Source organism: Lissotriton vulgaris, chromosome 7, assembly GCF_964263255.1.
Source record: "Lissotriton vulgaris chromosome 7, aLisVul1.2, whole genome shotgun sequence".
NCBI lineage: Eukaryota > Metazoa > Chordata > Amphibia > Caudata > Salamandridae > Lissotriton > Lissotriton vulgaris.
Window position 1 is genome coordinate 474,781,558 of NC_141695.1, and position 144,179 is coordinate 474,925,736.

The 144,179-nt window shown below is 45.4% G+C and overlaps 1 protein-coding gene across 2 annotated transcripts; it reads left to right on the plus strand.

Moving 5' to 3' along the window:
* The first annotated feature begins 4,302 nt into the window (after positions 1 to 4,302).
* On the plus strand, positions 4,303 to 91,424 carry LOC147701902 (zinc finger protein 484-like). 2 transcript variants are annotated; one of them, XM_086930529.1, is made up of 7 exons: positions 4,303 to 4,635; positions 15,906 to 16,032; positions 32,578 to 32,691; positions 67,443 to 67,568; positions 72,479 to 72,598; positions 76,232 to 76,312; positions 87,980 to 91,424. In XM_086930529.1, the coding sequence occupies exons 1-7, from the start codon at positions 4,597 to 4,599 to the stop codon at positions 89,104 to 89,106; spliced, it is 1,734 nt and encodes a 577-aa protein (XP_086786655.1). In that variant the 5' UTR covers positions 4,303 to 4,596; the 3' UTR covers positions 89,107 to 91,424. The 2 variants fall into 2 exon arrangements, with proteins under 2 accessions (XP_086786655.1, XP_086786656.1); XM_086930530.1 differs by lacking the exon at positions 72,479 to 72,598 and having other exon boundaries at positions 4,313 to 4,635; positions 87,980 to 90,740.
* Positions 91,425 to 144,179: the final 52,755 nt, after the last annotated feature.

Consider the following 144,179-nt stretch of genomic DNA (forward strand, 5'->3'; position numbering starts at 1 on the left):
ACACTAAGAAAAGGTAAGCCGACGCAAGCCCAGGAAAGCAGAAGTGAAGTACGTCACACAGGAATCAGACAGGGATGAAGAGGGCGCTGAAGAGGAAGGTGAAGATGAAGTCTTCTGCTTAGATGATCAGGTACTAGGAATCGACTGTACAAGGTTCAGGAAGCCTGCACTACAGATGTCGATTGGAAATGTGCAGGTGACCATGGTAGCTGATACCGGCTCCCCGTACACAATAATCCAACGTAGCGTATGGGAGAGAGATTTTGAACCCAAAGTAAGCGCCCACCTGGATACCACAGACATACATCCAGTCACGTTCACAGGTGACCCTATACCGATGGTAGGTTATCGCCCACTGTTGTTCGAGTTCAAAGGGCGAATAGCGAAAGGAAAATTGTACGTCACAGAGAAAGGACCTTCAGTACTAGGGTGGATGGACCAGGGAGCCCTTGGAACCCAACTGAATCCGGGAGGCACGACCCAAGTGCTCATAACAGACACAGTCCAAGATTATGAGATGAAGGCATGGAAGGCGGAATTCCCAGAAGTCCTCAAAGGCACGATAGGTTGTCTGACAAAATTCACCCACAAGATCTGCCTCAAGGCTGGAGCAAAGCCAGTAAACCACAAAGTTCGCAATATAGCTTTCAGGAGCAGAGAAGTGGTACAAGAAGAACTACATCGCCTGGAAAAAAATTGAGTTATCGAAGCAATTGAAAGTGCGGAGTGGCTAGCACCATTAGTAGTCGCGCAGAAACCAAATGGCAAGGTGCGCCTCTGCGTGGACTTGAGGGAACTCAACAAGAATATAGTAGTGGACAAATTCCCGCTACCCCGGATAAACAAAATGTTAACAAGGACAAAGGGGGTGAAATGGTTTTCAACAGTGGATCTTACTTCTGCATACCACCAAATTGCTCTGCACCCCTCTTGCAATCATCTCACATCATTTATCACTCTGTTTGGGTGTTACAAGTTTCTGAGAATGCCCTCTGGCTTAGCGTCAGCGGCCGCAGTATTTCAGAAACTCATGCACCGGTTGTTCCAGAAGATAGAAGGAGTGCAATACTTCCAGGATGACGTCCTCATCATGGGGAAATCCAAACCTGATCACGACGCAAAACTAAAGGCAGTCCTGACCGTGTTAGCACAAAATGGACTCACGGCAGAGTGGGAGAAATGTAGATTTAGAGTGAGATCAGTGATGTACTTGGGCCATGAGGTTAGCGAAAGGGGCATAGAGCCCAAACGAGCTAATGTAGCAGCCATTAAGAAAGCGCCCACGCCCAAGCAGAAAGAAGACGTCCACTCATTCCTAGGGATGGCGGAATTTTACAGTAAATTTGTACTACATTTTGCGTCCAAGACACACCACCTGCGACAACTCCTGAAGGAGAAGAATGCCTTCAAGTGGTCGGAAGAAGAGCAAACGGAGTTTGACCTCTTAAAGCTAGGCATCTGCGCTGCAGTCCCCCTCATTTGATTTGATCAAGCAGCGCTATCTATTCTGACCACCGATGCCAGCGACAAGGGGCTAGGCGCGGTGCTAATGCAGAAATCCCAGGAGGGCGAAGTCACCACAATCAGTTTCGCATCAAGGTCACTAGCACCCAACGTGGATAAATTCAGCGTGATCGAAAAAGAAATGTTGGCAGCAGTATGAGCCATGGAGCGGTTTAGACAGTTCATATGGGGCTCAAAATTCTTGCTCCGCACGGATCACAAACCGCTGCTGAGAGTCCTGACCTTCTGCGGCCATGCGCATGCGACACCCCGCATAGCAAAGATGACCCTGAGACTACTCGATTATGTGTACCAAGTGAAATACCTTCCTGGTGCCAGAAACAAGATTGCTGATTTCCTAAGCCGAGCAGCCGCCATGAAACTGGCGGTGAACCAAAAGCCTACAGAGTGGGAAGAGTACATGGTCGCGATCACAGAAGCCCATGAGGCAGTGATAAGCTCGCAAGAATGGGAAAAGGACTATGCAAGTGATGAAACACTTAGAGCAGTAATGAAATATGTGACACAAGGGTGGCCCGACAAGAAGCACCTGGACAGCTGCTTGAGGAAGTTTTGGGAAGTCAGAGAAGAATTGTCCATAGGGGACAACCCAATTTTCCTACTAAGAGGAGATAAAGTTGTTTCCCCGCAACCCTTGATAGATCACCTTCTCACCATCTTACATGAAGGACACCTTGGAATAGTAAAAACCAAAGCAAGAACGAAGCAGGCATATTGGTGGCCTGCCATAGACAGTCAAGTGGGAAAGACATGTCAGGGTGTGCGAACAGTGCAACAACGCAGACAAAGCACAGGTCATGCTGCGACCACCTCTAGGGAGATTTGCGTGTCCTTCCAATCCATGGGCAGAGCTGTCAGTAGACATCCTGGGCCCCATATTAGATATCAATGGGACACCCAAATATTCGATTGTTCTAGTGGACAGATACTCCAAATGGCCGGAAGTGGGGGTGTGTGAAGTAGCCGATAAGGAAGCGGTGCTGTCCATTCTCACCTACATATTCTTATGAGAAGGAATCCCTAAAATCGTGACCTGTGATAATGGACCACAATTCATATCGGCAAGATGGAAGGCTTTCATTGAACGCAATGGGATAGAAGTTAAGTACACCCCAGTGTACCACCCAGCAGGAAATGGACTAGCAGAGAGGTTCAGTCGAATCATCATGGGATCGGTACAGGCCGCAATAAGTGCAGAAAAGGACTGGGAGAAGGAACTCAAACGAATGATCTGGGCCTATCGCATTACTCCGACGAACACCGGGTACAGTCCGTTCAAGATCTTACGAGGGCGTGATCCCTTCACGAGAGACAATCTAGCATGGAAACAACTCACTGTCCAAAGCAAGTGGTCTCCGGCTGTGGTGCGTGGCAATCTTGACAAAGCGCAGGCCTTATGCACTGAATATTATAACAAACGACACAATGTCAAGGAAGTCACCCTAGAAAAGGGCAAGTGGGTAAGGGTGAAACAGGCTATTCTAAAGAAGAAGGGAGACTGTAAGTTTAGTCCACTGTTACAAGTAGTGGAAGCATACGCCAGGTCAGCCCTACTAAGTGTTGGCAAAATATGGTCATAGGACAGGATGGCAAGATGCAACCGGATCATGAAGTGGGAAAACCCAGCAGGAATTGTATCATCTACGCTGGAAGGAAACAGCCCACCAGAAACGGCACAGGCTCCTGAAGGAGCTGCGCAAAGTCCAGCAGTGCCTAGACAAGGAGATGAAGACCGGGACACCCAGGACGGGAGGTATGGTGTGAGTGAATAGAGTCAGTCTATAACGCAGAGCCCAGGTACCTGTGAAGGTGAAAGGTCCCGGTGGATCGAAGCGACAGTGGACAGAAGTCCTCCAGTGAGTTGCCAGCAAGCGGACATGTCCCCACACCCTCTCGCACACGCTTGGGTAGACTGGGCAAGCTGCCGAAGAGATTCGAAGACTTCAATATGAAGGCCAAGTAAAACTATTGTATCCTTATTCTGTGACTTCCCCCCGCCCCCCATCCATTTGTTCTCTTCCCTCCCTTTGCAAAGGGGGGGATATGTGGTGTTGTGCTCTTGTGTTTGAGCGAAGTCACCGGGGAATGCCGGGAATGCGGCGTCGGCCATTTTAGAGTGCCGAACGCCAGAGCTCGGGTTAAGTTGTACTCCCGGCGCTCGGGAAGTAAGGCACTCCAATTTAAACATACCCGCGGTTCTGTGAAGTCATTTCAGAGCGCACGACCTCTTACAACAACTTCAAAAAAATTGTTCCTCAGCTACAGTTCAGAGCATTTATTTAATATGTTGCAAAGCAGGTTTGTGATATTTATACAATTGTAATTATATTTACTTAGGCATGAGTGTCATAAATGGAAGCCATTTATTCATTATTTCTTACTGCTGTAGCTGAAATGGGTGGAATTTCTGATATTTACGTTTCCCCATTCTTCATAGCATGATTTTGCGCACAAGATTGTGTCACTCATAGTCGTTAAAATGTCATTATGAACCTCACACATAGCAATCTGAAACCTTGGCAGCTATGTAGGCACACTACCATCCTCCGGACAGCTAATGGGCTGATTACTTTCCGCTCATCATTTTGTTTCCGTTACACCACATCGGTAGTCACACCAGACAACCATCATGGAATGGTCGTGGTCCATAGCATAGTTATTATTTAATAAAAAAAATTTATAGGAAAGAGCGTTCCTAGTCGTCTGCTTCGCGTGCATAGTCCTCTTTCTATACCCATGGGTTAGCTCTTTTGTAGTGAAGCACCCTTTGACCAGCTCAGAAATCAATGATGGAAGTGTTTGTGCTTCTGAGCATGCGCAGATTAGCTGTCTACGGACGGCCGGGGTTGTGTGGATGGGGAAGAATCTTTGTTTCAGCCCTAGTGATACTCGCCCCTTAGACCCCGGGAACTCTCCCCGAGGACTCTACGGAGACGTGGCTCTGTGTCTACGTGCCCTTCCTCCCACCCCCAAGGTCTAGGGGCTTTTCTACACCAGCGGTGGTCACTGCAACGCTGTCTCGGCGCTCGGCCCACGGAGAGCCGGGCTCTGAGAATTCATCCAAAAGGGAGAATGAAGGGCCAAAAGGTGTGCGGAGTGGAGGCGGAAACAGTAAGTGCTGTACCGAGTGCGGCATCGGGCTCGTGATAGAATGTTTAAAAGTTGCCTCTGTCTACGGTGAGATTAGCATCAAGCAGTATACCCCGGCCAAAGATGGGAAAGTCAGGCGTGGCCATAGTTTGGCTGGGCGTAATGTCCGGTTCGGTCGTCGGTCCTATGGTACTAGCGAGGATGTCGTATGTAACCCAAGGCTGGTTCACTGTGGTACCAACTTCCCAGCAGGTTACATGTAGCCCAGATGTCTATCATTTTTCCCACATGTTTAATTAATTGACCAGTTTCTTCCTACTATACCTGTGGGCGATTTAGACCATAATAAGTTGACATGTCTGTGTGCGGGGCATGTACATGTGAAAAACAAGTGTCTCAAGGGGAGAGTTTTGTAATGATATCTCATTCCTACATAGCAAGAAGCATTGCCAAAGCTTCCAGTTCTGACTTTGCTGTAGTGCTTGCGTAGACTGTGAGCATCACAGGAGTGACATCTACACCCATTAGCAGAAGGTCGCTGCCGTCTTTCTAACAGCATTGTCTGAATGGGAGGCAGTGGCTGTAATGGCTTGCCCGTGAGTAGAGCCAGAAAAGTACAACTGAAAAGTTCTCTAAAATACGAAAACGTTCTATTTCAGGAGTGACCCATCATTAGTAGGTTTTCCTGTAAGTCTCAGGTTTGAATGCAGATGAAGTGCTACCTCATGTTTACAGGACTAATAAATGGTAAATCTACAGGAGCAGTCACTACATAAAACAGCCACTGTCAATGCCAACTGGCTCGCTTTATTTGTGCCTTTTTACCAAAGTTGTTCAGAAACCGAAAACTCACCATTCCACAAAGTGTCATGTTCTGAAGTCAACCCAAAATACTTAAATAAAGGAGAATTAAGCTGTGCTAACTTTTTTTAAACACACAATTACAAACACATGCAATTGATTTAGAGTTTTAAGCGTGACAGCTTCTATAAATTACATGTTAATAGGACCATAGAATTTCAGAGTAATCACAGCAGGAAGTGAGAAAAAGTACGAAGTAAGCCACTAAAGAAATGCTTTATCTTGCTGCAAGGTCCTGGGAGATCAACTAATCCCAATATAACAAAAAGCTACAAAAAGCAAAAGCCAGGCTGAAATAAAAGAAAGGACACCTAGGACCAGGAAGGCCAGAGCTCATGGCTTTACTGAACCTCTAGGAGCAAACAGAGGCATTTTGCACTCCAAGAGAATACAACAACTACAGGCAATGCTGAACGTAGAAAGGTAACAAAAAGTTAAAAGGCCAGTTGCATCCTTATTGACAAGTGAGAAAGATTGAAATCCCCTACGAAACAAACACTGCTGTGCAAGGGAACAAAAAGTCAAATAAAACTTCAGTTGTACTATTGAAGCTGTGAAGAGAGTAGACAAGATAACTCAGGAACACACATGCACTCCCATGAACTGCGTGAATAAAGTGGGTTCCTTGTTGGCACGCCAACTACGGGCCAAACAGGAACGCAAATACATCAGACAAATAGTTGATGAGAAAGGAGTTTCTCGCAAGTCGGAGGAGGGAAGGCAAGGGCCTTTGAGGACTGTTATAGAACCCTTTACACCTCGGAGCTTCCGGGGACGCTTGACACTCCATGTATCTTAGGGAAGCACACTATAACATCATGTATGATTAGTACTTGTACCCTCAGAAACTAAACACGATCTTCCCTGGTTCATCGGATAGGTGCTGGAGGGGCTGCGGGTTGTTAGGCGATTTCAGACATATTTGGTGGGACTGCCTTCTCATTAAACCTTTTTGGAAGGAGATTCTGTCCCAAATCAAACTTATCTTAGGCTATCCTATTCCCGCTCCATGGAACAGGTTCTTTTGGGGGTCCGCGATCCAAATTTGAGAAAACAGGCACAGGGTGATAAATCAGTCATGTGTCTCTGCTTGGGGCCGCCAAAATGGCAGTTGCAGCGGACTGGAAGAAGCAAGAGGCCCCATCCTTAACCCAATGGCATGCGAGATTGTGGAGGGCTTTGGCTTTGGATCGCATGACTGATATAATAGAAGACACCAGGAAAGGTTTTGATTACATCTGGTTTCCACTGGTCAGCTATTTATCAGACGGGCTTCCTTTGACTGCTTGCAATCCAAGGGCCCTCAATTTGTTCCTTATCTAATCACTTCACATCGAATGGATCTCTGATAAGTCCGCTGAGCACCTGGGCAGAGGCTACGATTTCCCAATCCTCGCGCTCACTTTTTTCTTCTAATTTGCACCATGACATTTCAGTTCTGTTTATTTTCCTTTTACTTGGGTATAATTAAGTTTCCTTTCCCTGTTACTTTCTCGGGTAGGTAGATTGTTACTTGAAAACATTGACAGGAATGCAACATGTTATGATGAAGCTGTGTTTATATATTAAAGTTCATTTGCCTCGGACCTGAAGGAAAACTGTAACTTTCATGAACAAACTGTATATCTGGGTAGATGATATTTTCAATTAATGTTGCATATGTAATGCTTTTGTTGCACTCTCTGAGAACTTCAATGGAACACAGTTTGAAATAAATAGTGAAGAAGCACAGTCATGCTAGTGAGGCTAGACCGTGACTGTTGTGCGTGGTTAAGATGGCTGTCGAGTTTGCCCATGCACACGCGCCATCTTGAGGGTATACCCATAGTGTAAAATATGTGCCACGAGTAGTTTGAGATGAAAAACTTGTTAGTAGTGTCAATACATTCACAGATAACGTGAAGAACAGTGTTGCCCCCGTTAGTTTGGAAGAAACACATAAGTGTTTATTCCCGATTCAGCACGACTGCCACTTTATCACGGCGAGTAGGGGCCATATTGGAAAGAATGCTCCATGTGTTTGTACACCTCGTCTGGTAAAAGGGTCATGACGGAGTCAGTTATGCTACTGAGGACGTACCAGAGAGATAATTTAAATATGTGGCAGAAAATTTAACAAATAAAATAACTAAAACGTAATCATGATAGTGGTCGTGGTCGTTCTGGAACCCATGAGGCAAGCGGAACCTCAGAACGGTGCCTTAAGATGTGGAGCACTGATACTCCATGAGAGGCGCCCATATGCATCTCAGTATCTGAGGAAGATAAAGTAACAGGACAGTTCCAAAAACAAAACATAATATAAATAAGGGCTTACACTGGGGAGAGTTAGCACATAGGGGTCCTCATGAATGGGATTCAATAAAGGGGAACCTACCCTTTGGCCGGTCCCCTCAATGTAGTGGGAACAAAGGTCCATCTGTGTTGGTAAAAGTTAAGAAACAGGAGAGAGAAAGATAGGAAAAACTATCTAGGATGTTAGTGATGTTTTTTTGGGACTTTTCAGAATGGTGTTGGGATTTTGTTCTTAGGTTTTTGTGTTGCATACATGTTTTGAGATTTATCTTATGAACTGTCCCCATGGTATATTGTCATTAAGGCCTGCTGTGTCCGTGTGTAATTTATACACCCATCTTTGTTCTTTTTCTAGTAACTTCTGCTCTAAATTGTCAGTGTTTTATATGTTCCAACACTACCCAACTCATGTCATTTGGGGGGTGTTTCATTTTAATGAAATGTGCTGTCATTCGTGTACTGGCTCTGGCATCCAATGTTGCTACGATACTCACATATCCTCATGCTGACCTTCCTGGTGGTCATACCCACATAGTGTAGGTCACAAAGAGCACATGATCAAGTAGACAACCCCTGTGGTGCTGCAGGTAGTGAATTTTCGTAATACCCATGTGGCTCCTGTGTTGAAGTTCACCTTTTTAGGTCTCGCCTGTCGATGCGCATGCGCATCGAGCAAGGCGAGAGTATTGGGACTTATCCGCTCTTTATCCACACTGCAAGGAATCGTGGCGATTCCTTGCAGTGCCCGTGACTTTTAAGCTCAATGCGCATGCGCATTGAGCTTAAAAGCGCGTGCACGTCCGTCTTTGTTTACCCGCTCCGCCCCCTCCCCTTCCCGCCGTATCGCATTTCTCCTCCCCCCTCCCCTCTCTTCCCTCCGGCTTGTTTCTTTATTTGACCCGCTCCGCCCCCTCCCCTTCCCGCCGTGTCGCATTTCTCCTCCCCCCTCCCCTCTCTTCCCTCCGGCTTCTTTTTTGTTTATTTTACCCGCCGTGTCTCCGATCCTTTCGCTTGTTGTCCCATTGCGGTTCAGCACATGCTACACGGAGAAAACGTACACACCACACACACTCCTCGCTAAAATGTGTGCACTTACCTACACAAGGTTACTATCAGACAACCTCGTCATGCACACACAGTCCACTAATGTATATGTACACATACACGTTTGCAGGGGTTCCTCCTCCTTCATTGCTTCTCTCCCGTTATCTTCTACCCCTCCATCTCTGCTGCTTGCCCCTGTCCTGTCTCTCCTCCTCTCCCTCTCTATACCCTCCCCCTCCCCCCCACCACTCCCATCAAGTCCCTCTGGCCCTTCCCTCCTCCCGGACCCCTCCTCCCCTGCCCCCTCCACCCTTTCTTGGTGCTCTGCAACCCGTGGGGCCGACAGAGGTACCTCTTCTTTCGGTTTCCGCTCAACAACAAGGACCCGTTCCCTTCAGTCCCGGGCGCCGCTGCGTCTCTCCGTGTGATCTTGCTCCCGTGCCCCTTGCAGCTGGCAGTGCCAGGGTTTCTCCGTGCCTCTCTCGCGCCTGCTCTGCTCGCACCACAACAAAGGAGGCAGAGTTGTATGGATGTCTGGAGCGGCGGGCAGGGCAGGATGTGACCTCAGCTGCAGGCAGAGAGGAGACCCCCGTGCAGGGAAGCAGGAATCCTACACACGCTGGAGCCCAGCCAAGCCCCTCCCGCCTCACGCCCCCAGGCCGGGGGGCTCAATGTGCATTCCATCATAACACTCTATTTAAGAGTAACAGCATAACTCTTTGCCTGATGTCTGTTTTGCAAAGGGGCTCTACCGTCAGGTAGCACCGTTTACAGGTTTTATCTTCCTTGATGTGGGTGGGGAAGGCTCTCTCCTAAGTTGTTACAGCTAAATGTGGAACGAGCTATTTAAATAAAATCTTCCCAGACAATGAAGCAGGGTTTTCCGCCAAGGCTATTCAACTAACCCTTGTATGGTCCTGACTACACTTATAGAAACATATACATTGGTCTGGCCCAGTCCTACCAAACTGTGACTTTGGACATATATTAGGGTGTTATCAGGGTCAATAGTACTTACTATCGACAGTGGTTGTAATTTAAACAGTCTATAAGCAGTCCTCTGAAGTCATTAGATGTAGCTCACTCACCCTCACCCACACTCACCCTCACTCACCCTCACTCACCCACACTCACCCTCACTCACCCTCACTCACCCTCACTCACCCTCACTCACCCTCACTCACCCTCACTCACCCTCACTCACCCTCACTCACCCTCACTCACCCTCACTCACCCTCAACCCCTCACCCTCACTCACCCTCACCCTCACTCACCCTCACTCACCCTCAACCCCTCACCCTCACTCACCCTCACCCACACTCACCCTCACCCACACTCACCCTCACCCTCACTCACCCTCAACCCCTCACCCTCACTCACCCTCACCCACCCTCACTCACCCTCAACCCCTCACCTACCCTCACCCTCACTCACCCTCAACCCCTCACCCTCACCCTCACTCACCCTCAACACCTCACCCTCACTCACCCTCAACACCTCACCCACCCTCAACCCCTCACCCTCACTCACCCTCAACCCCTCACCCTCAACCCCTCACTCACCCTCACTCTCACTCATCCTCACTCACCCTCAACCCCTCACCCTCACTCACCCTCAACCCCTCACCCTCACTCACCCTCACCCTCACCTTCACTCACCCTCAACCCCTCACCCTCACTCACCCTCAACGCCTCACCCTCAATCACCCTCAACCCCTCACCCTCACCCACCTTCACTCACCCTCACCCTCACTCACCCTCACTCACACTCACCCTCACTCACCCTCACCCACCCTCAACCCCATATCCTCACTCACCATCAACCCCTCACCCTCACTCACCCTCAACCCCTCACCCTCACTCACCCCCACTCACCCTCACCCTCAACCCCTCACCCTCACTCACCCTCACCCTCACTCACCCTCAACCCCTCACCCACCCTCAACCCCTCACCCTCAATCCCTCACCCTCACTCACCCACACTCACCCACACTCACCCACACTCACACTCACCCACCCTCACCCACCCTCACTCACCCTCACCCTCACTCACCCTCAACCCCTCACCCTCACTCACCCCAACTCACCCTCAACCCCTCACCCTCAACCCCTCACCCTCCCTCACCCTCACTCACCCTCAACCCCTCACTCACCCTCAACCCCTCACCCTCAATCCCTCACCCACACTCACCCCCACTCACCCTCACTCACACTCACTCACACTCACCCACCCTCACTCACCCTCACCCTCACTCACCCTCACTCACCCTCACTCACCCTCACTCACCCTCACTCACCCTCACCCTCACTCACCCTCACCCTCAACCCCTCACCCTCACCCACCCTCAACCCCTCACCCACCCTCAACCCCTCACCCTCAACCCCTCACTCACCCTCACTCACCCTCACCCTCAACCCCTCAGCCTCACCCTCACTCACCCTCAACCCCTCACCCTCACTCACCCTCAACCTCATGCTAAAGATTTACAAAAAAACCCATAAACAATTCTAAAAGCACTAACTCTAATGCTGCGAGACCTATTGCATTTCTAATGCTTGTTGGTGATGGTGGTTAGGTGACACACACTACAGTTGCCTCAAGGATGAGGACCCATTGGTAGTGTGCTAATCACCTGTTGGTTACTGTCATTTTTGTGGTGTGGTTTTGGGCTGGCGTGCACTAAGATGTTGTCGTGGGGCTGAGCCTTGCATTCACACAGTGTTAAGTTGACATGAGCTTATTAGAGGTTTAAACGCCATTTTTCCTTTCTGCTGCCTTTTGCCCACTGCACACACTTTATTAATTGTTTAGAGTTTAGCAGAGTGTTTTGCTTCACACAAGAATGTTTTTCTACATTAGTAGCCTTGCTTGGTAAGCTTAGTCTGAACAGTGAGTGCCGAGGCCTTCAAGGTTATTTCAACACAGTGGTTGTTGTTTGGACTGATCAGCGCGCGTTCTAGACATAACACATATGCAGCTGTGCCACCTCTGAGATTGGCGCGTTTAATAATGCACTGCGTAGGCATGATCACACACACTTGGAGAACATTCGTATGCTGAGAGCTTGTGCAGAATTTGGTGTGTTTCACTTCTGCTAAATACCAGAGGTATGGGGCCGCCTATGTAATCCCAAAATACCTTCTGTAGATATAAAATAACCTACTAGCAAGGGAGGGTGAAATATAGGTATATTTTAAACCTGTCTCCATTCAGCATTATAACATGCTTTCTCCCTTGGTATTTTATGGAATAGTAACTATGCTGACAATCTTGTTTCTAATAATATATCTGCTTGTATTAGCTAAGATGCTGCGCATGAGAACACGGCGTTAGAAATAAATATTTCAAACTTGCACGTGTCTTCTTGCACTCCCACCCATTAATTATTCATACATACAATCACTAATGCAACCATCCCATGTCTCCCCTAACCATCCAAGCGTTTGCACATTTTCAGTTTCACCCATTCTTCAAACTGAAACACGCAAACTTGCCAATCAAAGATAAAACTATTTCAGTTAGCTAATTGCCAGTCATTGGCCTTGCCATTGTTTGTTAAAAAATCATTTTTAACATGTAGCCTCGACTAGACTTGGTCTATGACTGGATTACTGCTGCAGTTTGAACATAGCCACAGCAGACCATGTTATCTCTATTGTGCAATCATGCTAATAAAATGATGTTCAGTGTTGAAGGAGAGTTTTTACCTTTAGGCTTTGAAGCCAGAAGTGTTACACTGTAGGTTATTCTGATTTACTTTCTCTAACACTTTCCTTACTATCTTTGCCAATCCATATTACTCGCAGTATCTTTGTTCCCTTACAAATCATCAAGTATGATAGATATCCAAAAAGTGTAATGAAGCACATTACAGAACAAGCATTTGCAATGCAATAGGTCTCGCATTAGGAAAGTTTGAGCTATTGGTCTTGTAAATGACAATTTTTTTTATTTATGTGTTGTTTTTGAAAATAGCTAAATTAACAGCTTTGTCATTTACAATGCCAATAGTTATAACTTTCGCAAATGTGACACCTATAGCATTTGTAATGCAACATGTTTTGTATTTACGTGACTTAGATGTATTGATATTACAAATAATAATGGCTTTGAATTTTTTAAAATAATTAGTACTTAAATAAAAGTGATGGTAATTTATAATGGCAATAGCTTAAACTTTTGTGAAGATTATGTTCAGTGTATTTTATTGTGACGAAAATCCAAGAACAGAATGAAATTTTAACATCTTTTTTGTGACATTTGTAATAAAGCTTGAAACATTGAGAGAACATATTTGAACCAGTGATGCAGTGGTGGTGCTGAGTGATGCTGTGGTTGCGCTGAGTGGTGCTGTGGTTGCGCTGAGTGGTGCTGTGGTTGCGCTACTGAGTGGTGCTGTGGTTGCGCTACTGAGTGGTGCTGTGGTTGCGCTACTGAGTGGTGCTGTGGTTGCGCTACTGAGTGGTGCTGTGGTTGCGCTACTGAGTGGTGCTGTGGTTGCGCTACTGAGTGGTGCTGTGGTGGTGCGGAGTGCTAATGTAGTGGTGCTGAGTGATAATGTGGTGGTGCTGAGTGGTGCTGAGGGATAATGTGGTGGTGCTGAGGGATAATGTGGTGATGCAGAGGGAAGAAAGGCACAAAAAACGAGTCTAACAGAAGGCAGAAAGGCACAAAAACCTAGTCTAACAGAGGGCACAAAGGCGCAATAACCTAGTCTAACAGAGGGCATAAGGGCAGAAAGAAAGGGAAAAACTAGTCTAACAGAGGGCAGAAAAGCACCAAAAACGAGTCTTAAAATATATCGACCCAGGGAAGACACATCCATAAAATAAGCTACTTGACCTCCCAACAGCAACCTGACCCTCCATCACTGAACTGCTGTATCTTGAACTACTTTTTTCTATAAAAAACAGTATAGGCCGGGGATGACTAAAAACAGCACAAACCCCTCACTCGTCTATCCCTCCACTATCCTTTTCAACCCAAATAGCACAGCTCAAATTAATATCATATTTCCCTATTTTAACTCTCTACTAATCCTTTTTGGGTCCCCGAGTAGCATGATACTTGCCGAAAAGCACTTAGACGCCTTATCAGGGGTAGTAAGCACTACATAAATGAAATGCCAAGAAAGTCTGGGGCCTATGACGGGCACACTTCCAGGGGGTCGTCTCAAACTGTATGACAATATATATTTCGGGTGAAACGCAATTCAGCAGTCAATTTTACCTACTGAAATGATGTAATCTTGCCGTGCTAGGCACTGTATGTATGCTGTTAAAACAATTAAAAAAAGAGCTGACAAAAAAAAGCCCTTACCAACTATGTGGCCGGTTAATTCTGACATGCTGTGAGGGTATCACTCGTCCTTTCTATAAATTGATGTGTGTAACTCTGGATGCAGAGAGCTGCGTTCCCACCACTGCATGCCTGAAACCATGAACCCCGATTCGCAGAGGCTACTACTTGGGGACAGGCTGACCCCCTCGCTCCACGTCATTGGGGACACAGCTGCCACTCGTTTGTTGCTAGAGGAGACCCTAATACAGCGTAGTATTGGTGTTTTTACTGAACTGATAGGACTAATTAATGCACCTGATACGAGTGAATTTAGGGGGATGTTCAGGACCCTTAACAGTGTCCGTGAACCGTGATGACATGGAGGGAAGTGCCCAGGCTCAGACATCGCTCCTCATATTGCTGCAAGTTTTACAGCGCATCCACCCTCCGGGGAGGGAGTGTATGGGGGGGGACCACAGATGCAACTTTTAGACATTTAAATTCAGTTATACTCTTTAAATGAACATTCATTTAATCACCAAACCAAAAGCAAAATCCATGTGCAAAGGACCGATTCATGTTTAATTACACAGTTCATCCCTTCTATGAACACCACAAGTCAAATGTTCATCAAAACGCCTTTTCACATATTGTAGTACATTGACGAAAAGAAACTGGTGTGTAATGGTAAAAATATTACAGTTAGGAGCAAAATCGTTTATGCAGCTGAACGTAACTGTAAACAATGCTGAAGTTTCGAGAAGAAAGCAGTGAACGTTTTTCTGGCGCGCCACGGCAGCTCCAGCTTATCTCTACAACTAGCGGCTAAAAAAAAGTCGAGATAAAATAAGGAACACCTTACCAAAACAACAAGGAAGATACTACCGCAACACTGCGTAATGGATAACCAGGCGCTTTCCAAGAGTCACCGAAGCATTGAGGCGAGACACAAGGTAGTTAGCATTACCCCTTCCTCCAGCGCTTCCGCCTCGTTCTATATAACCAGCGTTGAGGGGCGCTCAGCCAATGGCACGCTAGCAGGGCGGAGTCCCGGAGGCGGCCGAAGGGCAGGGGCTACGAATCCTGCGCAGCCGCCGTCTTGCCCAGCTGGTGCACCGCAGGGACCGCCGAGCAGCAGAAAGTTAGCAGGCTGGAAGTTGTCAGCCTGTCCCTGCTCTGGAGCCCCTGGCCGCGTCACCCCCGCCCGCCCATCCATTGGGAGCCGGGCACAAAGAACCCACAAGAAAACAGGGATTCCAGCAAGAAAAGAGCCCGGTGAGGTAAGGGGGGGGTGAGCGTGTGTGTATGCAGTGTGTGTGTGTGCCTGCCTGCGTGCCTGTGTGTGTGTGTGCATGAGTGTGGCTGTGTGTATGTGTGTGCACGCGGGACCGAGAGAGGCATGGCTGACTTCCTGGGAATCTGAGATAGGATATGTGCACGGCGCCGGCCTGGGCGTGCGCGCCCACGAGGTGCAATCCACGCGCGTGGCCGACCCCTGTCTCAGATTCCTAGGAGACTGACAACAATAGTTGTCGAGCTAGATGCATGCTTCGCATGCACACTCTAGCTCGACCTAAAAAAGATCAGTACAAGGCTGAAGAAAGGCACATACAAGACCAATTGAACAGAATGCAAGGAAAGGATAATAGGAAACAATGTGAGGAGTGGTTGGGAAGATTGGCTTAATGTGTGCATAGCAAAGAAAAGATTGTATGTGGAATAGAAATCTGCCCTTAGTTAAGTAACATGATAGCAGTTCAATCACTAATGCTCTTGACTGTATTATGTGAAAATATGCTTGACTTTTCCAGGCAACGGTCACGTTCCGAGATGTCGCTGCATATTTTTCAGAAGACGAGTGGAAACTTCTACGTGGATGGCAAAAGGAACTCTATAGGAACGTAATGAAGGAAATCCACCAAGCTTTGACATCCCTAGGTATTGGTTTCATTTGAGGGTCTTGAGCTCAGTTTTCATGTCTCAATCTAAATATTGAATGTTCTTTAAGGATCCAATGTTGATTTAGATTTGATTGTAAAAAGATAAGTAATTAACTGAACTAACTTTTATTTGTGTTATAATGTGTTGTATCTGATTACTCATCAGTTCTAAAAACCCATTGGCAAAACAAAATATAAATTCCCGGAAGCCACGTCCTCCTTTCCATTTCCCTGCTGAACTGTAGCAAACAGTCCTCTTATGTGTTACCCTTCCTCCTTCCTATTGCTAATTAGCGTCTTCTGCAGTCTGTTTTCATATTTGTAAGTAGATATGCTTTAACACTACTTACATTACCTGTTTAGTGGCAGTACAGAGGAAGAACTTGGAGAAGCACTGAGTGCATGTTTTATTGTTCTAGCCCGGCTTTTAAAAAGCACATTCTAAAACATCACTTATGAGTGCAGACATACACTGATTATAAGGTTTTCGAGCATATTTCTAAGGAGCAAACCAAGCCCAAAGGCTCTCGAAACACTTTGATTGGAATAATGTTAGGTGCTTACATTTATATTTGGTATATGTCACACCAGCATGCATTTGTTGCTGGTCTAGTTTCAGGGAGCTGGCGCAGCACCTGTATCCAGAACCCACTATGCATGGCCAGAGTCAGCAGACGTTTTGTATGACTGAAGTTAAAGGCAGGAATTGGTCTTGCGACAAAGCTGCACTGTGCACATTGCTCTCCTGCACGTTGGCCTTCCAGGCATCATCTATCCAAAGTGCACTTTGGAACTCGAGGAATTTTAGTCTCTTGTAGGTTTCCGAGGTTGATGAGGGCAATAGTTTCTCTTGAATTGAAAGTCTGACTGTAACGTTTTAGATACACACTTTGGTTTCTAAACACATTAAGACAGCAGGAGTTGTCATGCCTGAGTTTATAGTGTACGGTAGTTTCCAGAACTACAGCTATTTTCCAGGGGATTAACTGTCCAAGGAAGTGATGAGTGCTTCTCTCTACCTGCATAATCTGGATTTTTAGTGCTCCAGCTAATTGGCTCTAGCCTTTTGGCTTTGGAACTATGAGCAGTTGCTTTAGGACTTATGGTGTGGCGATGTTGGCTGGGGTTTTCTTTTGAGTTCAGGACCAGAGGTTCCATTTTGGAGTGTAAAGTTTGAAGAACTGCTTGGCCTTTTATGCTTTACCAAAAGTTTTGCAGCATGAATCCTTTTCTGGATTCACATTCTGTGGATTATTCCGCCATCAGTGGTTGGGTCTGGACTTGTTGTCGACCACCATTTGGTGGTATGCCCATCACCTGTGTGATGTCCGACGGCTCCCGATATGTTCTGTGGGTAGTCGCCATCGTAATTTTTTTTTCATCGTTGGTTCTGGAAGCAACGGAGGAGCTCCGAAAGTTTTTGAACAAAACTCGAACGTTTTTAAAGAAAAATTATGGAATCACAGAAGTCACTTCCCTCTCCGCAAGAAGGGGAGACCCTGCAGTACCAACCATGTGGTCGGAGAATGAGGCAATTCTACCCAAACTTCCACCACAAATTTGCGCAGAGAACTCACTTCCCCCTCCCCAACGAGGTCTTCAACTTCTGTCTCCCGAAGTACCATGATGAGGACGGCGCTGCTTTCATACCAATGACCTTGAAGGTAGACGAAAGACAGAGGCTGGACCATTACCCCTCTGTAGCCAGCACTCACAAGCCACAACTGCTTAAAGACCTGGCACTGTCTAGTGATGACGGCAACAACGTTAAGGCAGAGACAGCACAGAGAGTCGGTCTTCGAACTCTTCAAAAATGATGCTAATAAGAAGCAGACAGAAAAGAAATGGGTGAGGGACTCCGAAAAGAAGATCCATGAGATAACAAAACCGCCAAAAGGCCTAGAGCTTAAATGCTCGGGCAAGAAGTCCCACAAGGCTGCCTCGGCGTTGAAGAAAACATCGATTTAAGCAGAGAGCAAGGGAAGCCCATGGATCCCAACCAAGGGATAGTGATGCTGGTAAAATGCTAAAAAGCTCAACGATCCTATCATGTCCCAAGGGCACGAGGGAAAAAGTCAAACCTTTGGAGCCAACTGATCCGTTGACCAATGCTAGACGCCGAAAAGGAGCAGGAGGTCAAAAGGAAGAAGTGAACACTTGAGGCAAAAATTGCAGCGCTTCTCCAACGAAAAAAGGAGATTGACTCTTTAGGGGAAATTCAAATCCCGACTAAACCTTTGATTGCTCTCGACGTCAAAGAGGGGAAATCTGCCTTGGAAGCTCTAGCAACACCCAAGCCCCATGAAGAGGAAGAGTTCTATGAACCCGAGGAGGTTGAAAGAACAGTAGCGTTCGACGAGGACTCATAACCACCTCAACAGACTCCCCTGAAGAAATGATGGACAACTACCCCTCCATCCCCCACCAGACTACCTCTCACAGCCTGCAGAAACTTATGGAGTACAGTCAAAGAATGTGAAGGAAGATTCCTTTTTCTCCTCAAAACATTAATGCATGCAAACAAAGGCAATTTATACTTCCCAATGCTGTCCAGCATTTTAAATCTAGGCAAAGAAGTCTATTGGGACCTTGCTATGGCGAAAGCAGTGACTCTCGGAGTCAAACAGAAGAACACGCCTTTGACACAGGATCCAAAATACATTCAAGATAATACCCCTGTTTACTCCATCATCGTCGCAACCTCAAGAAAGCAGAAAAATGTTCACACCACTACAGGGCCACCACTATAAAAGAAGGGCAAGAGCTCAACATGGTGGGAAGGAAGATGCAGAGGGAGGCCGCTACACCGTGGCAGATTGCCATCTCAAATGCATACTGAACATATAGGGCCACCAGCAATGGGACAAAATGGAGTCCCTCATTCAACATCTACCGGAGGAATACAAAAAGAGGGCAAAGGCAGTCCTGCAAGAAGGTTAAAACGTTGCTAAAACATGCTTCAATCCGGATGCAGAAAACTCTTCAAGCTGCAAAACTACTCTTATTGGTAAACAACCATTTTGTTTTCAGGCCTTGTTCTTGCTTGTGCATGTTAGTACCCAATCAATATAGATAGATTTGAGAACAGTTCAGGTCGTGATATCTCATCCATATTTGAGTGGTTGAGGAGTGTATTGTTGCCCAAGAAAGCAACGGCAGTGTGGGCTTAGAACGCTGGTGTAAAACCCAGGAGATTCTGTGGTTTCACCTTCAAGCTCAACTTTGTGTTCCCACTGCCCCTGAGGCACATCAATACAAAGTTAAATCTTTAGAAAAAATGGTGCCTGTATATATATCCAGCCATAATTTATCTGTCAAAAATCCTAAGAATCGAGATGTTGATCAATGGCTTATTTAGATCTGATCAAAAATAGTGTCTTGGGAGTCTTAGGTTTCTTTTTTTAATTACAATATTTATTCAGTCCATAATATTTCATCAGAAGCATTCAACTCAATCCAGCCAACGCATTTCGTCCCATATGGGCATCATCAAGGCTCAAGATCACAATAGGCGCACAGACTCTATTCTTCAGTCTGTTGTGTTCATCTTGGTGCATCAACCCAAATACAGCCTCCTAATATAATTTTCTTCTTGTCCATAATCACCTTGCTCCTCTGTTACTCCTGCTCATCTAATATTCATCTGGTCGACGCTAGTGTATGGTTGCCGTCTAGGTTGAGAAATGGGCACAGGTATATGTTGAAAAGATAAGGAGAATGGGAATAATTTGGACACTGTTTTCCATTTGGCCACACAAAAAAGCATTCAAAGGAAGTGGAGAATATGCTATCTTGTTACATTACAGTAATGCAGTCAAAATGTCATATTTGCAAGTGCTCAAATCATTTGAAACTAATATTTTGGAATCCCTTGTAATTAGTTGGAACCAACGCTGATTTATCTGTAATGGCACAGACTAACTGAAAGAAAATGGAATGGAAATGCTCTCTGGGTCCGACTGAGCCTGCTCAAGCATTTCATTTATTTTTTGCTGTCTTTGCTTAAAGCCGCAGGGACATGACCAGGTGTGGAAATATGCAGATGACATTTTGTGGATAACAGTCAATGCATATCAGGTTGCAAAGTTCGTGTAAGTGTTTCTCTTCATCCTGTAAGAAGCCAGGTGTGGGAAAGTGTAGACCAGAGCCTCTGGTTTCTCTTTTCTTCTTGTTTTTTATTTTTATGGGTGTTTTTTCCCTTCAAAGGTATTTGTGGGTTTTTTTTCCTATCAACTTACCAAGAATACACTAACAGGGACAGTCCCATTAATTACATAACCAGTTCGGTTTACCCCTCAGCTTGTATTGCTAACGCACACACCCACCCCATTTTTGGAATAACCACCACCAAAAATGTCCGATAACTGGTGAGTCGCTGGAGCTGTGACTGCGAGATTACCAATGCTCGCCTGGAACCCAGGACGGCAGTGCTCACCTGACAGCAGTTCTGAACAATGTGGTCTCTATTGCGCTGGGTGCTCCTGAGCGACAACACTCCAACCTGCCGAGCGGAAACAGGCGCCCGGGATGCTGGTGTGGAACCTAGATCATCGTGGCCACTGAGACCACTCTAAGAAATGACCAGCGATGTGCAGGTAACTGTGCTCTTCAGGCCTTGTTGACTACTCTTAGGAGCCAGCCCCTCACCAACATCAGGGATGCCTGAGCTACAAAGGCCATCTCCAGGCTCCAGCACAAAGACGCCAATAGCGGTTGCCAGGGCCCTCCTGTGGCGCCGGGACCACACCCCAGCAACGTTCAATGGAGAGCGAACAGCGAAGGCTGTATTCTTGAATTTGGCTGGCTGTATTTTGTAACTGGCCCTATGCCAGCATTGGCAGGGCCCGGTAGGAATCACCCATCCCTAACCTAAGGAAATTAAAGGCTGGGCAGAGCAGCGGAGAGCAAGGGCTGCACCGACCGAACATGGCCAGCCGGGCTTGCTGGCTGGCCCAGCATCTGTTTCAGGAGGGCGCGACAAGGGGCATCTTCTCCCAGTTCAAGATTAACAACATTCCAGGGCATACCAACAACCGGCTTGTACGCTGCAGACCACTGTGCCAGTAGAGCGGCGTGGGCCAGAGCTACCAGGCTGTGGTGGAGACAGCAGACCCCAAGTGGTGACAACCCTGCTGGGCCCATAAATACCCCTGGTAACACAGCCAGATATTACTACATAGCTTAAGCGGGGATGTTATGCTTGGGTCCTTAAATAGACTGTGTGCTGGGGGTTTTGGTGCCACCTCCCACTACACTGCAAGACATACTGTGTGACCAGATAACCATGGCTTCAACCAAACGCAGAGGTGACACCTCCTCCAGATGGCCCATGTAAAGAAAGGGGATGGGTGACCCAAACAAAATAAGCAGGGAGACTACAGCGCCGACCCTCCACTGGCCCCAACCTCTGCCAAGGACAAACCCATCAATAAAGGCTTCATTCTTTAATTCTTTGTGGACCTCTGGACCGAATGGGGTTAGTCAGAGCAGATCTTAAACAAATCCTGTCTGAGCTTAGATACCATCTCGAGGCCATTGCCTGAGGGTCCACTCAGTGGAAACTACTCAAGATGAATGCTACCTGAACTTGGAGGAGTATTGATCCCGGTTGGTGTCTCTTACCGAACAACTAGTGATAAACCAAGAAAAGCAGGAAGACCTAGCAAATCGATCTCCGAGGTTGTCAGTACCGCTATCAGAGGGCCATGTGACTAGCTGGGTTTACTTGGCCCAAACGTGGTGGTTGAGGCCTTTTACTATTGATGTCTCAGGGCCTGGCCTACTCATGTACCTGATCAACTGGGCCAAAAATCCCTTTTGCACTTGACTCTGTTATAGCTCTGACTGAGCAGTCCAGTCTTTTTCGGGAGGGGGTTGTAGATACAGGTTATTTAACATAACAGGGGAACAAACTGTACTTACTTGCTAACTTGCATCTGGATATATTTATGCTATGATATATCTTGTTTGTTTCACTGAAAAATAGATTTTCCGTTCTTATAAATTTATTGATTTTAATACTATTGTTTGCACTTTACTATAGGTTTTTATTTGGAATTGTATACATTTGTAATGGTTTTAAGTAATCATACTATAAATTCATTACTTTAGTGAATACGACTCAGTACAAACAGTTTGAACAATAAATCAATGTCCAGCCAAATACTTAGTTTTATAAGAGAGTAGCATTTTATTTCTAACTCTACACAGGCAAAGAAATGGAAAATTCAAATGCAACAGCCCAATCTCCCTTGAGGTCAAGGCTCAAATAGTTGACAGGCAGATCCTTGTCCCACCCTCCTTCGTTTAATGTGTTTGGAGTTATTCCCCATTCACTGGTGGCTGCATCTAAGGAATGGGCACTGCCGCCAAGAGCTCCCTTTTTACTCTTCAAGATTTTAGTCAAAAGCATCTATGATGCCACAGCACCTCCAGCAGCGAATCCGCTGGCGCCCTCAGGCCTTAGTTTGCCTTACCTGAGGCATTCTGCTTTACATCGGGTGCCCACAGTGCAGGCACTCGTGAGATCAGATCCTGCGTGGAGAAGTCGGCCCGCTTGTGATACTTCAACAAATGATGGACTGAATGCTGAATGATTCAAACATTCTCCCCCAATCAAGAGATCCGGGTTGAATCCATCGTTTTTCTGCCCACTACCCCACCTCAGTTTGGACCCAGCCATATGCAAATCAGTCTTGACTCTGTGCCTCATGGGAACAGCCTGCTTGCGATATACATGATAGCATCAGGTTGGCGCAGACTCACTCTCCAGAGTGGCGCGGTCACGCTCCCCAAGGTTCGGAGCAGCCTTCAGCTCACTGCGACTTGGTAAATCAAGTTCTCCCCAGCGGAGGGAATTCATTCCTTCGCATCCCGACTGGAGTCCTTCCAGGGCATGCTGTCCTCCTTGGCGTACTCCTGGTCCTCGGGAGTCAGTCAGGTCGATCTTTCAGTGCATCTAGGCCTTATGGTCGCGGCCTTATGGTCGCAGCCTTACTCCCATTCTGGCTTGTAACCCGAAGCCTATTGATTTGGTCCAGGCAACCCCTCCTGGCACAAGAGTTTGCTGCAATAACTTCTGGATGCAATGTAGACTCCTCTGGTGCAAACGCGCACTCCACTGCAGCCCCTCGTGGCTTACAGGGTCGCCGCTTAGGCGTTCACGTGTGCTGGCACACTGGTCAAACAACCTCTTCACCTGTGGTCCCCCTGCTATACGTGGTCACCGCAATGTAGGCCTGGTGCCCTCGCACAGTGCTTGATACTTGCCACAGTCTACAGCAGCCCTTTCCTGGTGTCGAAAACAGTCCTGCACACAGGCTATGACCTGATAGGTGCACAGCCGAATCGTCACACCTTGTACAGCGAGTCCTCACGGTGGGGCTCTCTTCTGGACCTCTCTCCATTCAATGCTCTCCTCTTCCTTACGGGGCACACTGGTGAAGCAAGCAAATAAGCACTAGTGCTCCAGGGAAGGTGGTCTTTGTTTCACTGGGTAAACCAGCAGGGAGACTAGCAGGCTTTGGCCCCCAGTCCTGGTTACAGAAAGAAGTCTTGCAGAGCTTCCTCTTCTCACACAGCCCGATTTTGGGGGGCTCAACCTCCCCTTTTTAAAGTCCTTTTCTATACACCTAGTGTGATTTAGGGTTTGAGTCTTTGAAGTTTTATGTTGGGGGTCTGCTTCTTTAAAAGTGACACTTCACTCTTTCTTCTTGCCTCATGAAAGATGTCTGTCACAGCAGGCACAACTTTTAAGCTGATTGACTTACAACACAATTCATGGGAGGGACCAGAGTTCACACCTGGATCTCAACCACAGTGATATGTGCATCAAAAGTTTAATCCTGTGCTTCCAGTCCCTCTCTTTATGATTCCCTTATCAGCCCCATCTCCCTTCCTGAGATTTGTCCCTTCCTTGTGATCTATCACTGAATCAAAAAGCAACCTCTTGAAATGTAAAGGAGTCTTTTCCTTCCCTCCAGTGTGTTTCCCTCCCAGCTCACAGGAATGCAGCAATCCGCAAATCTGTCTGAGGCGATTCCTCTCCTCATGTCTTCACCAGGCAGGCCTCCGCTTCCCAAAATGGAACTTAGGGTCCTTCATAATAGTAATAAATCAGGAAAACTCCTAGCCAACCTCCTCCTAGCACGCCAGACAAAAAAACATAGTAGCTGAGGTAAAATTCCCCAGGTCGGCGAGTACACAACCATGACACATAAAAGGCCAAATGCTTCCATGTGTATTACACCTATACAAAAGGAAACCAATTGATCCGCAGACATGGGCCACATACTTACTGGGAACTACTCTACCCTGATCCTCCAAGCTACATCTAAAATACTTTCTAGGGCACCTTTTACTGCTGTTTCACAAACCTCCCTCTATTTCACAAAGTATTCCAGGAAATGATAAATGAGGGCCAGGTGACTCCTTCCATGACTGAGGCAATTATTTCCTTAATCCCCACACCAGGCAAAGACACCATGGAGTGCAGCTCTTATCGACCAATATCTCTCATCAATGTAGATGCGAAAATCTTCACCAAAATTGCAGCACTGCGACTGCAGCCACTGATGGGAGATCTGGTCCATCCTGACCAATCAAGTTTCATACCTGACCGACAAACTGGGGACAACACTACACTTTCTAGACATTTGGGCCACAGGTATCAAGCCAACACCCCTAGTCACCCTGGAAGCAGAAAAGGCGTTTGACAGCGTGAACTGGGATTTTATGGCAGACACGTTGAAACTAATAGGACTGGGAAAGACCTTTACAAGAGGGTTACTGGCAGGATACTGGGCGCCAGAGGACGAGATTGCCTCAATGGGCTCCATTCCCACTGGGTCATGATCACTTGCAGCACAAGACAGGGATGTCCCCTCTCTCCCGGTCTTTTCGCACTCTTGCTGGGTCTATTGGCCCAATGTATTAGTTAAAACCCCAACATTGAAGGCATTACATTGGACACCCAGGATATCAAACATATACTGTTTGCAGATGATATATTTCTTTCAGTTACATAACTACAGAGCTCCCTACCAGCTGTCCTGGAGGAACTAATTGCATATCAGATCTTCTCCGGGTTCAAAATTAACATCTCCAAATTCTAGATGTTTAACATTTCAAACCCCTGACAGAGAGCCGAGCAGCTTCAAAAATTGACTCTGCTCCAGTGGCGACTGACCATGACCACATTAACTACATGGGACTTGCTTTTGTCCCCACTCTTTCCAAGGCAAAAGACACAAGCCCCCAACGGCTGAAAAGAGGGAAAAGGGATGAAGGTAATGCCTGGAAATACAAGATTTTCTCCTTGCTCCGCCAAATAGCAACATACAAATGACAATCCTACCCAAGGTTCTTTACTAATTCCAGAACCTGTCACTTCCCATACCTAGGGACTACATTAAAGACCTACAGTAGATGTTCAGTACATTTGTCTGGGTGGCGAAGAGAGAGCCCCTGACCAGATAACAAGGCTTTCTACATCCACGTCAGGGGGTTTGTGAATTCCAGATCTAGCACATTGTGTGGCTGCACATCTACAGTAGTTGATATGTTGATTATGGTGGGAGACAAGTAAAAGGTGGTGGATAATCAACCACACAGTGGCAGCGGGCCCCTCTGGGAGGTGTGCTGACAACCAAATCAAACCGCACTAAAAAAACTCTACTGCTCCCTGATTACAAGTGCCACATTGAGGTCTGGGTTAGCGTAGCCGTAAAAAAGGGCAACACTTCTTTGTCATCTCCCCGTCCCTCTTAAGGAGCAATCCAGAGTTTGCAGCGAGAGGGAACAGATCCCACTGCTAGAGGTGGTTGGAGGGATGATGCAAGACCCACAGTGATAGGTTTGACTGAGGCACTATTAAAACATTTGACCAGCTACAAGACTAATTTGCACTCCTGGAATTGAAACACGTTGCTGTATACAACTACGACATTGGCTACTTACCCATCAAACTAAACCAGGCGCCACCAGAACCATTGTTACCTTTGAAAAATAATTATTGCATTGCACAGGGGATAGCCATGCCATATCCACGTATAAAAGATATTAAACACTGGAAGGGGAGATAAAGTCTGTTTCCAGTGCCCCTGCGAAAAGGAACTTGGCCTAGCATTATATCAGGAAAAATGGGCACTAATAATGGAGTGAGCAAATAATTTTTCCTCCCATACAGGGAGCAGGTAATCCCTCCTGAACATTCTCCATCGATGGCAGTATACCCCGTTGCACTTAACGAAGATGGAAGGCAAGAGGTCCCCGTAGTGTTGTAAGGGCTGTGGGGCAGAGAGATAATTCACCCATGTGCTATGGTCTTGCGGTGCACTGACGAATGTCTGGATGGTGGTCCTGGCGCACATCAAGGATATCACTGGCTTGACCATCACCAAATGCCATGAAGCCATATTTTTTGGATGCCCTGCCCCAGAAATCTACCCACTATGGATCTAGAGGCTGCCTGATCTCCCAACTGGTGCTAGCTTCCAACAAGTCAATCCTGGGACTTTGGGGGCAGCGTCATCCACCCTTGGAATGGAAATGGTTGGAGAGACTGTGGTTAACCCTGGGCATAGAAAAAATAGCTTCCACAGCACAGGGGAGAGAAAATGAGCTCTCCAAACAAAGGAGCCCTGCTCACATTCTTTAGCACAAACTACAAATAGCTCTGTTGCCCTAAAGTCTACCCCGTTAAATATTTTAGATGACTACAATTTTAATAATCAATATTCGGAGAGAGGACCGACACCTGCGGCGTAGTTAAAAAGCCTGAAGTGTTCATAATTGATAAGGGAAAGCGCATTATCTTAATTGATCTCTGGGATTGCCAATGAGACTTGAACAATGGGATGTAGAGGGGGAGAGGAGGATCTTGTAGGGAAGAAGTTGTTGGGGGATGGGGGGAGCAAATGCTTTTTCTCTGTTCTTTATACAAAGTGTATCAGCATAGTCCAGTTGTATGTACTCCTATGCTTGTTGCACCAATATAACAAATTCTCCATTTAGCTAGCTGTCCTTGAGAATTGCAGCTTCTTCCACTTTGATCTCTATCTCAAATCCTGAACCTCCAGAGTTGCTGCTGGTTTGCCTTCCTCTGTACTCCCAAGAATCTCCTGATCCTAAATTGTATAATCATCTGGGTTTTGGAATTCATTTGGAACCACAGAGAAAACAGGAATGCACGACGAACCCGAGGAAGACCTGATTGAGTCAGAGACAGGATCGATTTGTCCTTGTTGATGACAAACCCCAAGCTCTCCAAAAGGGATACAGTCTGCTGCAACTGGGATATCAACTTCTGTGGACACTGCGCCATGAGAAGGATGTCGTCTAGGTACACAATCATCCTTACTCCTTGACCCCTCAGAAATTCTAACACCGGGTGTAGCACCTTTGTAAAACACCATGGTGCTGAAGAAAGTCCGAATGGAAGGGCGGTGTACTCGTATACCTCCCCCCCACCCCCCCCCCCCCCCCACCCCCAGAGAAACTGGAGAAAACGTCTATGAGGAGGATGGACGGGAACTCCCAGGTACGCATCCTTGAGATCCAACCTGACCATTCAATCCTGTGGTAAGAGAACATCCCGTAAAAGATGGATTCCTTCCATCTTGAAACCACCCATTGAACTCCTTGAGGTTGACCACCGGCCGCTGCCCCCGTCCGTCTTTTCCACCAGAAAGTCGTTGCTGAGGAAACCGTTGGGGTGCAGAGCTGATCGGCAGATGGCCCCTTTCTTGAGCAGAACGGACTTCTCCTCGTCGATCAACTGGGCGTCGGGGACAGAGAAAGAAATGGGATTTGGACACTCGGCCTGCCGTGGCTAGTCGTAAAACTCTATATGAAACCTCTTCACGGTCTGTAGGACCCAGGCATCTGCGGTGAGAAGCGACCAAGCGTCCTGAAAATCCGCTAAGCGACCCCCAATACGCACTTGCTCCACAGGGATGACACTTACCTCCTGACTGACCACCGCCGGTGTTATTCTTGGAGCCACCGCGGCCTTGAAAGTGTTGCCCCCTGGTGGGGTAAAAGTTGTTGAAGTTGACTGAGGTGTTGTACTGCCCTCGCCCGGAACCTTGTTCCCTATTACTGGTCTGTTGACCACCACGGCTGGTCGCACGGCCCCTACTGCGACAGGCCCCTCGGGGAAAAACGAGTCTGGAAAACTCTTTTAATATTCGACTGGGCCTTATCTAATGAGGTAAAGGTGGCAACGAATTTCCCCAATTCTTTCACAAAGGGGTCCCCAAACAGGCCCCCTTGGGCCATAGCTCCTGCCTCGGAGAATGCTAAGTCGCCCAATTTTGGGTCGAGCTTAATGAGCAAAGAGCGTCGGCGTTCTGTTGACAGGGCACAGTTGGCATTCCCCATAAAGGTTATTGCCCTCTGTGCCCAGTTGGACAGCACGTCGGGCAGATGACAGTACCTGTCACCTTTGCCTCTTCCGCCATGTCCAAGATCTTCGCCATTGGGCCAATGGCGTCCAAGAGCTTATCCTGGCAGGAGCGCCAGGATCGGTCTATTCCCTTGTGACGGTCTTTTATATACTTCGCAAGGAAAGTAGCCATTTTTTAGTCCAGTTGGGGGGGTAAGGGCCACCTTCCCCTCTAACGTGGGACGCGGACATTCCGCCTTGTGGCATCCCCGAGCTTCCTTCTCCAGAGGCTTGCGAAGGCGTCCCGCCACGAACTTGGCCACCTTGTCCCCAGGTGCCCAGGCTGCAGAGAGTGAATGGATAATTTCATCCGGATCCAGCATACCGGAGGCATCCTGAAGCAAAGTGCCTGCGGAACTAGCCAGACGCCAAGAACGCGAAGACCCCTCATCGTTATCGGTGTCCATAGGGGAAACCCCATCTTGAGAAGGGGAAGGAGGTGCCATAGACACTGCAGGCTCCGGTGGCGTGGGAGGCGCAGAAATGGGCGTCACAGACTTGGCTAAGAAGGCACTCTTCAGGCATCCTTGGCCACCCCTTGCGCCCCCTCCGTGCCACCTTCCCCACATACCTTCTTGGGTGGCGGGGCAGCCTCCTCTGATAGGGGGGGCTTGTGCAGGGGAAGTTGCACCCACGTGGGCCTGAGCCAACTTAGAGCACTCTGCTGCAATGCGGCTAGTCAGGCGCTCCTCATTAGGGGCCACCACCTCATTAACACACCTGAGGATGGAGCTATCAACAGCCTCAGAATCATCATCCAGGGGGAGGTACTGTGAGCCTCCTCCTCCTCCTCCTCATAGTAACTCCCCTGCTCCATTTCACCAGGGTACTTGGCAGGCAAGGGTTAACACTCCTAATACAACAGGCAGCAAGGGATGACAGCACAACACACTAATGGTGGAACCCTTCAACGGTTATGTGGATCAGCATAGCCTGGATCCATTTGAGGGCAGATCAAAGTGCTCCAGGCTTTTTGGTGTGGCCAAAACCGCTATGGTTGGTACACACACCTTGAGCGCGCAGGCCGTCCGACAGACCGACACAGCCAAGCCGCCTCCCAGCGTGCTCCAAGCGAACAAGTGCACAATTTCGCCGTAGTCGATTTATGAGGGAAAACTCCCTTAATACGGACCCCAGCGGACATGGAATTTAGTGTAAAAGGGGCAATACAGACCCGAAGGGCGTTCAGGTTTGGGGACAGGCGCCGGTGAACACGTCTCCCTCTCAGCGCGGCTCCGCTTTGAAGTAACCACTCTGAGGAAGCAACGAGACGCACGTGCACCCCCCTGGCGGGCTACAGCGCTCGCTGCAAGTGGGCCATCCGCGTAAGGAGTTCAACCACACCCGCGGTCAGAAAAGGAGAGGGGAATCTGAAAAATAAACGCTCAAACACCAAGCGCAAACACAGCGATCCCCTCCATAGCGGCCCAAAGCACTTAACAATTCACAATTAATAACAAAACACCAGATGATCAACGACCAGAAAAAAAGGCACTTAGCTGGCTGCACAGCAGCGAAGAAAGAGGAGGGTTTCACAAGATGGTGGAGCTTTCTAGAGTCATGGACAGTGTGGAAGGACTCTGTTACTGTGTTATCCCTGAGACGTATGGGAGTTGATGTTTATGGACTGGATTTACTTGTTTTTTTGTGAGAACAAACGATGTTTTTCTCTCTTTTTAAGAAAAAGTAATTTTTATTGCTTTTCTGCCTACTGTGATTTTTACATAAGAATAAAAGCGAAGGAAGATCAGCATAATCAGAACCTCCCGTCCTGACATAGAATCTGGTAAAAAAGAAAAAAATCCTTCTCTTCAATTTGCTTCATAAAAGAAGAGCATAATCCAGATCCAAACAATCAACCTGTATTGTATGCTTGTATTGAGATGGACTAGATGGGTGGCTTTTTTAATTTGTGCGTACGTTTAAGAGGCTGCTGCAGTTTGTGGGAATTCAATTGAAGTCTTAGGTGGAGGGGGTTCTTTTTCTAGAAAATATTCTTTAGATCAGATTATGGCTATTTTCAACTTTTTTTTAAAGAATCCTTGTGGCAAGTTAGCAGCCTTTTTCTTCATCCCTGGTAGTTTGCCAGATAACTTGTTTGACAGACTTGTAATTCTTAAGGAAAACATTACCCTGTGTGCATGGCTTTTTTGCCCCCTCTGCGGTGACCGGTTGGACAGTTTGACTGTGGGTGCAAGCTGGTCCATCTCAAAAGGCAACACACCGTTGGTCTCTCAGGATAAGGAGATGGTGTGAGTTATGTTATCCCTGCTCATCCACATCTGCTCTTCAACCAGACTGCCGTCCTAGTCCATCTTGAACTTGTGGGCTAATGTGTGGCAGCACTCTGTAGTTTGTCTCTGATGATGAACATTCCTCTTTTGTGTACATGGGCCTTCACTGTGACGCAGACGTGTGGGAGAAGCAGCACAAACCACCACCACTGTCTCTTTGCAACAAATTGCATGCTACTTCCTCGCTCGTCTCATTCTGTCTTGTATATGCCTTTCGGCGTGGATGTGTTTTCATGTTTATGCAGTTTCTAGCATGCACTTTCAACCACAGGTCCCGATGCAAAACCGAACAGTCCAGCATTGTGTGTTTTGATTAGAAGTTTAGAAAGGTAAGTGTTTTAAATTTCAACTTCATACTTGCGTCCTGCAGGAGACTGTTCTGCATAGGCGGGCCTGTACAGCATATTACCCAGGGTATTGTGTACTTAATTGAGTACCCACTGTCCAAAGAGAACAAGCTGGTTCATAGATCAACCTAAACTTTGTGTATTTTTTCACTGGTTGCCAGTGGAATGTAAAATGTGAGTTGTTCAAGGAGTACCCAAGACTAACCTGGTGAAGGTATTCTGAAGACCATGAACACAGAGAACAGAAGATATACACAAATAGTAGAATCGAGCTTCAGCAGAACAAAAAGCAGTGGTTATCGTAAGATGACAGGTTGCAGTACTAGAAAAGTTTCATCTTGAAGTGAAAAATCCTGTTTGAACATTTTGAGATTCTTTGATAGCTGATGTGAAGCATTGTGGTGGACATTGTTTGCAGCACTTCCATGTGGTGCGGCCCAAAAAACCTATTTGGCTAGACTATTCCTTTATGCCTCACCATAATCTTTGTGAACCTTCCAGTCTTTGGACAATAAAGTGCTATGTAAGAATAAATAAGTTAATGACTATGGTTCTCTTCACTCCACCTCAACGGTTCCCTTCACAACATCACCTCTGCTAAGCAATTGAGTAGCCTGCGTGAAAGAACAGGAAGAGAAGGCATATTGTGGTAGAGGGCTCTGGATGTGGTTGTGAGTAGTGGTGCACACAAACGCAAGACCCTTGTTGTGCTGTGGGACATGTTTATGGACTATATTTAAGAGAAAGAAAACATCCTCCAAGTATGGTGGTGAAGATATTACATTGAGTTTTTTAATCACATTTATTTTCAGAACTGCCAGATTCAGCAGGATCTCAATTGTATAATTAGCCACTTATGGTGCTTAGAGCTTTCATTGGTCAACCACTTGCAGTGTGTCCAAAAATGCTTGTCTTTCCACCTTTCATTGTGTTACTTATTTTAATAAGATATCTCTGTTATCTTTATATGCAGCAAGGTCTCGTTGTGTTTGAACTAGCATGGACCGCTCATGGACTTCTATAGTAGGTCTGACAATGTGTGCCCCGGAAGAAAACGTTCAGTGTTTCAGGATATGTATGTTTCCCAAATAATCCGATGTTGCAACAATGGAGAACTCAGAAAGGAAGTAAACAGAGAAAGGCTTTGGCATATCTATTGCTGGATATTAAGAAAACATTGTTGCTATGAGGAAACTGTTCTGAGATCTGTGTAAAATGACAATGGCTCTGTCTAGTGCCTAGCGTGAATGGTTCTTGTAAATGTTTATATGCGGAAACTGTACATTTCACTATGCTTCACAAAGCTAAAACCTAAGCACATATGACCTTATTAGATTTAGTGGAATTGTCTTTAAAATTTTCGCTCAACTATTTTTTTTCCTTCATAGGCACAACTTAAACCTGTCCTTTTCCCTGGACTGAGATTTCAATAGCTATGTTTCCTATCCATATAACAGGCTATCAGATTGCCAATCCAGACATTTTACTCCGGATTAATCGAGGAGATGAATCCACCATCTGGGACCAGCAGGAAGAAGCAAAGGGAGCCGACAGTGATGACCCATCCTCATGTAAGTAGAACAGTGTCAAATGATCTCTTTCCCTGAGAGGATACGGCATACTGATTGCTTTTCCCTGTGATTCCACAATTTATTTTGAATAATCAAATAAGAAACCCTTATAGATGTGTCTTACACAGACAGTTTTGCAGTGTTCCTATGTGGTTTCCATTGTAGGGGTATCAGTCCAAAAAAGAAACAAATCTGTGTGTTTATATGAGGATCCTTGTTATTTAACCATACAAACTATATTTGGAATTAGCTCTTGAGCCCATCAGGACCATTCTTCAGATGTTGTTCAAAAGTTGGTTTAGGAAAATTGAAGCTTTTTGGCCTCAAATCTAATGTGCTGCAACTGCTTTGAGCTAACGTTATCGATCCGTAAAAACGCTCAGGTTTCTGACTTCTACAGGGACCGATATTTTTCTCACACACCTAATGCCATTTTTCACAATTCGTTGTTGCATGTTCCACAGTTAATTTTTACATTCTTTATTTTAAACTGGGGGGGGTCTCCCTTTTTTAATTTTTTTCCAGTTTTCCTTTCATTATGGCCAACCCCACTATTAAAACACCCCACTCACTAAGCAGGTAATACAGGCATGACTTTCTAGAATTGTGTAATGTGAGAGATGTATTAATCGTGTGCTGTACTACAGAACAAAGATAGTACATCCTGCTATGGAGCTTTCTTGTAATACGACGTGAACCCTGTCAGTGCCTACGAAACCATCGCCAGGGGCCATTCAGATGCAGAAGCATTTATTGTTTCTTGGAAAGCCTCAGAGTTACTAACTGATCTTTATCTCTTCCTTTTTTATTAGCTGATGGGACAAGATCTCCAAGTGCGACCAAGCATTCCACCCAGCCACCCATTTAGTATGTCAGCACCCATTAAACAGCCTCCTCACTTGGTACATTTCTAGGTGTTTTTTCGAGATGGGACTTTAGTCCTAAATATCCTCACCACCATTAAGCAAACGACAAAGTTCTCACACTGATCTCCTGACTTCAGCCTTTCTGTTAAATCTGTTAAATATGCATTAACCTATAGGTAACGTTCCAGAACAGTCATCTAGCTCACCATAAAAAAATCCACAGCATTTCCCGTGCTATCCAGCGAAAGACCAAGCTTCTTGTTCTGAAAGTTTGCATAGAAATCAGAAACCATAGGCAATAGCACAATTGGAAATTATAGCTGTCATTTGCAATTTTAGACAAAGCAGAAATCTTCAGCTAAACCTAATGCGCTTTCTTCCGTGGGAAAGGGAAGCCTTACACATTGATACTCGGCAACCTATCAGCAGCCATAGACACTATTGTCCACGTTACTTGCTAGTATGCTTGTAAAAATGCAAGGGGATGGTGCCTTAAACCTAACTGGTAGTCCCTTGGAAACTGCATGCATGAATTTAAATTGTCTTTTACTATCTGAGATCACAAATTTTACCTACAAATATCTCCACAGAGCATCACTCTCACCATGTACATCATACTGCTATCCCACGTCTTGGCCTACTAAAACTTTGGTGATAACCATATATGTGTCAGCAGTTGCTAAATCCATAATAGAATTATAGGAACCTCAGCAACAAACGGCTGATTTTATTTTTTTTACCACATGTCCAGAGCTGAATATATAATAATAGACTTTTGCTCAATTTTTTTAAAATTAGTTTAGGCATAAATTTTCCCCCCAGGTACACCTTGCTTTTGGCTGGCCTCCACATGGCTGTCTCCACTTTCTACAACAATGGTGAAGTGTTCTAGTCTTCTTTGTTTCTTGTTTGCCCTGCTTATCCAGCTGTGTTTTACCACCATAAACTAGGTCACTACAACTACTGACAACACCATCCGAATCACGACCTGCTCCGACGATAACCTAGCGACCGCCGAACACCTTCATTTCCAGATCCACACCGACCCCAGGTCCACACTTAGAGGCACCCTCATCTACAGACCACCAGGAACCCGCACACAATTCAACGAAGACATCACCGACTTCATCAGCCCACATGCCCTCACCTCCGAGAACTACATTCTACTGGGAGACCTCAACTTCCACCTGGAAAAGAAAAACGACAGCAACACCACCACCCATCTGGACAACCTGGCCAATCTCGGACTCAAACAACTTGTTGACACCCCCACCCACCTTGCCGGACACACGCTCGACCCTATATTCACCTCCAGCAAACACATCTCCTTCGATCACACCACAGCCCTCCATTGGACATACCACAACTGCGTTCACTTCAGCTACAAAAAGACCACGACCCACAACCCCCCACAGCCTATTCCTCGAAGAAACTGGAACAAAAGCACCACCGACCAACTCTTCACATCGCTAAACCAAAACCCTCCTGCCATATCATCGGACCCAAACTAAGCTGCCACCAAACTCACACAATGGATCACCCACAGCGCTGACGTATTAGCACCCTTGAAAAACCATCAGATCAAACAAGGTAGCAAAAAGGCCCCCTGGTTCAACGATGACCTTAAGAAATCCAAGAAGTTATGTCGTACCCTCGAGAAAACCTGGAGAAAAAACCCAACCTCTGACAACCTGACCACCTTCAAGGACGCCACCCGCAAACACCACCAATTGATCCGATCCACCAAGAAATCAGCATTCAAGGATCGACTCGACAACAACCCCCACAACAGCAAGGAACGATTCAACATCGTCAAAGAATTTACCAATCCCACCGCCGGCACCAACGACATCACTCCCTCCCAAGACCTCTGCGACTCTTTATCCTCTTTCTTCCACAACAAAATCGCCGACATACATAACCGCTTTGAAAACCAGTCCGATGAACAACCCACTCCACCCACCTCCGAACCAAAACAGCACTCTCACAACCTTTTCGCCTGGAACCCAATCACCACTGAAGACACCATCCGCCTGATGAACTCCACTCACTCAGGATCGCCAACCGACCCATGTCCCCACCACATCTTCAACAAAGCAGACTCCATCATCGCACCCCATCTCCGCGATGTCATCAACTGTTCCTTCAACTCCGCTACCTTCCCGGAAAGCTGGAAACATGCCGAACTCGGCGCCCTTCTGAAGAAACCCACAGCAGACCCCTCTGAATTTAAGAACTACCGCCCCATCTCACTCCTCCCATTCCCTGCCAAAGTCATTGAGAAAGCCGTCAATAGTCAGCTCGCCGCCTTCCTTGAATCCAACAATTCCCTCGACCCTTCACAGTCCGGCTTCTGAGCCAAACACAGCACCGAAACCGCCCTCATCGCAGCTACAGACGACATCCGAACGCTACTGGACAACGGAGAAACAGTTGCTCTCATCCTACTCGACCTCTCCACCGCCTTCAACACAGTAGGTCATAGCACACTCATACAACACCTCAACAACGTCGGAATACAAGGAAAAGCTTTGGATTGGATCATCTCGTTCCTCGCCGGAAGAACCCAGAGAGTCCACCTCCCCCATTCAAATCAGAGGCCACTGAAGTCATCTGTGGTGTACCACAAGGATCTTCACTCAGCCCCACCTTCTTCAACGTATACATGAGTCCCCTCGCATCCATCGCGCGCCAACACAACCTCAACATCATCTCCTACGCAGACGACACCCAGCTGATCCTCTCCCTCACCAAAGACCCAAACACCACCAAAACCAATCTACACGAAGGAATGAAAGAAGTAGCCAAATGGATGAAGAACAGCCGTTTAAAACTTAACTCAGACAAAATGGAAGTCCTCATCTTAGGATCATCTCTCTCTGCCTGGTACGACTCATGGTGGCCACCGGCCCTGGGTACAGCACCCATACCTACAGATCACACACGTAACCTGGGCTTCATCCTAGACTCCTCCCTCTCGATGACCAGACAAGTCAACGCCATCTCATCTTCATGCTTCAACATCCTACGCATGCTCAAAAAAATCTTCCTCTGGATCCCCACCAAAACAAGAAAGACAGTCACCCACACACTGGTCACCAGCCGATTGGATTATGGAAATACCCTTTACGCCGGGACCACAGAACTACAGAAAAAACTCCAACTCATCCAAAACGCCTCAGCCAGACTCATACTGGACATTCCCCGTCATGCTCACATTTCCGGTCACCTGAAGGATCTCCACTGGCTCCCCGTCAACAAGAGAATAACGTTCCGTCTCCTCACCCACGCACACAAGGCCCTCTACGACCTAGGACCCGAATGCCTCAACACACGACTGTCCTTCTACACACCCACCTGCCAACTACGATCCTCCAATCAAGCCCTCGCCGCAATTCCGCGCATCCACAGATCCACCATGGGAGGAAGATCCTTCTCCTACTTAGCGGCCAAAACCTGGAATACTCTCCCCACTCACCTCCGACTTACACAGAACCACCTCTCCTTCAGAAAGCAACTAAAAACCTGGCTATTCGATAAGTAATGCACCCACCCTCCCTCAAGCGCCTTGAGACCCTCTGGGTGAGTAGTGCGCTATACAAATTCCTGAACTTGAACTAGTCCTGGCATGGAGCGCCAGAGACCTACCCCACTTCTGCTCACCTGGAACGGGAATGATAGGGCCATTTTACTGCAGGGTTTCTCCTGTTCTCTTGCTGATATAGTTCTGTTTCATACAGTCTTTTAGAAGCAGTGCACGCTCAATCCTCTGCTTCTGACCTAAGAGGCTTTACAGGTTTATTCAACAGGTTAAAATCCATACTATCACCTATTCGGTCATCACTTCACTGTGCTTGTCAGTATTATATGTTTTACGCCCTTATTGCATTATGTTTTGAAGTCTTTACACTTGTGGTCACTTGCCTGGCCTGCTGTATGTATCAGCACTTATCACTCAACAGTGATTTATTTAGCACCTCTGAAGCATGTTGTCTGCCGTGAGGACACTTGAGTAACCTTATGAAACACTAAGAAGCATCAACCTACATGTATTTGGAACATATATTGATATTGTCTTTCTGTCCTTTCTTTCTATTTAGATTGGACAACTCTGTATTGAGGTATTCACCTATTAGGGGAGTACCCGTCACCACACATCCCTCTAGGTGTAGGGTAGGGGGTCTTTCTGGTCCTGAAGAAATACCAGGTATCAGGCTTGACCAGTAGGTGTGAAACATGTCGATCTCACAAATACATTAAGGCTACCTTGGTTCATTGAGCCCACATGATAGCCTCCATTTCATTATATTTATTTCTGCCTCGGGAACCAACATATTAAAACATTAGGTATCCCTTAGACAGTTTTATTTCATTTGTTGCTTTATTTGCACTCACTTCACCGTATCCTCACACACACACCTTCATGATTACAGCGGAATACTGTAAAGTTCTCCGACAAAGAGCCCTCTCACGGGGCTCGTAGGACATTGCAGCGCTGGGCAAACGAGAAGCAGGCCCTTTAAGGAAGCATGCCATTCATTTGGATGTGTTAGGGCACTAAATAATCATACGGATTTCCTTAAATTATTCACTTCCAACTTAGTTTTCCTCCCTTTTCTTCTTTAAGAACAGTACCTTCTGGATTTATTCAATATGTATTGAGGAGTGGGGATACTGGACCTTTATTAGCTCCCTGTCCCCCTCTTGTATATATATATATTTAAAGCCCATTGCTAAGTCTTAACCCTTCTTTTATTATTCATAAGTCACCCCTAATGTAAGCCCTAGATAGCCAATAGGGCAGTGTGCTATGTAAGTAACAGGTAGGAGATGTACTTTCAAGTTTTGCAATGTCCTAGAAGTGAAAAACACCCACATTGATTTTTCACTATAGCGAGGCCTACTAATCTTATGGGTTAAAATTGAAAATTCGGTAATACACTTTTAAGCTGTAATTCCTAATTTGAAAGGAGTAGCTCGGTCATGTTTTATATCTTTGGAATGGGTGACACGTTTTTTTACCAGTAAAGTTGGATTTGACATTACTTTTCAGAAATGTCCCGTTAAGAAAGTAGTACTGGACGAGTGAAGCTTCACTCAGTATTTGGATGCACTGTGTAAATACAACTTATTCACATAATCCAATAAACAATACAGTGAATACGCATTACTTAAAAAATTCTTTATGTTCACACAATTTTGTACTTGTGTTGTGATTTAATTTTCAAGCAACTGTTATGAAAAAACTTTTTTTTACGTGTTAACATCACAGTACTTTAATACAATGCAAACATCACATTATCCATGTGACATGAGTAAGAAGCACCCATTCTAGCAGAAATGAACTTCGCCAAATGCATTTCGGGATTGTCTTGAGGTAATATGAATTTTTATGGTCAATTGTGTCCCCTAACGTAGACCCCAACGGCTCCATGTACGTGCTTCAAGTACATGTATGTTCCCTCCACAACCAGCTATGAAGACGCAAATACATTTGCGTCCAACGTTAACATGTCCTCTTTCAGATCCACCATGAATGGATCGAATATTCAGTTTCTAAGTATGCCTTGCCATCGTCTTTACATGGTGCACTTTCACGTTTTCCTGGCTCTGGCGAGCTAGGCCCTGATTCCTGCCATCAAGCCCTTTCTGCCTTCTGCCTCTGAAAGCTGCAGCCTGCCGCTTCCATGACCCTTGCCTTACTCCCTGTGCGGCGAGCGGTGCCTGGCTCGGCCTGCTTGCCTGCCAAGACTGTATTTTGCCTTCAAGTTATCTGCTCCGCTCCTCAAATACATTCCTGTCTAGTGATTTAGGAAAACATCTTCCCAGCTGCAGAGCAAAGGGCCCGGCCTTTCTGTCTCCGTGCAAGTAATTCATTGCTCCTGTTACCATGGTAGGCCCATGGCCCCCTCGCATTACACGTAGACATGTAGTCTCATATGCACGCATTAGCAGTCAGTATAGAATAGCCTCTGCCCGAGAGACCTTTCCTTTTAGATAATACAGTTCCTCAAACACAAGATACCAGATATGATTTGGGTTTAGGTTGTTCTGACACGCCAGACTTCTGTCTCCCCGTATAGTGCAAATGTCAAGTCCCCTTCACCCTCCAGTTCCACGTCAATCACACGTCATGCTGCTGCGCGCGCATCTCTGCCATATATTTCTGCTGACACTGCAGGATTCTTCTATGGATCCACCTACCTGTGAAACTTTCATGTGACTTTGTCTAGTGTACGCCCTCGTGCACGCCTTCTGCTACGTACATGTGTTCTTATCTCTTTTCTCTCAGCTGTTACGCCTTCTGTATCCATCACCATTATGTGCATTGACTATATATATACCGTGTCACACTCAAGCCAGGGGTAGTATTACCACGAATCCGACAATACAAGTTACCCCCGGATGCTGTAGTGGCTTTACTGAAAATCATTGACGAGCTCATTGCACAAGGAGTGGTTGTAGAAACCGACTCGAATCTATGTAATTCCCCTATCATTCCAATTCTTAAACGTACTGACCCAAATGCTCCCCCAGTTTATCGATTAGCGAGAACTGAATAAATGCATTGTACCACAGTACCCTGTGGTTCCGGACATCTCTGCATTATTGACAGCTATTGATTCAGAGGCAACGTTCTTTACTGTAATTGATCTGAAGAACGCCTTCTTTAGTGTCCCCATTGATCCGGAAAGCCAATATCTCTTCGGATTCTGTTTAAATGGCCGAAGCTTCAAATTTGCACGCGCACCTCAAGGATTCACAGAAAGCCCCAGCATCTATAGCCAAGCACTGAAAAGACAACTTGACAGTATTCACATGCCTGACAACACCGCCCTACTCCAGTATGTCGATGATCTATTGGTCACCGCCCGAAGTGAACCAGAATGTGAACAAGCATCACTGACGGTTTTACGTTTCCTGGCTGACAAGGGACACAAGGTGTCCCCTTCGAAGCTACAATTCTGTGTTCAGCAAGTGGTTTACCTTGGGCACTTGCTGTCCAAAGGGGGGAGACAGCTAACGCCTGACCGTATCCAGTTAATTGTAAACATGTCACAGCCCAAGACACAAGGAGGTACGAGCCTTTATAGGCCTCACTTCTTACTGTAGACAATGGATTCCTCAGTATGCATTTCTAGCCAAGCCACTCATACAGTTGACAACACAGGAGGCAGCAACATCGACTGTCCTCCCTTGGACTCAGGAACATACACAAGCTTTTGACGACTTAAAGAAAGCCTTATGTCAAGCACCTGTTTTAGCGACACCATGTTACAACAAGCCTTTTACACTTTTTGTCACAGAACGTGAAGGTACCGCATTGTCAGTACTTACCCAGGATCAAGCAGGTTCACACAAACTGTGTGCTTATTTTTCTAGTACATTAGATCCAGTAGCCCAGGCTTGAAATCAGTTGCAGCAACATCTCTAGCGATCAGACAAAGTGATTCCATAGTGTTAGGACACCAATTGACAGTACAAGTTCCACATTCCGTGGAAGTCCTTTTAAACCGAACACAGACTCAGCACTTGACTATAGCACTACTGACAGGTTATGAATTGACATTGTTTCAGCCACACATAGATATCAGACGTTGCAATACATTGAACCCTGCTACACTGCTGCCATTAAATGAGACAGACCCTTTGGCACATGATTGTATTGAAGTCATTACCATTACGACGAAACCCAGACAAGACTTGACAGATACTGCATTACCAGATCCAGACCTGACACTTTATGTGGATGGTATCCATCACCATTATGTGCATTGACTATATATATTGTATTCTGTTAATAAAGCATTGTCTATCCCTTCCTGAACCTTCGTGGTGATGGAACACGATACCTGGTTCGAACCAATTCCATTTTATGGAATAAAACCCTTATAAACTCAGATGCCACGGACTCTGCCTCTCATTTTCAATTGAGTTATTTTATTGAACTTTACCGCATAGAAATTCTGTATAGGTAATTTTTATTTACCACAGTCTCATCCCTTATTCAGTTGTCTCTGAAACAATAATAATTAATGCTGGTTACCTAGAGCAAATAATCCAACATACAGAGGTGTCAACTGAAGCACCCAAGAAACACATAGACAGGGCAATTGTACTCCCTCTGAGTATCAAAGTGTGCACATCAGAAAAGAGCAACCAAACCTGAAAGCACCCTTGTTCCAGAATAAGTCAAAAACCTGCACCCTCAAAGGCACTATGCAAACAGTAGAATGAAGTGCTGAATCATGTAAGCAAGTGAAAATAAAATGTCATTCAATTGTGTACCAAGAACAGATCGACCCATCACCAACATTCTCAAAATCAAAGCCACATACAGAATGAATCGTAAACACTGTCTACCAATCTGTGACAAGGGAAGGGTTTCCTCCAGTAGAATCAGTCAGTGATTCAAACATAATGAAAATATATTAAAACAATTGTGTTAAAGTTCATAGGGCCGCGCTAGCCATGACCAGTGTGAGTAAGATTAACTCTTACCCATAGACAACACTGTAAGATGCGTAGTATCTCCCGGGACTAAGCTATTCAAAGTACATCGTAGAGTATCACTATGGTGAATCCTCACACTGTATTACAACAAACTTTGAAAGAACTGGTAAGACCTTATGTCATGACGTACTGCTTTGTGAATGCTCAATGAGATAATGAAGTTACATCTTAAAACGGGATGCCAGCGTTACTGAAAATATGTTACTGACCACTCTATTTCTACGTTAATGCGGAGAAACGCACGGAAACTCAGAAAAAAGACCGCTGTAAAAAGTAGCACAAAGCCCAATGTTGGCACATATTTTCGAATGAACTTTTAACCCCTATTCTCCCAATTGATTAGAACAAACCTCTTACCTGAAAACTCGAGGGTATCCTATGTCTAATCATCACAAGAAACAGCGCAGAACACACCAGAACTGGTGTACCGGGAAGTTTAAAAAAGACCTTTTTTTGTAAGCCTAATTGTACGCCATGTTAGGACAGTACTCGTGTATATGTATCCTGAATTAAGCAAGGGTAGTGCGCTAGGTGTGCGGACATTGGAAATCGGACACTGCGAAAAGAAACCAATGATCTGGATATGACATGGTCAGAAATGCCTTTGGTGATAAAAACAAATAAGAACAACGCTGCTCTCAATGTCATGTAAAACGAGACTCTCCTTAAATGACCTGAGTATCAAATGTAGCATAAACAAGAATTGCTCGGTGGTAGACGAATAGGACGCTACGGCTCTAATTTTAAGGAACCCGCTAGAATGAACATGCCTTTATTCAGTTCAATGTACAGATGTCACTGGATGGAAATCAAAAGTGCGGAAAAGTTGCTAGCAAAGGCACATGAACTTGGTGAAAAATTGAACTGGAACTACCAATATGTTTTCCTGAGATATACTAGGACATATAAAAAGGAAAAACAAAAACAAACAAGACAAGTGAATGTGGTATCGCCAGGCGTTACAATTGCCATGAATTTGTGCTGATACAGTAAGAACTCTCATGATCAATCAAGACCAACCTAATGGTGTATGATACAGAAACAACTGAATACAAAGCTGTGGCTTGCTGAAACCTGAATATAGTATATTGCAGTATACAATGAGTGGCATCATACAACTCATTTTAAGAAACATATCATATCCATTTTATCATTGAGCCCAAACGGAGTCATGGTGTTAAACATTTTTATCCACCAAATTTCGCGTTGTCATAACATGTTTGCATTATCACGACCTGCTATCGTTTGAACAAATTCCAGGGTGGTGCATCTGAGTTGTGCTATTGTATGGTGGTGTTGTGACCAATGTAACACAAGATTGGATTTGATAGACTTCTTTCTAATAGTACTTTTTGGCTTGGTGATTTTGACTTTTAATTTACGCTCAGTTTTTCATACGTATAATAACCCGAAAGGGCATTTTATACAATAAATGGCAAATGCAGAGTTGCAATCACCGGTGTATCTCAGCTTGATTGGCTTTCCCGTACGCGGGTGATTAATAGTATTACCCGGTATGATGTTGTTGCAGTTAACACAGTTGTAACATCTACGCATGCCTAATCGTATTGTAGAAACAGGTACTTTCGATTGAGGGACTATTTCCTTTAAATTGCGACTCGTAGTGTATGCAAACAGGGGTTGTTGTGAATAACCCATTAAAGTCTGGTTAACACCTCAAAAGCTCCCAACTAGATTTAATGATATTTTTTATGGCCACAGATTTGGTGGAGCATTTTGACACGAAGACCATCCGGTCTTGCGACTTCTTGATGTGCGATGTAAGTAAATCTTTTCTGTGGAGCCTCGAAATCCTTGATTCAGCGTGTCAAAATCAACGGTGTATACCCTCTGTTTCTGAACTCCATGATCTGGTTCTCGATCGCCTTTGAAAAGGCTTCATTTGTGGGTGCGATGCATTTCATTCTCAGCAGTTGTGAGAATGGTAGATTAATAAGTAGATTCAGAGGATGGAAACCCGAAAATAACAGTAAATTGTTCCTGTCTATTTTTTTTTTAAACTCTGGTCTCCAAATTATTGGATCCTTTTTTGACCTAAACATCTAAAAATTATAGACATGCCTTGTTTATGCTGTGGATGAATTGAATGTAGGGATTCTTTTGATTCAGTTCCTCAGTCTTGTGCTCTAATTGGTGTTGGGATTTATTCCATATTAAACAGATATCATCAATAAACCTGCCATAGGACACTAGGTTGATTGCCGTTCATCAACGGAAAAGATATGATCATTTTCGAATTTTGACATAAAAATGTTAGCACACACTGGTGCCCTCAAAGCCCATAGCGTGCCGCTAACTTGCAAGTAAAATCAGTCCTTCCACTCCAGATAACTGTGTTGTGACCAAAACTGTAACAACTCAAGAACAAAAACTTTGTTGGCTCCTATCTCTGGTAGTTGAAGTAAGGCCTACTCGTATGCCTCAAGACCTTAAGCCAATGGAATTGAAGTATACAAAGCCGTAACATCAATGGAACAAAGTAACCATTGATCATACTCTTGGATTTCGATGTTGCTTATCAATTTCAAAAAGTGCATAGTATCTTTGATATAACTCTACCATTTTTTGGGGGGGGCGGAGCTAGCCGGCAAGCGCGATGGCTGCCTGAACTCGCTGCTCCGCCATGCACTGATTAAATATCCTTCTTAATACCTGAAAAGCAACGTTTACGGACAGATTTCTGCTTTCCTACACTGGCCAGAACGAGGAGGTCGGGCGGGCGCCCCAGCGGCGGCGAGGGTGCGGAGACGAGACTGTGAGGAGCTTCGGCGGCGTCCCCGTGGTGGTAGGCCGGGAAGCCGCGGGCTTGAGTGCGCCCTGTGCCTGGGCGACGTAACGCGGCGTGCGGCCGCGGACAATGCACTGAGCCGGCCCTCCAACTCCATCTTGCCCCGGAGTGCGTGGCTTGCCGAAAGGGCTACAGCGGGCCGCGGCGCTCCACACACCACTACCTCTCGGCGCAGGACCCCTGCAACTGCTCCTACTCCCACCTCAACTCGCCGACAGGCGGAGGGAAGCCCTTGCCCCTGCGAGGACGCCGGACAGGTGAAAGTATGATCACCGCTGCCCCGGGGACTGCTTGAGGAACTGAACACAACGGGTGCCAGCCTATATGGCATCTATCCTGGACATGCTCAAGTAAGGAGGCAAATCCCCGCTCAGAAGAGTTTCGCGCCATTTTCCACTCGCACTTGGCGGACCTGTGGGGCATCGCGCTCTCGAGGTGGAGAGCGGAATCGCGCCCGGCGCGCGGTGTGCCCCCTGGACAGAGCAACGCTGAGACGTTTGGGGAAAGGGCCGCGCTCTGGTCCCCCCCCCCCCTCAGCTGGAACTTCATTTGCGGACGGGCTACGGCTTGAGGAAGCTCCTGTGTGGCAGCTTACACTACTCCTGATCTGTGGCCCACGCCATAGTTGCCCTGGGCCAGCGACGCGCTTAGATCCTGGGACGGTGCGACAGCTGCATGTGGGGGCGGCAGGTTGGGCATAGCCCCCCTCCGACACTTTTGCGATACAGCTTGAGGCACAGCAACGAACGCAGAAGTGCAAGGACCTGTAGCTGCATGCTCTGCGGCCTGTCTTACGTCACAAATGTTTCCTTGCAAGTTGAGTGCAGAACCAGCGGCGAGATGGGCAAAGGCGATAGAACTCAAAGCCATCTGCCCTTTTCACAGAAACGTTTGCTACAGCAGAGTCCGCTAACGGACGAAGGTCCTACGCCGCGCTCTGAGGCGGCCCGGGGCACTGACTCAGACATTAAGGCCATGCTGCTCTCCATGGAGCAAAGTCTACAGACCAGCATCTCCGCCCTGGGCACTAAAATGGACGCTATGTCATATAGAATGGACCGGATGGCGGAACGGCTAGATAAACATGCCGAGCGACACGATATGGCCGGAAGGAGGATGACAGAAGTAGAAGAGCCTCAAACAGACCTAGACACAGCCCAAAAAAAAATGGAGAGACTGATGCAGGCCCTACAGGACAAGACTGAGGACTTGGAGGCGAGCTCACGACATTGCAACCTACGCATCACGGGCCTTCCGGAAAGCACATCAACGGGCCCTATGGAGCGTTTTGTGGAACAACTGCTCACAAAGCTTCTGGGAGATGGAGTGTTCTCTGCCATGTTCACGGTGAAGAGAGCACACAGGTCGCTGGCCCCACCCCCGAAGCCCGGGGCGCCTCCTCGCCCCATAATAGTGAAGCTACTTAACTATAGAGAAAGGGACACAGCGCTCAGATTGGCACGGACAAAACAACAATTGCAATATGAAGGGTCCGCCATATCGCTATATCCAGATTTCACCGCGAAGGTGCAGGAAGAGTGTAAACAATTCATTCCACACAAAAAGCGCCTCAGGGAGATGGGCCTGGACAACGCCTTGCTGTACCCGGCCAAGCTGCGAGTCAACAAAGGAGGTCACTCACATATCTTCACGGATCCCAAGGCACTACAGCAAGCGATGAAGCGTTGGTCGAGGGAGCAGAAAGCGAACAATGAAGAGAATCCTGAGGATGAGGGGAGTGATAGTCGACTGGACGACCAGGACTGATTTCTTTCGCCGCATGGTTGATCGCCTTGCGTCTGTACTGTGATGCTCTGGGAAGACTTTTGAAAGCTCCCCCCGGAGAAGTGATAGGGACAGTTGTCACAGCTTAAGAAGACTACAGACTATTCAGATAAGTGGTTTGGGAGGCGTGAGATACATGGCGAAGTTAGATGATCTGGTTGCACAACTGTACACAGCTGATCCCCGTACTTACTATACTCTATCACACGAGTTTTCTTTTTGAGCTTATGCGGTGATTCACCCGGACCTGGGGACATTAATCGGGCAGTGATTTGTGCGCGTATCGCAGAGGCGGGGCGCACAACAGACAATCTTATGGCTGAGAAAATGTTGCTCTATTTACAGATACTGTGCATGGCAGGAGCGGGTGGAGGGCTACACAAGAGTTCTGAGACTTAGGTAGAGACTATGACTCCAGGCTACCTAGACCCCCGCGCGTTAAGCACACTTTTGTGGTTGTTGTTTAAAGTTGGGGTGGGATTGCTGGGGAGTGGGGTGGGTGGACTACTGTCGGACTGGGTTGGGGTGGGTCTGCTGTGGGCGGGGGGGTGGAGAACTGGAGAATGGGAGTTAATGTTGATTGACTGGTCGACGGATCCTCATGTGGACAAAAAGCACAATAATTATACCGTGACAACTCGCTACTGCAGCCTAATCCAACGGCTCAGATGTCTAGTACTGCTGGAGCTCACACTGTAGACTTTGTGGTAACCCTTAGGGCCATAACCTGGAATGTCCGTGGGCTGAATGATCATAGGAAATTGCGGAAGGTGTTACAATATTTGCAGAAACACCACATTGACTTAGCCCTCATACAGGAAACACATCTCCCTGTTACTAGTGCAATGCTTCAAACTAAGAGCTTGGCAGGCAATATCACGGCATCGGGGTTCACTACACATTCAAGGGGAGTCCTGACATGGGTAAACCCGAAGGCAAAGTTGGACCTGAGATTAGTGTTAGCGGACCCAGAGGGCAGTTATCTCATTTCTCGATGCACTGGGAGAGGACACGATTTAATAGTGGTTAACGTTTATGGCCCAAACTACGACTCTCCTGAGTTCTATGAAAAGCTGGCGCGATGCTGCCGAGAGTATTCTAATGCGCAAATGCTTTGGGGAGGCGACTTCAACCTAGTGATGGACCCAGAATTAGATAGATCTGCGGGTCCACAGCGTAGACCGTCTGCGGCAGCTGTGGCGCTTCAGGCTGAACTACTGTCGTTGGATTTAGTAGATGTGTGGAGAGGGAGAAATGCCACTAGGGGTAGGTACACACATTATTCGGCGTACCACGACATTCACACTAGGATTGACTATTGGCTGGCCTCCTATTCTGTCTCAGATCGCATATTGTCCTGCACGTTTTTAGCGCGTACCCTCTCTGATCACTCGCCGATACTGCTGGTCTTGGAGACGCCAATACGTAGGATCCCTCCCTTCACTTGGCGCTTCCCCCGTACTCATTACTTGATGACACCTTTAGAGGGGAATTGGCAGAGGAAATTGATATTTTCTTTGAGAAAAAGATTGGTTCAGTCGATAGCTTCCAAACAGTGTGGGAAGCGTTTAAGGTATTCATACGTGGGGTGGCTATGGCCAAACATTCCAGCGTCCTAAAGGCATACGCCAACGCTTGAGATACCTGGAGACACAACTGTCAGATCTGGAGAAACGGCAGCTGTCTGACCCGGACCCCTCTATAGAGACCCAGATCAGATCCCTAGTCTCAGACTTCAACGAGGAGGAGGTTTGCCATATGGGCAAATATGCGACAGCGAGAACCTATGGGGAGGGCGAGCGTCCAAGTTCACTCTTGGCTAGACTGCTGCGCAACAGTAAACATTCTCCGAAAATAACAGAACTTGTTTCAGCTGCGGGGGCTGTTCTCACGTCGGACGATGAGATCATAGGTGAGTTTAGAGACTTCTACTCGAATCTGTACACTACTAGAACCGGAATCCTGGAGTCTGACATGGATGATTACCTGGAACATATACAAATGCCTTTCTTGTCACAATCGGATCGGGAGTTCTTAATGTCCCCCATACAGGCAGACGAAATATCGGAAGCATTGGCTAGCATGCGAGAACACAGTGCCCCCGGAGCGGACGGCCTAACAGTGGGGTTCTATAAGGCGTTCAAAGATAAGCTAATACCGCATCTCTCCTCCCTCTTTGATGAGGTGTGCGAGGAAGGATACAGGCCACAGTCTGAGAGAGGCCTTAATAGTCACCATTCTTAAACCCGGAAGGCCCCCTAGTGCTTGCAGCTCGTATAGGCCGTTATCGCTACTGAATGTAGACGCGAAGCTGTACGCTAAGGTTCTAGCTACACGACTTGCTCTAATAGCTCCGGAAATAGTGGCCCCGGAGCAGTCCGGCTTTTTGCCTGGTAGGAACCTCGCCTACAACATCCGCACGGTACTGGGGACCGTCCAACACGTCTGACAGGACACGAAAGCTGTTGCCATCTTTTTAGACATGGAGAAGGCTTTTGACTCAGTGGAGTGGCCTTTTATGCTGAGAGTGCTGCGAAGGTTGGGCCTTGGGGAACCGTTCTTGCAAATGATCGGTGCTTTATACTGGAGACCGATGGCCAGACTTCGCCTGGGTGACCGCGTATCTGACCCATTTGAAATTAGCAGGGGAACAAGACAGGGCTGCCCCCTCTCTCCGTTGTTATATGCACTGGTCGCAGAGCCACTGGCTTGTGCACTTCGGGAGTATCACTGGCATCGGGGAGTTAGCTTTCCGACATATAAAATCGTAATCTCAACCTACGCCGACGATACTCTTCTCTATGTCCGCAATCCGGAGGCAAACCTGGCTTCCGTGCTGCGGGAGGTGGTCCGTTTTCTGAGCGCTTTCCGGACTTAAGATCAACTGGAACAAGTCGGTGGTGTTTCCGCTGACTCCGATGACAAACCAGTTTGAGATGAAGTACCCGCTACATTGGTCTACGGATCCGGTACGCTACCTATGAATAATGATCCATTCTGACTCGGAGGTGCTGTTCCGTGAGAACTATGGTGTTGCCTTCAACAAATGCGAGGAAGACGTTGAGAAGTGGTGTAGGCTCCCATTATCACTGATGGGACGTATTGCCATCATGAAGATGGTGGTGCTACCCCGGTTCCTTTTTCTATTTAATACCTTACCCATCATACTGTCAAAGGCCTTCTTCAAAAACCTGACTAGACTCATGGTGCGTCTGGCCTGGGGCGGGAAGCAACTGAGAGTGCAATGGAACACACTTACGCTCCCGTGTGAGTTGGGTGGCCTTGGTGCCCCGGACATGGAGCATTATTATAGGGTGGCGCAGGCTGCCCATTTGCACACGTGGTTGCACGGTGAGGAAACCATTCCACATGTGAGGATGGAACGGCTGTTTGCTGACCCCCTACCACTCCCGGCCACAATCTGTACCCCTGAGGAACGCCGTATAGGAGTGCTGGATTCTATTACAGCCACCAAACACGCGTGGTACTCCTTGCTGAGGGCTAGGGGAGGAGATTTGATATATTTCCCCCCCCCTAATGGCAGTGGAATGGTTGCTGTGGCCACCGCCGATGGCGGAGAAGAGTGTCCTGAAAAAGACGCAAGAGAAAGGACGGGAGTCGGGTGCCGTTACCAGGAAACACGCGCTGCAAGGAGACCTTCCTCCCAACGCAAGACTACAGTGCATCGCTTCGTAGTTAGGACCGAATGCGAGGCCAAAACCTCGTGCAGCAGACCTAGCGCGACACTCTGGTCTCCCGACCCCGAAAATTTTTGTTGCCTGACGTTTAGTATAAATGTGTGCAAAGATGAAATACGGAATCCTGGGATAAGATATGTCCTAGAAGGCGAGTAGATTTAAAGATACAACGCCCCAGTGGAGCCAATAGTGAGAACGCTAGAAGCTACCATTTTTTGTTGGAACTGAACCGATATCAGCGTACAAATCGAAAGATTCCAAGAAACCGCCTGGCAAAAAGATGCAAAACTATAAAAAGGAATCAATATATGATGTGCAGAAAATCTAAAATGGAATAAGGATTCGTTGGTAAAGGCAACCATCCAGTGCCCTTACAGGAGAGACAACCATATTCAGTAGTCTTGATAAAGATGGTACATGAATAAACAAAACCATCGAAACGCGTCGACGCCTAGCATCGCACAATCCAACCTCCCAACCTACTCCAAGAATATAAGGAAAAAAATCAAGTCTTGTAGCGGGTGCTAGAAAAAGAGGGTTTTGATGTGCACTTGATGAAAGACAAATTGTTTATGTCCCAGTGTTTGTATGTCTCTCTTTTTTAAAAAAATCTGCTCTTTAGATACACAGGAAGGTGATTTAATTCTACTTTTTTCACGATAGGTATTTTTAATATGTATAAATTGTGTACTTGTTGACAAAAAAAATTTTTTATTCAATGTGAAGGAATAGTTTCTTTTTATCTATGACAATGAGTTTTAACATGATTTTATTGTATGTTTGAATAAATTTTGATACTTATATATAATTGTTTTATTTGTTAAATTCTTTTGCTTAGTGAAGCCTTGTGTCCAAGACTAAACTTTTGGGCATCCCTGCTTAGTTTCTTACCTAAGGGAAATCTTTTCATTTCACTGTTTATAAGTACCCCTTTCCCCTGGGTTACAAGGGGTCTCTCTCCCTCACTTTTACGGAGAAGAGTGTTGTACAGTCGCTGCATAAGCTGGGAATAAAGACCGCCGGTGAGTTGTTTATAGATGGGACGGTAAAAACTTAGGAACAGGTGACGCAGGCAGCGGAGGCCACTTCGCAACTACAGAGATTTCAGTTTCATAGAGTCCGTTGCGCTCTGAGGGACGCTCTAGGCTCGCATATGGAGGAGCCACCGGAACTTCCGGAACTTACCCATGTTATTCAAACTGAGCAACCTCGTAAAATGACAACATATTTATACAAGGCTATCGCTCCCCACAGGGCTCTAGAACCCTCGAAGGCCACGCTCTCATGGCAGCGGGATCTACAGCTCACCGTAGATGACTCCATGTGGAAATACTGCTGTACGAATACCAGAAGGGTGTCCTTAAATGGGAGACACCGCCTGATCCACTTTAAATTTCTCCAGAGAGTGTATTACACTCCGGAACGATTACACCGATATGGCCTCAGACAATCTCCGGAGTGCGAGAGGTGCCACGCGCCCATCGCGGACTTTTTCCACCTGGCATGGGGTTGCTCCATGATACACGAGTTCTGGGAGGCGGTAATAGCAGAATTGGGGGACATCCTCGACTATGAGCTACCCGTGGACCCGGCCCTTGCGCTGCTGGGACACTCCAGGGTCTTACCAGTGGCGATGCGACGCTTGGCTGACATGGGCTTGTTGTTGGCCAACGATGCTGGATGAGGTGCCCCTCCCTGACGAAGAAACGGTGGGCTAGCGACATGCTGTACTGTTGCACCCAGGCGGAACATTACAGTGAACTACTCCCCCCCCCCCCCCCCCCCCCTCGAGCCGTCCCAAGAACTTCTGGGGCTATACAATACCTTTATTTATTTTATTTATTTTTCGAGTTTTCTATAGCGCGAACTTGAACCGATTAGGTTATCAGAGCGCTTTACATAGCACCAGTTCCGTTACAAGTTATCACAGCAGTTTCCAAAGAATCAGTTACGTTACACATTTCAGGAACTTGAACCGATTAGGTTATCAAGGCGCTTTACATAGCACCAGTTCCGTTACATGTTATCCAAGCACTTTACATAGAATCAGTTACGTTACACGTTTCAGGAGCACATTTCTTTTGTTCTGGTGAATAGGGTTATCTCTTCACACGGGGGAAGGGATACACCTGGCTATATTCCAACAGTCACACAGGCGACTAGTCGTTACAGCTATAACTCTAAACACAGGGAGGGGATACACATGGATACAATCTAAGAATACAGAGGATACTAGTCGTTAGAGTTATCTTCTATCTACACGGGAGGGATATGACTGGAAACACTCTAAGGGTCACATAGGGGTGGTATAGAGTACAAAGGTCCACTGCAAACACTAGTGATAAGAGTCAACTACATACACATAGGAAGGGATATGACTGGTTAAGCTCTAGGAGACGCATAGGGGTGGTATATGGTGTAAGGACTTCAGGGAGTACCAAAGCTTAGCATTATTGCAATCGGTCAAAGATGCAGTCACAGCATAGAGGAAGGGTGTGTGGGATGCAAGGTATGGAGGGAAGGGCTAGAGTCCAACGAAAACTGTCCGAAAACCGCAGCATTCACAGCATAGAGGAAGGGTGGGTGGGATACAAGGTATGGAGGGAAGGGCTAGTCCAACGAAAAACTGTCCGAAAAACAGCAGCAAAGTGTCATTCAGGATAGTAAGCAAGTCGAGAAGTCCAGGAGAGAAGGTGGGAGCCCGGGATTGAGATGGAGGCCAGCTGCAGGCGCATCGCCATCTTGGAGAGCTTGCGTCCATCAGAGTTCACCAGAGGCACTATCCTCACAGCGTACCGGACACAGCCACAGGCAGCAGAAGGTGGAGGATTGGTTTGGGAGACCTGTGCCCAACAGAAGTAGTCGATGGCGCTGCGGGGCGCGAGGGCCAGGGTCCCCTCGAGCAAGGCCCCACCCCTCGGAGGTTGCTTTGCCGAACGCTGTTCGGGGCTGGAGGCAGGTATTGCTGGACCCAGTCGGCAAAGTTGATGGAGCAAGGACCCACCCTGGGGGACAGCCTGGAATCAGGTCGGGGCTAGACCAGAGGCAGGGGCGAGCCAGAGGACGCGGTGAGCCAGAAGAAGCGGCGATCGGCATTCTAAAGTCGCCGCCGGCCGCCATCTTGAAGTCAGGCAGGCGCTGGGATGATTCCCGGTGAGTGTCGCCGTCCCGGTAGGGCTAGATGGTGCCAACTCCCATCAGCAGCCGCCGCTATAGTCAGCGAGAGTCTGGCCAGGCCGGGGGAGCGCAGGTCTCAATCCTACCTCCCAGCGGCGGCCGGATTCGAAGGCGAGGTGCCGCCCGCCATCTTGAGCGCCACCGTCCTCTCCTCACCCTCATCCGGACAACGGACCCGTCCGCCTATCTCAGGGCAATCTCCGATGCTCCACAGAAGCCCCACTCGCTCCGCTTCACGTGGGGAAAAGGTGCGCACCAATGAAGGGCCGTAGCAGCCAAGAGCCGGGGTTGAGCAGCTCTTGACCCGGGAGCCGAGACGATCCACGTCCGCTCGGCTCCCGGCTCCTCCCCTTCCCTTGATGATGATGTCCATATGGGATGGAATGCGTTGGCTGGATCACGTTGACTGCTTCTGATGAAATATTATGGACTGAATAAAAATTGGAATTAAAAAAAGAAACCCAAGACTCCCAAGACACTATTTTTGATCAGATCTAAATAATCCATTGATCAACATCACGATTCTTAGAATCTTTGACAGATAAATTATGGATGGATATATGTAAATGTACATGTATTTATATAGCGCAAATCACCGACCCGGTATCTAAGCGCTTGCTTAGGGAACCCGTCCTGGTATTCCCCTGTGAGATAACCCCGGCAGGGTATCCACAAGGTGAAAGCCAGGCATCCCACCACGAGGGGCCGTTGTGGAGATTAAGCAAGCTATTGCCCAGAGTCGCAGAGTGTGAACCCATGAATCGAGTAGGCACCGGAGCGAGAATTGTCGAGTCCGTGGACATTTTAGGACTTAAGGCCGAGCCGGGAATCGAACCCTGGTCCCAGGCTGACCTCTGCTTCCAGGTCTGCCTCCTCTAACCAGTGAGCCACACTTCTCCACGATATATATACACGCACCTTTTCTTCTAAAGATTTAACTTTGTATTGACGTGGCTCAGGGGCAGTGGGACCACATAAAGTTGAGCGTGAAGGTGAAACCACGGAATCTCCTGGGTTATACACCAGTGCGCCCATGTTCTAAGCCCACACTGCCATTGCTTTCTTGGGCAACAATACACTCCTCAACCACTCAAAAAAGGATGAGATATCACGACCTGAACTGTTATCAAATCTATCTATATTGATTGTGTACTAACATGCACAAGCAAGAACAAGGCCTGAAAACAAAATGGTGGTTTACCAATAAGAGTAGTTTTGCAGCTTGAAGAGTTTTCTGCGTGCGGCTTGAAGAATGTTTTAGCGACGTTTTAACCTTCTTGCATTACTGCCTTTTCCCTCTTTTTGTATTCCTCAGGTAGATGTTGAATGAGGGACTCATTTTGTCCCATTGCTGGTGGCCATATATGTTCAGCATGCATTTGAGATGGCAATCTGCCACAGTGTAGCGGCCTCCCTCTCCATCTTTCTTCCCACCATGTTGAGCCTCTTGCCCTCCTTTTATAGTGGTGGCCCTGTAGTGGTGTGAACATTTTTCTGCTTTCTTGAGGTTGCGACGATGATGGAGTCAACAGGGGTATTACCTTGAATGTATTTTGGATCCTGTGTCAAAGGCGTGTTCTTCTGTTTGACTTCGAGAGTCACTGCTTTCGCCATAGCAAGGTCCCAATAGGCTTCTTTGCCTAGATTTAAAATGCTGGACAGCATTGGGAAGTATAAATTGCCTTTGTTTGCAGGCATTATTGTTTTGAGGAGAAAAAGGAATCTTCCTTCACATCCTTTGACTGTACTCCATACGTTTCTGCAGCTTTCTTGAACAGGCTGTGAGAGGTCGTCTGGTGGGGGGTGGCCTGGAGGGGTAGTTGTCCATCATTTCTTCAGGGGAGTCTGTTGAGGTTGTTATACGAGTCCTCGTCGAACCCTACTGTTCTTTCAACCTCCTCGGGTTCATAGAACTCTTCCTCTTCATGGGGCTTGGGTGTTGCTAGAGCTTCCAAGGCAGATTTACTCTCTTTGACGTCGAGAGCCATCAAAGGTTTAGTCGGGATTTGAATTCCCCCTAAAGAGTCAAACTCCTTTTTTCGTTGGAGAAGCACTGCAATTTTTGCCTCAAGTGTTCACTTGTTCCTTTTGACCTCCTGCTCCTTTTCTCGGCGTCTAGAATTGGTCAACGGATCAGTTGGCTCCAAAGGTTTGACATTTCCCTCGTGCCCTTTCGACATGATAGGATCATTGAGCTTTTTAGCATTTTACCATTTTACCAGCATCACTATCCCTTGGTTGGGATCCGTGGGCCTCCCTTGCTCTCTGCTTAAATAGATGTTTTCTTCAACGCAGAGGCTGCCTTGTGGGACTTCTTGCCCGAGCATTTAACCACATCACTGCTGTGGTTATTTTTCCCCTGTGCTGGAAATTCCAATTCTTCTTTATTCATGACGAGCTCAGCTCGTCATCAGCACAGCTCAACTGTGCCTCATGACGAGCTGAGCTCGTCATGAGCATGGAAGGGGTTAAGCTCTAGGCCTTTTGGCGGTTTTGTTATCTCATGGATCTTCTTTTCAGAGTCCCTCACCCATTTCTTTTTTGTCTGCTTCTTTTTAGCAGCATTTTTGAAGAGTTCGAAGACCGACTGTCTGTGCTGTCTCGGCCTCAACGTTGTTGCCATCATCACTAGACAGTGCCAGGTCTTTGAGCAGTTGTGCTTGTGAGTGCTGGCTATGGTGGGGTAATGGTCCTGCCTCTGTCTTTCGTGTACCTTCAAGGTCATTGGTATGAAAGCAGCGCCGTCCTCATCATGGTACTTCGGGAGACAAAAGTTGAAGACCTCGTTGGGGAGGGGGAAGGGAGTTTGCGGTACATAAATGATGATCCGTAGTCCAGGTGTAGTAGTAGATCCCCCTTTATTAGCAGGTAGATAGGTGGCAAGTTAGAAGGTAAGAAGATACAAAGGAGAAACCCCACCAGGAGCGAGCTACCAGCTCCTCAGCCTGAGATGACCAACTGACAATCTAGCCACAGTAAGGCACTCAAACATTCCATGATTTCACAGGACATTCTGATGAAGTGGTAGAGAGGGAAAAGATATAGAAATCATTTACCACAGAGTTCTCTGCACAAATTTGTGGTGGAGGTTTGGGTAGAATTGCCGCATTCTCCGACCACATGGTTGGTACTGCAAGGTCCCCCCTTCTAGGGGAGAGGGAAGTGTCTTCTGTGATTCCATAATTTTTCTTTAAAAATTTTCGAGTTTTGTTCAAAAACGTTCGGAGCTCCTCCGTTGCTTCCAGACTCAAAGATGAAAAAAGAATTACGATGGCGACTACCCACAGAACATACGGGGAGCCGTCGGACATCACACAGGTGATGGGCTTACCACCAGATGGTGGTCGACAACAAGTCCAGACCCAACCACTAGATGGCGGAATAATCCACAGCATGTGAATCCAGAAAGGGATTCAAGCTGCAAAATTTATGGTAAAGCATAAAAGGCCAAGCAGTTCTTCAAACTTTACACTCCAAAATGGAACCTCTGTTCCTGAACTCAAAAGAAAACCCCAGACAACATCGCCACACCATCCGTCTTAAAGCAACTGCTCATAGTTCCAAAGCCAAAAGGCTAGAGCTAATTAGCTAGAGCACAAAAAATCCAGATTATGCAGGTAGAGGGAGGCACTCATCACTTCCTTTGACAGATAATCCCCTGGAAAATAGCTGTAGTTCTGGAAACTACCATACACTATAAACTCGGGCATGACAACTCCTGCTGTCTTAATGTGTCTAGAAACCAAAGTGTGTATCTAAAACGTTACAGTCAGACTTTCAATTCAAGAGAAACTATTGCCCTCATCAACCTCGGAAACCTACAAGAGACTAAAATTCCTCGAGTTCCAAAGTGCACTTTGGATAGATGATGCCTGGAAGGCCAACGTGCAGGAGAGCAATGTGCACAGTGCAGCTTTGTTACAAGACCAATTCTTGTCTTTAACTTCAGTCATACACAACGTCAGCTGCCTCTGGCCATGCATAGTGGGTTCTGGATACAGGTGCTGCGCCAGCTCCCTGAAACTAGACCAGCAACAAATGCATGCTGGTGTGACATATACCAAATATAAATGTAAGCACCTAACATTATTACAATTATAAAGTGTTTCGAGAGCCTTTGGGCTTGGTTTGCTCCTTAGAAATATGCTCGAAAACCTTATAATCAGTTTGTCTGCACTCATAAGTGATGTTTTAGAATGCGCTTTTTAAAAGCTGGGCTAGAACAATAAAACATGCACTCAGTGCTTCTCCAAGTTCTTCCTCTGTACTGCCACTAAACAGGTAATGTAAGTAGTGTTAAAGCATACCTACTTACAAATCCGAAAACAGACTGCAGAAGACGCTAATTAGCAATAAGAAGGAGGAAGGCTAACACTTAAGAGGACTGTTTGCTACAGTTCAGCAGGGAAATGGAAAGGAGGACATGGCTTCCGGGAATTTATATTTTGTTTTGCCAATGGGTTTTTAGAACTGATGAGTAAGCAGATACAACGCATTATAACACAAATAATAGTTCAGTGAATTACTTATCTTTTTACAATCAGAAATCTAAATCAACATTGGATCCTTAAAGAACATGCAATATTTAGATTGAGACATGAAAACTGAGCTCAAGACCCTCAAATGAAACCAATACCTAGGGATGTCAAAGCTTGGTGGATTTCCTTCATTACGTTCCTATAGAGTTCCTTTTGCCATCCACGTAGAAGTTTCCACTCATCTTCTGAAAAATATGCAGCGACATCTCGGAACGTGACCGTTGCCTGGAAAAGTCAAGCATATTTTCACATAATACAGTCAAGAGCATTAGTGATTGAACTGCTATCATGTTACTTAACTAAGGGCAGATTTCTATTCCACATACAATCTTTTCTTTGCTATGCACACATTAAGCCAATCTTCCCAACCACTCCTCACATTGTTTCCTATTATCCTTTCCTTGCATTCTGTTCAATTGGTCTTGTATGTGCCTTTCTTCAGCCTTGTACTGATCTTTTTTAGGTCGAGCTAGAGTGTGCATGCGAAGCATGTATCTAGCTCGACAACTATTGTTGTCAGTCTCCTGGGAATCTGAGACAGGGGTCGGCCATGCGCGTGGATTGCACCTCGTGGGCGCGCACACCCAGGCCGGCGCCGTGCACATATCCTATCTCAGATTCCCAGGAAGTCAGCCATGCCGCCATGCCTCTCTGTCGTGTGTGCGCGCGCGCGCACACACACACACACACACACACACACACACACACACACACACACACACACACGCAGGCAGGCAGGCACACACGCACACACACACTGCATACACACACGCTCACCCCCCCCCCCCCCCCCCCTTACCTCACCGGGCTCTTTTCTTGCTGAAATCCCTGTTTTCTTGTGGGCTCTTTGTGCCCGGCTCCCAATGGATGGGCGGGTGGGCGAGGGTGACGCGGCCAGGGGCTCCAGAGCAGGGACAGGCTGACAACTTCCAGCCTGCTAACTTTCTGCTGCTCCGGCGGTCCCTGCGGTGCACCAGCTGGGCAAGACGGCGGCTGCGCAGGATTCGTAGCCCCTGCCCTTCGGCCGCCTCCGGGACTCCGCCCTGCTAGCGTGCCATTGGCTGAGGGCCCCTCAACGCTGGTTATAGAGAAGGAGGCGGAAGCGCTGGAGGAAGGGGTAATGCTAACTACCTTGTGTCTCGCCTCAATGCTTCGGTGACTCTTGGAAAGCGCCTAGTTATCCACTACGCAGTGTTGCAGTAGTATCTTCCTTGTTGTTTTGGTAAGGTGTTCCTTATTTTATCTCGACTTTTTTTAGCCGCTAGTTGTAGAGATAAGCTGGAGCTGCCATGGCGCGCCGGAAAAACTTTCACTGCTTTCTTCTCGAAACTTCAGCATTGTTTACAGTTACGTTCTGCTGCATAAACGATTTTGCTCCTAATGGTAATATTTTTACCATTACACACCAGTTTCTTTTCGTCAATGTACTACAATATGCGAAAAGGCGTTTTGTTGAACATTTGACTTGTGGTGTTCATAGAAGGGATGAACTGTGTAATTAAACATGAATCGGTCCTTTGCACATGGATTTTGCTTTTGGTTTGGTGATTAAATGAATGTTTATTTAAAGAGTATAACTGAAATTAAATGTCTAAAAGTTGCATCTGTGGTCCCCCCCCCACCCCCCAATACACTCCCTCCCCAGAGGTTGGATGCGCTGTAAAACTTGCAGCAATATGAGGAGCGATGTCTGAGCCTGGGCACTTCCCTCCATGTCATCACGGTTCACGAACACTGTTAAGGGTCCTGAACATCCCCCTAAATTCACTCGTATCAGGTGCATTAATTAGTCCTATCAGTTCAGTAAAAACACCGATACTACGCTGTATTAGGGTCTCCTCTAGCAACAAACGAGTGGCAGCTGTGTCCCCAATGACGTGGAGCGAGGGGGTCAGCCTGTCCCCAAGTAGTAGCCTCTGCGAATCGGGGTTCATGGTTTCAGGCATGCGGTGGTGGGAACGCAGCTCTCTGCATCCCGAGTTACACACATCGATTTATAGAAAGGAAGCGTGATACCCTCACAGCATGTCAGAATTAACCGGCCACATAGTTGGTAAGGGCTTTTTTTTTGTCAGCTCTGTTTTTTATTGTTTTAACAGCATACATACAGTGCCTAGCACGGCAAGATTACATCATTTCAGTAGGTAAAATTGACTGCTGAATTGCGTTTCACCCGAAATATATATTGTCATACAGTTTGAGACGACCCCCAGGAAGTGCCTCCGTCATAGGCCCCAGACTTTCTTGGCATTTCATTTATGTAGTGCTTACTACCCCTGATAAGGAGTCTAAGTGCTTTTCGGCAAGTATCATGCTACTCGGGGACCCAAAAAGGATTAGTGGAGAGTTAAAATAGGGAAATATGATATTAATTTGAGCTGTGCTATTTGGGTTGAAAAGGATAGTGGAGGGATAGACGAGTGAGGGGTTTGTGCTGTTTTTAATCATCCCCAGCCTATACTGTCTTTTTTAGATAAAAGTAGTTCAAGATACAGCAGTTCAGTGATGGAGGGTCAGGTTGCTGTTGGGAGGTCAAGTAGCTTATTTTATGGATGTGTCTTCCCTGGGTCAATGTATTTTAAGACTCGTTTTTGGTGCTTTTCTGCCCTCTGTTAGACTAGTTTTTCCCTTTCTTTCTGCCCTTATGCCCTCTGTTAGACTAGGTTTTTGTGCCTTTGTGCCCTCTATTAGACTAGGTTTTTGTGCCTTTTTGCCTTCTGTTAGACTCGTTTTTTGTGCCTTTCTTCCCTCTGCATCACCACATTATCACTCAGCACCACCACATTATCACTCAGAACCACCACATTATCCCTCAGCACCACTCCGCACCACCACATTATCCCTCAGCACCACCACATTATCCCTCAGCACCACTCCGCACCACCACATTATCCCTCAGCACCACCACATTATCCCTCAGCACCACTCAGCACCACCACATTAGTCGTCAGCACCACTCAGCACCACCACATTATCCCTCAGCACCACCACATTATCCCTCAGCACCACTCAGCACCACCACATTAGCCCTCAGCACCACGCAGCACCACCACATTATCACTCAGCACCACCACCACAGCACCACTCAGCGCAACCACAGCACCACTCAGCGCAACCACAGCACCACTCAGCGCAACCACAGCACCACTCAGCGCAACCACAGCACCACTCAGCGCAACCACTGCATCACTGGTTCAAATATGTTCTCTCAATGTTTCAGGCTTTATTACAAATGTCACAAAAAAGATGTTAATATTTCATTCTGTTCTTGGATTTTCGTCCCACTAAAATAAACTGAACATAATCTTCACAAAAGTTTAAGCTATTGCCATTATAAATTACCATCACTTTTATTTAAGTACTAATTATTTTAAAAAATTCAAAGCCATTATTCTTTGTAATATCAATACATCTAAGTCACGTAAATACAAAACATGTTGCATTATAAATGCTATAGGTGTCACATTTGCGAAAATTAAAACTATTGGCATTGTAAATGACAAAGCTATTAATTTAGCTATTTTCAAAAACAACACATAAATAAAAAAATTGTCATTTACAAGACCAATAGCTCAAACTTTCCTAATGCGAGACCTATTGCATTGCAAATGCTTGTTCTGTAATGTGCTTCATTACACTTTTTGGATATCTATCATACTTGATGATTTGTAAGGGAACAAAGATACTGTGAGTAATATGGATTGGCAAAGATAGTAAGGAAAGTGTTAGAGAAAGTAAATCAGAATAACCTACAGTGTAACACTTCTGGCTTCAAAGCCTAAAGGTAAAAACTCTCCTTCAACACTGAACATCATTTTATTAGCATGATAGAACAATAGAGATAACATGGTCTGCTGTGGCCATGTTCAAACTGCAGCAGTAATCCAGTCATAGACCAAGTCTAGTCCAGGCTACATGTTAAAAATGAATTTTTAACAAACAATGGCAAGGCCAATGACTGGCAATTAGCTAACTGAAATAGTTTTATCTTTGATTGGCAAGTTTGCGTGTTTCAGTTTGAAGAATGGGTGAAACTGAAAATGTGCAAACGCTTGGATGGTTAGGGGAGACATGGATGGTTGCATTAGTGATTGTATGTATGAATAATTAATGGGTAGGAGTGCAAGAAGACACGTGCAAGTTTGAAATATTTATTTCTAACGCCGTGTTCTCATGCGCAGCATCTTAGCTAATACAAGCAGACATATTATTAGAAACAAGATTGTCAGCATAGTTACTATTCCACTATTACTATAACTACTATTACTATTCACCCTCCCTTGCTAGTAGGTTATTTTATATCTACAGAAGGTCTTTTGGGATTACATAGGTGGCCCCATACCTCTGGTATTTAGCAGAAGTGGATCACACCAAATTCTGCACAAGCTCTCAGCATACGAATGTTCTCCAAGTGTGTATGATCATGCCTACGCAGTGCATTATTAAACGCGCCAATCTCAGAGGTGGCACAGCTGCATATGTGTTATGTCTAGAACGCGCGCTGATCAGTCCAAACAACAACCACTGTGTTGAAATAACCTTGAAGGCCTCGGCACTCACTGTTCAGACTAAGCTTACCAAGCAAGGCTACTAATGTAGAAAAACATTATTCTTGTGTGAAGCTAAACACTCTGCTAAACTCTAAACAATTAATAAAGTGTGTGCAGTGTGCAAAAGGCAGCAGAAAGGAAAAATGGCGTTTAAACCTCTAATAAGCTCATGTCAACTTAACACTGTGTGAATGCAAGGCTCAGCCCCACGACAACATCTTAGTGCACACCAGCCCAAAACCACACCACAAAAATGACAGTAACAAACAGGTGATTAGCACCCAACCTTCTGGACAGGCGGAGGCAGAATAGTGCTATGCACACCAAGCATACACGCAAACACATAGTGGGGTGCGCCCGAATGCCCTGGCTGGTGGGCTGGCCAGGGACACTGTGTAGCGGTTCGATAGGGAACAGTACACTCTGGAGACTCTGGGGTGGGCACTCACATAGCGGTACTTCACACGGACAGATGCATCACGTAGCGAGCGAGTTAGGGAACATGTAGACCTGGGAACCAGTCACGATGTTGGGGGGGGGGGGGGGGGAGGTGAGGGGGGGAGTTCAGGGGGGTTAAGTACTTAGGGTGGGAGCGTTGCACTTAGGGGCCTTCACATTAGCGAGGGTTGCTCTAATCCAGAAAATACACCTTAGCTGCTTGCTTGCAGTATAAGACCCATTCCTTACTAGCATATGGTTACCTAGACACACTGTGACCGGATCCTGCGTGGCTACTTCGATGCCCAGAATTGTTAATTTCATGTATTTTTCACAGGGTAATGTACGCCGCCGGACCCCAGGGTTGTCGGCACTATGGCTGTGTTTCTACAAACTACGGACACCCTGTTCATTGAGGATGTTATGCTGCCGGCCCCCCTGGGGGTTGTAGGCTGCAAGCCGTGTATAAACCTAAGTACGCGAATAAAGGTGATATAAAAAAAAAACTACAATTTTTGAGCAAAGGGTTGTAAGAATAAGTCAACATATTGGTCAGCTGGTTCAAAAATAGACTCTCACCCAGACACAATGAGTATTTTCTAGAGAATATTACAAATATGGCGTGCGCTTACAGTTTAATTCAGTCTAAAACTTTTAGAAAGTAGGCATTCCTCTGCTCTTAAGACTGTGTGCCTGTAGCCTGTTTCCAATACACATCTGGGGTGGGTGACAGCTTGACCATGTACATTCTCTTCAAGACCGCCACACGCAAAAGAAGGTTAGGTGTGTCTGAGTGCCCATCTGCATCCTGATGGCTCATCCTGGGCTGGATGGGCGGGAGGAGCTGACACATCTGAGTAGGCAGTGTCCTGTCCCCATACAAAGGGTTGATTACCACTGCAACCCCCCTGTAGTGAGTCTGGAACCAGGGCTGGAAAGAAAGGACCTCTGTGCACTTCAAAGACCCTTCTTTGAAGTCTTCCCAACTTCAAACATGCAATTGTGTTGTTGATCCCATCAAATCAGTCATTTCTAGACCTGTAACCGACCTCTGTCAGAAGAACTGCTGTGCTTCACCAGAGGCTGGCACTCTGCCCTTCTGCCTGCTGCTCTCTGACCCTGCTAAGGAAGGGCTATACCCTACATTAAAACTGAAGTGATCTCCAAAGGCTTGTTTGCATGGCTCCTGTGGCTTGAGACTCAGGGCTGTCAAAGTCTCGACACATGCCCCTGTGCCTGGAGCACTGGACGTGGACCCGGATACTTGCACCAGAGAAAATGACGCATCTCGGGTCTGTGTGTAGCAGATCTGGCGCATTGACCCTGTTGCAGGCGATGAATCGGTGACTCATTCTCAAAACCAACGCATCACCTTGAGAGCCGCATCCCCCGTAACCGCGCATCCCACCATAGCTTTGTAGAGAGATCTACGCATCCCCTCAACTGCGTGGAGCATCCCGGCGCATTGCACTTTGGAACCAACATGGCTTGGCCCTTTGTGTGTGAAACCAACGCATCGCCACCACTGCGTATCCAACGCATCTCCACCACTGCGTGCAGAAAATTGACGCATCACCTTGACTGTGGGCTCGACATTGACGCATTGCTTGTCTGCACCCTGCATCTCACTGTTGCGACCAGGATCAAGGTACTCTGTTCACCGGGCCTGCATGGCTCCTGTCCCTAGCCTGCGCTCCTTAACGTTAGGCCTTATCTGTTGACTTTGCCCCGGTCAGCACGACAAGATGACCCCATTCAAAGCGCTACAAACGCTTTTATTCTTTAAAATGTACAATTCAACTTCGATTTTTGGGGATTTTTGTCATTTTAGTCTTGATTTAGTTCTAAAATCATTTGTCTATTTTTCTAAACCAGTGTGGAGTCTTTTAGTGGTGTTTTTATTGTGTTACTGTGTGTTGTGTTGCACAAATACTTCACTTTGCTCTTCAAATAAGCCTGACTACTCTGTGTCAAGCTACCAGAGAGTGAGCACAGGTTATCTTTTAGTGTGTATCTGACTTACCCTCACTGGGACTGTGATTCCTGCTTGGACAAGGTGAACAATTCTGCCAACTAAAAACCAAATTTCTAACAATCCACATCACAAAATCTGCACAACATTGAATTCTACCTCACAAAAAAAATCGTAAACTTCTCATCTCTGCGCTGGACTTAAAAACAGCAATGGAAGCACTCTGGCTCTTGGTGAATTCTATTGAACCCATTTAATCAAAATCGGTCATTTTTACAATCCATCCTGGCCAGTCTTCATGCTGCAGCTCATGTTGTGGGGAGCAGAATATGTTGTTTGCATGTGCAGCCTGTGTGGAAGGGAGTAGAGCCTTCCACCAGACCAGATTAATTCCTCACTAACCAAAGTCTACATGGAGGTTGTGTGGAAGCTGTAAGCGTCCTTGAAATGCATGCTGGGTGGCCATAACCAACTCTAGTACATCTACATTATGTATAGACCAGTCGGTGGACTGCTAAAATTATTCCATGACTAGAAGTATAGGGTCTATTCAGAAGACCCCTGTGAGTAGAACTATTTTACCACCCGATCTTGCTCATTAATGCGGAAATAAATGTTTTTGTTAAAACTCTTCCCAATCTCCTCCTGCCAATGATATCTTCACTCGTTAACCAGACCAGTGTGGCCTTTTTGTTGCACCAGCCATTGCATCTGCAGGTTGCCAATTACCTTGGCACGTCACCGACAATTCAGAGATCCAGCTGCGCTCATGCTCTTCGATTTTAAAAAGGCATTCAACTCTCTTGACTGGGGGTTCCTGTTCCAAGTCCTCTCACATATGGTATTTGGGCGCCGCTTTTTCTCCCCTGTTTAGTGCACTACCCCCGTCCCCAGGCACAGATTATGGTAAATGGTGTTGCCTCACCTCCCTTTTGGATTGACAGGGGCACGAGGCAGGGATGCCCCTTTTGCCTTTTGCAATTGGACCTCTGATGGTCTGGGTGTGCTGTGATGCTCAGATCAGAGGCCTTTACTGGGGGAATGGCACGAAGGATCTCATTGCACTGTACATTGACAATGTCTTGCTATTTCTCTGCCAACCACATCTCTCCAGGCCACACCTCCTCCAGCCAATTCAACTGTACAGTGAGGAACCGGGCTTACAATTATCTGGTTCAAGTTTCTCAATGTCCACTGCAGGAGTGTCGAGAGGTAATAGAGTGGCAGGCCTGCCTTCCCACCTCATCAGATTGAGCTTTCGATATTTGGGATATCCATATCACTGGAGCCTGGACTAACCAGGAGCCTCCATCTTACACTTACTCTTGCATCAAGTCCGCCAAGATATGACCAAATGGTTCACCCTGTCGATTAGTGCTCTAGGCTGCAGTGCACTTTTTCAAATGATTATTCAGCCGAAACTGCTGTATGTGCTGCCGAACTTCTTATTTCCTCGCCAAACCTGGTTCAACACTGTATCAAAAGCAGTGCGCCCCTTCCTGCGGGTGAGGAGTAAGCATTTGATAATTTGGGGTGGGAATGGGCTTTGACTGTCTATATTATTGGGCCTCCCAGATTCAGATAATTAATGGCTGGCCATTTGGAGGCACTGATGACCCCACGTTTAGCCTGCAATGATCACTGCTTGGTTGCGGTAATATTCTGTGTTTTCTATACGGCTGCCCTTTCCCACAATCAATCCCCAAAGCCACAAGAGACACTCTCCTGTGTTAGGTGTGAGACCTCTGTTGGCTCTGCTGGGAGTGTAAACCAACACAGGCGACACTCCCCCTCCCACCTCTGGCTAAATAATTAGTTCACCCAGGTCTCCAGCCTGGAGCGGCTTGAGTGCGGGGACCTCATTTGCATGTCCCAATTCAGAGACATCTAAACCAGTTCATAGAAGAGTTTCCAGGATATGCAACACCATAAAACCCAATTCTATAAGTACTTGCAGTTGTGCAACACTTTGACAGTGTTCCGACCGCAGCTGCTTAGAATATAACCTGCTTGAATCCTGGGTCCTTGTACCTCCACTGGGCCTGGGCAGCTTTTTGTGTCTATATAGATCACAGGTCATCAACATCCCAAACTCTTTTGCAACCCTTCAGAGTAAATGAGAAGGTTAGCTTGGCTCCCTAGACATTGATGACTGGTGGGACATCATGATGGGCCCCATTTGCTCGTTATCCCCTCCCGCTTCCACTTGGTTCAACTAAAGTACCTACATGCCTCCTATTTCATCCCACAATGGTCATGGAGAATGGGTGCAACCCAATGATCTTTTATTTAGAAAAGTAGATCTAGAATGTAATGGTTTTCTCTACAGCTATTGAATGCACTAATATTAAAATATATCTTGCATAATCATACTATGTCTAATTTTGTGTGTTTTTCTGTACAGCTTGTTTTCCTGTCATCAGTCCTGACATTTTATTGCGGATTAAGCAGGAGGAAGAGGAGGAGGAGGAAGATTTCAGAGGCTGGCATGACTCGGGGAACACTAAAACCAATACTGTTCCTAGCACAGGTGAGAATGCTGTTTTTAGAAATTAAATCAGTCCCCTCAGAAGTTCAAAGGTCTCCGTTTGGACTTTTAGGCTTCTCATAAAATCCAGTGTAGGGTTCAATTGAGAGCTTAAACTCCTAGCACATTTTGGAAAGACTTTCATCCATGATTGCTAGTTGTAGGAAAATGTTACTTTTATCTGTCAGCAGCCTGGGCCGCTGTACAAGCAAGTGGAGTTGTCGATCACACCCCACTATCACTCTTGACACTGATTAGCATATTTGTTGACAGTTGTGCAAAGGAGGCTACAAGGAAATGCTTGTGAGATCAAAATTAATTTTCATGGGTCCCCCTTCCAAAAGCGTTGTGTAACATTCTGGTGGGATAGCTTTGGGGAGTTAGCCTTTCTGTTACGATTTGTTCCTTGTGCTATTTCTTTTTCAAGTTTACTCAACTTTTATGAACCCTAAATTTACACCTTGAAATAAGATAATGTGTAATATATTACTGGAGTGTCCAGCATCCTCCAGTATTAAAAATAGGCAACTTCTAACGTTTTGAAAAATCAATTTACAAATTGCTTACTAGATGTTTTATTACTCTTACGAATTGGTAGAAAAATTGCTGAGAGGGTTTGGGGAAGGGGATTTCCTATAGGTCTATGATTCCTCGGTAGCTAGATTTTCAGTTTTTGGCCAAAGAAAGCTAGACTGCTGTCATAAATTCAGTCCGTTTTTCTAACTCCAGGCTTTTGTTGAGTCTGCCATTTATTTTGAGAAGTGTGTTTCACCTCGACGTATTGCTCCCTAGACACTGAAATACTAATATAAGTACTGAAAAGCAGGTTTTGGTTCAGTACGTTGGTTTTGTCTTTGTTTTTTCTTTAATTTAATTTTGATCACACATTTTTGTCTTTCCTTCTTAGCCCATTTTCCACACTTATTCAACTACTGGTTTCCAATTTGACACACTCAAACATTAGCCACATTACAGTTATCCTTGTTTAAATTAATATGAGGAGTCTATTTTGTCTTCACCTCTGGCGGCCTCCACCAGTTGGCTTTTCCTTCAGATGAATTTATTTCTTGATCCCCCCCTTTACATAAACCCATATTTTAATCCATTACATTGTTTTCATTAAATGAAAATCCTTGATACTGAATATTCAGGTATTTTACCGGGGATGAAATATAATGTCTGCAATGGTTGTAATAGGCAAGGCAAATTTATTTCAAAACTTTGCTGTGCGTCCGCTCAGAAGCCCTCGTTCGGTACCGCTGAAGGTGAGCGTGTGCTCTTCTGTTTGTTGTCCTTGCTGCAATATGCGAACGTGTGTCCCCGCTCCAGCCTTCGCCTCGATCGCCGCAAAATGCACGCACTCCCCGCGTTAGGCAAGGCAAATTTATTTCAAAACTTGCCTGTGCGTCCACTCAGAAGCCCTCGTTCGGTACCGCTGAAGGCGAGCGTATGCTCTTCTGTTTGTTGTCCTTGCCGCAATATGCAAACGTGTGTGTCCGCTCCAGCCGACGCCCCAATCGCCGTTAAATGCACACACTCCCCAAACATGGCGCGGTGCACTTAGACGCCTCACATCGCGTCACTGGCAAACGCCACAACTCTTGCTTCTGAATGCTTCCGGCGCCTCCGACGGCACACGCCCACAACATGCCGAAGGGCTCGCCCACTCATGTTAGAACGCTAGTCCCACACAGAACGCTTATCGCAACCGCAGGCTTTTGCCGAATGCCCATCCCTGTATGCACATGCCCATCACTTTACAGCAGAACGCACACGCCCACAAAGGACTACTTTTTCCCAAACGTTCTTATTCCCTTCTAATGTATATGTTGGGCTGGTGTATAGCCTATGTCCATCTGCTGATACTCTCCTTTCCAACGCTGTATTGGGTGTTCCGGTTGGCGCTGTGGTTCCGGAGCTTACCCGCCTCAAAGGTTTGGGCTCTCTTTATACTATTAAATATGTTTTACTCATTAATTTAACATACAAAATATCGCACTTCCTTGAGTTATTCATCTACTAGCAATCCCACCACTGGTGAATCTACCGAAATCATCTCATACCTGCTCATATATTGACTTAGATTTTCATTATGAATTTCCTACTACAATGTTATAAAATACACTTTTAATACATTTCTAATCGTGAAACACAAAACTACATGCTCTTATAGTCATTTTACATTTCCAAGTTTGTTCATTCAGGTCACATAACATTCTGAGTGTGCTCTAAATCTTGCCTGCACCGGTTAATGATGTTTAAGATTATGCTTTGATAATCGATCCTGTTCCTACTCTTCATTTTACTACCTAGAATAATTATTGTGCTAGTTCTGCTTGCATTCTTTACTGAGGACCTCACAACTTCAGTTATCCTACAAACCCACAGGTCTTTAAAAACCGTGTTTCCTGCATGTGTCTGAATATCATTTTTTATAATTAGCTTTTTATCATCTGTGTCGCTGGATAAATTAAACAAGCTTCATCTAATTTAGGAAAACACATTACATTTTTATTCTCGTTGATCCTTCTTTGCACTAATGTATTTAGTCTGCTGATCCACAATGCCAGTTGATTCCGTAATTGCACCTGGTTGCCTCCTCTTGCAATTCACCTATTCTGTGTACGAGTATTCAGTTCATGTTTACACCAGCATGTTTTTGTATGTCATGGAGTTTGTTCAACCCAGCATGATTCATACGAACATTTGATGTTTTCTTTTTTGTTTTCCTCTCTCGAGTGTTTAGTTTGAGGATGTTGTAATACTTTTCCCTTAATAATATTATTGCAGTGGCCACTTGTGAGATATTGAAAGGCTCCATACGTTTTTTTCGAAAAGCGTTATTGTGTTTCTTTGTTAGTTTTTCTTTCAGCCCTAATAAGAGCATTTGTTAAATTCCTTCCACGAATATGTACAACTAATAGTTGTTTTCTGAATAGTGTTTTCAAAGATTAATTCATTTCAATAATTTACTAGTGTGTTCTCAGTAGTGTCGTAATCGTGCTAGACCTCAGAGTACTTATTAATGTAAGTAATTTTTCTGTTTGATCTTTTACATTTTAATTAAACAGCCGGTCCCGTGCAAATAGTACTTTTTGACAGTGAATACATGGATCACCTGTATTGATCGTACATTTTATATGTAGCAATCTGATGATTACATTGTTAAAAAAATTGCCCAAAATATCCTTAATGTAATATCCGTGCCATAAGACCTTTGATGTTCCCTTTATCAAAGTCTCCTTCCCTACAAAATAATATGTATAGATGATCGCTTAGCTCATGCTACGTTTGTGCCCTTTGCTTTTCCACTCATTTGTACATAGAATTAGTATTAGAACTGGATACAGTGGTAATAGAGGGCAGCATTCAACAGTTGTAATAAAAAGTAGCAGAATAACTTGCTTTGTTCTTAGTTCAGTTAGTTGCAGCAGTATCCATTCTACTGCCCCTTTACCTTCCTCATAGGGATCAGACTTAAATAGATGTATTGCATCCATTTTAAATAGGATTATACTTTATCTTTCAAATGTAATTTTTTTTTGTTCCAAGAAGACTCTAGTGTCCACTAGATATGTTTCAACATCATCCACACATTTCGCCATTGGTTGTGATAATGACAAGATCTGTTATTGTTTCTCATCCAGGTGGTTTTACTAGAGATATAAGAGACTCGTAAAAACTGGAATAAGGTTTCATGTCCCAGTATGTTTTTTTTTTGCTACACAGAAGGGAGTGGCACTAGCTTTTGCTATTATCTCCCTTTCACTGCCTTTGCACTCCCATTATTATACCTTACATTCTTCGCCATTCCCTCAAAATCTGCGTCATCCCTGCTTGCCTACTACTCCTGTCTGCTGTTCCCTTAAAAGTATAAGTATGGCCCATTGGAATGAAGAAGGGATTATTATACTGAGATAGTAAATGAAAACATGAGGCCTTGTGTAATGTAGTGTTGCAGGCCAGGTTTTTCTTTTTGTTTTACAAAATTGTCATCATTTTAAAAAAACTTTTTATAACCAGGGCAGTATGTAATATATTTCGAATTACCATGTTTAGTACTACCTCTATGAGAAAGTGTGGTTCCCCTATTCCTTCTCCCACCTTCCTCCCATTCGTTCTATCTGCTTCCCCAACCCAGCAAATATCAGTATGTAAAAATTTGTACTCCTCATGTATGCAAATGTAACATTGCATGGCACTAATTTCTCAAGCTGTCACCTAATCTCAATATGAAGTGCTATTTGTGTACACAAAGTCCTTCCAGAAAATATTATTTGTCAGATCTGAAAAAGCTTGAGGTGCAGGCACTATTGTACCCTAAGCTTATGATCTCATGCTAAAGACTATGGGGACGTCCATGTAACTCCTACAGATTAACTACTGCTGGCACACAAGGGAACCAGCTTGCTGTAATGGATCTGCAAGCCGTAGGGCCAGTTTGTCACCCTATTATTGATTCATATTAATGGTCCACTCCAATAGAGACATGCCAATGTATACATAGTTGTTAACTGTAATTGACATTCCAATATTATTTTGCACAAATAAATGTCAACCCTTCTGTTAAATGCCGTGGTACACAAATAATCCGGATACCCCTGTAGTACAAAGAAATTTAAACTCCATTAATCCCACTATCTGATTTACCCATTCTTTCACTCAAAAGATGGAATTATGTTTGTTCCTAACTTACAGCCTGATTTGGAGGTTAGCGGACTGGTGACTTCGTCATAAGCATGACCGATATCCCGTCAACCTTATTACAAAAGCATTTTATCCTAAAGCGCTTGTACAAAGGTGTACCCGCCCACTAAACTCTAAATCAGGTTGTTAATCTTTATAGGCATTATCTAAAACTATGTGATGACTATTCAACTGCTTCACTTGAACAGGCTTGTTTTGTCCTGTAGGCCTTCGGTTTTTCAATAAAGACAATTATTTGAAGACGAGACAACCCTCTGAAGTGATTTTGCCAGACCAACCTGAATCAGAAGAAGAAGAAGAAGAAAAATGTGCTAGTCCAAACTCAGGTTAGTTATATTTGCATTTAGCTGATTCGTGATCTTGGACAGAGGCTGTCCAGTTCACGGGTTGAGTTGTTAACTTAATATGTAGACTGAGGGACCCTTTCCAAAATTACTCTTGGCAGTAAACAGAGAGGATCCCTTTACTAGCTGTGAAAATGTTTACTGGATTTTACTGAATACAAAACCAAGCAGGAAGTTTGCATAGACCCAAAGAAATTATACCACATCAATCCAGCTTTCTAAGCTCTTCACAGATTGTGATGCATCAAAGATTCACTCATAAAATATTGTGCGCTTTTTACAAAACCTCATTAATTCAGCCTTTGATCACAAACTGGCATAAATCTCAATGAGGCTTATTACCCAAAACGTGTCAACTGTAAGAAACTTGAGGAAAACTTATCTGGTTTATTCACCATTTCCTCTGAAATCCTTATCCTTGGTACTCACAGTTGGTTAATCAACCAAGTTTGCCATTCTTTTCAAGAAACCCTGTGCCCATATCAGAACTGGAATGGGATGACTACCCACCTCCTTTTTGGATAAGAAGAGATCAACCCCACTCCCACAGGGATTCCCATGTGTTGTCTGCAAGCTGCCACATGATCAGTACTTCAGGGCGCAAGGTGAGTTTTGGGCTGCTTCGTTCCCCGTTATGTATAGGGCGCACTTTCCCTGTTTGCACCCGGTGCAACTGAAAAAAAGGTCTGTGGTGCACAAACTAGGAAAATGCACCCTATTATATAGAATGCGCTGCCCCCGGGCAGACGCGAACTCACGCTGCCAAAGGGCAGTGCCTTTACGTTAAAAACAGAGTGGCTTTTACAGAATCATCCCTACCAGATTCCTCCCATATGATTCCGGCCGGTCAACTCGGCGCTTGGTGGGTTTTTATGGGGGTGTTGTGGTTAGGGTGGCCCTGCGCACATGCTTCCTCTCTACTTACACTGGGGGCCTGGCTACCTCTGATGTCCTCTCCTACTACCAGGCCGCACGCACACTTGCTGGTCCTCAATGAATGGTGGTACGGGGATAGGAGTGACCCAGCCTATGCGGTTGAGCGGCACGTCATGGGTAGCAACTCCCTACATTCAATATTGTATTCCGCGCCGCATCGAAAGGCTCTGCCCCCGGACACGCAGGTGGTGTTACATGTTTGGAGGCAGGCCCAGCGTAGGATGGGGTGTTGGAATGTCCTTACTAGAGAGACTCCTCTTTGGGGTAATGGGCGCTTACCTCAGATGGCAGCCCTACAGGGTTTTAGGGGGTGGGACTCCATAGTGATCTCAGTTCTGGGTGATGTGATGTCTGATGTGACGCTTAAATCATTTCAGGACCTGCGAGACGAGTACGCTATGCGACAATCACAGTTTTTTAGATACCTACAATTCCAACATGCGCTGGCGCCTAGTCTGGAGGGCCTGGAGTCACTCCCTGATTTCAGTCCCATCTAAGCTAAGGTCTTTATGGGCAGTTGTCAGACCGCAAGATTTCCCGCATATATCAGACACTGATCATTCATTGCTCCACAACCTTGCAGTGGCTTAGGACGGCTTGGGAAGAGGATGTAGGGAAAACAGGGTAGGAGGATTGGGCAAAGGCATTTGCAAGTCCGCGAGGGGCGGCAATAGCTACACGACTGCGCTTGATTCAATTTAAATATTTACATTGTGTGTATTTTCCCAGAGTGCGCTTGTGGAGGGCAGGAATGATTGTATCCCACTGGGCCTTCAGTATTACAGAAGGGGCCGCACAAGAGTCTGGGTCCCCTTCTGTAATAATAAAGTACCCGGGGATGTGCAAAGCAAGCGCAAAATACAGTTGCGCCCCTGAGAAACTCCGGTAATACGGCCCCTGATTGTAGGCTCACATTTGGTCCTATCTTTTAGCATGTGTTGTGATGTAGCAATATTTGGCATGTCAGCATTCTATTAAATAGTTAAATAATTAATACCTAAGGTTTCAGGAGAATTAGAAGAGAAAGCAGCCATCTAAATGAAGATGACTGGTGATAGATAAGAAATTAGATATTTTAACTGATGTATTGATAATGTTTCCTTTAGTCGCTTACAATTTGTAAAAAATATTTTTCTGACTTCTATGTTAATCTGTTCATTTCCTGAATTTCATCCTTTAGATTCCAGTTTGACACTATTTATACCCCTTAAGGTTTTGTGTATTTTTCTGAATTTCTATTCAGATTTTATCATGACGAAGCAAAATCTTCAGCCAAAAGTGTCCAATCGTACCGCATTTTTCAAATTCTTTTTTTGTAAATTGCAGAAGTTCTATATAGCATAGGTGGATCATTGATTATTCATTATATATTGGTCTTGTTATTTTCCAGCCTGCACCAGAGGGGGATTTCTGCATTCCTTTAAGATTAGTCAAGCTTACTACGAGGTTTCTATTGTCCCATCGACTTACCAGTGACTTATGAAAAGACATTTATAAGCTATGTGTTTGTTGATGGGTTTTCATTTGCATTAACCCCTTCCATGCTGATGACGAACCCCAGCCGTCATGCACTACGGTGCTCGTGTGCTGATGACGGCTGGGGTTTGTCACGGCCCGCCCCTGTTCGTGTTGTTTACAGCACACCAGGGGAATCGCGGCCGCATGGAAGGGGTTAAAGTCTGTCAAAAACAGGCCCATTGTCTTTTGCGATATTTACAAGGTTCACTCTCCAGATATAAGGGCATACTTGTGGCACTCTTCTTGGGTAATGTTTGCAACGAAGAGGTCTGTAAATTAGCCATGCCAAAAGCATTCACACCGTATGCAAATAATTCTGCATTGATTCTTTCTTGAGGCTGTGGATTTTCAGGTGAAGGTTTATTTTTTTATTTTTTTTATTCAAGTTTTCCAATACAAACAACAATCAAACTCATCAAGGCAGATATGCAAGTACAAAGCATTAGTGAGTGGGATTATTACAGTACATCTATCCTCCATCCTCATGTTTTAATTTTCAGGTGAAGGTTAATTTGAAAGTGCCCTAACTAAATGTTTTTTTTTTCTCAAAAAGAAAGGTAATTTTTGTTATAATAGAAAGTATTGTTAATCTTCTAGGGATTCATGTCTTGGGTATAACCCTTTTGTGACTGTAATGCTTCTTATTCTCAACCTGTCCAGCAAGTAATTTGATGTTGTAGGCAGCGAAAAGGATTGCTGTGTTTTTGTACATCGTAAGGCATACATGGAATGTTTTTGTTTTTACTAAAAGAGATCCAAGATCCTTATCCTTTTATATGGAAAACTTTCTAAATATGTGAATCTATAGCAAATACTCAAGTTTGATAATATTGATGAAATCAAAACCTTTGTTTTCCTATGATATTACTTTGCTTATCTGTTGACTAATTGTCTGGTCCTTATTCCACATCAACTTGTATGCCTTTACTAGTTCTTGCGTTTTAAATTTTATTTTCATATGCTTGTTTCTAGCTACAAGGACATTAAGTGGCATGCGGTGCTATGCTGTAGAAAATAAATACACATTTGCCTGATATCTTCTTATCTAATGCTCTTTGATCTGAACTATGTAAGAAAACCATTTAGTTTAATACTGTGTAATGTTATGAAGCTTTATTTACATTTCACCTTTTTTCACATGTCATGCCTCCTGTGCATCAGTTGTGCCATTTACAATTAAAGAAGAAGAAGAAGATGCATTTTTCGTGAATGAGAGAGGTGAAAGCAGTAATAGTCCTCTGGGTGAGTAAATAATTCATAACTGCTTTTCTGCACTGGATTAAGATAAATTGAACCTCTGCCTCTTCCAGAAGTGCTTCCCAGCCCTCATATGTTATGTGGTTCTGTTAGACCTGGCACCATTGTCGTGGGTCTCCCTTCCATTTTGTGCTTTTGCCTCCTGTGTTTTTGCTATGTTTTGCTGGTCTAGATGCTTTGGGCACGTTGCCACTGCTATTCAGTGCCCAAGTGCTCCAATTGTAAATTATTGTAATGGATTAGTGACTCCATGATTGACTATTTGATTTACTAGTTAGACCCTAGTACAGTGCACCATGTGTGCCCAGGGCCTGTAATAAAATGCTGCTGGTAGGTTTGCAGCTCTGGTTGTGCCACCCACAGAAGCAGCTGGTAGAATGTGACTTAGGCCTTCCATTGCAGGCCCTGTGTGCACCTGGGGCTGCCATCTCGACTTGGCAATTGCACCCACTTGCCAGTCCCTAACCTTCCCTTTTCTACATGTTAGTTACCTCTAAGGTAGGCCCAAGGTACCCCCATGGGCAGGGTGCATTGTATGTAAAAGGTAGGACATGCCATGATGTGTGTGGCATGTCCTGATAGTGAATTACAGCCAATTTCATTTTTCACTATTGCAAGGCTACCTGTTCCCATAGGCCAGAATGGGCAGTTTGATTATAACATCTATAATCCTAACTGACCCAGGGAACATGGTAGAAAAACGAATTTAGTATGCCTGAAGTTCAAACATGGTACAAAAGGGGGTGGTAATGGACGGAGCATCAAACACTCCCACCCAGTCAAAAGATCTGGGTTAAATCCATCACCGTTCTTTAGCCCACTCTGCCACCCCAGTTCAGACATGGCTATATGCAAATCAGTCTGACCCTGTGCCTCATGGGAACAGTCCAGCCCGAACTGCCAAGCTGAAGTTCAAACATGGCATTTATACTTTTCGGTGCCTCATGAAACACATTGAAACCACTTTGTCATTGTTATATAATGCTTACACATCCCCTTACACAACCCCTTTGTATAATGCTTACATGCTGAACTGTTGAATCCTGATAAAACCCCTACCCACGTCTTTGTAGATAGGCAAGGGAGGTTACAGGTGTTGGTGGGCATACAGATTAGACATCTGTGCACGTGGGACCTTCGACAGGGCAGGGCTGCTTACTCTGACACGCGAGCGTTATCAGTACAACCTGCTTTAAGTGAACACGTAACTTCTGACTTTATTAAAGTCCCCGCTAAAACATAAAAATGGGGGCTCACCATCATCAGCGTTTGTAGAGCGCCTGGTTACACCAGCCGTGTGTCCCCGCGCTGAGCAGACACTCAGAAATGACACAAGATAGGTAGAAGAGCCCTAGCAGTCATGTTTCTAGGTCGATTATGGTTTATAGGTGGGAGAAAAAATAAGTATTCAGCCTTTTCCTAAAGGCAGCTTCAAATGGCTCAAATCCATTGGTAATGAATAACCATGTTTTGCTGCCAGGTATTTTAAAGAGCAGCCTCCTATCCGGGCCTAACTAAATTTGGGTACTATTACCAATGACTTTCCTTGAGTATTTAGGCTTCTATTGGGGGTGTAGAGTGTAATCATGTCTTGTAGATAACTCCGGCCTTTATTTGCTAGGAAACGATGGCCGAAGCACATTGCCTTGAACAGGAACCTCTTGCCTACAGGCAACCAATGCAATTTGGCCAGGGCGTTTGTGTTAGACGATCTTCTAGGTAGATTCAGCAATAGCCGGTCAGCGTCGTTCTGGACTGATTGCAGCTTCATCAGCCTGTTTTTGGCTACACCTTGGTATAGAACATTACCGTAGTCAATCTGAGATGTGACCACAGCATGTATTATACTTTTTCTGGCTTGAACCTGTAGTAGAACATTTGCCTGGTAGACCAAATGAAAGAGGAGTAGAGGCTAACTTAACAGAATACATGTTTTACTGTTCAACAACCGGAAAAGTGTGTTGCCGCCGCAGAGGTCGCTGTCGCATCACCAGAATAGCTTGTCGCAGGTCCTGTAGTGGCTCAGAAGTTACCAAGTTTGCCGCACGGCCATCGGACTGCACGCATCGCATATAACGTTATCGTATCAAGACGCCATTTTGTCCCGTCGCATCAAGGCACCATCTTTCCGCATCGTCACCGGGGCGCAGTAAGAAACGACTCATCACCTCCCCTGACAGTAAGGAAGTGAGCCTCAACTCCCCTGCGCAGCAGTAAGGAACCAACGCATCCACTCCCTTGAGTGTAAGGAACGCGCATCAACTGCCCTGTGGCCCTTTTGTTTGTTTGCGTGACGCATCAAAGGTACTTTGAGTTGCATTTGCCATGTACATTGAACTAAGCTATTTTCTACCATTTTAAAGCCTATTTTTGATTACAGTATTGTGGATTCTTGTTGTTTGGTCTTTTGTGAAGTCTAGTAAAGATTACTTATTTTTCTAAACTGGTGCTGTGTCTTTTTGTAGTGTTTTCACTGTATTACTGTATGTGTTCACAAATGCTTTACACACTGCCTCTGAGAAGTCTGTCTGCTCGTGCCAAGCTACCAAGTGGGTGAGCAGGGGTTATTTTAGAAGTGTAACCTCTTACCCTGACTAGAAGCAAGGGTCCCCATTAGGACAAAGGTACCTACCTCTGCCAACTAGAGACCCCTAGTTCTAACAGGTTCGTTATAGCATCACTGATTTCTGACTAAACAAATATAATTAACTGCCTTGCGATTTTTTTCCTCTTGGTAAACACCAGCCTTTCTTTTACTCTTTATGAATGCTTCATGTGAACCAGACAAAAAATACAGTGAAGGCATTCTTTGGTAAGGTTAGTGGTCTACTAGGCACAGTTATCTTGTTATGGATCTGTATAAAGTATTCGGTATTTGGATGTCTCTGCCGAAGGACTTGTCTGTTGGGCAGTTGTTATTATATAGTATGTGTGCTGCCTACTGGTTGCTTTAGAGCACTGTGTGAGGTAGTGCTAACAGAGGAATAAAAGACTGAATCAGCCATAGTTAGTTTTGAATCCTAGAATTGTAATTTGTGTAATTTCTTTACATAGAATCTTGAAAGTAACAAACCTAATAAACCTGGTGTTTGATATGAATATATAGTGCGCACCTGATATGTTAGACTTTTTATTTTTCTTGTTTTTATTGTTGTTGTGTGAATTGTTTTTAATTGTTTATTTTCTGTTCATAGAGATGTCACATTTATCAATGTTTTTAAGCTGCATGTCCAGTGGTTGCAAGTGTTAAAAAGGATGTCAAACCAGACACATTTTATTACGTGGCCTCTTACATAGAATTTGTATTTTATTGTTATTATGATATCATATATGTATTGATCTGTATTTTTATTTTAAATGAGACTGGTAACTTGTTTGTGGAAATCATCCAAATGAATGGGCAGATGGAGTTGCCACCTGCTTTTTATTTTTTTTTACCGGCGCGACCAGTATTTTCATATTGTGGAAAATGTATTTAACAAAACAGTTCACTATACATGGTTCAGGCATAGTGCAGTCCTGTATGGCACTTTTCATGTAGACAGTAACTGACTGTACAAACCAAAACTGTATCTCCTAATAACATGGTAATGTTTATATCCTCATTCACAGTTTAGAATGGTGGCATTGAGTGCACAAAACCTTCATACGTGGATGTCAAATGGCGATCTAAGGAAAAGGGCGAGTGGGTAAAGAAAGTGAAGCAGATGAGTTAAATCCTAGTCCATTAATCGAAAACAGTCCTATGTGAAATAAAAACACAAAGCAGTAAGATGAACAAGATATCTAAAATAACATACAAGCAAAAATACAGAGTAACAATTTAACATATTGCACAAACAATAAAAACATCTGAAGTAAGTTTTGAGAAACCAATAAGGAACTTCATGTGAAATAGTGATGTGTTATAAATTCAACGGATCAGTAACTATCGGATGAACCATTGGATGAAAGTGGTTTAAGTGATTTATTGAGAAATAAACCTTATTATAAAAAGAGAAGCAATTTAAAATCATAGTGCATAGGTTCTAATTATCCTGCAGACAACTCTGTTGATGCTGAGGATAATTTTCACAGTTGGATCATTTCTCATGAGGGTTAATAGCTGGTTGTTTGCCAACATCCCCAATATTGTTTGGAGTGCCAGATCTACTTCTCTTCCCTTATTAAAGAATTTCATTGGTTGCTGCTATATCTAGATATGTAAATCATAAATAAACTTTGTATAATTTGGCTCACTTTTAAAAGGCACTTTAAATGTTTTGGTAACACTCTCAGTAAGTTATGCATTAAGAGCGGAAGAATTGAAATGTGGATTGGTGATCCCAGCCAAGAGATCAGATCAGTGTGGTGAGTTTCTTCGACATCCGAGGGGTTGGGATGGTTAGGGTTAATGGTTTTTCCTGACCTGCCTCAAGTGAAACAGAAAGATTGGGGCTTGTAGAATTAAGGGTCTTCCCAATGTCAATATGGGCTGGCCACCCACCCCATTTGTTTTTATTTCCTGCTTTTCTAGAGGGTTTTCGCCACCCCAACACCAAAACAAAACATTGGTCCTGTGGGACTTATTCAGCTTACTACTTTGCATACTGTAATCTCAGGTACTCCATAGGAATAAAAAATAACAAAGTCAATAATGTGACAAGTAATCTTCACATGTGGAAATTAAGGCTCAAAGACACTTCAACTCCCATATATACAATTATTATTCATACGGTAAATTGTGTAGGTGTGAACGGACAGTTCTTGTGAAAGTGATATATATATATATGTATATGTATGTATATGTGTATATGTATGTATATGTATGTATATATGTGTATATGTATGTATATATGTGTATATGTGTGTATATATGTATATATGTGCCCTCGCTGCAATCCAGAAAAAAACGGACCGCCTCTCCCAGAGCACAAAACAGCCCGATAGACCCGTTTCGAGGCCCCCTTTTAAAAACGGCTGGTGCTCAGCCCTGGCAGGACCCGGCCGACTTAAAGCCCTGGCAGCTTCAAGGGGCAGTGTAGAAGACTGTACAGTGATTACACTGTTCAAGGTGAGATATGGATGCTGCTAGAACATAATCATGAAGAGATGGAAACCAAAGCTCTCTTACCCACTACAGTTGTTGGAATTGTGAAGGGTCGAATTGGGTAAGGGTCATTTGCTATTACCATATTGGCATTCTTTCATCGTACTCAAAAGTGTGCACAAGAGCAACACCTACTGTACACGCTCAATCACAGATTGCTTCAGAAAAAATAAGCCCACTTTTATAATAATAAAATGTAAAAAACTGATTCAAATTATTTATAAACTTCAATTACCATGGGTTGAAATAAAAATGTACACACGCCATTTATGTTCTACCAGTCATTCAGTCGGTCACTTATTCCATCAGTCAACCCAAAGTCATTTATCCATCTGCACAAATAATCTCTTAGAGCCATCCATCTCTGTATATGCATAGATAGACATATTTTGGTCAGGCAGTGTTTGACTGGTCCACTGAGCCCCAGTCTGCTGCCAGTGCACATGTACTAAAGGATTTCGTGCTGGCTGAGAACTCGGCAGCTCCATCAGTAACCTCAGTACAGTACACATCTTGACTCGTAGGGATTAAAACCTCCAAAAAAGCGACAGTCAGGTGGAATGTGCTACTGCAAACCGAATAATGGAACTAGATGCCTACTGATGTTCAAAGTATGTGTATGCTGTCTTTTCTTGTATAATAAGCAGGTAGAACAATAGGATGGCTCAGGTCCTAGAGACCTTAAGAAACTTTGTGGTCCTCAAAGCCCCGCCACCCCCAGCAACTTTTCTGTGTTTTGATCAACATTGCCTGTAGCCTGAATACTGTCTAACATAATTGTCTAGATTTTTGAGAAGTGACATCTGAGCGACCCATCAGTTAAATACCTGTGCTCTGCCCTCCAGTTACGCTGTTTTGTTTCAAATCTTGTTATTAAATTTTTTGTTAGCAAAGCCGTATTACGTTCCCAGGATACACGGATTAGATAACACAGTTGGTTGTCAAGAAGCCTACTCGCACATTTGTGTGTGCTTTAATTTTCAAGTTGCTTCATAAAAAAGGATTCAAAGAAGGAGTGTAGAAGGGACAGAAAATAGGGAGGTTGTTAGCAGAGAGGTTTTAGCAAAAAATAGGAGGTGGGTAAGCAGTGAGAAGTCCATGGGAAGTGCTATGTGTTTGCCTTACTATTGTTCCTGTAGACTGTGGGCAGGTGGTGTTGCCGTGTGCTCACAAATGCCTTGGGAAAGAGGTGAATGTTATGTGAACGGCTTAGGGCTGGTGAGGCCTGTTGGATGGGGTCATAATGGTGTCTCCTCCGGAGGGTATTTTTGAGAGGTAGAATCAGCCCCTGTTGGGGACGCTGCTGTATCAGGAGTGGTAGCTTCAGCTACGGGACAGTTCAACTAGGAGTATCAAAGACTTCTATTCTGTAGTTTTTATATGGTGCGTGGCTACCTGGGAGCCTCCCATCTTTGCAACAGACACTGTAAGTGGGCAGTAGCTGTAAGGGTATTAGTCGCAGAAAACCCAGGTCCTCAGGGCTTTGCAGAAGGGAAGTTCATGCTCCAGTAGGCGCAGTTCCAGAGTTAGGGTATTCCAAAGTTTAGGCGCTAAAAAAGAAGTGGAATGGCCTCCTCATCAGGATTTACGGATCCTAGGAACCTTCAGGAGATGAGCTGCAGAGGATCTAAGAGCTCTCCCAGGTAAATATGGGTAAACTAAAGGTATGAACAGTGGGGGCTTTTTTATTGATTGCCCTATGCATAACACATAGGGTCTTACACTGCACTCGGCTTTCCACCGGAAGTTAGTGGAGGTCTCTGGCTGGTGCCTGGTGGCAGACTGATGTTTAGGGATGTTCATCAGAAGTCATGCAACAGCATTCTGCACAGTCTGCAACCTTCTGACAACATAGCGGGGGGAACCCAGATACAAGGTATTCCCATAATCAAGACGTGATAACATGAGGGACTAAACAATTAATCTTCTGGCTGTGAAAGGGAGAAGGTTGAGTCCCTTCTTCAGCAATCTCAAGATGCCACAGCAGCTGGTAACAAGTTTATTTTGGTTTGATGGTCCATTTGTAAGACTAGAGCCCAGCTACCTCCTAAGACTCTTTATCAAGCTTTTTGGAGTAGGACATTGCTGCAAAAATTGAGCCCAGCAGCATAACATCCGTTTTGCCCTTGTTGGGTTTTAGTTTATAAAGAGTTGAAGAGGCCTACGCTTCTGCAGGGTGAATAATTTGTATTCAAGCCACAACATGCAGTCTGTGAGAGGTTGCCAAATGTAAGTGAATTTCTTATCAGTATTCGCCTGTTTGTGTGTCACTTGGTCCATAGTGAGGGCCTTCCATCTCTTGTAAAACCACAGGGTGCTGGGGAGGTTCTTTTTTCCTCCAGCTTTCCTCAAAAGAAAAAAAAACCAAAGCAGGGAGATAAAACTAGCGCCCTAAAAGGCAAACGAGGTCAAACCACTGTGTTTTCCCATTAGAATTGTGGGGTAGAACCTTGGTCCCACTAAAGGTGCAACCCCTCTGTGTTCTAAAATGTCAGCTCGGTGTTGGGGGTTTCAGGTTCATTGTCGAGAAACATGGGTCTGGTTCAGAGCAGGGTTGGGGCAATCCAGAATCCTCGCCTCTTTGTTCTTCCCTCGCCTCATCATGGCACCCAAGTCAGAGCTTTCAGATTGCACTGTAGAGTTAGGCCTCCTCTTCGGGGCTTTCCCCTTGGGGACTTTGCTCTCTTCGGGGAGTCATGTTTCATCCTCAGTAGGTGTGAGATCACATCTGCTTTAACATCGTAGGAGGAACTAACCCCATGCGGTCTAGGTATGTGTCATTGATTTTGTCACACCAATCGAGGCTCCATTCTCTCTTGCTGTCGGTTTTAGGCCAGGTCCTCTGGCATTAGATCTGGGGGGAACCCTAGCAAAATTGTGCATATAGCGATCCACCCTTTGTCTCCCGTTCCATTGGAAGATCAATCTAAAGGGACGACCCCATTAATATTTTATGTGGCGCTCCTTCTGGGACGCTGTGACTTGGTGAAAGTCTCTGTGCTGCTTGAGAGTTGTCATTGTCAAGTCGTGAGAGACCTGGATCGTTGCTCCACAGAAGTTTAAGTCTGTTATACCTTGGGCGATAGTCATGATGGCTTCCATCTCTTCTAAATAGTGGACAGGTGTCAGAATGTCTAGAGTAAAGCCTGTGCAAGACTTAATGGAGAATGCCATGTGTGCTCAATCGAGTCTGGGTGGAGACAGGGATCTGTCACCTCTGATCGCCTGCAGGAGGTCTGTAACAAAACTCATTCTCTTCCTCGACCCCGTTAGGGATACTTCCAATTCATATGATATTCCTGCAGCTTTGATTCGCGAGTTACTCCTGTTTCAGCTGTAGTTTGATATTTTGTTCCTAGTGCTAGAATTTGCTGCCACAGCATCTCCTGGTCTTCTGTCCTTGAGTCAGAGGTACGTTCCAGGTCATCTACTCACTCTCCCAATTTTCTGACATCTTTGGGAACATCACAGAGGCACATTTTAAGCTTGGCTTAGCAAGCCTATTCTATTTCAACTCGAACTTGAGATGCAAATCGATTCATGAGAGATTGGCGTCCCACCGCTCCCAAATGATGGTTCTTATGATTTGCGGACCCCATTACCTGTCCAGTTAAGCTGTTTTTTCAGGAGGTGCTAGCACTTTTCATAGGCAGGACTCTGCTGCTGATGCACTGTGCTAATATCGACTTCTCCAAAGCATTCACTCATTTGGACAGAGATTTGCTATGCACAAAATTCAGATAACTAAATTTCAATTATTTCTGCTCCATATTTTGAACAACATGTTTTCAGACTTGAGACCGGATTTGTTATATTACTAGTTCTGCAGGCAATTTGTAAAATATACTAAACAATGAGAGATAGAAAGGGTTGTGTGCTAACTCCCACCCTGTTCAACATGACTTGGTGTTGTCGAAGTTAGTTTTATTAGGGATCAAATGAAAATATAGTGGGGTATGGTCCATAAGACTAACCCTAATATGGTTTATACAAGATAGGAGATCCTTGATGTGGAAGAAGTCTTCTCTTAGAGGCTCAGAAAAATACTTAAACGTTTGATCAATAACGCCATTGTAGCCTGACTAGGCTTCAAAGAAAACTGAAAAAACAGCACAGCTAGTACACATTTTGTTTGGATTCACCTCTTGAAATAACTTCGAACTGATATCTAACCCTACTTTATCGAATTACTTGTAGCAAAATATATTAATGTGAAACAAAAATAAAAACAAGTGACTTGCTTATAGTTTACAGATATTGGTATTCGTGTTACTAGTAGGTGTGAGAAATTGGGATATTGTTTGACGAGGGTGGAAGCCTCACTCAGGCAACAACCACATTCCTTGTCGGGGTGAACCACAAACGTCACTAAATTAACCTGTGCTTAATCCTCGGATAGCTTGGCACAAAAGCAGTCTCTGACTTAACTTTGAGGCAATTTGTAAAGTATTTATACAGCACACCAGCAGTAATAAAGTGAGAACAGAACTCAATGAAAATCACACACCAATTTGGGAAAAATATATCAGTAGAACTGGGGATGCTGAATTTTAAATGTTTTGAGAAAAGTTACACCAAAAGGTGCAAGGTGCCATCTGAGGTTTTCTGGTCACTCTGGATTGATACAAAGTCACAAGTTCAGGCTGACCACGAAAGAGCGCATGCTGGGCACAGGACCAGGTTTGGCCCACTGAAAGTTGTACCTTATGTCCTTGGTTTGAGGCCTGCGTGGCATTGCTCTGCAAAGCTTCACATTGTCAGGCGTTGGTGTCCAATGAAGCTGTGGCTTTGGTTGCACTTTGGCGCTCTGCGTCTGATCCGATGAAGCTTTCAGGTGTGAGGTAGAGCTTTGCTCTCGCCCAGCATTATTTCCGATGAGGCTTTCAACTGTTAGGGGAGGATTGGCTAGGCTTCGCATCGTTTTACACCGGATTTGGTATAACTTTCAGCTGCGCCAGGAGCAGTTCTCTCTGATGCCAGCCAAGGATCAATGACCAGGAGAGGCACCTCCTGGGAATTAGGAACACACTCCTTCAGGGCCAAGCAGAATCCAGGCAGGTCCAGCTGCCCGTCCAGGTGTGCATATCAGCTGGGCAGTTACAAGGAGGCCTCTGGAGCTTATTGTGTCCCAGTAGCTCAGAACAGGAGTTCATCCAACTGACCGTTGGGGTCACTCGGCCTGGGTGAATGGAGCAGGTCCAGTCTTCCTTCTCAGAGAGCAGGGCAGGCCTCAAGCAGCTGGGCAGTCCTCTGGCAGCAGGTCAGTTCTTCTGTAATGTCCACAGGTTCTGGAGTATACTGAAGAGTTCGCCTGAGGGTCCAATATTTATAACTGGTGCCAGCATTAAGTAGGTCAAACATCTAGACTGCATCTGCCACCCATATACACACATCTAGTTCTGGAATTTCTTTCCTTCCCCTGCCCAGGTTCCAAGGGTCTGGGGTGACAACAGTCTTTGGGAGTGTGCTGGAGGCAGCCCTCTTGAAATACAATTGGTGCACAGAACACCTTTGCCCCTCCCATTCTGACAGGATGGGCCATCCTGCCAACACATAGTTTTCCTTTGTTTCACTGTTTGGGAGGAATATGCAACGGTCAGCTTCTAACTACACATTATAATGTGACCCAGAGAACAATACTTGTCTCTCTTCTCTAAAAACCCAGAGAACAATCTACAGTGACAAAATGGTTGGAATGACGAAATGTCAACTTTCTCAAGTGCCATTTTCAGAATTGTGACTTCAAATATGACCTTACTATTAGAGAAGATTTAAAATTACAATTAATTTAAGTGTAAACATGCCATTCCTACCTGCTCCCAAAACATATCACTTATTAAATGTATTAAGGTGACCCGACCCTATCCTATGTGAGGGGTAGGCCTTTCAGTAGCAGAAAAGATACGTACAATTTTCACTACCAGGACAAGTAATATGTAAACGTACATGTCCACCTTTTTAAATACACTCTACCCCGCATTAAGGGCTGTTTAGGGCCTACCTATGGGGATGACTTATATGTATTTAAAAAGAAGGGTTTAGGCTTGGCAAAGGGTTATTTTGCCAAGTGGAGTTGGCAGTTTAAAACTGCACACAGGCTACATTGGCAGGCCTGAGACATGTTTTGAAAGGCAACTTAAGTGGGTGGCACAGTAAGTGCTTCAGGCACACCAGCAGTATTTAATTTACAGGCCCTGGGTACATGTAGCAGCACTTATGAGGGACTTATAAAGTAAATTAAATGTAGCAATTGGGTGTGAAATCCAATTTTATCATGTTTAAAGGAGTGAGCACAAGATTTTTAGCACTGGAACGGTGCATGAAGGCCTTATTCCAACCAAAAACTAAATTCAGAAAATAGGAGGGGTGAAGGCAAAAGGTTAGAGGGAAGACCACAGCAAGGGCTGTAGGGTCTAACCGTATTCATCAGAACAACATGTATGCCTACTGTTCAGAACAAATAATATTCTGGTTTAATAGTCTTAATAATAAGCGTATTCAGAATGTTGTATTCTCTACCTAAATATGAAAAATCTAATGTCAATTTCCTTTTTATACTCCAGCAGGTGAAAGAAACATACACAGAAAAAGGAAAGCTGTGGACCACTTAAAATATTCTCAAACTCTGCCATACAAAGCTTCAGCTGGGGAGCTGAAAGTGAAATTATTCCTGAGTTCTGAAAAAGGATCTCATTCTAGAAGCAAAATCTGGTCAGAAAACAATCGGGACCTGGAAGCACCAAAAATATTTCCATTTGATTTTAGTAACTCAGCAGCTCTAAACTTCCACCAAGGACTACCTAAAGTAAAAATGTCTAACAAGTATTACCAGTGTACAAGCAATCTATATAATGGAGAGTTTCTTGCTCATCAGCAAAGTACACAGCAAGACCACAGACCAAATATATATAGTAAATATGAGAACGTCTTTCCCCAGGAAGGGTCTTTTACTTATCCTAGAGCCTATGTAGGAGAGAAGCGTTACCAGTGTACGGAATGTGAGGAAAGCTTTACTGAGAAAGCATATCTAATTACACATCAACGCACTCATACAAGAGAGAGACCGTTTCAGTGCAACGATTGTGAAAAAAGCTTCAGTCAGAAAGTATACCTGATAACTCATCAGAGAACACACACAGGAGAGAGACCCTATCAGTGCACTGATTGTGATAAAAGCTTCACTCAGAAAGGAACACTTAATACACACCAGAGAATACATACCGGGGAGCGACCTTACCATTGTACGCAGTGCGAGAAGAGCTTTAGCCAAAGGGGGGCACTCAACATACATCAAAGAACACATACTGGAGAGCGCCCATTTCAGTGTACTGATTGTGAGAAAAGCTTTAGTGACAAGCGAACTCTTATAAGACATCAGAGTGTTCATAGAGTGGAGAGCTCTTATCATATTATTAAATGTGAAGATAACTCCATTCAGTGGGACAATTTATTTCTAGATGAGAGAGCACATCCAATAGAAAAGTTTATTATAGATGAGGGAACAGATGCAGAAGTTGAAAACTCAATTAAAAAAGAAAATGCACGGACGGTTGATGATAAGCATACAGAAGTTGGAAATGTAATGGATGAAAGTGAACACACAGAAGCAGAAAATTTAAGTCCAGATGAGAGTACACATACAGATGCTGAAAATACTACAGACACACAGGATAACTATAACAAAGTTTAACATTAGCAGTGCATATAATAGCAGGACTTCTTGATTCAAAATGGAGCTTCTAATCATCAGAAGCATCCTTTGATGGAGAGACCTTGGAAGTGTGCTGACTGTTAGAAAAACGTCAGAGAGAAAATCTGCATTATTGAACATCAGAGGAAACATACTCGGATCCATCAACAGGAGGAATGGGATCTTAATTCTAAAGTAAAGTTATCTAACCCGCTTTGAACCCATTGTCAGTTGGAGAACATATTTAAGAAAGTAAGTGTTTTTCCAGTGAAAACTCCATTCAAGCAACTGTGGCTCAATGGTGTGGAGAAGTGTGGCTCACTGGTTAGAGGAGGCAGACCTGGAAGCAGAGGTCAGCCCGGCGGGGTCTTGAGTCCTAAAAAGTCCATGGTCTCGACAATTCTCGCTCCGGTGCCTACTCGATTCACGGGTTCACACTCTGCGACTCTGGGCAATAGCTTGCTTAATTTCCACAACGGCCCCTAGTGGCGGGATGCCTGACTTTCACCTTGCGGATACCCTGCCGGGGTTATCTCACAGGGGAATACCAGGACTGGTTCCCTAAGCAAGCGCTTAGAGACCAGTTGGTGATTTGCGCTATATAAATTCCTGTACATTTACATTTACCAAGACGAAAATGGCACCATTCGTAATAAAACCTATTTACCCAAACAAATGGGTCTCAGGCATGCTCAAATCGATGGGACTGGCAGAAACATCCATAGCAACAAATTAATTTATAATTGATACTGCACAAAGGATTTTATTCTAAAAATAAGAATGGTATTGGAGCAATGGAAATGAATTGTATTCACATGTCTACCTTTCTGGATTCTACGCTGGAAATCCATACTCTAGAATATTCTGGTACTATAGTATGTAAACATATATGCTCTGATAACTGACTTTCAACAGAATTTCATATGTAGCTGAAGGCCCTATAAACAGTTGTGGAAGGAAACTACCTGAAAAAAAGTTATCAGTTTTAACGGCTAGATCATATGCGAAGAGATGAGAGAACATCCATGTGATTGAAAATGCAATAAATCTTTGGAACTTTTGCCGGTGATCGAGAACTGACCCATGCTGATAATAGCAACAACAACAAAATTAAAAGATGTAAGGTTATATTGGTAGCCCATGTGCTGGATTGTAAGTTATGCATAGTAATCATGCCACTGTAAAACAGTAGCTGAAAGTTCTCCCTTAGTGCAGTGGTTCTTAATTTTTGGACTTCAATGGACCTCCACTGAAGCATTATTGGAATCAGAGTATCCCCACTGAGTCATTACTGGAAGCCGGGGATCCCAGTGTGAGCAATTTCAATTAATTGAACCTCAAAACAACACACTAAAATACACACAGAAGCTTCATCCTTCATATACACAAATGAGGAAATATTTTATCTAAATAACAAGCGAATATAACAATATCAGAATTTTAATGGGAAGGTTGTAACTTTTCTAAATTCAATGAAGGCCATTCATCAGCCATATTATATTCTGTTTGATGCTCATGCACTGCTCCTATGAATCAATCTGAGGATACCAACTTCATTTTTAACCTTCGATTTCAAATTCCTTCACATTTACAGAATGTTTTAAAGTTTTCAATTTTACATTTGTATGTTTGTATACACTTTATTGATCTGTTATTATTTAATTTAATTTTCTAAGCAATCTTGGACCTGGACTACAGGTTAAGAATTGCCGTCTTAGTGTGCAAGAGGCAACTTTGAATTTGTGTGATCTCACCAAAAGCAGCATAAGGCATAAGGAAGCTTGATTGAGTCACTAGATATGTTGTGAGAGTGGTGGTGTAGATATACCTGTCAGATACTTCGATCATGAACAAGAAATAATATCAGACCACAGTGAAGTTGTGATTGTGTTACACATTATCCTAATGAGCTAGAGGAACAAATAACTACTGATCAGTCAAGTGTGTAGTTTCCAGTGAGTGATGATGGAGGCAGTAATACTTTTCAACCATTTAAATGAAGGAACACAAACTGTTGAGAACAGGCTTAAAACATAGCAGAAATTACCTGAATTGAAAAATTATTTATAAAGAAAAGGTTTTGTGTGGCCCAAAACAAATGTAACCTGTAAATCAAAGCAAAGTACAGAGAAGAGTGCTTGGTGTTTTGTAATACAAGGTGTCAGAAGTGTATAACTGTACTAATATATCCTAACTCAAACCTATGTTGCTATCTAACCTGGGAAGTATGTAAAAAAGAAAATCCAATTCAATGACTACCTGTATTTTGGGAGTATTCTAATGCAAATAAATACAGTAAAGAAAATACTCTGAATAAATGCATTCTGCAAACAGATGTAATGACTTGCAGCTATCTGCTACAAGACCATTACAACCTATAAGCTTTGAAATATGTGGAGTGCAAAAATGAAATGAACATATCTGATTTCTAAAAGCTTCCGTATGATCATGGCATGAAGAAAGGTTTTCCTCTTTTACAGCATCGGGGGAAAAGGAATTTAAGGGAATACGTTAAGGTTTATCTCATAGGTTTTTGTGTTTCAACCTGCAACAAAACTGTCGTACTGAAATTCTTGTTAAAGAAATCTAGTATCTGCCCATTACCATGTACCCAAGGCTGTCAGTTTTAAAAATTTGGGGAACTTTTGCCTATTAGATGCACTGCAATTCTATAAATGTAAGTAAGTTTGCAGTACTTTTGTTCAGTTTGTATATGTGACTGAGTACACAAGAGACACAAAGTTAAAGTATATCCTTGAATATCTGTGCTCAGATTAAAATTCTGCAGAGCCTTTAGAGCTGCATACATATATTCTCTGTGAAATTAAGTTCCATGTGCCTGGAAGTACTAAAGAACTTCAACCTCATATCGGACTCTCAATGATTCATGCAAGCCATTGATCATATTATATATGGACGCTGCTCTGAAATGCAGATTTCCTTCCTGGTAGTCTAAGTTGAGGAATTATCTTTTTTCCTATCTCTCTTATGGTATGTTTGACTTATTTGTTTAATCAGATGTCCTGTGTTGTTACAGTTCTCTCCATTCACCTCAGTAAACCATTTGCTGTTTTTTCTCCTCTGTGACCTTCGAACACATTGTGATTGCTAAATTGTGTATAATGACCACCTTATTGCTTGTGGACTGGCTAATTAATACCAGCCATCATCCTCTAGTGCCAGTTTCTACTATTTTATGTAACAAAGTTCTCAAGTGATCTGGGAGAGATGAAATTCAATCCCAATATTTTGCTACAGTCTCTTGATTCCTCCAATAGTGAGCACTCTACTAATTATCTAATGAGAATTTGGATCGTAAAAGTTTGTAAAGTCCCTAACCCACTGCATTTTCTGTCCTCCAAGACAGCAGGTGTGCTTGCCAGAGCACCTTGCTGGAGTCTGTTAACTTCTTGACCTATACACTAGAAATGGTATATAAAAACAGAGGTTGTCACTCATTCAAGATAGACAGATAACACATTTCTTAACTTTTGTCTCGGAAAGACTAAGTTCAACGGTTAACCGCTGGATCATATACCTTCACATGCAAATTTAGTTGATACGTTTCTGATTTCTCCTTTGAATACTGTAAGAGACTACGGTATCAGTACATGCTTCTTTTTGTCTTCATTATCGGGGAGTGTGAAATCGTCATTAAGGTTCTAGTTGCAAAAGTGCACACCTGCTCTACAAGGTCTTAGTTACACATCTGATAGATAGCAGACTGGTCAGGTTTTTATCCTGAGCCTGCTCCTCAAGTTTTCATCATCAGTCAGTCCTACCTGCAAACTTTCCATTTGTTCTTCGTGAAGCAGTCACCAAATGCACCATGCCTATTCGGTTTCATCAGCGGTTGTTCATTGGCTTGTCAAAGGGCTGGCATATTGAACATGCATGCAAGGGGTCTGCTTGGCGGTGCCTCACAATACTGTAAATACTACTTTTTGGCAAAGGCTAAAGGGTTATGCTCATGGACAGGTACTACTTCATTTTTTTCTCTGAACTATTCAGGTCTTTTTGGCAGCCAATTTCCACGTTTATTTATTGCCAAGAGGATGTGACCTAACTGTTAGAGTGGTCGTCCTCGAAGCTGGGGAACCATGTTCGAGTCGCGGCACGGACCCTCAACTTCATGTGATTCTGGGCAAATCAGTTAATCTCCCCATGCCTAACAAAATGAATGTACCCATCTGTAACGCAACTGATGCTAATGTAAAGTGCTCTGATACCTTTGGGTCTAGTTCGCGCTATATGGAACTAAAAAGAAAAATCCCTGGGAACAGAAGGAGCTTTGTGTAATAGTGATCATAATGTTACTTATATCTGTACTGATGACTGCTTTTAGTCATTATGCTTTCTCTGCTCTCAAGAATTTATCTTCCATTCAGGCCACATTAGAAATGACATACATGTTGTTTGGCATCTGAGATTAAAGAGTGGAGGATACTCGCGTTCACATACAGCAAGCATGTGGAAGCCAATACACAAACCTTTTGCTTTACTGTATGTAGCCATGGCTTATTTCCTATACACAAGATGGTGCGTGCAGTATATCATTATGGGCCCAATTAAAGCACTGTTGTGGTACCTTCCACTCCACCAAGCAAAAATTAGATACTTCAATGGACATATTTTCCCATTTTTGTACTGAAAGGATACATACATTCCTCTATAGGCACAGTGAAACAGATTAACTTTACATACATTTCCTCTCTTCCCGGATTCCTAAGTTGAACGTTTCTGTAGCTGTCTTCTGACATATTTCAGCACCACAAATCTGAAAAGAAAAGAATGCGCTTTCTGCTTTTCCTTAGGTGTAAAATGTATTATTTGCAGTAAGTGCTTATTGTTCTCTAGAACTACATTAATACAAAAATGTAAGTTTTCCATTGTTAATTCTGTTTGTGTAACAATTTCTGTGCCCTATCTTGGGCATGGTGGTAGGCAAGATGTGTTTTTACCACTTTCCAGCGTTGCAGTTGGATCTCTGCCTTCAGACTTTAAAAAACACTGGTGCACAGTGCTCCTAACAAGATCCTGCCCCCTGTTCAGTATCTGCATAGTCCTACTATAAATAGAGTACAATTCCGTATAATCTTTCTTCGTTTTAACAAGTTACTCTAAAGATGTAATATTAGAAACTTTTTCCTCTACCTCCATACTTTGCTATTGTAATTTTGTTGTTTACTTCTTGTATATTTATTTTTATGCAGTCTGACAAATTTGCACCACATATTTTGAAGCCAGTGGTTCTGTAATTATAAACAGTCAGTCAAATTCGCTTTATTCGAGATAAAACTCATAAAAGCTAGACAAGTACAATTTATCCATGACTCGGAGTACAATTTATCCATGACTCAGTAATTATAATCACTTCTCACCAAGTGATGAACAGAACAGTGGAATATTTAAAATGTTTTTTACTTTTATTTTTAATTGTAACTTGTAATTGTTTTGGTTTCATGCATAAACAGGACGGGTTTAGACTTTCATCTTGGAAAAGTAATATTAAAACACTGGTTATATTTGTATCCTTAATTGCATTTTTGGTGCAAACACCTGCTTACTCCTGAAACAGAATTACAAATTAGCTGGGATTTGCACTTCTGACACGAGTTTGCAGTGCAGTTTGCAAACCGCTTAAACCTTCTGCACTCGCAATGCATATCCCCAGTTCGGGTTAAATCATGCATAAATTATGCGTGGTTCTACATTCTACAGGTTCACATATTTTTTTATCAAATTGAGAATCAATTTATTACCAGAACCTTCAGTATACTAATTTGCGAGTTCACAATTTGTACCTACAATTTGTATTAGTCAAATAATTTGACTCTAGGATCTTTCTGTCTTCCTTTTCATTTGATGCGGCAGTAAGGTGTTTTCATTCACTCCGATGTGATTTGCTTAAGAACTTTCACATTAGTATATTGTTGTAACACAAGGGAGCGCTGCACTAAGTTAGTGATCCAATTGAAAGAGCTTGTCCACAAAGACTGTTCTGTGTCTGTACAGGGCTAACAAGACTCATGCTTGGCAACTGAAGTAGGTTAAATGCATCCTTAGGTTTTATTGACATGTATGCTAAATATGCAGTCTTTTGTTATTAGCTTGCTCCTCCAGCTTTTCTGTGATTTTAAATTGGTACTCGTAGGCATATACTAACACCAACATTCTTCATTATTTTATTGAGCAAACAATCACACTCATAACTGCACATATATATATATATAGTAATATTATCAATAAAAGTACTTTTGAAAGTGAACAAAAGCCCCTAGAATGTCTACACCGCCCTTATCGTTTTGTTGTGCCAATGCTTCTGGGTTTCAGACCTTTAATTGAATATTTCTTCTATTTGTCCACACACACCATTCCTCATTTTTAAGAGAAACACTGTTTTATCATGACAAACATTGTATGCAATAAAAATACAAAATTGAAATATCTCAACTGGATAGATGCCTGTCAACCTGAGGGAATACTCTTTAGAAGCACCTTTCGCAGCTGTTACAGTTGTGTGTCTGTTGGGTTAGGCCTTTATCAACTATGCACACCAAAGTTTGATAATTCTGTGCAAATCTGTTGGCTGTTTGCCATTTTCCTGAGAGAGCTGTGAATAAACAGCAAAGTTCAGGTTCTGCCACACTTTTTTTCATTTGGAATTCTTTAGGCTCTGACTGGCCCCTCAAGATTGTTCCTTGGTTGTCCATTGTAGATTTGGCGGTGTGCTCCAGGTCGTCATGCTGAAAGGTGAACTTATGTACTAGATTCAGCTTCTTTTGCTGTGGGCAGATTCTCATTTTCAGTTTTTCTGTTCTTTACTCCATTTACACCCATTTCTAATCAGTCCATAACATGATTCTGCCACCAGCGTGCCTTACAGTGGGGGTGTACTTTGGGCAAATCTAATGCTTTCCCTTTCAGTCGGAAAGTTCCATTTATTTCCGCCAGACAACATAACCTTTTGATGATGGACTACTGAATACTGATAGTTTCTGGTTTTCGTTGCTTTTATTTTACTGATAAAACTTGGTAACATTCTCCCAAAACGAAACATTTTTGGTTCCGTGGAAACCACTGTTTTGTGCTATTTAGCTCCTAATCCTAGATCGCTGACACTATTTTTGCTGTGATAGCGGTGGCCATAATGGATGCTTGGACTCCTGTTGTCTGTGGGTTAGTGGGGCTGCATGCTGTGCATACCCAGCAGTGCAGGTGGTGGATCAACTACCCAACCAGGGCTCTACAGTGCCCACGCATCTTCCTGCATCATTCAGTAAGCAAGCTGCCATACTACATATTCCTCTCTTCAGCCACACACCTCCCTTAATCCCAGGATGTGTTGTAAGCAACTGGACTCCTCCCATCTGCTGCTGGATCCTTGCTGTTTGCCCATCCACTGTCATTGGAACAGCCTGCCTTTCTGCACAACTGTTGGGGTCTATCCAGCACAACTTGCACCAGGGATTGACCTGCTGTTTCAGTCTGGTCAAGTTGTTGTCCTCTTATTTGGTGTATGTACTATGAGCCTGGTACCACCACCTCACCTGGTAGGATCCACTTGCTCTATCCTCATGTCTTCGAAGTACACTGATCTGGACAAGGTGAACCTGGGGAGACTTTGCTTCTATACCATTTTAATAATCAATTGTTCCCTTTTGTGCCAAGTCCTCCTAGCTGACCAAATGATGTACCCTAGAGGAGAGTATATTTGGATACTTCTGATACATGCCAGGTTTCGGCTTGGTGTCTTGGGCTTGCAAAGAAACCCACCCTGCTAGTTGCCATCTACGTGAAGGGTCACCCAATGTCAACTACTGATGGTCTCTGACAGGGGGTCTGGAGCATAGCAGAGTGATGGAAATGGGCACAATTGATGCTGTGGCGGTTGTGGTCTGGGTCTCCTCTTGATGTAGCCTTTACGGCCACACTGTAGTGTCTCCTTTTCCTAGGATGGTGAAGTGCCCATAGGGATCCATGACCTTGGCTCTGGTGGTTGGTGTGAACTGTTCTTGTGCCCTCTATGTGCAGGAGTACAGTCCTGCGGGTGGCCTCGTGCCCTGAGTGCTGTCCACAGCTATTCCATTGGTATGATGCCTGTTACATGCTCTTCTCATCCTGCTACAGCCTTAGTAAGCTCTGCCTCATGGTCCTCTGTAGCACCCGTGCTAACTTATTGAGAAAAAGGAATGGTACCGTGCCATGCTTCCCCTGAACTAATTTTGCACCCTTTCCCATTCGCTCATACAGCTTAACAATGCACCATTTAATTTACTGATAAGCAGTCGGCCTGTTTTTTGATGTGATAACTGATGCCCTCAGGAACATCCTAATTTGTGATGTATAGAAATGAATGACTATTTTATTTATTCTATTTATCTCTGACTTAATTATATTTGAAGATGTGAAATTTGGAAGCTCTTGACCGATTGCAAAACCAGAAATCATTTTCCCAATTTCTTTAAAAGATGTCCAGTGAAGTACAAAGTGACAAACGTTTATTTTCTAGTTGTAGATCACTGGCAAGCAACAACTATACTGTTTTGACATGAGTTTTGTCTCTAAACTGCAATATCCTTAGACAACTGTTGCTGTAGTTTGAGCAAGTAATATCAAAATAAATCTATTTTTAAAGCAATCCAATGTAATTTGTGTTTTTCCTTCTGGTGTAATTAAATTGGTACATTTCCGTAAATGTAACCTACTGGGGTGCATATGCAGCTGGTCTGAAATCCATTGGTCTTCCAGTTGTGGCACATCCTCCAACCGGCTACAAAGTGTGTTTCTGGTGAGGATGATGACTGCAGCTTCCTAATCTCCTTTGGAAATGTCTTGGACAACCAATATCAGAGCAGCACATCACACGATTGCACTGTGTGTCATACAAGCAGTATTCTTCACATGTGTACAAGGTAAAATCATTCTCTCTTAAACGGAGTACTTGGTGAGCTGGAATATTTTCCATGCTTCTTGTAGAGGCTCTGCACTCAGTAGACCATTTGTGGGTTTTACAGCTTCCTTTGGCATGGGAATAAAACCATATGTTTTTACTGCTTGGAAATGTCCTGATAGTTTTCAGTGGTCTACGTGGAGCAAAGATAGGATACCATCTTGCAGGTCCTTTACTCCTTCCAGAACATAAGTGGACACAAAAATGTCCTGTATCACTTTGCAATTTAGCCATAAGGTAATCTAATATATAACAATACTCTGTGTTCTCATGCTCCATAAAAAGGCAAAGTTTTTCCGAAAACGAGTGAAGAAGATATTTGTGAAACTAGTAGAACAATGTGGGAAAGATAAATCTGTTGAGTATTTTACGTTATTGTGTGAAAGTAGCTTTGTTATATTAGGAGTGCCCAGCCAAATTATTTTCTTTGTCCAGAATATAAACGGAGCAACAAAAAAATGGACATGCACCTGCATAACTCTCATAACAAATGCAATATTCATGGCTTCACCCTTCATGTAACAGATGCAATTACAAATATCACAAATAATTTTACAATTCTGATTACCTATTGCCAGTAATCTTCAATGAGACAGCTTTCAATATAGTATTTTTATAGGTTTGAATATTGATTGTTTTCTAATGATGTTATGCTTCTAGCTTATGTTATTGGTATTAATACTCTGAGGTCATACGCATTGCATTTGGTGTGTAAGTTAAGATTTGCATGGCTGGATTGCAGAGCTAAACAAAATTAGTGAATCTCAGTGTTTGTTTTGGTTTTAATTCATAGCCATACAGGTAATTTCTATTTTAGGTCTCCTCTTTAGACATGTACTGTCTCGAAGAGAGACATGTTGTATATACTTTATGGGCTTCAGCTTCAGCCTACCCATAAGCCTCTTTTTCGCTATCTCCATGGTCACTCTCTGAATCTTTCTCCTAGTTTGTAATGGCATGCATGCGACAAGCCTCTTCCTGTCTTTACTCTTCCCCAAGAGAAGGGACCAATTTCTACCATTCATCTACTCGCCCCATTTTAGATTGTGTTTAGGGGCTACTTTTCATGTTTGTTTTCAGGACTTAACCCCTTCGCTGCTAGGCCTATTCCCCTCCTGTGCTAAGCCTTTTTTTGGCGATTTGGGGTAGTGCGCGCTTAGGCCCTTGTAACTTTTTGACCACATAAGGTATCCACGCCAAATTTGCGTCCTTTTCTTCCAACATCATGTGGATTCTAAAGGCGCCCAGGGTTTGTGGATTCCCTTGGAGAGGTCCCAGAAATTAACCAAAATATATTGGTTTTTTTGTTTTTGTCAGAAAAATGGGAAAAACGGGCTGCAAATGAAAGCCTCTGGGGTTTTCCCTGAAAAAGTTATCAAAAAAGGGTTTGTGGGGCTGAACTCTCCATTTTCTCAGCTGTTAGGGAAGGACAGTCTTTTGTCAGAGAACCGACATTTTTCACACAGTTTTGGCATTTTTCTGGGACATAGCCTATTTTTGCTATTTTTAGAGCTTTCCACCTCCTTCAAGTTAATGGTAGAAATGAGTTTGAAAGCAATAATGGATCCTGGAAAGCCGTACATTTTCGAAAAGTAGACAAAATTCTGAATTCAGAAAGGGGTCATTTGTCTAAATCCATGAAGGTTTCTTTATAGAAACTAACAGTTAAATATTGGAATATTTGAAAATTTGTTGAAAAAAACAGCCTTTTGTCCTAACGTTTTCACCTATAACTTTTTCTAATTTTGACAGCTCTTGGAAAGCAATATACCGTTACATCGGTTACCTTCCTGGTTGTGGGGATATATAGGACTTGTAGTTTCACCAAGAACCCGACGAACCCAGATCCAAAAACTGAGCAGCAACTTGCATTGGTATTTTTTCATTTACTGGGTATAGAGCACTTTGTCTTGGAAAATGTATACATGGAAAAATCTGTATGAAAGACACCTATGTATTTCTGAATTGGGTACAAATTATAGAGTTCAGAAACAGTATGTAATTGCTAATTTTCAAAATTGGGAATACTCATACTAGCTAGAAAAATATTTTTTTTTTACACAATGTCTTTCATTGAAAGGGAGAAATGCATGAAAGCTCATTTGGTAATAACAGTTGATTTACAAATCTGAATTACCCCAAGTCTCCCGATAAAAACGGTACCTCACTTGTGTGGGTCGGCCTTGTGCCTGCGACAGGAAACGGCGCAAAATGCAACGTGGTCACACCTAAATTTTGCAGTTACAAATTGACCCTTTTACCTGTAGTTTTTGCACCCTAGCTCTGCCGGCACCTAGGGAAACCTAGCAAACCTATGAAAAGTAGATTTATTTATTTATTTATTTATTTTTAGAGTTTTCTATAGCCACCCACCCTTCCTCTATGCTGTGAATGCTGCGGTTTTCGGACAGTTTTCGTTGGACTCTAGCCCTTCCCTCCATACCTTGCATCCCACACACCCTTCCTCTATGCTGTGACTGCATCTTTGACCGATTGCAATAATGCTAAGCTTTGGTACTCCCTGAAGTCCTTACACCATATACCACCCCTATGCGTCTCCTAGAGCTTAACCAGTCATATCCCTTCCTATGTGTATGTAGTTGACTCTTATCACTAGTGTTTGCAGTGGACCTTTGTACTCTCTACCACCCCTATGTGACCCTTAGAGTGTACCCAGGGGAATTCAGGATGCGGTGACTCGACTGCCTACCACCAGGTTTTGTTACCCAGAATCCCTTGCAAAGCTAAGAATTTGACAAAAAAAACATTTTCCTCACATTTCTGTGGAGGAAAGTTCTGGAATCTGCTTGGATCAACAAATTTCCAGCCACTCAGTGTTCCCCCAGGTCTCCCGAAAAAAATGGTACCTCACTTGCGTGGGTAGGCATAGTGGCTGCGACATGAAACAGCGCAAAACGCAACGTGGTCGCACCTCAATTTCCCAGTGAAATCTTGCGCTCTTTGCACAAAGAGACTACCTTTTGTTTTTGAGCCCTAGCTCTGCCAGCACCTAGGGAAACCTAGCAAACCTATACATTTTTGAAAAATAGACACCCAGGGGAATTCAGGATGGGGTGATTCGACTGCCTATCACCAGGTTTTGTTACCCAGAATCCCTTGCAAAGCTAAGAATTTGACAAAAAAAAACACATTTTCCTCACATTTCTGTGGAGGAAAGTTCTGGAATCTGTGTGGATCAACAATTTTCCACCCACCCAGCATTCCCCCAGGTCTCCCGAAAACAATGGTACCTCATTTGCGTTGTTAGGCATAGTGGCTGCAACATGAAACAGCACAAAACGCAACGTGGTCGCACCTCAATTTCCCAGTGAAATTTTGCGCTTTTTGGACAAAGGGACTACCTTTTGTTTTTGCGCCCTAGCTCTGCCAGCACCTAGGGAAACCTAGCAAACCTATACATTTTTGAAAACTAGACACCCAGGGGAATTCAGGATGGGGTGACTCGTCTGCCTACCTCCAGGTTTTGTTACCCAGAATACCTTGCAAAGCTAAGATTTTGACAAAAAAAACACATTTTCCTGATATTTTTCTGTGGTGGAAAGTTCTGGAATCTGCGTGGATCAACAAATTTCCACCCACCCAGCCTTCCCCCAGGTCTCCCGAAAAAAATGGTACCTCACTTGCGTGGGTAGGCATAATGGCTGCGACATGAAACAGCGCAAAACGCAACATGGTCGCACCTCAATTTCCCAGTGAAATCTTGCACTTTTTGGACAAAAAGACTACCTTTTGTTTTTGCGCCCTAGCTCTGCCAGCACCTAGGGAAACCTAACAAACCTATACGTTTTTGAAAACTAGACACCCAGGGGAATTCAGGATAGGGTGACTCGTCTGCCTAACCCCCAGGTTTTGTTACCCAGAATACCGTGCAAAGCTAAGATTTTGGCAAAAAAAACACATTTTCCTGACATTTCTGTGGTGGAAAGTTCTGGAATCTGCGTGGATCAACGAATTTCCACCCACCCAGAGTTCCCCCAGGTCTCCCGAAAAAAATGGCTCCTCACTTGCGTGGGTAGGCATAGTGGCTGCGACATGAAACAGCGCAAAACGCAACATGGTCTCACCTCAATTTCCCAGTGAAATCTTGCACTTTTTGGACAAAAAGACTACCTTTTGTTTTTGAGCCCTAGCTCTGCCAGCACCTAGGGAAACCTAGCAAACCTATACATTTATGAAAACTAGACACCCAGGGAAATTCAGGATGGGGTGACTCGTCTTCCTACCCCTAGGTTTTGTTACCCAGAATCCCTTGCAAAGCTAAGATTTTGACAAAAAAAAAACATTTTCCTCACATTTCTGTGGTGTAAAGTTCTGGAATCTGCGTGGATCAACAAATTTCAACCCACCCAGCGTTCCCCCAGGTCTCCCGAAAAAAATGGTACCTCACTTGCGTGGGTAGGCATAGTGGCTGCAACAGGAAACGGTTCAAATCGTACGGTGGTGAATTTACAATACCCAATTGCAAAACAACCTTGATTTTTGTGGGGGGGCACCTGAGTTTTTGGCCCGGGGCTCGGTGGTATTCTTTGGAAAGTACCAAACCCAAACAGTTCTGAAAAGTAGACACCTGGGGGAGTCCAGGGAGGTATGGCATGCGTAGGTCCCCCGTCCCTGGGCTCACACAAATTTCCTCCCACCCAGCGTTCCCCCAGGTCTCCCGATAAAAATGGTACCTCACTTGCGTGGGTAGGCATAGTGGCTGCAACAGGAAACGGTCCAAATCGTACGGTGGAGAATCAAGTTTTCAATTTGAGAGCGTGCGATTCAAGGAAATTGTGACAGACAATTTCAAGTTTGCAGGAGATTGTGGATAAAAATCAACAATAGAATTCACCAGAAAGACATGACCATATACTTCCATGGTTTAACAATAATATCTAAATTTAGTAAGTTATTTATAGCTATAATGTACACCATAACAGAGTTACTCAAAAGTCAAACATTCAAGCACGGCTAACTATTCCTCAAAGACACAAACTTACAGGTTGGATTTGGCACGAGGGCGAGTGATGGTTCAGTACATTAAATTTTATTAACAAGATATTTCAAAAAATGAAATGCTCTGTCAATAAATAAATGCATAAAAACCGAACCAGTGACTGGCAACTCGTGAGCTGTAAAGCCACGACAAGGCACCAACCGTTTTACAGGCCATTCACGCACCTTTCATACCTGATACAAACCAGACCATTGACACCATCCGGAAGGAACAGCAACACATTACAACAATCACAATAAGGGACAAGGTACACCCTACTTCAGAAAGAGATAAAAGACAAACATTACTGCACAGCCATCTAATCCGCAAGCACACACACATTCTGGTTGGATTTGGCACGAGGGTGAGTGATGATTCAGTACATACAATTGTATTCGCAAGTAATTTCACAAAAATGAAATACACTGCGTATAATTGAAAGTATGATAAACTGAACCACTGACTCACAGCTCGTGAGCTGTAAAGCCACGTCAAGGCACCAACCTCTTTACAGGCCATTCATACACCTTTCGTACGTGTGACACATACAAAACATTCACACCGCCAGCCGCGGACCCATCACATTTCAACACTCACACCAGCAGACAGCGCCATTCAAGGGCCCATCACTTTCACACGCCCACATTTCTGACATTGCAACAACACAAAGTGATGGAATGCGTGGAGTGTCACTCAACTAGCAGTGTGTGTAGTGACCAACAGAAAGTAACTACTCACACACCGCCAGCCGAGCGCCAGTCCACCGACACCACCATCCAAGCACCAGACCATGCACACCGACAGCCAAGTACCACTCCACACACACCACCAGCCAAGCACCACTCCACACACACCGCAAGCCAAGCACCACTCCACACACACCACCAGCCAAGCACCACTCCATGCACAGACAGCAAAGTACCACTCCACGCACACCACCAACCAAGTGCCACTCCTCACACACCACTAGCCAAGCGCCACTCCACGCACACCATCCAGCCAAGCGCCAATCCACACACACCGCCAGCCAAGCACCACTCCGTGCACGGACAGCCAAGAACCACTCCACGCACACCATCCAGAAAAGCGCCACTCCACGCACACCGCAAGCCAAGCACCACTCCACATACACCGCCAGCCAAGCACCACTCCATGCACAGACAGCCAAGTACCACTCCACGCACACCACCAGCCAAGCGCCACTCCACACACACCACCAGCCAAGCGCCACTCCACACACACCGCCAGCCAAGCGCCACTCCGTGCACAGACTGCTAAGTACCTCTCCACGCACACCATCCAGCCAAGCGCCACTCCACACACACCGCCAGCCAAGCTCCAGCCCAGGCACACCACCAGCCAAGCACCAATCCCAACACACCACCAGCCAAGCACCAATCCCAACACACCACCAGGCAAGCACAAGACCACGCACACCGCCAACCAAACAACAGACCACGCACACCGCCAGCCAAGCACCAAGTCCACAGACACCGCCAGCCAAGCACCAGTCCACAGACACCGCCAGCCAAGCACCAAACCATGCACACCGTCAGACAATGGACACTACACGCAAACCAACATCATACTTAAGTTTTTTTAAAACACAAATAAAAAACAGAAACAATTTGAAGATTGATACAAATTTACTAACAAAACAACTAAATCTAAATACACTACACAAATGCCAACTTTGAAACAGAACAATCAGTTTTAAAGACTAGAGACCAGCCTGTTCACTTTACCACTCATGGATGCTCCCAAAACTTCTTTTGTGTGTGATACATTCTAAAACAAGCAGGCACACACAGCCCAGGGTTAGAAGGACAGTTGGGGCAGTACATACGAACCTCCTTCCGCAAACCTCTTCGTCAACAGACTCTACATCTCCGACTGGGAAAGTCTTTTGAGGTTGTAGGAGGAATTTGATCAGAAAAGTGGCGATCTTTCAATCTGGCAATATCCTCTACCACTCCAACTCTAGGAACACTTGCCTGTTCCACTAAAACAAGGCTGCCTACTACAGACTCCTGAAACTTCACAAAAGTCATCTTTGACTGAGGACAAGATTGCTGGAACACAGCAAAAGCATTAAAGGTTGCCAAGTGAAAAAGATGGATAGCCAACTTCTTGTACCAAATGTAAGACTTACGAAGAGCAGCATACGGTTCCAACCTCTGATCTACTCTGTCAACACCACCCATGTGCCTATTATAGTCCATAATGCACACAGGTTTGTGCACTTCTGCAACCTGACCCCAAATAGTCAACGCTTCAGTGCTTTCATCATGTATGGAATTCAACATGTAGACCTCTCTCCTGTCTGAAAACTTCACAGCTAAAAGCTCCTCACAACGCAATGCACTGCACTGTCCCCGAGCAAGCTTTTTACAAACAAGTTCTTTTGGAAAACCTTTACGGTTACAGCGGATTGTGCCACAAGCAACAGTGACCACTTTGGCCAATTCCCTGAACAACCGCACACCAGTGTAGAAGTTATCTACATATAAATGATGGCCTTTGTTAAAAAATCCTCTACCAAGTTCCCACACAATTTTCTCAGTCACTCCAAAAGTGGACGGACAACTAGGGGGTTAATCCTGGATTCCTTACCGGTGTACACCCTGAAATTAGAAACATATCCAGTCTCACTGTCACACAGCATATAAAGCTTAATTCCATAGCGTGCCCTCTAACTAGGAATGTATTGCATAAATACCAAGTCAAGTCAAGTCAGAGAATTTATATAGCACACTACATACCCAGAGGGTCTCAAGGCGCTTAAGGAGGGGTGGGGAATTACTTGTCAAATATCCACGTTTTAAGTTGCTTTCTGAATGCTAGGTGGTTCTGGGTAAGGCGAAGGTAAGTGGGAAGTGAGTTCCAGGTTTTAGCTGCCAGGTAAGAGAAGGATCTACCTCCCATGGTGGTCTTGTTGATGCGAGGTACAGTGGCAAGGGCTTGGTTGGAAGATCGAAGCTGGCGGGAGGGGGTGTAGAAGGACAGTCGTGTGTTGAGGCATTCTGGTCCGATTTCGTAGAGTGCTTTGTGTGCGTGGGTTAGGAGCCGGAAAGTGATCCTCTTATTGACGGGAAGCCAGTGGAGGTTTTTCAGGTGATCAGAGATATGTTCTTTACGCGGGATGTCTAATATGAGCCTGGCTGAGGCGTTTTGGATTCGTTGGAGTTTTTTCTGGAGTTTAGCGGTAGTCCCGGCGTAGAGGGTGTTCCCATAGTCCAGTCGGCTCGTGACCAGAGCGTGGGTGAACGTTTTCCTAGTTTCGGTGGGGATCCAACGAAAAGTTTTTTTGAGCATGCGAAGAATGTTGAAGCAGGATGAGGAGACGGCGTTGACTTGTCTGTTCATTGAAAGTGAGGAATCCAGGATGACGCCCAGGTTCCGTGCGTGGACTGTCGGGATGGGTGCTTTTCCAAGGGCTTCTGGCCACCAAGAGTCGTCCCATGCGGAGGGGGAGGTCCCTAAGATGAGGACTTCTGTTTTATCTGAGTTCAGTTTCAGACAGCTGTGTTTCATCCATTCGGCTACTTCTTTCATTCCTTCGTGTAGGTTCGTTTTGGCGGTGCTAGGGTCATTGGTGAGTGATAGGATCAGTTGAGTGTCATCCGCGTAGGAGATGATGTTGAGGTTCGTGTTGGCGGGTGATGGCCGCGAGGGGGCTCATGTATACGTTGAAAAGGGTGGGGCTGAGTGAAGATCCTTGTGGTACGCCGCAGATGACTTCAGTGGCCTCTGACTTGAATGGTGGAAGGCGGACTCTCTGGGTTCTTCTGGTGAGGAACGAGGTGATCCATTCCAGTGCTTTTCCTTGGATTCCGATGTTTCTGAGGCGCTGTAGAAGGGTGCTATGGCAGACTGTGTCGTAGGCTGCGGAGAGGTCGAGGAGGATGAGGGCGACTGTGTCTCCATTGTTCAGTAGAGTTCGAATGTCGTCTGTTGCTGCGATGAGGGCGGTCTCAGTGCTGTGTTTTGCTCGGAAGCCGTACTGTGAGGAGTCGAGGGATTTGTTGGCTTCGAGGAAGGCGGCGAGCTGGTTGTTGACAGCTTTCTCGATGACTTTGGCCGGGAATGGAAGGAGCGAGATGGGGCGGTAATTTTTGAGTACGGTGGGGTCCGCTGTGGGTTTTTTCAGAAGGGCGGTGAGTTCAGCGTGTTTCCAGCTTTCCGGGAAGGTGGCGGATTTGAAGGAGCAGTTGATGACATCTCGGAGGTGCGGTGCTATGATGGAGTCTGCTTTGTTGAAGATGTGGTGAGGGCATGGGTCTGTGGGGGATCCTGAGTGGATGGAGTTCATCAGGCGGATGGTGTCCTCACTGGAGATTGGGTTCCAGTCATTAAGGATGTTCGAGGGGGATGAAGGTCCAGCAGATGGTTGGGTGGGTTGGTCTCCGGGTTGGTTGTCGAAGCTGTTGTGGATGTCTGCAATTTTGTTGTGGAAGAATGAGGCTAGGGAGTCGCAGAGTGCTTGAGTGGGGGTGATGTCGTTAGAGTTGGCCGAGGGATTGGTAAATTCCTTGACGATGTTGAAAAGTTCCTTGCTGTTGTGGGCGTTGTTATCTAGTCGTTCCTTGAAGGCGGTTTTCTTGGCCTTTCGGATCAGTTGGTGGTGTATGCGGGTGGCGTTTTTGAAGGCGTCCTTGGTGCTGGTGGTTGGGTCTTTTTTCCAGGCCTTCTCAAGGGAGCGGCAGAGTTTCTTGGATTTCTTAAGATCATCGTTGAACCATGAGGCCTTCTTGCTGCCAAGTTTGCTTTGTCGTTTTTTCAGTGGTGCTAGGATGTCGGCGCTGTTGGATAGCCATAGGGTGAGGTTGGTGGCGGCTTGGTCGGGGTTTGAGGAGTGGGCTGGGGGGTTTAGAAGAAGCGATGAGGAGATCTGGTCGATGGTGATTTTGTTCCAGTTTCTTTGCAGAGTTGGTTGGGGGTGGTTGTTGGGTTTGGGCTTGTTGTAGGTAAAGTGAACGCAGCTGTGGTCAGTCCAGAGGAGAGCCGTAGTGTGGCTGAAGGAGACATGATTGCTGGAGGTGAAGATAGGGTCGAGAGTGTGACCTGCGATGTGGGTGGGGGAAGTGACCAGTTGTTTAAGTCCGAGGTTGGCGAGGTTGTCCAGAAGGGTGGTGGAGTTGCGGTCGTTGTTCTTTTCAAGGTGAAAGTTGAGGTCTCCCAGAAGGATGTAATCTTTGGAGGGGAGCGCGTGTGGAGTGATGAAGTCCGTGATGTCCTCACTAAATTGTGCGCGGGGTCCTGGTGGCCTGTAAAGGAGGGTGCCTCTGAGTGTGGTCTTGGGGTCGATGTGGATCTGGAAGTGAAGGTGTTCAGAGTTAGCGAGATTGACGTCAGAGCTCGTTGAGATGTGGATGGATTTCTTATGGACGATAGCGATTCCTCCTCCTGTGTGGCCCGTACGGTCCTTGCGTATGATCTTATAATCTTCTGGGATGGCAATGGTGATGTCTGGGGCGGAGGAGGCGTTCATCCATGTTTCTGTAAGGAAGGCGACGTCCGGAGAGATGGTGTCTAGTAGATTCCATAGGTCAATGGCGTGCCTGTGGACCGATCGGGTGTTGAGCAAGATGCATTGTAGGTGGTTGGGGTCGGGAATCTGAGGTGTGATCGTAGCGGAGTTGTTGACGGTGCCGATGAATTTGCAGGAGTAGCATGAGAAAGGTCCATGGGTGTATCCAGGAGCGGCTTGGACGCAGTTGGGGGAACGGCCGGGGTTAAGGGCTAGGAGGGTGGTGGCATCGTAGGTAATGCGGGAGGGCTGGGCAATGCGAGGGCCAGGGGGTCTGGCGCTGGGCGCGGTCCAGGCGCGGACGGGCGTAGACGGGCTTACCTTTGGCGCACCTTCGGCATGTACGTAGCGCGTGGACGCTGCACGTGGGTGCATCTGTCCATAAATGGATAGTGGGGGGGGCGGAGCGTGGGAGGGTCAGCTTGGGAGGCGGGAGCGGGGAGGAGACACGGGGGCAGGTAAACAAACAACAACAGCAAAATGGCGGTGGGGTAGCGCGATTTCAGCAGTGCACGCGCTTCCTAAGCAAGCCCATCAAAAAAGTTAAACCTAAAAACTTTTTCATCTCCTCCAAATTTGTGGGAGTCCACCGGTTAGCTCGAGCATGGGGCTTAAGGATGGCATTGTTCTCCCTCAAAAACTGTTCTGCATACAAATTAGTCTACGATCTCTGCCAAAAACACATCATCCATGAACAACTTGAAAAAAATTAATTGGCAAAAAGTTTTCAGTGTTCACCCTACACCCTGGAACACCAGTAAACTCAGGCAATGCTGGCTGCACCATGCCTGGGGCAACCCAGAGGTCAGAACTGTCATCGACAAGTCTCCCAGCCTCAGGCTGCCGCCCAGCTGCCTCTTGTCGTCCCACTACACCAACTGGAAGTCTAGGAGCCCCAGGCTGCCGCCCAGCTGCCTCCCGCCGCACTACACCAACGTGAGGTGTAGCAGCCCCACGCTGCACCACAGATGCCTCTTGCCGCACTATTGACACATCAAGGTCCTCCTCTACCACAGGCACTTCATCCACACCAAAAATAGCTTCATCGGCACTCAGGGTATCTTCATCATCAGACGATGCCATGCGCAGAGAAAACTCACTACCAGAATCTTCACCTCCCATCTCTGCCTCAGAATCAGAGTCCCTCTCAGCACCATGGTCAGAGGAAGAATCAAAAAGCATACCAACAACTTGCTGAGCGGTAATCCGGCGGCTAGCCATTATCCTTACAAATAAAGGAGTCTGCACAAACAACTCAACAACCCCAACACTAGGCAAAGTAAGTTAAAAAATGGAAGCCTTTTTCACAAATATCTATATTTAGAAAAAATATACAATTCCCTTACAAGAGACAACTACACTCACCAGCACCTACTCTGCAAAGACACAGCAAAGAGGCAACGATATCCCACTAGAAAGAAGAAAAAAAAAACTTACATCTACAGAAGGACACATCAAAAACAAATGCAAAACATGTTTTACAATCACAACAAACAGAAACCAAACATACTCGTATTACTACACACTTTGCAAAACAAAAACCAATTACATTACAATTGAACAAAAAAGAGGTCTCTTACCAAACACATGCAACTACAGAAACAGCAGAACAACAGAACCACCAGTAACGGAACCGCACACTGCAACACTCTAAAGAGAAAAAAAAAATACACATTAGAAGAAACAAAAACAACACACATTACAACAGGCTATGTCACAAATGGGGTGTCTGTCCCCAAGGAGGGAAGGTTATAAATCATTATAAACGTGGGCCCCCTGGAAGCAACCTTACGGAGGGCAGCGAGGCCAAATAAAGACACAGCAGAACATACTTTTGAAATGGGCACAAGGAAGCAACCCTTGGCCAAGGGGTCGCTCCCTATAAAAAAAAAAACCCTGGAGTCTAGTGGGCTTTTCTATCCCCTCCTGGGTCCAGAAACGGTAAAAAAAACAGTTGAGGGGGGGCAGAACAGTCTACAATATTTATAATGCCCCCTGGAAGCGACCCTTGCCAAGGGGTTGCTTCCTTTATAAATATAATCCAATCCTTGGTGTCTAGTGGGCTTTTCTGCCCCCCCTGGGTCCAGATGCGGCCCAAAAAACGGCCGATCTGCCCCAGGGGGGGGCAGAAAAGTCTGAAAAATATTAGGGCCACTAGGAAGCGACCCTTCCCCAAGGGGTCGCTTCCTTTTCAAATAAAACAAATCCCTGGTGACTAGTGGGCTTTTCTGCTCCCCCTGGGTGCAGATCGACCAAAAAAACGGCCGATCTGCCCCAGGGGGGGCAGAAAAGTCTGAAAAATATTGTATGCCCCTAAGGAAGCGACCCTTGCCCAAGGGGTCGCTTCCTTTATCCTCATAGATGCTCGTAAACATCCCTCCCCAGTGCTGCGCTGTCCATTGGAACTAGTGCTGAATGGACGTCCAGTGGTCGTGCGCAGCACTGGGGAGGTAGTGCTGCCGTCGGCCAATGCACCGAGGCAGCACTTAAGGGGTTAAAAATAAAAATCAATCCCTGGTGTCCAGTGGGCTTTTCCTCCCCCCCTAGGTCCAGATGCGGCCCAAAAAACGGCCGATCTGCACCCAGGGGGGGGCAGAAAAGTCTAAACCTAAATTAGCGCCACTAGGTAGCGACCCTTCCCCAAGGGGTCGCTTCCTTTCCACACATAAACAAATCCCTGGTGACTAGTGGGCTTTTCTGCCCCCCCCCCCCCGGGTGCAGATCGGCCAAAAAAACGGCTGATCTGCCCCAGGGGGGGCAGAAAAGTCTGAAAGAAATCATGGCCCCAAAAGGAAGCGACCCTTGCCCAAGGGGTCGCTTCCTCAACAAAGAAATATGCCCCAAAACAATCCCTGGTGTCTAGTGGGGCATTCCTGGTGCACGATCGCGATGCTGTGCGCGATCGTGCACTAGGAATGCCCTGCATTGGGACATCAGGGGAGAGGAAACACAGTTTCCTCCCCCCCGATGCCTCAAGGCACCGAAAACCGGCCCCCCCGCCCCACCGGAGCACAAATCACTAACCTGTATGCTGGACGCGCTGGAAAGAAATGGCTTCCAGCGCGTCCAGCGCTTCCTGATGACGGCGCGCGCTGACGTCACCAGGAAGCGTGGGGGGGCCAGGAGGTGGCAGCGTAAAGTCTTCCGCTGCCACCCCTGCAAAAAAAAAAAAAAGATCACTGCACAGGCGGGGGGGGGGGGAGAGCGCCAGCGCTCCCACCCCAGGGCTGTACTGATGACGGAGCGGTTCCGTCATCAGCACAGCCCAACCGATGCTGATGACGGAACCGCTCCGTCATCAGCATCGAAGGGGTTAACACAAGTGCTTGTGTTTTCAACCACTGTGCTCCTGTGTGTATTGTTTGGTGTGTTTTCAGCACTCAACATGGGAGCCCCTGTTTTCAGACACTCTGACGCACATTTTATGTGCATATACAGTCTATGAAAAAAAATAGAGCGGCGTTCTCGTTGCGACCCCTGTCTTTAGTGTATTCATAGAAATAGTTTCACCAACAATGAATTAAAGCTTTGTTGGAAACCACATCACCTGTTTCTGTAGTTCGTTGATATCTACTGCCTTCTTATGTTTGAAATCCTGGGTTGCTTTAAAGAAAAGCCATATATTTCTTATCAATACTGTCCGCTCTACTGGTAATGGGGACCCAGGGGGAGCTTGGCGCAAGCCGCTCTCCCCCTGGGTATTTTTGCACGATGGAGCAGGCCACAGGTGCGAATAGGTGAAGGTAACAGTGAGGGCGGTATTTAAGGAGAAGTTATATATAGCAGTGTTTGGGCGGGATGACTCTGGCGGCAGTGGTCGTTAGAGCTGGAGGAGTTGTTTTCTAGGTGTCATTATCCAGTCAGGTATTTCTTTTTGTAGCAAATGGGATTGTTTGGCGGTATTGGGAGGATAGTATGGCGGGAAATTAAGAAATTAAAAGAGCAAAGAGGGCTCTTTGTGAAGCAGTAGGGGGGACTTGTGAAACCGGGTGTGCCGGGTGAAGCTTGGGTGGGGCTGGAGTGGCCAAAAAGGAAGGCGGCGTAGCGGTTGTTGTTGCAGCATGTTTTACCACGTCAAATAAAGTTAACAAAATGCTTGAAAATGAAGTTGCGGAAATTAGCTCACCGGGTAAGGAGCATGTCCCGGAGGTGCGTCAGGGCGACCCGCACCATCTCCAGCTTCAGGTCAGATTTGTCAGGAGGCTTGCGGCGCAGCGCAGGTCCTGCGCGCTAACACAGCCACTCGTCGGGGATGTTCAATGGGTGGTGGAGCGAGAAGGAAGTGAGGCGTCAGTTGGGCGGAGCCAGCAACGTCGCTATCCCGAAGTAGAGGGAGGCGGGCCAAGAGTGCTTCTGCTGGGGAACTCAAGCCTCGTATGCTAAGGAAGGCAGGCCCCTCTGTGGGAGAGTGCTCAGGTTTCACTGTAGCTGACGGGGTAATGTTTACAACTTGCCCGATCGGGCTTACTTGGTAAATGCCAAGTTAACTTTGAAATGTGTACGCTTGTCCACATACAATACAATGTTTGGTGGGGAGGAGGGGGGCCTGCTATCAGAAGAATTGTTTTCAGCACTGCAGGACTTGTTTATGAGGCAGCCATTGCGCCGTGGGGATGTATTAGTACAAACTGATTCAAGGGACAGCGTTAAGCTTGCAAAAGTCCCTATGAGTTCTGAACAGGAAGTTCTTACAGACCCATCAGTTGTAGATGGTGATAACCCAGGCAAGATAGTTGAGCAGCAATTGCTGTTGAAGTAAGGTTTGTGGCATTATAATGAAGTCTTTTAGGTCAGCAATTCCAGTTCAAGGGGGTTGGAGTGCAAGATGAACAGATTCACTAAAGTTGTGTTTTTAAGAATGGTAGGGAAACAAACGTAACAGTGGAGTCTCAGAATATTGGGGTTCGTGGTAAAGAGTCAGGAGGTCAATTTGGTTAAGGGGGGGGGTTTGGGCGTTGTGGAACAATCCGGTCTGAGCGGCTTGAAAAGGAAGGCATCAGTAAGTATGTTGGCGGATTCAGCTGGTGCAAGAGGTTTGCCAACAGAGCACGAGGCGACTCTAGTGCGTTGGCCTGAAGAAAAAGGAAGATCTCAAGCGGATTTTCCTTCGTCAGAACAATTTAAACATATGACCGCGCCTCAAAGGAGGTTGTATGATGGTGGGGCGGGAGATGGGGAAATGCCAGAAGTGAGTGAGCCTGGTTTAGGTGGGTATGCTGAACAGTTGGACTATGAGGGGGATAGCAATGAACTAGAGGAAGGTGAATTGAGAGAGGGGGACTGTGCTCAACATGGAAAATTTCAAATTCAAGGGGAAGGGAATCAAAGGGGGTTGTTGGGGCAAACCAGTGTTTGTAGTATATTGCAGAAGTCAAGAGCGGACCGAGCAATTGAGCATGATGATTTAAAGAACCGGCCAACATAAAGACGAGTCTGCAGATTTTTGCAAGCGTTCATCACAATTGCCCATAGGTAAGGCATCAAGGTGGGCAGCATGGCAGCAACCTGATAAAGTGAAAAAATTGACAACAAGATCTATTGGTGTTTGGGGAGTGGATTTGAGTTCTGATTCTGACAAAGTCAATCAGAGTGAATTACAGTTGGAGGTGGGGGTTCGGAATAAAGTTAAAGGCACTGAGCAGGTTGAAGGTAACAGTACTTAACAAAATAAGAAAATGGTTGAGATCTCAAACGTTGATGAAGAAGAAGGGACCGAAATATTTACAAAAAATGTCATATATGGGCATTGCTTTGCCCTTAGGCTCTCATTTATCGGAAAAGACTAAGAATAGAATATGGAGTTTGATAATATATTTAAACTTTTACATAGGGATATCCAGGCCAAAGAAGGTTCTAAGGAGGAAGAGTGGGAATTAGCAAAAAGATCTAGAGTTCCCAAAACAATAGAAAATTGGACATCTACTTTCGTATCGTATCGTATCGTATCGTAAGGGGAGCTTATAAAGCGCACTGACACCATGGGTTTCCTGGCGCTGGTTTCCTTATTTATGCGAGCATTTACTGCGAACGTCATCAAGATAGGGCAGTGGCAATGTTTAAATACATAGACCTAATACGTAAGGCACAAATGCATTTTGGTGGCCACGCCTGGTTAAGTTATGATGAGGAGTTTAGAGCGAGGATTAGTATTTTCAATGATAAACCATGGGGTGACATTGACTCCGAGTTATGGTTACAATGGATGTCTTCCTCCAGCCACTACACATACGGCAAGTGGTTTACCAGTCACTTACCGGCCCTTCAGTATCGTCCCGCCCAGTCTAGGGCGGGTTTATTTGGGAGGGGCCAAGTACCAGTTACAGGGGCATGCTGGAACTTTAACAGAGGTTTCTGTAACAGACAATTTTGCAGTTACAAGCATGAGTGCTCACAATGTGGGGGAAAACACCCACTCACCCAATGTTTTGCGGCCCCAATGTTTGTTGAACAAGGGAGATGGCAGAGAGAGAGAGAGGTTGTCATTTCAGTTTACTGCAAAGGGCCCATACACCAATTAAACTTGACGTTTTATCAAGCTGATTGAGATTCTATCCAGATACAGAGGCGTCATCCAAATTGTTCTGGAGTTTCAAAGAGGGTCTTAGAATTGGTTATCAGGGGCCTAGGAGAAGTGTGGCTCACTGGTTAGAGCAGGCAGACCCTGAAGCAGAGGTCAGACCCGGGACCAGGGTTCAATTCCCGACGCGGCAGGGTCTTGAGTTCAAATGTCCATGGACTCGATAATTCTCGCTTCGGTGCCTGACCTAATCATGGGTTCACACTCTGCAACTGTGGGCATTAAGCTTGCTTAATCTCCACAACGGCCCCCCGCGGCGGGATGCCTGGCTTTCACCTTGGGGATGCCCTGTAGGGGCTATCTCACAGGGAAAAGCCAGGACGGGTTACCAAGGCAAGCGCGGAGATACCCCTTCGGGGGTCGATTCAGACGCTATATAAGAAACATAATAATAATATTAATAATAGGCAGAAGCGTTGGTCAGATGACTTAAAATCTGCTAAGGAGCTTCCACAGGTAGTTCAGCAAAAGCTAAACTCTGAAATAGCAGGCAGAATAGCTGGCCCTTTCTTACAGTGTCCACTTGCTAACGTGATTGTTTCTCCTCTGGGAATAGTGCCCAAGAAAGCTGCTGCGGAATATCGTTTAGAACATCATTTATCATGGCCAGAAGGCCTGTCTGTTAACAAGCTTATTTCCCAATCAGATTCAAGTGTGACCTATTCATCAGTGGATGATGCACTGAAATTGGTCAGAACAGCTGGTAAAGCAGCGGAGCTGGCAACGAGTGATATACAGTCCCTATTTAGACTTCTGCCCATGCATCCTTCTGATTTTGAGTTAAATTGGCATGCATTTCAATGGTGCATTTTATGTGGATAAAGTGCTCCCTATGGGATGTTCAATATCCTATTTGAGACCTTTAGCACTTTTTTGCAATGGTGTTTTACACAATCTGGTTTGTCATTACTTAGATGATTTCATGTTTATTGGTGAAAGGCACACTGAGCAATGCAAAAAGGCTTTACAAAATTTTCAGTTCATGGCTTGAGATCTTGGTGTACCATTGACCCCAGAAAAATCTGAAGGTCCAAGCACACGGTTGACTTTCTTGGGAATCGAAATAGATACGGTGGAAATGGTAGCCAGGCTTCCTGCTGAGAAAGCTCAAGAGATACGGTCATTCTTGTTAGTAATCAATGAAAGGAAATTGGAACTCTGAAAAATGCAGAGATTATTGGGATACCTGAATTTTGCATGTAGAGTGGTCATGGCAGGCAGAACTTTTTGTACGTGTCTAGGCATGTCCATGTCTGGTGCCTTTCTCCCTCACCACAGAGTAAGGGTATCTATGGCTATCAGGTCTGACCTCTGCATTTGGCTTAATTTTCTTGAGGATTTTCATGGAGTCTATTTGTATTTTGTTGATGAAGACATGATCTGGCAGATACAAATATTTTCTGACGCGTCAAGTGCAAAAGGATTTGGTCTGTTGTGGGAGGGTCGTTGGTGCGCAGAAATTTGGCCTGGGTAGTGGTTGAAACAAGGGTGCAACATTTCCTTCTTAGAGTTTTTCCCATTGATTGTGTCATTGTTTGCGGGGAAGAATTCAAAAATAGATCGGTCCTTTTCAACGTGGATAATATGGCTGTTGTCAATGTAATTAACAAACAGAAAGCGAAGGATTTGAGAGTTTTCCGTCTCTTACGATCTTTTATGCTAGAATGTTTGCAACTTAATATTGTATTTAAAGCTAGGCACATTCCTGGAACTAATAACAGTATAGCAGAGGCTCTGCCTTGATTTCAGTGGCAGAAATTTCGAAATTTGGCGCCTGGGGCAGAAATCAACAAGACTCCGATCCCACAGAGCGTTTGGAGGGGGAGGGGGGGATTGAGGCTAGTCGAACTCGTAGAAAAATCAATAGCATCATCCACAAGAAGAAGTTACAAACAAGCCTGGAGAGAATTCATAAGTTATTGTAATATTGATTCCTACATTGGGAATGTGCCAAATAAAGAACAGCTGTTATTAGGTTTTATGCTGCATTTTTAAACAAAGGTTTTTCACACACCACTATGGCAGGAAAATTAGCAGTAATTTCCTTTAATGGTCTGTAGTGGCGGGGTAGGGATCCAGTGGAGGGGGTGCTGGTGAAGAACGTTTTAAAGGGGCTCAGTAGGGAACAGAGTGGCAAGAAACAGCTAAGAGAGCCATTGACTTTTGGTTTTTTTCAACAAATGTTATTACAGTTGCCTTTGTGCTGCTATGATAAATTTGAATGTTGCAAATTTAGGTTATGCATGCTGTGGTTGTTTTTTGGTGCATTTAGGGCATATGAGTTATTGGGTTTAAGGAGTCAGGCGGGCATTCGCAGTGATTAAATATTTCTGGAGCAACATAGAATAAAGATCTGGTTGAGAGCATCCAAGAAGGATCAATTAGGCAGGGGCAAATGGGTGTCTTTTAATAAAAGTGGGGTGTAAGGTTGTTGCCCCGTGGAAGAAAGGGATCATTTTCAAAGCTCAAGATTTTTTCGGGGCAGGGGTAATTTTTTGTCATGTAAATGAGAAAAGGATCACTATTGCACAGTTATTAGCAGTATTGAGAAAGGTTATCAGCAGGTTGGGAAAAGATCCTTTGCTTTTTGGCACGCATTCATTCCGTATTGGGGTGGCTACGGAGGCTGCAAGATTGGGTTGGTCATGGTCGGTTATCCATAGAATTAAGAGATGGAAATCAAATTGCTGGGAATGGTATGTTAGAAAATAATCATTTATTATTTAATTTCTTGTTGCTAATATTTGTTTTTCTATTTAGGTTGTGTGCAAGGGCTATTATCTGGGAAAAAAACAACACTTGGATAGTGGGACATTCCTTCATAAAATGGGCAGCTATATACGCTGAACAACAAATTTATGGCAGATCTCTTGGACTCCCCAGTTTCAGGCATGAGGTGGTATGGTGAGGAAAGGCGGAATGCGTTGGGGGTTTATTTAATACATTGAAGGAAATGTGCTCCAATAGAGGTTGCCCTGATTTGTTAGTTATTCATTTAGGTGAAAATTATTTAGTACATTTATCGTGTCTGTCGTTAATAAAACAAATTAAATTGGATTTGGCTGTTTTAAAGAGTAACTTGGGTGGTACATGTGTAATTTGGACTGAATTTATAACTCGTCAACATTGGACAGGAGCGAGAAGACATGCAGCAATCGAAAAAGCGAGATGTAAACTCAACAGAGCAATGAGATTTTTTTTGTGGCGTTATGGGGATTACAGTACTGTATCCAAACACTGTACACACAGGAATCATGCCCCAGATGAGTTGCACAGCCTTGTACACATTTGAGAAACATATTCACTTGTACTCCATAGTGTTAACCAAGTTCATCCAATTTATTTCCAATTTTCAATCAATTTTCATCTGTTACGTCAAAGAAGTGATGTTCAACGTTTTCAGCATTTTAGTTGCTCAGAAATTGCCCATCCGGGCCTATTCACAGACATGTAAGCAAACTCCATTTCTCCAATACATTTGAATAACCCAATGCATTTCGGTCTGATTTCGACCTTCCTCAGGGGTATCGAAAAAGATTAAAAAATGATCATAGGTCAACTCATTTTAAACCGTAATAATGCAAAATAACTCCTCAAGAACCGAAAATTGTGTTTGCAACCTAACTTTTTAAATCAATCATGATAAGCCCCAAATGTAATGTCCAAATCATACCTCCCGTGTTTGAGTACAAAATAACTCTGTGATCATTCATTTAAACCAAACAAATAATTCCCATCCATTACCATAAATCCCAAGTTCACCTTCCCTCTAAACCTTCCCTGTGATTTACCTCCACCGTAAGACTTCCCCATATCAAAATAACCAAAGTGCCACTTATACTCCATTCCATTTCGCCTTGCTCCCCCCAACACCCGAGTTTGTACCTCCAATCATGTGATTTTAAACACCCTGTATAACTATAAATTTAAAACGCCATCATGACCAAACTCCATGGCGCCAAACCCGTGATCACAATCTTCCTGGTTTTCTAACTGTTTTTTAACCGGGCGTTACCTTTCTCACCTGTGCGCACTCTGTGCCGTGAATTCCTAAGCCCCGCCCCGTGAATCTTACGTGTGCGCCGTACTTAAAAAAAATTCTGAGCAACTAAAATGCTGAAAACGTTGAACTTCACTTCTTTGACGTGACGGATGAAAATGGATTGAAAATTGGAATTAAAATTGGATGAACTTGGTTAACACTATGGAGTACGAGTGAATATGTTTCTCAAATGTACAAGGCTGTGCAACTCATCTGGGGCACGGTTCCTATGCGTCACAATGTTTGAATACAATGTTAAAGTTTGCGCTAAGGAATGGAGGGCATAATGAGTGTATGCACGCCAAACTAGATTACAATATGGTGAACAAAAATTGTGATTACAGTACTTTTCTCATGCCAATATAAAGGGAACAGAAATGCATCTATTTTGAGATGATGGTGTTCATTTATCTCAAATGGGGCAAGCATATTATTTATTGGAATTGAGAGATGTGATTGCAAACATTTGGAACAAAAATTCATGGTGTTCCAGCAAAGTGTTATAAAGTTTTAAAATGTCATCACTATGAGGTGGGGTCAGGAAAACTCTTGCGGTTTTCCTTGGTGGCTGTTTTTGTTGGGGGGCGGCGTGGGTGGTGGAGTTGGTTAGTCTGGAGCGGGCTTATTCATCCCTCTGAGGGAGGGTGGGGAGGACAGGACACTGGGGAGGGGAAGAGAAATGGTGGGGCTTTCTATAACATCGATGACCATGGGGTTTTTGTTCTTGAAGCTATGTTGAGATAATTCGGGGATTGATTTATTTTAAAAGTATTGGTAATCCTGAATTGTTAATGCTGTTTTACATAAATTTACATAATGCACCTGTCTTAATAAAGTGGCCTTTTTTGCTCTAACACAAAGAAGTAGTGGGGTGTGATTTATTGTGCAATGGGGACCCAGGGGGAGCTTGGTGCGAGCCAGTCTCCCCCTGGGTATTTTAGCGTGATAGAGCAGGCCATAGGTGCAGGTAACTGTGAGAGCGGGATTTAGAGGGGGGCTATATATAGCGGAGTTTGGGTGGGAAGAATCTTGCGGCAGTGGTCGTTAGGGCTGTAGGAATTGTTTTCTAGCTGTCACTGCCTTTTTTCAGTTCTGAATTTTTTCCAAAAGAAGTCTTTTATTCGCATGCTCTTAGGTATTTCTGGGAGCTAATTTGGTGATTGATTTACTTTAAAAGTATTGGTAATCCGGAGTTGTTAATGTGGTTTTACATAAAGCTACATAATGCACCTGTCTAATAATAAAGTGGCCTTTTTTGCTATAACACAAGGAAGTAGTGGGCTGTGATTTATTGTGTGATAGCGTGAATTTGACCTCTACTCTTCTAAAAACAAAACAAAAATGTCATTGAATGACAGCCACTTCTGTTATATTGTTCATTTAGAATATCAGCATCCTAGTTCTTTGGTAGAACTGTGTGGTTTTAGTCCTTCTACATTGATGCGTCTTCGCTTCACATGCTTACTGTCCCTCTTTTCTTTCTAGGCTATTGTTGACGGTGGTTCAGGGAGCGGTCGTGCAGGAGGTCCCAGGCTTCTATGTTGTGTCTAATCAGTGAGGTAGTGTTGAGAATGCAGGTCAGAGTGGGATGAGGATAGTGCATGGTGGTGTCCAGAGAGGCATGGTTGTTTGTGGAGTTGCTGAGTGTGGCACAGGAGAATGCACCTTCATTGCTGGAAGGAGACGCTAGGGTGCAGTTTGAGGATGGGAATCTGTGTTTCATGGCATGAAGAGCTATGGTAGAACAGCATCTTGAGCTGCGTTGGGTAGGTAACGGACAAGGGATCCTTGCATTTGGTGCAGGCAGGTTGCAGACAGTCACAGATTTGCTTTTAGCATGCCAGCAGCATGCATCTGCCTTTAAGAAGGTCCTAGAGGAGGAACTAGATCCTGGGGGTCGTGGGTGGGGCAGGAGAGGGAGAGCACTGGAGGCAAGCTGGAGCAGGTGAGTGTATGGTGCTGATAGCAGAAAGGCAGCAAAACAGACAAGAAAAAAAACAAAGGGCTAAAAAAAAGGGCAAGTGAGGTCACAGGTCACAGTAGAGCTGGGTAAAAGGCACATAAAATGGCAAAGAGATCCTTCCGAAACCCACTGCAGTCATACTCACCATCTGGCATTAGAGGCTATATGCTTTGGGTTGGCATGATAGGCTTACAAGGGCCACGCCCCTCTGGGACACTGTACATCTGGGATCCCACCAAGGCTTTGACAAGTGGGATCTAATAAGCCTATCCAGGGTGGGTGATCTGTGAGCCCAGGGTGGGGTGATCCTGTTTGCAAATGTGCAGAATGATTACTGTCTCCCACTGAAACCTATCATTATTTTCAGATCTGGTACATGCTGCAAAAGGTGTTGCCAAAGGGGAAGAAGCTCCCTGAATCATCAACACTGGAAGACAGACTGTTGACTGATCACATGCCCAGCGGGGCACCTCCTTTACCCATCGTAAACTGCTTAATAATTCTCTTGGTACGTTAACGCAGTTGCGAGCGTGGTGGGAGTGAGTCCTTGTGGGCCTAGAGGCCTTGGCGCCCTCTGTAAGGTTGCCATAAGGTCCAGGACCCGACTGATCCAACTAAAAATCCTACACAGATGTTGCTATGCATGCACTACTGTGCTTAAGATGGGTAGGGCTTCGACTGCATTGTGGCCAGACTGGTATGTTTTTCCATATGCGCTCGAACTGTCTGGTCATGCAGCAATACTGGGAGTCATTCAGCAATACCTGGAGTCATTTGCTGCCTGCGTGAATGGGGTCTGTGGGAGCGATATGTAGGATGTGGGATGCAACTGATCTCCCCACTATGGATCAAATATGGATCATGGTGAGATTCATGGTGGCCAAATGCAATATTGCCTGGTTAGGAGGGGCAGCATCAACACTGCAAATGATTGAAAGAAATACATGGACTGGTGCATGATTGTGGAGAGAGTAATCTATGGCGGCAGGGGATTTCTGAGGAAATGGTTGAAGATTTGGGGAAGATGGAATAACCATCAGGGTGGGATTTGTGCCCTTCTTCCGAGAATTGTTTTTTATACTGTGTAGTGAGAGCACTGGGCCTCATCTACTACCTTATCTGTAGGGGAAGGGGTTTGGCAGGTGCAGGGGAGTACAGCTTTGCAAGATAGTGTGGTGATGTTACAGGATTTTTAAATGGTAAAACAGAGACAGTGCAAAAAGTTAAAGTGGGGCAAAATTATGAGGGAGAGATCAGGCTGAGTTAAAGTAATTCAAAGGGGCGAGGAGGAGTGAGTGGAGAGAGAAATGAGCAAGTCGAAGAAAAAGGTGTAAAGGATAGAAACCAAGCCTAAAGGGCAAAATAAAAAGATGAAAGGGGCAAAAAGGCAGGAGCAAAAGAATAAAAAGAGTGGGAAAATAGGCGGGAGACTGAATGGCCTCCATCTGATGCAGCAGAGCGGAAGCAGGGTTTGAAGGTGCCGAGCTTGGTGGGAGAACTGATGCAACTGGTAAGACGGTCAGGGATCGCAGACAAGACACCTCTTTAATATGTGTGGCAATGTTGCAAATTTATAAGCGCTGCATATTGTGATCTAAAGTCTGATTGATGTTACCCCTCCCCCCCCTGCATTGAGTATAATATTTTTGTTTTCACATTGTGAGGGAGATCCGGCTTTTTGAGGCAGAATGGTCTGTGGGTTTTCCCTCATTCTCTATTCTAAAGGCCTCATGTAAATAAATTGAGAGGCTTTTTTATGAGAACCCTGCACCACGTTTGCATGTGTGACACAGGGCTCTCAAAGATTTACGGAGCCACGCAAAGCCACCTTGTGAGGCCTCATAGATCATGGGTAAGGCGTTGCAGCACAAATCGCTGCGTCGCCCTACTCTGTGCTCTGGAGGCGTTCCATGGCTGTTGCAATGGTTTTTCCACGCAACACCCTTGGAATTTGATGCTGCCCCTGATCAACAAATTGATGTAAACATGAGGAAGCGTCAAATTCCGAGGTGAAGCATAACTAGTTTTTTTCCTCTTTCCATGTGTGCTGCATTCTGTAACAGCATATAGTCTTGTAGTTAGTTTCACCTGGTTAGCTGTGGTACTGCAGTAAGTTTACCTTACTAATGCTTTCCTATTTATTCTTGTGAGGAAGAGTTCTAAATGGCAGACTTCTTTAGGGGTTCCTTTTTTCTTGCCTGCAAACATGCAAACATCATTTGATTAAATGTTAAAGATTAATAATCAGCTGGAACCTCAATTCTACATGTACATTATAAAACTACATGCAGCATAATGTTAATGTAAGGTTGCTAAATGAAAGTGCCTTTCACGTATGCATAAGAAAATTGTAGTTGGTGCTCTTAAACCTTCCTTTACTAATGTGCAACACTTTCTAATTTAAAAAAGTGCAAATGATGAATCTGTGGTTTTGCTATTACTGTGCACAATATACAGGTACCCACAACACTAGTTTATCTCAGAAGCATTCTCCTTAGTATGTGAGCACGTACAATTGGTAGTTAAATCCATTATAGTGTGAACAGTTAAACGCATTCCCTTATTTTAGTTTAGCAATGTTTCCTGGTGGCTACTTCTAGCCGCAGATTCCTCATCCTGTGAATCTTCTCGGGTGCAAGATTGAATCCAGAAAATTTCTGGAATGGCTGAGGCTCCTGCGGTCAGACAAGTGGCACCATCCGCTTCCATAGCAACTCTGACCTGCCTCCGGACCAGACAACCCAGAGCTGCATATAGGCACCACCCGTATGCGTGGACATCTGTTGCTTTATTACCGCACCCTTTTACATGTATCTAGAGCTCCACTTCTGATAAGTTTTTTACTTCATCAGAGCCTTTTAGAAGGCCTAAACACGTTCTTGGAAGTTTGTACTTGTCTCCCGTGAAGAAGAAAAGTTTCAATTGTGTAATGCATGCAGGAAGCAGATGCCGGCTATGGAACTGTATGATGTCTGCACCAAATATGACTCCAAGTCCAATGAAGAATGCTTCATAATTCACCATAAAGCCGTGAAGGAGAAGGAAGCTGAACAAGTCAGTGCATGGGGGTCGATCTAGGTCTTGAGGTCAGTCCAGATCACCCTGGTCAGGGGAGTGCAAGAAGTTGAGGGACAAATCGCAGAAGCATAGGAAAAGTAAGCATAGCTCTTTAACATCCAGATACTCATAATCTTGGGAAAGGTCATATAGTCTGTGTTCCCTAACCTGAGGACCTGAACCTAAAGCCAATGTCCAAATTTCATCAGGCCTTTGTAGACATGATAGAAAGTTGAGGCCTTTAAAGAGGCTGTGCTGCAGATTTTCAAACCGATTCCAGCTTTATACCATGTGCATTTTAGCCCCTCAGAGTGCAGGGACACTGACAAAGCAGACAACAGCGGCGCTCGTCGACTCCAAAGGAATTTAGCCACACCATTTCCGGCACCAGGCCATTAATCCACTCTTGTGCTTTATCGGTCATCACCCCCCAACAGTGTTGCCTCCGGGTCCAGTGGGCCCAGTGTTGGATCAGGTTTGTGCGCCAGGTTCAGATCCTTTCTTTGCTAGGATTTGATCTGTGTCCTGTTAGTACAATCACAAAGGTGCAACCAGTTGTAGGGGACCACTCTCCTCCAGTTTCTCTATCTCTGCAGTAATACTTTAGGAGAATAGAAGCTACTTATAGGTTTCACTGATGCTGCTATAGATCGGCACTTGGTAACCCTACGTTTCTGATGTAAAATCTTACTCCAGAGATCAGTGTAATACAGGTCAACACATGGAAAATGAGTTTTAAATGCTTTTCTGTAAACAGGAATTCCAAGAGAACTGATACAATGACCACAAAAGTTTCTTTTTTCTTACAGCCTGGCACTGTTTGGTCCTACTTTCTTTCTTTGGAAGCACCCAGGCTTCCGGACTCTCCCAGCCAATCACGACGCTGCATGAGCAGCATCATGATTGGTCTGAGTGGCCTGTTTGGCCTCTCATGCAGTGCCTGGGAGGCTGGGCATGTTCTCCATTGGGCTGTGAAACACAGCCCGTGCAGAACATGCTAAGTGTGCACTTAGTGGAGTGCAAACCACTCCTCACAGAGCCCAGCCCCGCCCTGAGTGCTGCATAGAAAAATAAAATATCAACATCCTGTTATTGTCTTTTTAGGTCGAGCGTAGCGAAGGACCTATTGTTGGCGTGTTCGGAGGAATGTGAGACAGTGTTCGGGCTCGCGCCTCTGCTGTCTCAGATTCCTCCTCGAGGACGCGCACGGCGCCATGCACATCCCCTGCCTGCCATTCACATGCTCTTGCAATCACACACAGGCAAAGTCACGCATGCGCACACACATTCCCACGCGTACACACTAAACCCCCTGCCCCCGCACCCACCCCCACACGCAGGGCTTACAATCACACACAAACGCGCACACACACACCCTCCCAACCCCACTCACCGGGCACATGCAGGCCTTCAATCATTGGGGGCGGGCACCGTCAATGTGCCCCGACGCCCCCCCTCACCGGGTCTGTTATACTCCTCTCGTCCTGTTCCTCCCTGTGTCCAGACTCGGCAGTCCGCTCCGTTGTTTCTCCGCCCCTTCCTTCCTTCGTGCGTGTCACGCCTCTCCTTTCTCCCGGACGGAAATCCGATTTGCGTGTCAGGCCTCGTTCTTCAGTGTGCCGAGTCTTGAGGTCTTGTTTTGAATCTGCAACGCTTACTGTCCAATGGGAGTGTACTGCAGTCCGGCAATCGGTCTGAAACGTCCCATGTTACAAACACACTGCATTACGCTTAAAGGAGGAGATTTTCACCCGATATTTCGGCCTCTCACCTTGCACATCTAAGGTAACGCCAGGGAAGACATGTTTCTGTCGAGCCTTCAGTATACAAACATGCTGAAAAAACACATTCTACGTCAAGGCACAGACGATCTCCATGCAGGGATACTGTGCCAAACGTCTATGTTCTATGCCAGCACCTGATGAAAGTACAACATACTGGCCCAAAATGTGGAATGCCATGAATGCGATGCCAAGGCTACTTCATCAGGGTGACATGTGTTGTAGTGAATGGTATAGCACTGTGCACAAACTGCCATCACTAAACAATTACCATCTGTAAGTAATGGCAAGGATTCGCTCTGGCTCTGCAATCCGTTGCAGTTGCATACATCTTGAGCTGTTGCTCCAAAAAAGGAAGATGCTTTGGCTTGAAGGACGTCAGGGAAGAGCTGCTGCAGACGACTGTTCTATATGGACCGCAGTGTTATTCCATCAATTCACATTGATTGTTGTACACGTGAGGTGCAAGGGCAATTAAAATGTCTTGCTGCAGCTGTTGCGGGAAAAGGTGCGATGGTGATGAAGAGCAAATTACTACACACGGTCAAGAAATCTAAAAAGCCGATTTTTTTTTTTAATGGTGCTTTTTTTTACTATATAGGTTGCTATGTGGTTCTCTACTTTCCAAACAAAACGGTATTATCTATGTAATTTTAATGCTCAGTACAATGTCATTGTCATCTACATGGGCATAGTAAAGCAGCGCTGGGAGATTGGCACGCCGCCTGCGTGTTTAATAGTATTGAACAACACGCTTTATAGTTTCAATATCTGAAATATGCAGCTAAGATTTTTCTTTGTAACTCCCAGTTTCCGTACCAGCATGTCAAACTAGCAATTTACTTGCATTCACTTTCTGAAACTGATAAAATCGTACGGAAATACAGTTTGCAAGAAGTCTTTATCTGAACTCCCCAAAACATTCCATACATGTTGATAACGTGTAAGCGCGGAGATGTGGTTTTCACGAGGTCCAATGTTCACTGAACTCCCAACGTCTATCAAAGCCTAATCTAGCAGGAAGTGCGACACCGCGTCATTCCTCACTGATGACTCACTCAAGCGGAATGTAAAATCTCGGTCATACGGTAATCTATCCGGGGAATTGACCTTTATAGTAAACAAAATGCACAATGTGGCAAATTCTGAAGTCACCCAGTGGTGCTCACCATGCAGGCTTTTATTACCCAGGCTGGGACATAACCTTCCGAACAAGTTCCCACTAATATCACATGCCTGAGAAAAACTATTCTTAGAACGAGATACGCCAAGTGGCGGGAAAAACATATCTACCTTGTGGGTCTCGCATGTAAAGCAGATATTTCTGTGGTATTTACTCACGTGCAAGTAAGTAATGCTTTCAGGTGATCTGCAAATGCAGTGTTGTACAAATCCCAAACATATTTGTGCAAACAAAGCGATTAGTTTGGTTCTAAACCTAAATCAAATATTCAAAATGCAAATCCTCACCCCAAGTACTGAATTCATGCAATGGCAAACTATTCAACAGAAAAAGGAGATTCCCCAAAAAGACACGTAACACCTGAAGGGCCAGCAGACCTCAACAAAGCTATTCAGGGAGCACAACTGCACCCAGCTCTACATGTCATTCAGAGGAAATCACCAAAAGAGGCTTCGCACGGGGCACCGGTATTTACAAACAATCCGCTCGAAATGTTCAGGCTGTCTCACATTTCACTCAAATCAAGTTATCTCAAACTCTACCCATTGTGTTAAAAGGAATGTTCTGGTGGATGTTTATTTACAGCTTACAACTTCAAGTGTGTGAACTACAACAGCGCCTTTCCTAGCATGCAAGTGAAAGTGAAGCTCCGATGGCCCTCAGTTTTGTTTCAGCGCTGTCTATTTATGTGAACTCCATGTACAATTTCACGCAGCTGGGATTTACTCTGCAGCCCTTTCACTGAAAAGATTTACTTGACAATGCAGGCAGGTTCACCGCGCATTAAAACCCCATCATTACCCTGAACCAAGGTAATCTGTTGTCTGCAATGTAAACCAATGCCACAAACAGCCAAGTCTATTTTAACAGGCTGGGGACGAGCCTTAACTGCTATTGCCCACTGGTACCTAAGGTTTTAGTTTATTCTATTACTAACAGCAGCAAATGTATGAAAAGGCAACTTGATAAATACAACTCTATGAGGAATAACTTTCTGGAATTACAGAGATGAATCACTTAGTATATACAATCCAAAGTTTATGTATATATTGCATCAACGTCTTGCTTCATTCTGGTTCAATATCTTGATTTACATGGGTTGTTATGAAAACGGGATTCTGCTTTAATTATTTTCAAAAGATGGTACGTATGTCTATGTACTTATGTGGTTCTTAAGTCAAATTTTATAAGGTAACATTTGGAATGCCCGATTGCTTCCACCACATCCACATCCACCACCACACCTACCTCCACGTCCACCACCACCACACCTACCTCCACGTCCACCACCACCACCACCCTCATGTCCACTACCACCACCACCACATCCACCACCACCACATCCACCACCACCACCATGTCTACCACCACTACGTCCACCACGTCCACCACCACCACCACCATTACCACACACACCTCTTCCACCACCACGTCCACCAACACCCTACCACCACCACTTCCACCACTACCACTACCACCACCACGTCCACCACCACTACCACGTCCACCACCACCATGTCCATCACATCCACCACCATGTCCACCACATCCACCACCACCACGTCCACCACATCCACCATCACCATGTCTACAATATCCACCACCATGTCCACCACCACAGCCACCACCACCACGAGGCCGCGACCACGTCCGCCACCACCACGTCTTCATCCACCACCACGTCCACCACCACGTCCACCACCACGTCCACCACCATGTCCACCACCACATCCACCACCACCACCATGTCCACCACCACATCCACTACCACACCCATCACCACCTCCACCACCACGTCCACCACATCCACCACCACTACCTCCACCACCACCATGTCCACCACCACTACGTTCTCCACCACCACCACGTCCACCACCACACCCACGTCCACCACCACCACATCCACCACCACCACCACATCCACCACCACCACATCCAATACCACCAAGTCCACCACCACGTCCACCACGAGGCCACCTCACTCTATCTATCTAACGCCCTTACTATCTATCTGTCGTCCTCAATCTATCTGTCGCCCTCAATCTATCTGTCGCCTTCACTATATCTATCTGTCGCCTTCACTATATCTATCTGTCGCCCTTACTCTATCTATTGGTCACCCTCACTCTATCTATCGCCCTCACTCTATCTGTCGCCCTCACTCTATCTATGTCGCCCTCACTCTATCTATGTCGCCCTCACTCTATCTATGTCGCCCTCACTCTATCTATGTCGCCCTCACTCTATCTATGTCGCCCTCACTCTATCTATGTCGCCCTCACTCTATCTATGTCGCCCTCACTCTATCGATCGCCCTCACTCTATCACCCTCACTCTATCTATCTATCAATCGCCCTCACGCTAACTATCTATCACCCTCTCTATCGATCGCCCTCCCTCTATCTATCTATCGCCCTCCCTCTATCTATCTATCGCACACACTCTATCTATCGCATCACCACGGCATCACTCAGCACCACCACAGCATCACACAGGTGCACCACAACATCACTATGCGCTGCCACAGCATCGCTGAACGCCACAGCATCACTCTTCGCCACCACATCACTCAGCGCCATCACAGCATCAATCTGTGCAACCATTCAACAACAACTGGTTCAAATATGTTCTCTCAATGTTTCAAGCTTTATGAAAAATGTCACAAAAAGATGTTAATATTTCACATTTGTTATTGGCTTTTCGTCACAATAAAATACACTGAACATAATCTTCACAAAAGTTATTTCCAAAAGTGTAAGCTATTGCCATTATAAATTGCAATAGCTTTTATTTAAGTATTAATTATAAAAAAGCCATTGTTATTTGTAATATCAATACATCTAAGTCACATAAATAAAACACATATTGCATTACAAATGCTATAGGTGCCACATTCACGAAAATTAAAACTATTGGCTTTGTAAATGACAAAGCTATTAATTACGCTATTATCAAAACCAACACATAAATAAAAAATGTGTCATTTACAATACCAGTAGCTCAAACTTTTCTAATGCGAGACCTATTGCATTGCAAATGCTTGTTATTTTATGCACTGCTGGTGGGCTGACTGGGAAAAATGCTCCCTTTACAAGGTCAATATGTTTCTAGCCTCAAGTACCCTCAGGGGTATTTGTCAGGACCAGTTGGTGCAGTTACACTGCAATAGTGGACATAAGTATAAAAACTGGTGCTGGACTATTTATAGTAGGCTAGGTGATACAGAAGATGGACCACAAAATCGTTGTGATTGTTGTTCACGCATCCCAAAAGTGGCGTGCCGCTTCCTCTCATAGCACATGCCGCTTTTGGCTGAAAAACATTGCCTTAAAGCGATATGTCAAGAACACAGTAAGAGGCTACCTTTTTCACTGCATTTAAGTCGAGATGTTATGTTAGGAAGAATTTGTAAAGCGCGCAGACACCAAAGGTTTCATGGCGCTGATCAGATGAATGTTGATGTGGCGGGCAAAGTTTAGTAAGGTTGCACAAAGAGCCATGTCTTCAAGGCTTTTCTGAAGCTTAGCAAGTTGTTACAGTTCCTAATTGGGGGTGGGAGTGAATTCCAGAGCCTGGGTGCCAAATAAGAGAACCTGCGTCCACCCTGCCTTTTTAATTTAATGATGGGGATGGTAAGGAGGTGGTGGTGAGCAGATCGGAAGTTACGTGTGGGGGCATATTTGGTAATCCGATTTTTCAAATTTTTTGGACTCGTGCAGTGTTTTGAAGACTATACATCCTGTCTTAAAAGTTGCACGGTGTACTATGGGCAACCAATGTAGTTTGATCAGTAGAGACCTGGCCGATTGCCATTTCAGCTATTTGAAAAGCAGTCTTGCTTCCTGGTTTTGGACCATTGGGAGGCGGTAAATTCATTGGGTGCAATAGATAGCATCTATTACATTTTTGTGGAAATAAAAAGCAGATTTTGGTGCTCACCATACCAAAATATGCATGTTTCAGTAATTTTTCTTTTCCCCTGGTAAGTCCAGGCAGGTTTAACCTGTCAAAACTGAATAGGGTATGCAAACTTTATATCACCCAATAAGTACCAGGTGTGATACATTTATATGTCTTGTGCAAGCCGGGGTTGGCACCAGAGAGGGAATTATCTGGGTCTTTCTTTCATAGACTTTTATTCGATTAACATTCTGTTGAATCATAAAAAGTACTTTTACAAATTCGAATAATATAAAAACACAAGGTTATAATACAATTAAAAAGGGACAAATTAGTAATTTGAGACATAGCTAAAAGACATCAATTTCAAGATAATCAGAGTACAACGATTAACAATACATCAAGGTGAAGATAACCCTATGTTGCAATGCAATCTCAAACATGATTTTAGAAAAAGAGCTACGCTTTTAGCTACATGCGGTGTGTCTAACATCTGGAGTGCCAGATAGGCTGGCCGACATGTTCTCAACTCCATTTTTCGAAGGAATGGGATGATCCAGCGTTTGCGAGTTTGTTCATAATTGCGACAGAACAAAGTAAGGTGGATGGTCGATTGTGGTGATACACCGTCACAAGGACACTTTGCCAGATCATGAGACCAATTTAGCACCTTGGAAAAGGTTACAAGGCGAAAAAAGGAGTTGAAACGAAACCTCGTTAAGACAAATTTCTCATGGTTAGACAAAAAGAATGTTAAATAAGGCTGAATACCTGGGGAGGTTTGAACCATCAGAATTTGCACGTTTGTTGGCTTGGAAACTTCACTTAGAAGGCGGAGGTCTCTCAGATGGTTTAAGCAGAGAGCTTTCAACGCCTTTCTACTGATGTCTAACAGAGTCGATGGTTCGGTGAAGTAAAAAGCACAATTCAGATCTGTTAGGAAGTTGGAAACATAAAGAAGCCATGGGATTTTTTTCCATTTCTCCAAAGATAGACAGTCTTGTAGTAGGGAACGGGTTAGGTGGCATTGGAGTTTGGTCCAAATCCGGTGTCATAAAAGAATTGGCTGGCATCTAATATTATCAATAATGTAATCGATACCCAGCTCGATATGGGAACCGTATATTGGAGCACTATGGGGAAGTGCCAGAATATATTTTAGGAACCCATTTTGGACCAGTTGTAATCCATCCACATAAGCGTAGCCCCAAACGCCAGCACCGTAGATGGCTACACTGTGGCATTTTGCATGGTAAATTTTAAGCAGCTCTTTTGGGGCCGGTTTACCCAGTTTTCTTGAGAAGGAAACAAGAGCTGAAGTTGCTCTTTGAAAGAGCATTTTTTTACTTGCAACTCCTGCTTTCCAATCTAGCTGATCATCCATTAGAATGCCTAAGTAGGGGTATTGTCTAGCACGCTCCAATCTAACCTGTTCAATAAAGATGGATTTAGGTTTCTTCACCTTGGGACCAAAATGCATAACATAAGTCTTACTCTTGTTAACTTTTAGCCCCAGAGATAGTATAAACTGACAATATTTATCTAGTTGTTTTTGCAACTGCGTTAGTGTCCTAGCTAAGATGACAGAGTCATCGCATATAATAAGGCGGGGATTGGACGATGTTTGATAGATGGTAAGTCCTGGCTTCCCTCCAGCATGGCCTTCTCAACCCTGTTGGTATAGAGGTTGAACAAAAAGGGAGCCAGGACACACCCTTGCCTTACTCCTCTATTTATTGTAAATAAGGGTGTTAATTCACCACATAACCCGTATCTCACGCATGCTGTAGCGTCAGAATAGAGCTCGCGGAGGAATTTAATAAGAGGAGGGTCCACCCCAAGTTTACTAAGAATGGACCACAGCTTGGAATGGATCACACAAACGAAAGCAGAGCTAAGGTCGACATATTTTTATATAGGTTGCCGCACTTAGCTCCGGCATATTTACCTATTAAGAGGGTTAAGTTTAATGCCTGTTCGACTGTGCCAAGACCCTCCTGGAACCCGTACTGAAGGTCAGTCATGATGTTATTCTCAGACGCCCAATCCTGGAGGCGTTCCAGGATCAGGTGCCCGGCAACTTTCCTCAGGGAGTCCAGGAGAGAAATGGGTCTATAACAGGCAGGGTTATTACGATCCCCCTTTTTGAAGATGGGTAGTAGAATGGAGGAGGACGAGGAATCTATAAGGCCAATTTTCGAGACTGCCGCCATCACCTGGGTGACGACAGGAGACCACAGTTCTATGTTATTTACAAAAATATCTACAGGGACCCCGTCAGGGCCAGGCGCCTTACCAGATTTGGAAGATGTTAATGCTTGAATGACCTCGCTAAGGCTAAAAGATAGTTCAATGGGATAAACCTGTGACCTAGCAGGGTCATCTGCTGGGTTGGCCGTTTTTATAGTGTCGACTGGGGACCCCCCGAATATTTTTGAGAAATGGGTCACCCACACGTCAGCGGGCACAACCACGTCAAGGTGCTTTGGCGCGTTAGTATTAGTTAGGAAAGGTGACTTGACGACACGCCAAAACTGAGAACTGTCTTTAGTTAGGCAGCTTTCGTGGAGTTGGGCCCATAAGGTTTTCTTTAGCTCCTTTTTACAGTTATGTTGAGCCACTTTATAAATCTTTCTTAGGTTAGCTATCTCCGTTGAGTTTCTATTTGTATTATGTAACGCCTTTTTTAATGCGGATAGGGCTTTACGACAAGCTGTATCAAACCATCTTAGGGACCCCTGATTACCTGGTTTATGATTGCGGAATAACTCTGATCGCATTGCTAATAAAATCTCAGAAAAACTATTTAAAATCAACTGAGGTGGGGAATCCTCTGCTAGGCAGTTGGTTATCCAAGGAAGAGTTTTTGATAAAACATTGCCACTGATAACTACCGGATCTATTTTGGACCATTTCACAGAGAATCCGTTTAGTTTATCCATGGTCAGTGATTGCTGGGTTAGTTGGCTGACCTTTTCGGGGTGACGAACACCAGTTTCTATGGACAAAGTAATACTATTGGGAAAATGGTCACTAGAGATATCTGTACCAGTGCTGAACCGTTGGAGTTTACCTTTTAGCGCTGAAGAGCATAAAATAAAATCGATGGTGCTAAACATGCCCCTGCCGTGGAAAGTGGGTCTAAATTCAACTGGAAAATCTGCTAGGTTGTTAGCATAGTCTAGTTCCATTTTGAAAAGACAATCGTTCAATGCGTTACCCAAGAATGAGTGTGTAAAGTGGGTTATTGGACAGTCGTGTTCGTCCAATAAACCACAAATACCTTTCATATGATTGACACACAGTGAGACATTAAAATCCCCCCCCCCCCATATCACATAGCAAGAGAATGTTGGGTGCTTGTTACATTGTTCATTAACAACAAACAAGATTTCTTTTACAGACTTAACACATTCAATTAGGGACAGGTTATTAAAATTAATAAAAAGATACACCGTACAATTACTAAATACAACCTTAACGATTTGAAAGTTCGCAGTGGTATGTAAGACAAATAAGTTCATTACAAATAAATTGTTTGAGATATACACCGCTAAACCTCCCTTGGATCTGCCATGTGTGGTAATACTGGCTGGGGAGTGGACGTTTTGTAGCCCTGGATATGAATCGGATCTATAGCCCACGTTTCCTGTAAACAAACTATTTGGTGGGGTGTTACTGTGTCCAACCATGGTTTAAGTTTTAACTTTGAACGGAGACCTGCAACATTCCAAAATAGAACAGAGAGCTGGTAAATAGGGGGAGTGAGCTTTCTGGTGTTCGACCTTTGATCTAAAATTAAAGTAACTGGGCTAAGTGAAGTATGTACTAGTGGGTCAACAGAAGATATATTCAAGTGAAGTTTTTTATTAGAAGCAGAATCTTGATATGGTATTGGTAGGGAAATTGGCACTTCTGAAGTTGATGCTTGTGGAATGGATAAAATACTGGTTGGGAAAGGGGAACACAAAGAGTTATCAAGGTGGTCTGGTAAATTAGGCACTGGAGAAAATGGAGCAATGCTATCCAGGTGACTGTCGGGTGGTGGTCAATCCACCATCTCCAGGCAGTCGTACCTGTTGGTCAGGGGCACACCTCTCCATCCAAGGGTTGGGGCTACATCTCTACCCCCAGTGTTTGACCAATCGACCCAGTCACGTCTCCTATTCCAGTTACCAACTTGTGTCCAGTTCCATTCTGGACCGATGTTATAATGCCTGGAGGGTAGAAGAAGGAGAGTCTTTTGGTACCAATTCCATCGGATGTATATTGTGTACCCCAGGAGCAAATATGCTCTACAGTATGGGGGTCCTCAAAGTTAACGATGACACAGTCACCCGGTATAGATTTTAGCTTTTTCCCACCCAGGGGACTCTGCGAACTGTTGTAACTGTTGTCAGAATAAGGAGGAAGAGGCCTATTGACAGAAAGCCAATGGAGTACCTTATTTCTAAGGGACCAGCCTGGTTCCTCCACGTTAGAATTCAACTCGGGGACCCCTGTCATGATGACAGTGTATGGGGCAGCTTCTGGGGGAAGAAGGATGGATTGACCCCCCTTCCTTCTGTTCTTATAGGTGGTATTTTGTGGCCATGGATTGTTAGTTTGCTTAGGGGGCGGAATGATAGGATGTACAGGTGGAGGGGCAGGCGTAGTCATTTGGGTAGGGGTATTAGTCGCCTTTGGAAGCGAGGGTTTGGGATGGGAAGCCCCTACTGTAGTATTTGGCTTTGTTGCTGTGGCCCCATCGATTGGATTTTTAGATTGTGGTTTTTGAACCCTAGGTTGACCCGATATATGACTGGGGGCAGACCCTTTGTTGGTTTTTATCGTTAATGATAGCCCTTCTAACTGTTTTTCTATTTTCGAGAGGGTAAGTTCAAGCAGTTGGAGGTAAGATTTGATTAGGGCCCCCAACCTGTCTAATAGTTGGTTATTTAGACCGTGGGGATCGCTATTACTACCCATGTTACTGGTAGCGCTAAGATTGAAAGAAGTGGTGGAAAGGTTTATTGTATCTGAGGGAATAAGATTCCCTTCGTCCAGTGAGGGGGCAACTTGTTTGGGGGATTGATGGGTAGGAAGGGATTGCATTGTATTTTGGGATTGTTTGTTGAAAATTTTGGTTTGCTGATAACTCCTGTTGTGCTGTGGGTTCTTTTTATTCTTTTTGTTCTTGGGTATTGCTCCCTCCCTGATACCCCGAATTGTGGTAACGGTAGGGTCATCCCTACTCGGGCTAGTGAGAAGAGCTGGTGTCTGCTCCAAGGACGTAGATAAATGAGATGTTTGAAGGGCTGATAGCTCAAGTGAGACTGACAAGTCCACAGTACCTGGGACTGAATGAGGGTCAACCAGCAGAGTATAAGGTTCTAAAGGGCGCAAGGGGGTTTTTGCTGCCGCTAGTAAGCCCAACGAAGAGCGCTTTGCGGCGGTTAAATCCTGTGAGACCCTCCGTTCCGGTAGAAGTACGCCTTGATTAATGGCGTCATTTGCTTTAGCAATAAATTGATCGATTGGGCCAGTAGTTTGAGCAGTATGGAGCGCCTTATTACTCCTGGTCCCTCTAGGAGACATAGTTCGTAATAGTAGGACCCAAGAAAGAGGAAAAAATACACAATAATTGGAGCTAGAACAAACAGTAGTTGGCAATATAGGAAATACCAATAGGCAATACCAATAGGCAAATGTCAATGGGGTTGCCCAGTCCAGTCTTACCAGGTCTTGAACGGGCTTAAACGGGCCCGCCCTTGGCCCGGGCTTAGCTCCGCGCTTGGCCCCGCGCTCGTCCCGCGTGCGCGTCAACCGTATTCAGTATATGACGAGAGGGGGGCGGGAAGAGGACCAGCTGCGGCGAGTCTTCAGCGCAGCGCCCGCTGGTCCTCGCAGTCCCGCAGGGTAAATGGCCTCAGTAGTTGGCTCCTCTCGTAGTCAGAGAATCCTTGGGGTCTGAAGCCTCGAGCGGCGCCCGCGAAGAGTGGGTTCGTAGGCAAAGAACACTTGTCCTGAAAGCAGAAAGATCGTCCCTCAAAGCAACGCAGTGCACAGAGCTCCCAGCGCTCTGTTCTTTAATCCAGGCGAGAGGGGGGCGGGAAGAGGACCAGCTGCGGCGAGTCTTCGGTGCAGCGCCCGCTGGTCCTCGCAGTCCCGCAGGGTAAACGGCCTCAGTAGTTGGCTCCTCTCGTAGTCAGAGAATCCTTGGGGTCTGAAGCCTCGAGCGGCGCCCGCGAAGCGGGGGCCGCGAGGAGTGGGTTCGTAGGCAAAGAACACTTGTCCTGAAAGCAGAAAGATCGTCCCTCAAAGCAACGCGGTGCACAGAGCTCCCAGCGCTCTGTTCTTTAATCCAGGCGAGAGGGGGGGCGGGAGGAGGACCAGCTGCGGCGAGTCTTCAGCACAGCGCCCGCTGGTCCTCGCAGTCCCGTAGGGTAAACGGCCTCAGTAGTGGCTCCTCTCGTCGTCAGAGAATCCTTGGGGTCTGAAGCCCCGAGCGGCGCCCGCGAAACGGGGGCCGCGAGGAGTGGGTTTGTAGGCAAAGAACACTTGTCCTGAAAGCAGAAAGATCGTCCCTCAAAGCAACGCGGTGCACAGAGCTTCCAGCGCTCTGTTCTTTAATCCAGGCAAGAGGGGGGTGGGAAGAGGACCAGCTGCGGCGAGTCTTCAGCGCAGTGCCCGCTGGTCCTCGCAGTCCCGCAGGGTAAACGGCCTCAGTAGTTGGCTCCTCTCGTAGTCAGAGAATCCTTGGGGTCTGAAGCCTCGAGCGGCGCCCGCGAAGCGGGGGCCGCGAGTAGTGGGTTCGTAGGCAAAGAACACTTGTCCTGAAAGCAGAAAGATCGTCCCTCAAAGCAACGGTCTTTATAAATTAAGGCTTTAATGTCTTCAAAGGTATGTTGTGGTAAAGTGCTCCAAGATTTCTTTTTAGATTGTATTTAAATCCCAAATGATTGTATCAATAGTACTGGCCGAAGGTATTACAAAATACACCGTTTGTCACTGATATCCTAAAACTCTTTAAGGGAGGGCAGACAGCTACTTAACATAGTAGTCATTAAATCATTTCGGCATTGAACAATTTGTCTTTAAACTTTATTTCCATTTTACGTAATAATCAAGCAATGTAGGGCAACATGCACATCACAGGCGAGTTGCAGTCAACGCATATTCGTTACAGACCATCAGGAAGCACAGCAGTACTATAGGCAGGAAATAGTAACCATTAAGAGTCACTACAGGCAAATGCAGGCACATTTATTAGTGTTAGCCCCCCTCGTCCCACGTGCTCCCTTAGTGTAGTTCAGCAAATATTTAGGTAGGACAGTGCCAGAATTTGTTTCTATCTCACACAACCACAATCCATTCACACATCACGCTCTACCTATCTGTTCTAACCAAAAACACAGAAGGACCTGCTCCCAGTTTCTAAGGTATTTCACTGCCCCACTCTACATTCACATTGTCATCATGTTCTATAAGCGCCAAGGATGCCTGAGAAGGCCCCATATATCCTTTGGGCTGCTGCTAGGTGGCATTAAATTATGGTAACTTTATGTTTGAGTGTTACAGTACACCATGTCAGTGTGTCATTCGTACAGCATTTGAAGGGGCCCTTCCATCCATCGCATCACTATCCTCCTCCTCCCTCACCAGCAATGAGCCAAGGGCAACCAGCCTCCGGCTTGCCGTTACCACATCCCTATCAATCAATCAATCAGTACATTTGTAGAGCACACTATTCGCCTGTGATGGTCTCAATGCACTGGGGGACGTAGGGGTGCTGCTACTGCTACTGCTCGAATAGCCAGGTCTCGAGAAGCCTCCTGAAAGTTAGTAGGTCCTGGGTCTGCCGTAGGAGGATGGGGAGGGTGTTCCAGATCTTGGCAGCGAGGTGGGTGAACGATCTGCCGCCGGTAGTTGCTCTTCGGATGCGGGGGACGGTGGCGAGGGCGAGGTCGGCAGAGCGGAGCTGTCGGTTTGGGGTGTAGCAGAGTCGTCTGTTGCGGTATGCTGGTCCGGTGTTGTGGAGCGCCTTGTGTGCGTGGGTTAGGAGCTTGAATGTGATCCTCTTGTTGACGGGGAGCCACTGCAGGTCTCTCAGGTGTGGTGTGATGGGGCTGTGACGTGGGATGTCGAGGATCAGGCGAGCAGAGGTGTTCTGTATGCGTTGTAGACGTTTCAGGAGTTTGGCTCAGGCTCCTGCGTAGAGGGAGTTACCATAGTCCAGCTTGCTGCTGACGAGGGGCTGGGTGACTGTTCTTCTTGTTCAAGGGGGGGTATCCGCCATTATATCTTGCAGAGCATGCGGAGGGTGTTGAAGCAGGATGAGACTGCGTTGACTTGCTAAGTCATGGAGAGTGTTGAGTCGAGGATAAACCCCAGGTTGCTTACGTGGTCGGTGGGTTTTGGTGCTGCTCCCAGTGCGGACGGCCACCAGGAGTCGTCCCAGGCTGAGGGGGTGGAGCTGAGGATGAGGACCTCTGTCCTGTCCGAGCTCAACTTCAGACGGCTGTTCTTCATCCACTCTGTGACTGCTTTCATTCCTTCTTGGAGGTTGGTTTTGGCGGAGAGGGGGTCCTTGGAGAGGGAGAGGATCAGCTGGGTGTGGTCAGCGTAGGAGATGATGTTGAGGTCGGGCAACGTGGGCGAGCTGTGCCATGTAGACTTAGAACAGTGTCGGGTGAGGGATGATCCTTGGGGTACGCTGCATATGATCTCGGAGGCTTCAGAGTGGAAAGGGGGGAGGCGGACGCTCTGGGATATGCCGAATAGGAAGGAGATGGTCCATTCCAGAGCCTTGTCTCAGATTCCTATGTCATGGAGGCATGTGCGTAGGGTGCGGTGGTAGACCGTGTCGAAGGCGGCTGATAGGTCCAGGAGGATAAGGACTGCGGGCTCGCCGTTGTACAGCAGGACCCAGATGTCATCGGTGGCGGCGTTGTGGGCAGTCTCAGTACTGTGGTTGCTGCGGAACCCGGACTGGGATGGGACCAGGATGTTGTTCTAGTCGAGGTAGCGGGTCAGCTGTCTGCTGGCGGTCTTCTCGATGACCTTTGCTGGGAACGGAAGCAGGAAGATGGGCCGGAAGTTCTTGAAGTCCCTTGGATCCGCCTTGGGTTTCTTCAGTAAGACGTTGATCTCTGCGTGCTTCCAGCTCTCTTGGAAGGTTGCGGTCTCAAAGGAGGTGTTGACCTTGCCTTGCAGAATTGGGGTACGATGGTGGCGCTAGCTTTGTTGAAGGTGTGGTGTGGGCCTGGGTCTGACGGAGAGCCGAGTGGATGGTGTTCATGATTTTGATTGTGCCGTCATCGTTTATGTTGGTCCAGGTGAGTAGGGAAACTATATGGGTGGTGGCCACAGGGTCTGAGGTGTCGGTTGATGTTGGAGTGGCCAGGTTCTTGAAGCTGTCTGCGATCTTGTGATGGAAGAAGGTGGCGAAGGAGTTGCAAAGGTCTTGTGATGGTGGGATGTCGTTGATGTTGGAGCTGGGGTTGGAGAGTTCCTTCATGATGTTGAAGAGCTCTTTGCTATTGTTCGCATTGTTTTCGAGTTGGTCCTTGAAGGAGGCCTTTTTGGCGGATCTGATGAGGTGATGGTGTCTGCGGATGGCGTTCTTGTGGGCTGCATAGCTGTCTGGTGTCTGTTCGTGGTCCCATTTCTTCTCTAGTGTATGGCAGGTTTGCTTGGAGGCCTGGAGGTCTGTAAACCAGCTGGCTTTCTTGTTGGTGTGTCTATTGGAGGGTTTCTTGATCGGGCATGGTTGGTGGCGCAGTTGTTGATCCAGGGTCTGAGGTTGCGGGCGGCGGTGTCAGTGGGGTCAGCAGGTGAGCTTTGGGCGAGACTGGTGTTTAGCTGGTCTTCGGTGATTTTGCTCCAGCTGCGGCGGGGGATCTGTTGGATGCGGTGGTGCGTGGTGAGTTTCCGGAAGGTGAAGTGGATGCAGCGATGGTCGGTCCAGTGGAGTTCGGTGGTGTGGCTGAAGGTGACGTGGGGGCTGGTGGAAAAGAAGGGCTCAAGCGTGTGGCCGGCGGAGTGGGTGGGTGTTGTGTCGAGCTGCCTGAGTCCGAGGTTGGCGAGATTGTCAATCAGGGTGGAGGAGATGGTGTTGTTGTTCTCGAGGTGGAATTTCAGGTCCCTGAGGAGGACGTAGTCTGTGGAGGCAAGGGCGTGCTTGCTGACTAAGTCGGCGATGGAGTCGCTGAACTGAGGCCAGTGTCCGGGAGGGGGGGGGGGGGTCTGTAGACGAGAGTTCCTCTGAGGGTGGTGTTGGGATCGGTGTGAATCTGGAAGTGCAGGTGTTCGGCGGTGCTGAGGTTGTCGTCTGTGCTGGTTGAGACCCTGAGGGTGTTCTTGTGGATTATGGCGATTCCACCTCCTACACCGTTGGTGCGGTCCCTGCGGGTGATCTTGTAGCCGTCCAGGATGGCTATGGCGATGTCTGGTGCCGAGGAGGCGTTCATCCAGGTCTTTGTCAAGAAGGCGATGTCCGGGGAGGATGTGTCGAGTGAGTGTTTGCGTGCGGAGCGGGTGTTCAGTAGTATGCATCTGAGGTGGTTGCATCCTGTCACGTTGGGCGGTTTGGCTTGTGAAGCTGCAGCTCTGGCAGGAGAAAGGTCCTTTGGTATGCTTCGGGGCAGCCAGGAAGCAGGTGTGCCCTCGTCCGGTGTTGAATGCGTGGAGGGTGCTGGCGTCGTAGTGGCATCGGGCGGTGTGGCGTACGCGGAGACCAGGGGGTCTGGCGCTGGGCGCAGTCCAGGCGTGGACAGGCGCAGACGGGCTTTCCTTAGGCGCGCCTTTGGCCACCATATAAGGGGAGGTGGGAGGGAGGAGCAGCTGGGAGGCTGGAGGGCAAATGGGCGAGCAGGGGGGCGGGCTGCAGGGGACGCAGCGGCGGGAAAATACAGGCGAGAACGGGGGCAAAAGGGCACCAGCGGGGGCAGGTGAGGGGCACAGAAGGCAAGGGGGCACAGAGACCACAAGGAGACAACAGCACACACTGAATAACAATTAAAAAGCGACAACAGCGGGCTATGTATAACAAATAGATGTCAAGAGCCTACGGCGGTGGCAGAGAGCGGGGGGAAACGTGCACAAAGGTGGCGTTGTGCGGCGTGGGGGAGTGACCTACCTGAATCAGGGTCAAGGGTCGCCCCAGGAGGGCCAGCATCCCGTGATCTTGTGCAGTTCTTGTATAATCGCCTGCTAAAAGCGCTGCACACAGGGCCAAAACCACAGCATGTGCGTGAAGCCAGCATCTTTCATTTCACAGCGTGGACAGAGAGACTCCTTCCGCAGTTTATATTGATGCAGCCTAGCCGTGGTATAGAACATCCATTCAGAGATACAATACGGATCACCAACCAACACTAGGTCTACTGCCAGTTCCTGATGGTTAAGTCCAAGTCAATTTGCCAGTTGCTGCGCGTCTTGTTAGTGCCTGGTGTCCTGCGAGAAAGCACACAATTTGACAACCATTCGACGCTTGCAAAAAATATGTGAGACTGGTACCTCTAATGGTTACGCTAGAGAGGCATCTACCACCAGCCACATCATGTAGTAGTGGAATTGCGCAACCACAATAATTCTCAAAAAAGTCACCCATGTATCGTATTCCGAGCCCACAGAGTGCTTTCAGTGCCGCCTTGTCTTACCCTAGATGGTACCATGCACACCATTCCAATCAAATTTGTGGGGAGCAAAGTAATGAGCCTCCCTATGAGGATGCCAGACCAATCCAACTGTTTTGTGTAATGCTCATAAGGTCTATTACATGAAAATGTCTCAGAGGCTTAGCGAATAAGAATTGAGGGAGCAACTGAGGCACTGTGGAGCCAGAAGTGATCGAACATACTGTGTGGCCTTGTAGTAGGCCTCAGGGAGCATTTAGCCAACCCAGTGTGTACAGGAAGTTGAGCATTTCCCTGCACTCATGCAGCTTCCTAACAGCCCAGGCCAGGCGCACAGTCAGATTACGCAAAGTTCAAAAGATCATGCCAAGCAGAAGGATTGGGATGTTCACAACAGGAACAGAAAACTTGGAAGCACTATCATGTTCATAATGACTATACATCCGCTGAGGGATAGGGGCAATCGTATCCATCTATCGCTTTGCCATAATTTTCTCACATTACTATCTCCGCACCTAAAGAGCATACAAGGTCCAATGTCCACGTCAACAGATATTCAATTTGCACTTCGGTTGTGGCAGCAGAAAGGGGGAAAAAAGGTATTTATCCCAATTAATACACAGTCCTAGTCCCCCATATGTTAAATGTCGTATACTTGTAAAGCGAACAGCTGCCCCAGCAAAGGGGCCTCTCGGCGCTGTATACCGCTGGGGTACCCATCCTGGCTTTCCCTGTGAGATGGTCCCTCCTGGGCATCTCCAAGGTGAATACAAGCATCCCCGGCGCTGATGGGGCCATTAGTAGAGATTAAGCAAGCTATTGCCCAGAGTTGCTGAGTGGGACCCATGGTTGGAGTAGGCACCGAGGCGAGAATTATCGAGTCCGCTGACCATGGCTCAAGACCCTGCCGCGTCGGGAATCGAACCCTGGTCCCAGGCCGACCTCTGCTTCCGGGTCTGCCGCCTCTAACCAGGGATGACCTTGATGAGTCGGTGCCGGTGGATTTAGGATTCCGGTTGTTTATGCAGGTGTGACTCTATTAGAAGGAGCTGGAGGAGCGTAATTTCTTCGCCCTGCCATATTTTGCCGCGTCACGTTTTGGATATAACTATTACCTCATCCGTGTTGGACCTTTGGACACCACATACCTGTGATTGCCCTGTAGTATCTTGGGCATTAGCTTGAGAGGATTTCTACCTCTTTGCCCTCCCCGTGTGGGAGTGGCGTATCCTTCGAATGGTAGCCCACTAGTACCCATGTCCTGATGAAGCCATAAAGAGACCACTGGCGGAAACGCGACCGCGACTGCGTCGACATTTCTGTGTTGAAGGAATCCCCTTATTTTGATGTTGTTTGTTTTATCCTTGTGCGCTTTACATTAAGACAGTTTAGTGAGAGAATTTTCTTCTCAGGCGCTAATAGGATTTCCTTGTTGATTTATATCACTCATAAGTAGGAGTGTATATATTT

What these genes read in the sequence shown, in the direction of transcription:
- LOC147701902 (XM_086930529.1), top strand. Translation starts at nt 4,597, where the DNA reads ATGAAGGGCCAAAAGGTGTGCGGAGTGGAGGCGGAAACA. An exon ending in CAGTGATGACCCATCCTCAT is followed by an intron (nt 32,692 to 67,442) that starts GTAAGTAGAACA and finishes TTTTCTGTACAG; the next exon opens with CTTGTTTTCCTGTCATCAGT. An exon ending in AAGCAGTAATAGTCCTCTGG is followed by an intron (nt 76,313 to 87,979) that starts GTGAGTAAATAA and finishes TTTATACTCCAG; the next exon opens with CAGGTGAAAGAAACATACAC.